This window comes from Elephas maximus, chromosome 9 (assembly GCF_024166365.1).
Source record: "Elephas maximus indicus isolate mEleMax1 chromosome 9, mEleMax1 primary haplotype, whole genome shotgun sequence".
Lineage (NCBI taxonomy): Eukaryota > Metazoa > Chordata > Mammalia > Proboscidea > Elephantidae > Elephas > Elephas maximus.
In genome coordinates, this window is record NC_064827.1 from 52,951,712 (window position 1) to 53,095,890 (window position 144,179).

Sequence of the window (144,179 nt, forward strand, 5' to 3'; positions counted from 1 at the left end):
GCCAAAGTTTTAACTGCACCGTCAGGGCTCCACTGTGTATAAAGGTTTTTATAAATCCCACACATTCTCTTTAATAATTCGTATATCATTTTGATTCTATTTCCCAAAACTCTAAGTTTTCTTGTATTAACAATCCTTAGTCTAGGCTCTCATCATCTCTTACATGAATACTTATAAGGGACCTTCTAACTATCTCCTTTATCTCCCACCCCTTCTCCATACTTTCTTCATAATGATGTTTCTAATATGTAAATAAGATGTATCATTTCATATCACCCATGCTTTTGATATATTGGTGGCTCAACAAATATATTTTGAATTAATTTAGACTACTTGCCTTCTCTTTTAAAACTCTACAATCTATAACACAGTAACTTGGATAGCAGAGATGATAATGATAATGAAATTGCTGCTCTGTGTGGCCAGGAACTTTTGTCTTTTAGGAAGGACAGAAATCACCTTGAAGCAGATTGTATGGGGTTTTCAAATAGCTACTTGAATGACCTCCCTTAATTATATAAATGTTGAGTGAGTCAGCATCCATTGACCTACAGAAAAAGACGTGGAAGAACCTTTGGTGACTTCATCAAGGATATTATCTGAGATGCAAAAATATTCCCTGATACTCAAAACTCACTCTGGGGACTGGAAGATGACATGTAACAGCTGTGGCATCTTTCACAGAGACAGACCTTTTGAGAGGAAGTGAACAGAAGCCCCAGAACCTGCTCACCAGTTTTGAAATTAGGAAGACTTTTCACAGGGGACCAAAATATCCCTGACAAGACCCCATGGGCAGAGAAAAGCAACCAAACCAAAAAAACCAAACCCGTTGTCATCGAGTTGATTCTGACTTATAGCGACCCTATAGGACAGAGTAGAACTGCCCCATAGAGTTTCCAAGGAGCACCTGGTAGATTTGAACAGCCTACCTTCTGGTTAGTAGCCATAGCATTTAACCACTACACCACCAGGGTTTCTGAAAATAAGATTATCCTAAACACTGAGCATGAGCTAAGATCAACTGAGTCTGAGGCTCGATATTGAGGCCTCAAAATGTCTGTTGGAGGCTAAAGCACCTTATGCCTTTATTGTGGTTAATTTTTTTTTTTTTTTTTTTGTGGTTAGATTCCATTAATTTGGCTCTGACTCATGGTGACCTTATGCATAGCAGAATGAAATGTTGCCTGATTCTGTGTCATCTTCATGATCATTGGTATGTTTGAGCTCACTGCTGTGACTCTTGTGTCAATTTATCTCACTGAGGGTTTCCCTTGTTTTTGTTGATCCTCCACTTTACCAGGAAGAAAGGCCTGCAATCCACTTCAGAAAATCAGCCAATGAAAACCTTATGGATAACAACAGGCTTTAAGGTATGTCTTAGCTCCTATGAAAGCCAAATAAATATCATATCAACAATAGAATACCCCAAGATTCTGAAAGCCAGAGTTTTCATTAAGGTATTCTCGGATCCCCAAAAGAAATTGGGAATTTAGAACAGGGTCTCAGGCAGGGAACAACTTGGCAATTTTTACAGAATTGGATACAATCTTAAGTAATGACAGTCAGGAGATAGCCTAGTGGGACCATATTGCCCCCAAAGGTGAACTTTGAAGAAGGCTGGTCTCTGTTTCATTCTGGGGGAGTGAGGATTAAATCTGAATTTATAAACTTAAGGCTCATAAAAATTTACTAAGACTGCAAATCATGTAAGAGCCAGGTCCTTTAACACAATCTGTTGTGGAAAGATAAGATCCAAATTTTTAAATAAATGATTTGTTTGAAAGCCCTATTCTCTGTGCTTTTAACAACTAAAAGTGATTAAAGGTAGTCCCAGATTTACAATGTATTTGAGTTAGGACAAATCGCACTTACAAGTGTCCTTTTTTTTTTCTGCATCTTATCATTAGTAATATGTACTACCTACAATGTTGCAGTGTGTAGTTTGCTGATTTTATCATTCTCATGCCAACCCTAAAGGCAAATGAAGATTGGATTTATAAAGATACTGATAATGAAAATCAGTAATAATGAAAGCTAAAGAAAAATGAGCTATTCCTCTTAAGTCAGAACTAATGATGGGAGTCATTAGAACAGAACACCATCATAAATCTAGGACTACCTGTGCTTCCTTCCCATTTAACCTAATCCCTAGCTCTTTTCTGACTTTAAAAGTCTGCCCAGAAATTATCCAAGTTTTAAGCATAATCTTAATGCTAGCTCTATAAAAATCCCTTTGTAACTTCTTTCAAGAAATCCTGAAATATTGTTCTAAACCATTTTCTCCCTACTGGCAGGCAACAGAAACTGTCATTGAGACCCGCCAGTTGTTGGATTTAAAAGACAATGACTTCAATGTAGCCATTATAAATATGTTTTTCAAATAATCAAAGAAAACCATGCTTAAAGAATTAAAAGAAGGCAACATAAAAATGTATCATGAAATGGAGAATATCAATAAAAAGATAGAAATTATCAAATAGAGCCAAATGGAAATTCTGAAGTTGAAAGGTACAATAATTGAAACGAAGAATTCACTAGAGGAACAAAGCAGTAGATTTGAACTGGAAGAATAAATAATTAGTGAATTTAAAGATAAATAGAGATTATTCAATCTGAAGAACAGAGAGAAAAAAATAATGACTTAAAATGACCACAGACTCTGAGAAATATGGAACACCATTAAACACAGTAACATACGCAGAAAGGGAGAACCAGAAAGAAAAGAGAAACAGGAGCAGAAAAATATAAAAAGAAATTTTCAAAACTGGATGAAAAATATAAATCTATACATACATCCAAGAAGCTAAATGAATTCCAAGTGGATAAATGCAAAGAGAGCTATCCACCAAAAAAAAAAAAAAAATTGCCATCGAGTCAATTCCAACTGATAACAACCCTGTGTGACAGAGTATAAGTGCCCCATAGAGTATCCAAGGAACACCTGATGGATTCAAACTACTGACCTTTTGGTTAGCAGCCTTAGTACTTAACCACTACGCCACGAGGGTTTCCTACTCACACACAAATACATTCTAATAAAAATACTAAAAGACAAAGAGAAAATCTTGAAAGTAGCAAGAGAAAAAAAAAAATTGTGTTCAAGAGAATTTCAATGAAATTAACATCTTGATTCTCATTAGAATCACTGGAGGCCAGAAAGCAGTGGAATGACATATTCAAAATGCTAGAGAAAAAAAAATCCTATATCCACCCAAACTACCTTTTAATAATGAAGGTGAAATAAATTCCCAGATTTTGTTTATTTCTTAAACAAAAACTGAGAGAATTCATTATTAGCAATTCTGCTCTTACAAGAAATACTAAAAAAAAAAAAAGGAAGTTCTTTATTCTGAAAAACAAGTGATCAGATGAACAAATTTAAATAAACAGTAAACAAACAAAACCAATAAATTTAAACTTACATAATTATAAAAGTGTAAGTGCATATTCTTTTTCCTTTCTTCTTTTAAATAATTGAAAAAGCAATTATGCAAAAATGTATATAATTGTATCATTGGATATACATCACGTAGAAAGGAAATTGTTTGCCAACAGCAATACAAGGGAGAAGAGAGATTTCTTTGTTTCTCCACCCAACACTCTACCTTCCTTAAAAGCGCCATGTTAAGGCCCGTGAAGAAGAGCCTGCATGTGGGCCCAAACTACACATGTGTCTTTGACTCTTGCGGCTTTTATATCTGTGTACTAACTTAGACTCAGCCATTTTAGTATCTTCATCAAAAACTTTTGCTGAATTTTTCTTTCCCGATTGTATGAGCTTCGCATCCCTTCCTCCCACATGCTACAACAGGTGAACCGGTGTTACCTTCTCATCTATTTCTGGATTTCAATCTACTTGTTTTCCTTGTTATTTCAGCTGCCTTACAGGTTCAAGAGAAGTTATCATTTTGTAGATTATCTAGCTTTTTCTTGTTAGTTTCGAAGTGATGCTGTTTCCAGGTTTTTAAATTCTAGGCAGAACCAGACGATCTTACATTTTGGTGGTGTGTTTTTTTTTTTTTTGAAGACCAAATCACTTCTTTCTGCCCAACACATTTCATCAATCTTGTTCTTCAATTCCACCTCCAAAAATATTTTCACACTCTTACAGTCATTGCCTACGTAATGTTGGTTTTCATTTCCTTCCATTGATGTACTTATAAACCCTTTTGTTATACCATACATCTGTGGCAGAGAGATTAAAGTAATGTTCAACACACCATACAAAAACCCAGTGCCATCGAGTTTATTCCAACTCATAGAGACCCTATACAATGGGAAAAACAAAACAACCAAACATAATATAATCATTCTTTCCTTTTCAATAGATATTACCTTTTCTAATATACCACATGCTCCCATTTGACTGGTGTGTTGATAAGAGACCAAATTTTGGTAATTTCAGGACTTCATCTGCTTTGTGTACATAAACATATTGCAGATACCCAGTGTAGGTTTTAAAGGTACTGGTTTCCAAGTGCCATTTTGTAATACTGCCCGTCAGTGCTCCCCACAGTAAAAACACAGTGCTATTCTTTGACCTATCCAATCCCAACTAGCTGCATCATAAAGAAAAAAAAAAAAAAGTTCCATTTTATTCTATATACAAAAGCCATTAGAGAACAATGATATTGGCTGCACTGCCCAGGGATATCCTGCCATAATTTAGGCTTACAAAAAATCCCACAAATATAACCACTAACCTGACCCTTTAATACCATCAGCCACAGACTCTTAAAAATAACAGTTTCCATAAATATTAGAATATCAACTTGTCCTTTCTATATGAGCGATCAAGGCTTCTCCCAGTATTGTAAATGGTAAAGCATGGTTTTCCATGAGAGTAATTATTTGATTAGCTCATTTGCTTATATCTTTATTAAATCTTCAAGCCACTGCCACTGTCCTGAAATAGAGGTCCTATTTGAGTTAGCTAGTATTTTACTTCATGATGACACAATTCCAGGGATGTTATTTTTGCCAGATTCAGTAACTGAAGGCCAACCTCTTAAATTTTCATAGAACATTTTATACTGCATGGCCAGTTCTGAATAAGCCACTATATAAATTGCTGCCATTGAACATTTATTATTTTCATACAATTTTTGAAACTATGTCCACCCAAAACATTATGAAGCTGTAAATTAAGCATTAATTGATTCCTCAACATACTCCGTCTTGTGGGCTGTAAGGCACCACATACATGTCCTTTGTGTAACTCTAGAGAGGAATGATTGGTAATATCAAGACCAAATCACATCCAAACTGACTTCCCTGGAGGTTCTTTGGGTTCTGATTCCATCTTACTTAAATGCATTCCAATGACACTCACATTTGACATATTCAAAGTAGCAAATAGAGTTCTGATATGCTGGGCAGGCAGCAGCAAACTGCTGCCTGTGGTACAAAGGAAGCTGTCTTAACAATTAATCATCTTGATTAATAGCCAAATAGATTAATAGCTCCATACAAACAGAATACTCTGCTGTTTAGTAGTCTACATCCTATATCATTTATTGGTAGTATTTTTCTCAGATTATTTGAAAATAACCAGAATGGTCAATATAGACTATAAACTGTGAACCTAAAGATACTAGTTGGCTGCTAATAAGTTCAGTCATCAGGGGCACTGTGTCGCTTCTTTTCATTCAATTATTTAGGCGGAATTTTGGGGCAGAGCTCATAAATCAGCAGGAGTTCAATTCCTCTTTTCTGGAGGAAACAGAACCAAAGGTTTCTCCCAGCATCTACCACTAGTGAATGACAGATCTAAGAAAAAAAAGAGACAGCTAATTCTTGTTCTTTTGCTCTGAGGCCACCTTGTGGAAATAGTGATTTAATTCTTCACTGGGATCATGACATACACATGAATATCCCTTTGTGTGCATTATTTCCCCCATTGTCATGTATTGCTTATTTTGACCCTCATTTGACTCCATGGTGGACTTTTCTGGCATAGATGTATTGTTGTTACTTTCCATCGAGTTGGTTCCTATTCGTAGTGACCCTATGTACAACAGAACGAAACGCTGCCTAGTCCTGCGCGATCCTCACAATCATTGTTACGTTTGAGCTCACTGTTGGAGTCACTTTGTCAGTTCATCTCGTTGAGGGTCTTCCTCGTTTTCACTGACCCTCTACTTTCCCAAACATAATGTCCTTCTCCAGGGAACAGTCCCTCTTGATAACATAGTCAAAGTATGTGAGATGAAGTCTCGTCATCCTCTCTTCCAAGGAGAATTCTGGAGTACTTCTTCCAAGGCTTATTTGTTTTTCTGACAGTCCATGGTATAGTCAATATTCTTCACCAACACCATAATTTAAAAGCATCAATTCTTTTTCAGTCTTCCTTATTCATTGTTCAGCTCTCACATATATATTAAAAAAAAAAAAAAAATTTTTTTTTTTTTGGTGATTGAAAATACTGTGGTTTGGGTCAGGCACACTTTAGTCCTCAAGGTGGCATATTTGCTTTTTAACACTTTAAAGAGGTCTTTTGCAGCAGGTTTGCCCAATATAATATGTTGTTTGATTTTTTGAATGGGCACTGATTGTGGATCCAAGTAAAATGAAATCCTTGACAACTTCAATCTTTTTTCCATTTATTATGATGCTGTTTATTGGTCCAGTTGTGAGGATTTTTGTTTTCTTTATGTTGAGATGTAAACCGTACTGAAGGCTGTAGTCTTTGACCTTCAGTAAGCGCTTCAAATATTCTTCACTTTCAGCAAGCAAGGTGTGTCATCTGCATAACACAGGTTGTTAATGACTCTTTCTCCAATCCTGATGCCCTATTCTGCATATAGTCCAGCTTCTTGGATTATTTGCTCAGCATACAGACCGGAGAAGTATGGTGAAAACATACAACCCTGATACGCACCTTTCCTAATTTTAAATCACACAGTATCCCCTTGTTCTGTTTGAACAACTGCCTCTAGATCTATGTACAGGTTCCTCAAGAGCACAATTATGTATCCTGGAATTCCATTCTTCACAATGTTATTCATAACTTGTTATGATCCACACAGTCTAATGTGTTTCCATAGTCACTAAAACACAGGTAAACATCTTTCTGGTAACCTCCGTTTTCAGCCAATATCCATTTGACATCAACAATGATACTCCTCATTTCATGCCCTCTGAATCTGGCACGAATTTCTGGCAGTTCCCTGTCATTGTACTGCTGCAAACATGTTTTAATTACCTTCAGCAAAACTTTCCTCGCATGCAATATTAATGACATTGTTTGATAATTTTTGTTTTCTGTTTGTTGTACAGGTCATCTATAAGGGCAAGAAATAACAGCAGACTTGCTAATGTTTCTTAACCATATTCTAAGAGGATTTCAAAGTTTTGACAGATAAAAAGTAAAATGACTATCCCTGCTACTTGGTAATAAACTCTCATTCAGAGTCACCCGTAAAATTGGAATAAAGTTCTGAATGTCCCTAAAGTACCTATAGAAATATACACTATCAAATTCAACGTTGTAGATGTTGGATCTTGTGCACTGATATAACCTTCTTTATGTACATGTAAATTTAAGCAAAACCTAAGACCACTAAAAAAACCAGGCAAAATGATAGAAAATTGAAACGAGGTGGAAAAGATTTGAAGGTGTTTAATTGGATCTTCTCCCACTCCCTAATTCAACCTCCCAATCCTAGAAATTTTGCTGGTGGAGTCCCTGCCTTACTTCCCCTCATATGCAAGCAGGAAACAATCATTTAACTGACTAAGTTAATTCAATTTTGTTCATCACCTGTTTTAAGTTATACACATTTCAATTACCCACTCCAATTTTCAATGAGACCACTGTTAATGATTGTGATAAACACCAGAGGGCTACAGTGTAACTGGGATTGTCACTGTGGTAGGTAGAATAATAGGCCCCTAAAGATATCCATGGAAACCCTGGTGGTGTCCATGGAAACCCTGGTGGTGAAGTGGGTAAGTGCTACATCTGCTAACCAAAAGTTTGGCAGTTCAAATCCACCAGACACTCCTTGGAAACTCTATGGGGTAGTTCTACTCTGACCTATAGGGTCGCTATGAGTCAGAATCAACTTGATGGCAATGGGTTTGGTTTTTTTGGTTTTAAAGATTCCGTGAGCCCTGGTGGTACAGTGGTTAAGAACTCAGGCTGCTAATCAAATGTCAGTAGTTCGAATCCACTAGCCACTCCTTGGGAATCCTATGGGGAAATTTTAATCTTTTTTTTTTATAAGGTCTCTGGAAACCCTGGTGGTATAGTCGTTAAGTGCTATGGGTGCTAACCAAAGGGTTGGCAGTTTGAATCCACCAGGCACTCCTTGGAAACTCTATGGGGCAGTTCTACCCTGTAATCTAGGGTCTCTATGAGTCGGAATTGACTCCATGGCACTGGGTTTGGTTTTTGGATAAGGTCTCTATGAGTTGGATTCAACTCAATGGCAATGGGTTTGGTTTTTTTTTTTTTTTTTCTTAAAGAAGTCCACATTCAAATTCCTAAAACCTGGCAAAAGGACCTGTGTAGATATGATTAAGCTTACAAACATTAAAACAGGAAATAGGATGAGTTATCAAATTACCCAGGTGGACCCAATTAATCACATGAGCCCTTAAAATCAGAGAACTTTCTTTGGCTGGAAGCAGGAGATAAGGCGGAAGGGGAGGTTAGAGAGATTCAAAGAAGTAGGACTGACCTGATGTTTTTGGCTTTGAAGATGAAGGAATGGAGTCATGAGCCAAGGAATGTGGGAGATCGCCGAAAGCTGAGATCGACCCCTGGCTTACAACCAACAAGAAAACAGAGACTTTAATCCTATAGCTATATGGAGTTGAATTCTGCCAACAAATTGAATGAGTTTGGAAGTGGATTTATCCCCAGAGTTTCCAAAAAAGAACACAGCTGTGCAACACCTTAATTTTAGCCTTGTGAGACTCTAAGCAGAGTGCCCAGTTGAGCCATGCTATAACCAGATTTCTGGTCTACAAAGTGGTAAGATTTAAAAAATGGGTGTTGCTGTATGCCTTTAATGTTTTCATAATTATGTATGGCTGCAACAGAAAACTAAAACAGACACTAACTCTGTAGGGACAGATACTTTTTCTACCCTATCCATTTGGCCTACCTGGGTAGTTCTTCCGACCAAAGTAAACACTGTCTTAGGTATCTAGTGCTCCTATAACAGAAATACCAGAAGTGGGTGGCTTTAACAAACATAAATTTATTTTCTCAGAATTTGGGAGGCTAGAAGTCTGAATTCAGGGCACTACCTCTAGGGGAAGGCTTTCTCTCTGTGTTTGCTCTGGGGGAAGTACCTTGTCTCTTCAGCTTCTGTTTGCTGGTTCCTTGGAAATCTCCATGTGACATCAATCTTCCCCATTTCTGCTGCTCTTGCTTGCTTTTTAAATCTCTTTTATATCTCAAAGGAGATTGATTTAAGGCATATCCTACACTAATCCTGTCTCAAGATAACAAAGAAAAGCCATTCCCAAATGGGATTATAACCACAAGCATAGTGGTTAGGATTTACAACACGTATTTTGGGGGGACACAATTCAATCCATAACATTCCACTCTTTGGCCCCTGTCTTAGTTGTCTAGTGCTACTATCACAGAAATACCACAAGCAGATGGCTTTAACAAAAAGAAATTTATTATCTCACAGTCTAGGAGGCTAGAAGTCAAATTCAGGGCACCAGTTCCAGGGGAAGGCTTTCTCTCTCTGTCAGCTCTGCAGGAAGGCACCTGTCATCAATCTTCCTCTGGTCTAGGAGCTTCTCAGACAGGGATCCCAGGTCCAAAGGGTGTACTCTGCTCCCAGTGATTCTTTCTTGGTGGCATAAGGTCCCTCTCCTCTCCACTGGTTTCTCTCTTTTATATCTCAAAAGAGATTGACTCAAATATAACCTAATCTTATAGATTATGCCCTGCCTAATTAACACAACTAACTCTAATTCTGCCTCATTAACATCATAGAGGTTAGGATTTATAACACATAGATTAATTAGATCAGATCACAAAATGGAGAACTGTACAATACCAAGAAAACTGGCCTAGCCAAGTTGACACATATTTTAGGGGAACACAATTCCCAACACATGACATTCTACCCTTCGATCTCTCAAAATTCATGTCCTTGCCACATGTAAAACACTTTCACTCCATCATATCATCCCAAAAGTCTTAAATCAACTTCAAGTCCAAATTCCATCCTGGCGTAAAATTCCCCTTCATCTGTGAAATCTAGAATAAAGTCATCTGCTTCCAAAGTACAATGGTGGAACAAGCATAAGGTAGACGTTTCCAAATGAGAGAAACTGGAGGCATAAAAGGAATGATAGGCACTAAGCAAATCAAAAACCCAGTAGAAAAATGTATATTAGCTCTCAAGGCTTGAAAATAATCCCCTGTTCTCTGAGACCTTTTAGGCAATGGCTCTGCTCTACAGATTCTGTGTGTGGGGCCACACTCTCTGGATTCTGGGTGGAGGCCCTTCAGTCCTGTCTTCCAGGCCTGCTGCAACTGGAACTTTGCTCCCTCAGCTTTGGGCCATCCCATTCTCCTGGTCCATTTAAGTGGCGACTCTACTCCCTCAATCCGGCAGGCCCTGTTCTTCTGCCCCTTAGGCATGGCAGCCCTGCGCACTCAGCTTTGGGCAGCATATCTGGCCCCACCCCACTGGCACATGCGAAAGGTAACCCCACACTCCAGAACTGAGTTGGTGAGGCCCACCCATTGAGACCCAGCAGGCTGTAGTTACATCCTTTGAAACTCAAGAAGTCATGGCCCTACCTTTTGAGGCTGAGGTAGCTCTGCTTCCTGTGCTCCTTGTCTCTTCAACTTCTGCTTCCTTGGTCTCTTGGCCTCTCAGACCCTTGGGACTCTGGGTCAGCCTGGTCTCTTCCCTGTTCAGGCAAGTGTTACAAAGCTCTTTAGCTCTACCCATAAGTACCTGGAAGCACCCCACCCTGCCAGTAAACCCCGAAAGGAAGGCACTCAGCTCTCTCACTCCATGGGTCAGCTCCTGCTCCATTTCGCGACAGTCTCCTCGTTCTGCTGCTACCATTTTTCTGCTGTTGTTCTCACCGTCTGCACCATCTCTGGTGTTACAGCTCTCCTCACTTCCTCCTGAGCCTTCCCAGAATTGTCTTTGATGTACATAATTCCACCAACAGTCTCTTCAAGGCAATATAGGCTTTTACTATTAGTCACTTTAAAACTCTTCCAGCCTCTACCCATCACTCAATTCTAAAACTGCTTCCACACTGTAGGTATCTGTTAGAGTAGCACCCATTCCCAGTACCAAATTCTGTCCTAGTTATCTAGTGATGCTATAACAGAAATACCACAAGTGAATGGTTTGAACAAACAGAAGTTTATTCTCTCACAGTCTAAGAGGCCAGAAGTCAAATTCAGGGTGCCAGCTCCAGGGGAAGGCTTTCTCTCTCTCTCGGCTCTGCAGGAAGGTCCTTGTCATCAATCTTCCCCTGGTCTAGAAGCTTCTTAGCACAGGTACCCCAGGTCCAAAGGGTACAATCCACTCCCAGAACTTCTTTCTTAATGACATGAGGTCCCTCTCCTCTCTGCTGGCTTCTCTCTTTCACATCTCAGGAGAGGCTGACTCAAGATATAACCTAATCTTATAGATTATGTCCTGCCTCATTAACACAATTTCCTCTAATCCTGCATCATTAACATCAGACAGTTTAGGATTTACAACACAGGATAATTAGATCAGATCACAAAATGGAGGATAATCCCACGATACTGGGAATCACGGCCTAGCCAAGTTGATAGTATAGTGGTTAAGAGCTTGTCTGCTAACCAAAAGGTCAGCAGTTCAAATCCACCAGTTAATCCTTGGAAACCCTATAGGGCAGTTCTACATTGTCCTATAGGGTTGCTATGAGTAGGAATCAACTTGACAGTAATGAGTTTAGTTTGGTTTTTTAATTCAATCCATTGAATTCTACCCTTTGACCCCCCCCCATTCATGTCCGTACCACACGCAAAATACATTCACCCTATCACATCATCCCAAGCCTAAAACCTTATCTTCTGAATCATCTAAATCAAACATGGGTGAAAGTTTAGGTGTATTCCATCCTGGGGAAAAATTTCTCTTCATCTGTGAAATCTAGACTATAAGTTACGTGCTGCCTAAGTACAATGGTAGAACAGGCACAAGGTAGACATTTCCATTATAAATGGGAGAAATTAGAGGGAAAGATGGGATAACAGGCACCACACAAGTCCAAAACCCAGCAGAACAAATTACATTAGTTCTCAAGGTTTGAAAATAGTCTTCTGTTCTCTGAATCATCTAGGCAACGGCCTTGCCCTCCAGACTCTGAGTGTTGATCAAGCTCTCTGGATACCGGGCGAAGACCCCTCAGCCCTGGGCTTCAGCACCACTTTTCAGGCCCACTGGGATGGTAACTCTGCTCCTTCCGCCTTTGGTGGCCCCATTCTCCTAAACCATGTGAGGCGACCCCACCACCTCAGCCCTGGCAGGCTCCATTCTTCTGTCCCTTGGGCACAGCAACCCTGCCACCTCAGCTTTGGATGGTGGCCCCACAGCCCCGGCATACCTTAACAGTAGCTCCATTCTCTGGAACCAAGTTGGCAATTGAATCCATAACAACCTGCAACCATGTAAAAATTAGGGAAAGGCATATAATGTTATAAGTATAGACCATTTTTTTAAATCACCCTCAAATGGGTAGGTATACTACTCTGAAAGTCCAAAAGGTGATTGGACAGATTATTTACATATAATATCCACTCAAATCCTGAACTTGGCGATATGTCCACAGAATAATTCATCCAGTAACACCTTGCAGTTCATAATTTAATCCTTACCTTGTCCCATCTAGCAGGGTATCCCTATGCCCTTCCAATTTTACCTTCTGGCCTTTCATAGCAACATACCTATCAAACTTAGAGATCACTGTACATTAAGTACCAGTACCTAACAATCTTGAAAAAAAAAAAGCATACCACCCTGGCCCTTCAACCAAATCACTGCATATGGTCTAAAACCCCCAACTAGGGGTTAAGTAAGCAGATATTAGCCTCTCACCAAACTTTTAAAAATTTCTATAACTTCAGCCATCTGTTCAAGTATTTCTCTTTTAAATCATAACTCTCAGTGTTAAATTTTAATTTTTCAAGACTAGATTATTGAAAGAAAATTGGTTTAAAATTTTAAGAGGTGGGGTGAATCTGGAGAGGCTTCCTCATCCCTTAAATATCAATACAGGCAGTCTCCAGGTTACCAACGAGCTCTATTCCTAACTGCATTTTTAAGTCAAATTTGTAGGTAAGTGGAACAGGTACATTCTGTTCTTATTTAGCCTTACTTTAGTGCAAGAAAAGGCTTGAAGCTTTTTCAATAATTTAAAAGCTGCATCTGCAGCAAGCGAAGGTACTTGTGATGAATTTGTTGCTAGTAAGGGCTGATTCAATTGTTTCAAAGTGAGGACAAATTTACATAACATTGAAGGGCAAGTATGAGTGTCCGTGTCCCTAAATCAGATGTTAGTAACCCAGAGACTGCCTCTAATTAGCTACCAACTCCTCAGGAAAAATATGTCAGTTTCCTCCTTTTTAATCCCATTTTTCAAAGGCCTTTATCAAACAACTCTACCCAGTTGAGCTCGTTATCTTTTCTTCCTCACACAACATCTTTCATTCTCTTGTCATTATAAGCATTTTTGATTTGTTGGCATAAATCAAATCCTATACATGGTAACTGGACCCCCATTTCCGGCATCCTGAATATTTAAGAGTAAGGTTACATAAAGTGTCCAAGATTGGGAACCAATTTTTTCACAGCATCTATAATAGACTACATTTTTCTAGGTAGTGAAAGAAACACAAGGCAGCTTCCCATTATCAAAGATAATCCTGATATCCCACACTCTTCTTTGTAATTCTAGTCTTTACGAGAACTAGAAAAACAGATATGATATACAATGTTTTGCAGACTTCCCTTTTTTCTACTTCTTCCTCAATATCTACTGCACCCCCCGCCTTGTTCGAAATCAAATTCCTCTAGATTCCAATGGTAAAATTTGTTTTTCTGTGATCTTCCTAAATGTGTTTGTTACACAGTACCAAGGATGGGTGGACAATGATCTTAGCATTAAACTGTCATATTTTTTCATCCCTTTCTTTTCTTTCTAAAATGGGACTCAATTATTATGATTCATGAGTCTTAAGGACTATCCCATTCACAATTCCAATTTGAAATAAGAAAAAAGTTCAGATGGTTAAACTTGACTTACAAAATTCATCATAACTTGTACCAAACTTAACCGTTTATTTCAATGATATAGGGAATCACAAGACACAGGCATAGCATGAAGAAGTCTGCAGCCACAGATGCCACCCATTAGGTCCTCCCTTGACTCATTGGGATAAGCCCTCGCCCACATTTAACATAAGAGCTGTCTAACTGATGCCCGTGAAGCATCATTCACATAAAAGGGAGCTATTTCATTCATAAAACATTTCAATTTTTACTCTGATATTTACACAGCTAATGTATTTTTCAGAAAGTCTTGTTCCATACATTTGTGCATACATTCTAGCTTACTTATGAAAGCATCCCAAACAGACAGGTGTATACTGCTAAGAGCATTTCGTTAAAAAAAGGGTCTCTCCTGCCAGTAAACCTACCTGCAATCGGCATGTTTACGTTAGATTTTACAGCTCATCTCTCTCTCTTTCTTGGGTGATCCAAAGACAGGCAAAGTTGATTGCAGGCCTACTACTACCGCTTTCCTTCCCAGTAATGAATGGTATCAAGTATAGGCAAATAATGCACTGTGAATAAAGAAATATTTGAAAGGAATTTGTACTATTCATATTATTGGCTTATATCTATGTATACACGTAATTAATGGATAAAGAGAAATCTGAGACATAAAATACACATGCACTTCTACAAATTAGTATAATATTCCAACAGCCCATATGAAGAAGCTAGCATTGCTTTTGAATGCAGCTGAGTGGAAGCATTTATTCAAGAATTATAAAGAAAATAACTATGCAGTAAGTAAATGTTACTTGTCCTGTTGAGTAACTTATGAAAACATTTTATGCACTATGCATACATAATTTACATATGATTGCTAACCAAAAGGTCAGCAGTTTGAATCCATCAGCTGCTCTTTGGAAACCCTATGGGGCTGTTCTACTCTGTCCTATAGGGTCACTGGGAGTCAGAATCGACTGGAAAGCAACAGGTATATAGCGGGTATGGATGTATGTATAACAATTGCTAACACTAAAGTTCTCTGTATTTTGTATGGCTGAAATTGGCTGGAAAATTGATGTGATGCACATTGATATCTCTAGAATATCTACTTGTTTGTAGTGATGGCCAACTCTTTAAATAAATAGATCAATTAGAAAGATAAGGCACTAAAAATAATAGAGGTATGGCAGCGAAGTATTTAGTTTCGCTCATTGTTAAGGTAAAGATAAATTGATTAAATGTGTTATGGATTGAATTGTATCCCCCAAAAAGATATGTTGAAGTCCCAACCCCTGTACCTGTGAATATGAACTTGTATGGGGAATCAGAGTCTTTCTTTTAAGATATTATCAGCTAAGTCAAACCAGAGCAGGGTGGGTCCTAGTCCTGACCCATTCTGAGTGTTGTTTTACAAAACAGAGACCAGACACAGAGACAGAGAGTCATACACACAAGGTGGAGGTACCATGTGAAAATCTACGGACAAGCACAGGGATGCCAAGGACAGTTGGCAGCCTCAGAAGCTAGGACAGAGTCATGAATGAGTCTTCTCCCAAAGCCTCCATAAGGAATAGACAGGACCGAGATCCTGATTTAGACTTACAGACTCCAGAGCTGTGAGAAAATAAATATCTGTTCTTTAAAGCCCTCTACTTTGTGGTATTTTGTTATGGCAGCCCTAGGAAGCTAAGACAGTTTGCAAACCCATGTGTTGATAAAAAACAAGGACGTAAATTTTTTTTTTACCTTTTTTTAACCTTTGTGCACATATAGCCAAAGAAATAATGTGTAATGGAGGCAATGCTTCAGAACGCAAATATTTATTGAATTATTTTATATGAAAACTATGATATCTTGAATTATCTTAAATTATCATATATATAAAATATATATATAAATTCATATATATATCTTTTTTTACCAACCAGCTTTACCCTGGCCGTAAAATCCCACTTGGTCATGAGTTAAAGAAATAACCACTCAGGCCTTTCTCAAGGGAAACTGCAGGGGTCTTTTCTTCTTCTTCATTCCAACCAATATTATGCTCTTGATATCTTTGAAAGTTTTCTTAAAGATTTACTGTCCTCTGTGCTACAATGTCAACATCAAAGTTCAGATTATGGCAAAGTAGACAGATTGCTTTTTCATAGAAACTATCAAACTTTGGGAGAGAAAGATTAAGCACTAAATATAAATTTAGACAAGCTAGTCACCCCAGGACACTGCCAGAACCCTGCTACCTAACCTAGTGCCATCTCTCTTTTAGCCATAAAGGCACCATGAAAAGTAAGGAGGGTTTTGCATGCTATAATTAAAGATTTACCAAAACCGTGAATAATATCACTAAAACAGTTAATCTGCTGGCTAGAGAAATAATCCAAACTGGAAAGACCATAGATAAAAGCTAGGAGTGCTAGATATATCTCAGACTCAGAAAGAAGCACACGTGCAGTTCTCTAAGTAAATTATTGTACCTTTGTCACTAGAGTGCTCTCTGTGATAATTAGAAAAAATAAAAATAAATGAACTGCTAAACAACCAATACCGGAAACCAAATTTTTTTCTGGAAAGTCAGGTTTAGGAACTCGATTCTTTATTTTAAATTGAAGGATTCATACTGAGTTTTGCTCAACTTTACTATAAATATTGTCCTTATCCTAACTTTACTTCCTTGGGTTCTCCTATACTGCTTCTCAAGCTGGAAATTTTTTCCCTTAACAACCGCAGATGGTGGGGCAAAGACCCTTTTCCTAGAACTATATGATGTTGGGAGCCCTGGTTGTGTAGTGGTTAAGTGCTCAGTGGCTTACTGAAAGGTCAAAAATTCAAACCCACCAGTGGCTCTGTGGGAGAAAGATGTGGCAGTCTGCTTCCTTAAAGATTTACAGGCTTGGAAACCTTACAAGGCAGATTTATTCTGTCCTACAAGGTCACCGAGTTGGAAACAACTTGACAACAAGAGGTTAGGTTTTTGTTTTTTATATGATATTGCAAATGTTTACTCCTAATCCAAATATTGCCACAGAATTTAATATATTTGGAATTTTGATCGCCATTGCAATGAATCCACAACGGTAAACTCTGAAGGCCCGTTTGCAGCTACAGCTGAAAAGAAAGAGGTACAACTATAATTATGGCTGTGTTGTAACTGTGAGCACTGCAGTCCCCCTTATTCACATTCAAGTTCAACTAACTGTGCTGACCTTTTAACTATTTAATAGTCTTGAGAGCAACTTATATAGGTTGCTGTTCTCTCTCAATATCATAATGAGAATGAGGCTAAGTATTTGAGAACCTGCTGCCATTTCCTTGTTTATTCCCCTATGAATATTTGCTTGAGTTTGTGTGCAAATTGCAGAAAGCAAAGATTGAATATACACACAAAACCTGTAGTATCTAACTGGTGGCGGCCCTCACATATTTTAGAAATCTAGACATCGTTCCATTTTTAAGACATCAATAAATATGTAATCTAGGTTTCCTAATATTGATTTACTGACAAAAAGCTGAGGCTTAGATTTAATCCTTAGTTGTAACTTTTTTTTCTTGTTCCTTTTTACAGGAACCAATTTTGTTTACTTCCTACATGACTTAATTCACTGTCTATCCTTTATCTTAAAAGACCATTTAAATATGGTGCCAACTTTTATTTCTGATCTAAATATTGACACCACACTTAACAAAAAAAGGATTGATGATGATGATAGTAATAATAGCTATCATTTATATAGCACTTACTGCATCCAGGCCCTATGCTAAGTGCTTTACATAGATTGACTCATATAATCTGCACAACAGCCATCTGAAGTTGGCACAATTATTATTTTCAGTTTATGGATGAGGCGATTGAGACACTGCGCTGTTAACTAACATGCTCAAGGTCATATAGCTAGTAAGTGGTGGAATAGAAAAGGTGTAACTTTTATAAATAATTTCACATGTGTAAGTGACCATCAGATATAATGTGAAAGGATTTGCAGGATATGTACAAATTCTACCATAGATATATTGCTTGAGCGCAGTGCTGAAAAATTTTTCTTCTAAAAAAACAGAAGTATGTTTTACTAGGAAGAAAGTCATGCATGTTACTTGATGTCACAAAGTCTGTGTTTTAGTCATGGCTCTCCAACATTGTAGATCTATGACAGTAGGCCAACAAACTGTACTTTGCTCATAAGGGAGCCCTGGCAGCACAGTGGTTACGACGAGCTTGGCTGCTAACCAAAAGGTCGGCAGTTTGAATCTACCTTGGAAACCCTATGAGGCAGTTCTTCTCTGTCCTATAGGATCGCTATGAGTTGGAATTGCCTTGATGTCAACTTCACTCATATGAAAAGTAAAAACAATATTACTCATCTGCATGGCTCATAGAGTTTTTATGAGTTTGAAAGATAGAACACATACAAAACATGGTCCAATCCTTAAACTACTATTTAACAGAGTATTATAAATAAAATAGGCTACATGGCAATCAAAATAATAAAACAGTAATTAAACCTTTATCTTTAGAAATCCATTGCTCCTATTTCAGAATAGTTTTGAGGGATTAACACTGTATTCCTGTAAATAGAATCTACTTTCTATTTTAAGGTAATGTTAAACTAAAACTATTTTTCCTGAATACTGGTCATCCTGAAGCAACCCACTTATTAAAGTGTGTAGATAAAATATTAGCTGAATATATATATGGGGCCAGTAAGTCGAACAATTCACTATCTAAAATTGATAAGTGAGCTCTATTTCACGATGGTATCTGACTATCAGTAAACTATGTATTGATTCCCAATTACTCATTTAAATTCCTGGGGTTCATTTAATGAGCAGGACTGATAGCCAAAGGTCTGATATATTTCATTTTAATCAGCCAGACCACAATCAACCTTCACATAGATTAACATGAGAAAAATAATGCTTGTTATTATTAGCTACTGAGTTTGTTTTTTTGTTTGCTGTTTGTTGAACAGCAGAACAACCAATCAGGTAGTCAGTGGCAGTTGCTACAATTTTAGCTTGTGTTTTTAATGATCCTATCACTTGACTTGACAATGAACTCTATTCTATGATACAAAGCTCTTAGGATATTTTTAAGATTTATAACTTCTGAGATTTGTGTCTTGTTTTTCTCTTTCATGGGATTTTCTATATAGTCTAAATTCTAAATGCAAGTTAATTAATTTAGAAATAAGGAATAGAAAAAGAGCCTTTTAGTCAGAAAATAAATATGACTTTTGGTAAAGTTGCTGATACATAGAGAGAGAGGGAGAGAATTTATTAATACATATTTTCCTTCCACAATAATTTGGATAATTTCTTTGTAAAATATTTCAAAGGTTTTGTAAGTATTCATCTCATACCACTTTCCACTTACTCTGTTCTCTGGCCCTACTGGTCTTTTTTCCCCAATTTCTTCAAAAGGTTCATACTCATTCCCACATCAGGACTTCTCATAAGGTGTTCCTCTACCTCAAATGTATTCTTCTCACTCAACATCTGCTTTTCCTTGAAATCTCAGTTCAACAATGTCCTTGGGTTAGCTTCCCTTATACATCCAGACTAGATCAACAGCCTCCTTTTATATGCATGCTTTCATAGCTCCCTTATATAAGTTTTTAATTGTTTCATCTGATTATTATCTATCTCCTCCACTCAACTCATCTCTAAACACCAAAAGGGCAGGAAACATGACTCTTTTGAGCACCACTGTATATCTAGCATTAAGTACCAAACCAAAAAACCAAACCCATTGCCATCAAGTCAATTCTGGTTCATAGCCTCCCTACAGGACAGAGAAGAACTGCTCCATAGGTTTTCCAAGGAGCAGCTGATAGACTCGAACTGCCAACCTTTTGGTTAACAACTGAGCTCTTAATCACTTCACCACCAGGACTCTGCATTAAGTACAAACCTGGAAAATGATACGGTCACACACACATACACACATATATGTATATTTACACACACATATACATTGAAGGAAGCAAGGGAGGATGGCATTAAAGAAACAGAATTGTAGAATGAAATTAGGAACCTAATACAAAGAGGGCAAAACGTAAATGGCCAACTTTATTTAAAATTATGAATAACATTGAATTGAAAGAAACAAAATCATTGTAGCATTGAGCTTTCTTTTTTGAATCTATTTCTATCTGGTTATTGACAATAGAATATCTTACCTACACATAAATATAAAGTGAATAATAGGTGGTTGAGGTTGGTGTACTGGTTAAGAGTGTGGTTGCTAACCAAAAGGTTGGCAGTTTTTGTGTTTGATTCTGTTATTATCGTCAGTAAGATGACACTTTTGCCTGCATATGGCCAAAAGCATCTTGTTAGGGAACCAGAGTAGGATGACTAGACAGGAAATGTTAAAAAATAAATTAATTAAAAAAAAAAAACCTTCATTCTTTACCTCTCCTTATTATATATGTATTAGTTTTCAAGTGAGAAACATTAAAATGTACATTCTTTATAGTCTTATTGAAAATATAGTTCAGTTTTTTTGTTTTAAAAAGACACTTGCATCATTTTTTTCTTATTCTTTACCAAAAAAAACACTAAATCACTTAGATTTTAGGGATTAATCTAATTCATTCATTGGAGCTTACAAATAACAACTATTTCTAATCGTTCTGTGGTAGGTAAATGAACTATATGGATCTCCCATGAAGAATCTTTTTGCTGTGGGAATATTAAAATTGAAATATTTATTTAAGACTTGCAAACGACTATTCCACTCAAATAAAAAATGTTCCATCCTCTGTGATTTCATGACTCTTTACCTGTACCTCTGTTAAAAACTTACTGCTAAACCTCTGCTCACCTTCTGCTTCCCCACCATCTCTGAACCTCTGAAGACTGGGATGATGTCTTTCAATATGACAGTTTCTGTTGTACTCAAAAATACTTCTAGATTTTAGATCAGATGAATGAATTTATGTATGCACACATGCATATATGCACAGAAAGATGAATTAATGAAGCACAATGCTCTAGAGGTATTTTAAATGATTTGATATAATTCCTGATTATCAAAGACTTTCTACCTGGGCAAAGTGTGAAGGAATCCATGTGCTAACTGCAAATGCTTGGATTTCTTAGAGAAGTTTCTTGTACTTCATCAAGTGGACATATTATGCGGTGTCCACTAGTGTGCTCAGATTGTGACAACCCTTACGGAGAAATGAGTCTGGCCTGGCCTTAGCATGCAGACATTTCACTTTCAAATAACATAAGATTATTGAATAAAGATGTACACATAGCAAAGGAAAGAGGGATATCAGTTCTGCTCAACAAGAAATTTATAAACTCAAGTTTTTGTGGACATTTTATTTAGAAGGACTTTTTCTTCCCCCAATGGCAGATATTTTTCTTAAAAAAAAAAGAAAATGTCTACTTGCACTTGAGTGCCAGCTGAAATTTGCCCTGAAAATGTATGAAGACTCAATGGAAGTAGTAGAATTGTATGACGGCCAAAAGCAAGAAAGCAAATAAAAAACAAAAGGCTAGGAAAATAATCAATGACACTAAAGGTGATGTCATAACATCAAGTTACATAGAGAAAAAGATCAGCTATCAAACTGACTTCAGACTTTGCCTCTGCAACACAAAATTCAAAAATAGAATAATGCGTAAGAAATTTTGAAATGAAAATATTGTGAATAATTTAAATCTAGCTATTTTTTTCCTGGGAAACCCTGGTGGTGTAGTGGTTAAGTGCTACAGCTCCTAACCAAAGGGTCAGCAGTTCGAATCCACCAGGTGCTCTTTGGAAACTCTATGGGGCAGTTCTACTCTGTCCTATAGGGTTGCTATGAGTTGGAATCGACTCGATGGCACTGGGTTTGGTGTGGTTTTTTTTGGTTATTTTTTTCCTATATGAAGAACACAGAGGATTTCTCAAATATGCAAATAATTGGAAATAATTACACCTACTCATTGCATTAAAAAAATTGTCATTTAAATATAATGGCCAACTGACAAGATGTAAGTAAAGATTTAGAATTCAAGTGTGGTACTGATTTGCTTTAACATCCTAATCGAGGACCACCTAGGTTAACACTGCAATTGTATTATAAAAGAGTGAAAAGAAGACAAAGTTTATAAGCTCTCAATATGAATTCTAGACAACGGGATGACCTAGAACAAAGCAATTTATCTTAGTTGCATATATACACACATGCATATAGACAGTATGAAAAATTAATTATTCCTCACTGTTGAATTTTCAGCTTATCTAGTAGCACTAACAGGAGTTTCTTCTTCCAGCAGGATCCCTATTAAAATATAGGTATGTTTCTTCCGTTTACATAAATAAGGAATTTGTATTTAAAACTGTATATTTCATAGTTGGAAAATTCTTAGCTCTCTATATCAAAAATTAATCTCGAGTTTACCCAGAAAATAAAAATAAAATCTGAATTCTCTAAATAAGATAACTCTTTTACCTGAATGCAATGTCCAGAATCTAAGCATATTCTCTCTTGCTGTACTCCCGCACTCTCTCTCTCTCTCTTCATGAACACATTAGTCTTTCCCCCTTACTGTATTATCATCCCCTCCTTGGGCTCACTCTTCAGAAAATATTCAGTTTTGTCTATGCTTTCTGCTCTTGTCAGAGAGTTCGACCTTCTCTGTATCCACTTAACCTCAATTTGTCTACCCTGTAAAGTTTCCCCGATGACTTTAGCCATTACTGGTGTTCCATAACTCAGCATTTTGCTTATGCAGTGAAAGACAAATCATATTTTATTATATTCATATATTTATTCATTACTTATTTTATGAATATGCTATTTTATACTTCATGTATATTTTAACATATTTTTAAAATAAGCTGAATGTCATTGATTTAAGGAGCAGTGAGGGAATGGTAAATTTAAAAATACTCCTAAATATTTCCCCAAGTAGTTGGACAAGTTCACTAACATAAAATTTATTTTGAAAGTTCTAGCTTGATGCTCAATGCCTAGAAATAATGTCCTTAAAGAGCCTAATCTGAAAAATATGATCTAAACCAAAAGATGTATACAATACACAAGTACCATATTTTTATACAAATAACATGCACCCTCTACTTTCATTTGCCAACCATGCCCTCCTCTCTTGAGGTATTTTCATAAGTGCTGCTATGCCAATTTTTTTTTAACACACTGAGGTAAAAAAATTAGCATAGCAGAATTACGAAAATACCTCACAGTGGAAGGGCGCTGTTGGCAAACAAACATAGAAGGTGCATGTTATTTGTGTAAAAATATGGTACACAACAGAAACTCAACTTATTAATCTACACTGAGCTACTCAACTGTCATATAAAAAGAAATACTCAAGAATATCACTATTAGTATTTAAGAGATAATACACATGAAGCCTGGAACATAGCACTTAAAAATATATCATTTATTATTATTTTTAAAAATTTTCCTTATTCTCCAGTTACATGAGAATCCAAATGATAACAATATGGTTTCCTTGTGTTTCTGATTGCACATTGACCATGTTCTAAGCATGCTTCCCCTTTTCCTTTGGACTATTTTATCTTCACTGGGTGCCTCTAATAACCTCTCTGTGGATGTTAATATTATTTTCTGTGTACTATTAAGCACTCAGCTGCTAACTGAAAGATTGGTGGTTCAAACCCACCAACTGCTCAACAGGAGAAAGGTGTGGCAGTCTGCTTCTGTACAGAAGATCACAGCCATTGAAACCCTATGGGGCAGTTCTACTCTGTCCTATAGAGTCTCTGTGAGTTGGAATCAACTCCACGGCAATGGTTTTTTTTAATCTCTGTCTTGCTTCTGCAGACCAACTTGACCTTAAATGATTCCCTGACAACTTGATTAGGTGAAATCCTCAAGTATCTATTATAATTGACTATAAAAGCCAATGCTTTTAGAATTTAACAAATTCCCCTAATTTTGTTCCCTAATTTAATTGTCAAGGGTCAGAAAATCTTATTTTCCTTGTTGTCAGTGCTTAGGAAGTTGCCTCACTGCAGCACCCAAGAACTTAAAACAAGTATGTAGATGGAACTAGATGCCATAAGCATGTTGGGATGTGAACCAGTATTTTTTTAATGATAGCTCTATTTTTTTCCCCATGATACACACATGACGGTTAATTAATTTTTTTGAACTACATTTGGTTCACATGTCTTTGAAATGCACCATCCATGAATGATGCATTTCAAATAGTTAATTAAGACAGATATGTGCTTTAATTTGTGCTATTCAATCAATCGCCACGGTAACTGATACACAGATTGCACTTTGCCTCACAAAGAAGTTTAAGGGTTCTACTTTATCTGAAATTATCTAGCACATGCCATTTCAAAGAATAAGATGACAATATAAATTTTACATGTAGATTTTAAAGTCCTCTTGAATACTGATGAAAACAATTTTGAATTTTCTGTTGCTAATTCTACAGTAGATATAAATTAAACCAGGTTATTTTTCCTGAACATATCCAGAATATATTCTAACCAAATACATTTGCAGAGCTTAAGTGAAATTAGAAAATTATATAATACAGTAACAAAATTAATTCTAATAAAGTTAACCATTTATTAACCTATTATTAATAGTATATAATAAAAATAAAATATGAGAAAAAGTACATGACTGATTCAAAGCTATTTCTTGAGCATTTATTTAAACATGTTCAAGTTACAACTCTTTCATGAATTCCAGTACAAACAGGAGGTAGTGTTTGGGTACAAACTACCTATAAAAGGACATTGAGATATTATACAATTTAGAACTCCTCTTCCAAATATGTAGAAAAAAAACTATGCAAATTATAAAGTGTTATATGCAAATGTATTTTAGTGTTGGGGGAATTTTCTGCCTCTGCTCCTAAATAAAGACCTTGAACCCAGAACTTTCTCTGATAAGGAGACTGGGAATTGGGTAGCCTTCTCTCTCCTAGTTCCTTCTTATCAGAGAAGCCTTCTCCCATTCTGGGCACACAATAACTTTCACTGTCTCTTGCATATACACAGGCACCATACGGCACCTGGCCAATCCCATTTCTATATCTCTTCTCTGTGGGGAGGGAACAGGGTCTCCTATACTGCAGCACAAGAGGAGTAACATGCCAGATTGTAGAAGCCAGCAGCCTCAATGGGAGGACTGAAGGGAAACCAGGCTTTGTGAGTCCAATCATGAGTACCTGCATGCAGTCCACATGTTCACTACAGTTTGCATTCTTATGTAAGTCCCTGGCGTGTAGCCACTATTGTCCTTCCACTACTATAAAACCTCTGCCCTCCCACTGTGGGGTTTGGAAATATGCTTGGTCCTGTGGCTGCCTAGTACTTGTCTCGTATGTAACTCTCCCTAACAACCTCCTTTGCTGTCACCCTGGAGTTGCCTGCCTCTTTCTTGGGTCTCTCATCATCCTCCATTTTTTAAGACAATTTTCATGTTTCTGGTCAATGCCTGAACATTTAATATCACCTAAAATTGATGACACATGTATATTGGGGGCAGGAGAACTGAACCAGACCCAGGACCACTGCTGCTGCCTCTTCTTTTCCTGCCTCCCTGTATGGGGTTATGAAAGAAGAAAGGGAGGGGATGAAGATGAGGACTGCCATACCAGTATGTGCAAGTAGCTCCTACTGAACCCAAACTTCCTGCATACAACAACTATCAACTCCAAACTACAAAGAAGCAATAACTTGAAGGCACTGTAGAGTGGTCAAAAGCAGACAGATTCTACAGATGAGGTGATACTTACTAAAATAGAATGCTACTGTGTAAGTTAATTTCCCCCCGCCCCCAACCCTGGCTTTTAGTCGGTAGGTGAACCGTACTTCTCAGTGTGTAAAGCCACTATATCTTTGATAGAAAACCTACAGACTTTCTGGCCTCAAGAACCAGAGGAGGCTCCCAGAAAAGAGACAGCCTCAGAAGAGGAGCCCCACATTCTGAGTACAAATTTTACACAAATCACTGATTGACTGATTAACTAAAGTCCATGGTTTACATTAAGGTTTGTTCTTTGTGTCGTACAGCTCAAAGGGTTTTGGAAAATGCATAAGGTCATATATCCAGCATTACAACATCATACAAAATAGTTTTACCCCCTAAAAATTACCAGTAGTCCATCTGCTCATCTCTCCCTCCTTCCCCTGAAACCTGGGGGAACTATTGATCCTTTTACTGTCTCTATAGTTTTCTATTTTCCAGAATGTCATATAGTTGGAATCATATAATATTCAGCCTTTTCAGATTGGCTTCTTTCATTTAGCAATATAAACTTAATGTTTCTCCATGTCTTTTCATGGCTTGCTTGCTCACTTCTTTTTATCAATGAATAATATTTCATTGTATGCATGTCCCACATTTTGATCATCCAGCCACCTACTGAAGGATATATTGTTTGTTTCCAGTTTTTGGCAATTATGAATAAGCCTGATAAAAACATTAATGTACAGGTTTTTATGTGGATATAGGCTTTCAACTCATTTTGAGTAAATGCCTAGAAGCACAGTTGCTGGATTGTACAGTTGGCCTATGTTTAACTTTGTGAGACACAGCCCAACTGCCTTCCAAAGAGGTTGTACCATTTTGCATTGCCACCAGCAATGAATGAGCATTCCTGCTGCTGGACGTCCTTGCCCATATTTGGTGTTGTCACTGTTTTGGATTTTTTACATTGTAATTAATGTATAGTAAAAAAAAAAAAAAAAAAAAAAAAATTGATGTATAGTAGTTCCCCATTATTGTCTTAATTTGCAATTCCCTAATATCATATGATGTTGAAAATGCTCTCATATGCTTATTTGCCATTACTGATTTATCACATATATATATATTCTTTGGTGAGATGTCCATTGGGATCTGTTGCCCATTTTATAGTTTTTTTTTTTTCCTTACTATTGAATTTTAAAAGCTCTTTATATATTTTGAATACAAGTCTTTTTGTCTTGGTAAACGTGGCTATAGGTTTTATAGGTCTTTTTAAAGAACCAGATTTTGGTTTTGCTGGTTTTCTCTAGTGATTTCCTGTTTTCAATCTCATGATTTCTGATCTAACTTTTATTATTTTTCTTTTCTGCTTGCTTTAGGTTTATATTGCTCTTTTTTCTAGTTTCCTCATGTTGAAGCTTAGATTAATGATTTTATACCTTTCTTCCTTTTTAATATAGGCATTAAATGCTGTAAATTTCCCTCTAAAAAGCACTGCTTTTTCTGTATCTCACACATTTTGACAAGTTGCAAATTCATTTTTATTTAGCTCAACATATTTTTAAAAAATTTTCTCTTGAGTCTTCTTTTTTGACCTCCATGTTATTTAGAAGTGTGTTAACTGAAGTTTATCATAATTAAAAACATTTGATCTTTGCAGGACACCATTAAGAAAATTTATAAGCAAGCCACAGACTGGGATAAAATATTCCAAATAAATCTGACTAAGGACTTGTATTCTATATATATATATACACTCTTCCAACTTAATAATGGTAATGAACCCAATAAAAAAATTGAGAAATGATTTGAACAGATTATTCACAAAAGAATGTATACAACACCTAATAAGCACGCACTCCAACATGATTAATCATGAGGGAACTACAGATTAAAACCATAATACTAATGTACAATCATTAGAATGCTAAACTGAAAAAAGACTGAAATTAGTAATTGTAGTGAAAATACAGAGCAACTTGAACTCTCAAACCCCACTGGTGGGAATATGAAAAGGTAGAGCCACTTTGGAAAGCTATCTGGCAGTTTCTTTAAAAGTTAAATATTCACCTATCATGAAACCCAACCATTTCACTCTTAGGTATTTACCCCAAAGAAATAAAAACCAATGTCCACATTAAAAAGTGTACCAGAATATTTCATAGTAGTTTTATTCATACTAGTGAAAAACTGGAAATAGCCCAATTGTTCAACTCATAAATGAATAAAAAAATATGCAAAAGAATGTCACTCAGCAATAAAAACAAATATACCACTGATACAAAAACAACAACAAAAAAGAATGAATATTAAAATCATTATACGGAATGAAAAAAGTCAGACATAAAAGATTTGATTCCAGAAGAAGAAAACCAGTCAGTAACGACAGTAAAGATTATGAGATGCACTGTAAAGGAGTACAAAGAAACATTGAGGGAGTGAAGGAAATGTTCTATACCACAATTACAGCAGTGATTTCTTGGACTGTCAATGAGATGGATTGACACAGTGGCTGTAACAATGGGCTCAAACATACCTACTGTTGTGAGGATGGCACAGAACTGAGCAGCATTTCCTTCTGTTATACATAGGGTCACTGTGAGTTGGAACTGACTCAAAGGCACCACAGCAACATACATATGTCAAAATGCATCAGATTTCACACTTTAGACAAGAATTTCTTTACTCCCTCCTCATGGGACCCAGAGGAATAGAGGGAACCTATCATAAATCAAGTATGTCAAGATATTACTAATTTATCCCTGTACCTTGCAAGATACTAGATTTCTTGTCATTCTTTCCCCTAAAGCTGTGTATACGTGCATGTATGTATAAGACAATCGACCTGCTAAAAAGTGTATGTTATATATAGACAGAATAATGACATGGGGATTGGGAATGGGGGTAGAAGTAGCAGTAAAAAATGATTTACTTTTAACACTATGCAATCTATGTTGTTTACATTGTTTTCATAGAACAAATATGTTCAAATTATAATTTAAAACAACAATGAAAATAAAAAACAATAAAAATAGCATCACTATATATTTTGCTGTCAAAGTTATTCACTGTCAATATTTTACTATACGTTTTCTCATAATTCTCCATTTTTCACAAGAAAACATCTCGTTTTGATTATAAAATAATATATATTTCTGTTAACAGCTGCAACAGTATATACTATCATAAGGAAGAAAATTAAAAAAAAAACACCTGAAATCTCATTAAACTAAGATAACCTCAGTTAACATTTTGTTGACCATTCATATAAACATCTCTTTTATACATGTGAATGTACATATCAAAAAAAAAAAAAAAATCACTGCCTTCAAGTCGATTCTGACTCACAGTGACCCTATATAACAGAGCAGAACTGCCCCATAGGGTTTCCAAGGAGTGGCTTGTGGATTTGAACTGCTGATCTTTTGGTTAGCAGCCAAGCTCTTTAACCACTTTGCCACCAGGAATGTATACATACATCCATACATGTAATTTTTCAAAGTGGAATTATGTAATGCATAATAGTTTTACCATATACCTCTTTTTAAAATGCATTCTTTCTTTTTAAATTCCCTTTTACATGGTAAAGATCACAGTAAAACACATATAATAAAGCATACATTAAAACTTTAGATGAATATCAACTTTACCCAGATAAGGAATCTGAGTGTATTTGCCGATATACGACCACTCACTAAAACAGAGATGTATTAAATTTTACAGTAGAGAAAAGTAGGTAATATGACTAACATTACATAGCATTATATAAGTCAAATGATAAGCTAAAATAAGATTATAGAAGACCAATGGTTTGAAATCATCAGGAAAGGCATGAGAGTGGAAAATATTGTAGATATCAAGCAGTAAGTGTAAAATGGACCTTTTTTGATAAAGACATTAGACAACCCATGCCATAAATCCGAGGATTTATAAAAGGGTTTTAAGCAAAAGTGATCATATTAAATATAGGGTGTGTTAGTTTTTTATTGTTATGTAACCAATTAGCATATATTTAGAAGCTTAAAAGAATACTGATTTATTATCTTACCATTTCATTTGGTTAGGAGTTTAGGCATGGTCTGGGTCCTCTGTTCAAAGTCTAAGGAGGCTGAAAACAAAGTGTTGACATTCTAGCTGGAAGCTTGACTAGAGAAAAATTCATTCCCAAACTCACTCAGGTTCTTTGCAGAATCCAGTTTTTGTGGTTGTAGATCTGAGGTCAACATTTTCTTGCTGACTGTTAGCTGGAACTTGCACCCATATCCTAGAGACTGTCTTCAGATTCTAACGACAAGGCCTTTTCAAATCATGGTAAATTACTTATTCAAAGCCAGCAGGGGAATCTTTCTCATCTCAAATCTCACTGCCTCTTTTCATGCCTAACCTCTAGATTATCTAGGTCACTATGAGTCGGAATTAACTCAGTAGCAACAGGGTTTTGTTGTTGTAGGTGAAAGTTTACAGTGCAACTTATTTTCTTGTTCAAAAATTTATACACAAATTGTTTTTGTGACATTTGTTGCAATCCTTTCAATGTTACAGCACTCTTTGCCTTTCCACCCTGGGCTCCCAGTTTCCATTCATCCACTTTTCTTGTACTTTCCTGCCTTCTCATCTTGCTTTTGGGCAGGACTTGCCCATTTGGTCTCTTACCTTTTTAAGGGCTCACTTGATTAGGTCAGGCCAATAAAACTTTGGGTTAATTTAAAATTGATTTATTAGGAATCTTACTTATACCACAAATCTTTTCGCCTTGGCATATGTATCATTACTTAACCACAGAAGTAATACCCTACAATATACACACTTACTGATGAAGATCAAAAATCACAGCCTTCCATATAGATAACATCTCAACATAAAGAAAATGAAAATCCTCACAACTGGATCAATAAGCAACATCATGACAAATGGAGAAAAGATTGAAGTTGTCAAGGATTTCATTTTACTTTGATCATTAATCCATGCCCATTGCAGCAACAGTCAAGAAATCAAATGACATACCGCATTGGGAAAATCTTGTGCAAAAGTCCTCTTTAAAGTGTTAAAAAGCAAAGACATCACTTTGAGGACTAAGATGTGCCTGATCAAAGCTGTGATATTTTCAATCACCTGATATGCACGCAAAAGCTAGACAATGAATAAGGAAGACTGAAAACGAATTGACGCGTTTGAATTATGGTGTTGGTGAAGAATATTGAATATACAATGCACTGCCAGAAGAATGAACAAGTCTGTCTTGGAAGAAGTACAGCCAGAATGCTCCTAGGAAGTAAGAATGGCAAGGCTTCGTCTCACGTACTTGGACATGTTATCAGCAGGGACCAGTTCCTGGACAAGAACATCATGCTTGGTAAGTAGAGGGTCAGCAAAAAAGAGGAAGACCCTCAATGAGATGGAATGACACAGTGGCTACAATAATGGGCTCAAACATAACAAAAATTGTGAGAATGATGCAGGACCGGGCTGTGTTTCATTCTGTTGTACATAGGGCCTCTATGGTTTGAACAGACTCAATGGCCCCAAAGAACAATAACATAATGAATCACAACATAATATATGTGCAGTAAGAAATGAAAGCAACATTTATTAAACAAAAATATTAACATATCAAACAGCAAATAACATAGAGAGTTATTTTAATTCTACCCTCATTGAGAATTAATGAAACTATTTTACATATGGCTAAAAAACAAATGAACAAGAAAAAATGTTTGGTCCAGCTCAGAACCAATTATCATTCTGCATGCGTCATATCCACATCATTGGTAGTTCTTACTGTGAGCACCATCTAATTTAAAACTCATGGATATGGACAGGAATGCCTATTTCCTTGTGTCTGGGGTTTGACAGGAAACCCTGGTGGTGTAGTGGTTAAGTGCTATGGTTCCTAACCTAAAGATCGGCAGTTCAAATCTGCCAGGCACTCCTTGGAGACTCTATGGGGCAGTTCTACCCTGTCCTATAGGGTTGCCATGAGTCAGGATAGACTCGACGGCAATGGGTTTTTTGTTTTTTTTTTGGTTTAGGGTTTGAAAGTGGCCCTGTGGATGCAATGCTCAAATTTAAGACTTTAAATATAGCTATCGCATTAACTGTATTTCTCTTTCTGGGTTATACATTCCTTTCCATTGCTGGCCTTTAATTTTGGCTCTGTCCTTCACATGCTTTATGCTGACATACTCCAAAATCACACAATGAAGTAAAAACAGTAATTCCTGATCTAGGCAATTGCTTTGGAGCCCTTTAAATTTAATGAACTTTTCTTTTACTGATATTTATTATAAACTATCAATAGTTTATGGGTCTATGGCCTTGGTGATAGAAAATACCCAGGAGATCACATGACAGAATTTTGCAAGACCAACAACTTATTCATTGGAAACACCTTTTTTCAACAACATAAATGGTGACCCTCACCAGATGGAATACACAAGAGTCAAATCAACTACATCTGTGGAAAGAGACAATGGAGAAACTCAATATTATCAGTCAGAGTGAGGCCAGGGGCTGATGGAGGAATAGACCATTTATTGCTCATGTGCAAGTTCAAGTTGAAGTTGAAGAAAATTAAAACAATTCCACAAAAGCCAAAGTATGACCTTGACTATATTCCACCAGAATTTAGAGACAATTTCAAGAGCAGATTTGACACATCGAACACTAGTAACTGAAGACCAGATGAGTTGTGGGGTGACATCAAGGACATCATACGTGAAGAAAGCAAAAGGTCATTAAAGAGACAGGAAAGAAAGAAAAGACCAAAATTGATGTCAGAAGAGACTCTGCAACTTGCTCTTCAATATAGAGTAGCTAAAGTGAATGGAAGAACTGATGAAGTAAAAGGGCTGAAAAGTCAAAGAGCTTCTCTAGGAGACAATGTAAAGTATTATAATGAAATGTGCAAAGAGCTGGAGTTAGAAAACCAAAAGAAAAGAATGTGTTAAGATATTTCTCAAGCTGAAAGAACTAAAGAAAAAATTCAAGCCTCAAGTTGCAACATTAAAGGATTCTTTGGACAAAATACAAACAAAATAAAAAACTTAGTGAAAACAAAAATCCTCATAACTATACCCATAAGCAATATCATGATAAACAGAGAAAATATTAAAGTTGTCAAGGATTTCAGTTTTCTTAGATACACAATCAACACCCATGGAAGCAACAATCAAGAAATCAAATGATGCACTGTATTTGGCAAATCTGCTGCAAAGACCTCTTTAAAAGGTAAAAAAGCAAAGATGTCACTAATGTATGTACATGGGGTCACTATGAGTCAGAATGGACTCAACAGCGCCTAACCATAAAAGCAACAACAAACTATCAATGATAATTCAATAGATAGTTTTTTTTTTTTTTTTAAATGGGGCCATCAATGAATGATAACTGTCATCCTTGTGGGTACTCAGTAAATATTTTTTGACTAAAAAACATAAAGTTTTACTGTTGAGGATTTAGCTCATTTGAACTCAGATAATAAAAGGCAGAAATATATATCTTCCAAGCTTTTACTTTGAACTCATGTCTCATTAAAACCATCAGTTACAAAGAATTGCTTAATTGTGGTAAGGCTACACTCAAAATTCCCATTTACATTTTCTTCAATTAACTTTTACTAACTGATGTTTACAAGTAATTTAGTGAAATTAGGTGAAAGTTAAATTACTGTAGCAATCAGAGATATATTTAAGTGGCAAACTATAGAGCAAGAAATACTTGTTCTTATAAATATGCATATTAACACCACTGCCCTTAGGATATAACACCAACCCTCCCCACTTAATGCTAGTAATAAATCTCCATGTGCCCTTGCTTTAGGATGAAGAACTCCATGATATATACTCAGCCATTTAAACAAATTAGCTTTCCATAAACATATATTTAAACTCTGCCCTTTAAAGCTACATTATACTTATCTGCTGATACTCCCAAATCTATATTTCGAGCTCTATCATTTTTAACTATATATTTAAACTTCCAATGAATTATTACTAATTGTAAGAGTCACAGTCAAAAGTGTCCCTCAACGTTTTCTAACTTGAGCTTGTTATCTGTCTTCTCTATAACTAACATTTCTCATAAAGTATTGATTTACATATACAATGTTGCCATTTACCCAATCTTCTAAAACATATACTTTAGGTTCATTCCCATTCTTCCCTCGACTTCCTTAGTTCGGACCTTAAAACTAATTTTTTTTAACAAAAAATGTTTTTCTCCTCCATTTCATCTTCTAATGCCTTAGTCAAAATTTTTATTATTTCTGTTTCTAAATTAGTATTTATTATAACCTATGTAAAATTCAGCACATATTTCTTTAAGACAACATATTTTTGTTGTCGTTAGGTGCCACTGAATCAGTTCCAACTCATAGCGACTCCATGTACAACCGAACAAAACACTGATCAGTCCTATGCCATCCTCACAATCATTGCTGTGTTTTTTTCCCACTGTTGCAGCCACTGTGTCAATCTATCTCATCAGGGTGTTCCTCTTTTTTTGCTAACCTTTACTTTATCAGGAGCCCTGGTGGAGCAATGATTAAGTGCTCGGCCATTAACAAAAAGGTCGGCAGTTTGAACCCAACAGCCACTCCTTGGAGAAAGATATCGCAGTCTGCTTCTGTAAAGATTACAGACTTGGAAACCCTATGGGGCAGTTCTACCCTGTCCTATAAGGTCACTATGAGTCAGAATCAACTGAACAGGACCCAACTACAACAACGACTACTTAATTAAGGATGATGTCCTTCTCCAGGGATTGGTCCCTCCTAAACCATGTCCAAAACATGTGAGACAAAGCATTGGCATTCTTGCTTCTAAGGAGTGTTCTGGTTATCCTTCTTCCAAGGCAGATGTGTTCATTCTTCTGGCCAGACCAAGGCCAAAACCCATTCCGACTCATAGCGACCTTGGTGGCATAGTGGTTAAGAGCTATGGCTGCTAATCAGAAGGTCAGCAGTTTGAATCTACAAGGTGCTCCTTGGAAACCCTATGGGGCAGTTCTACTGTGTCCTAAAAGGTTGTTATGAGATGATTCTTCTGGCAGTCCATGGTATATTCAATATTCTTCACCAACCCATAATTCAAATGCATCAACTCTTGATAAGTCCACTCAAAATAAAATGGTCTCTGATCTCAAAACTTATCATCTTTAAAATGTTCACATACAACCTCTGGTTCCTTGCATACAGACATAGACACATTTAACAACATATCATTTAATACATTTAGTTTGTTCCAGTATTAGGTATTTTATACTAGTTGTTTTCTCTCCCTGAAGAATTTTTTTTAAATCTACCTATACGATGATATTTGAAATGAATTTTTGTAGATAGCATAGAGACGATCATATATTTTTTTCCCATTCTTATAATCTGTCTCTTCATTAGTATGTTTATTTATATTTAATGTAATTATTGACATGTTTAGATTTATATCTAACATAATAGTTTTTTGTTTTCTGTTTGTCCTCTCTGTTTCTTTATTCATTTCTCCTTTTTTTTTGGGGGGGGGGGTTATTTCAACATATTTAATATTAACATGAATTGTGATTTTGGCTGTATGCTTTTCAATCTTTTTTTAAGTAGCTGCTCTCAAGAAAAGCCAAAAACCCACTGCTGTCAAGTCAATTCCAACTCATAGTGACCCTATATGAGAGAGTAGAACTACCCCACTGGGTTTCCAAGGCTGTGAACCTTTACAGAAGCAGACTGCCACAGCTTTCACCTGTGCAGCCACTGGTGGTTTTGAACTCATGGCCTTTTGGTTAGCAGCCAAATGCTTTAACCACTTTGCCATCAGAGCTCCATTAAGTAGTTACTCTAACCCCACCCACTGCCGTCAAGTCGATTCTGACTCATAGCGACCCTATAGGACAGAGTAGAACTGCCCCATAGAGTTTCCAAGGAGCACCTGGTGGATTCGAACTACCGACCTTTTGGTTAGCAGCCATAGCACTTAAGCACTACGCCACCAGGGTTTCCAAGTAGTTACGCTAAGGATTACTAAATACATATTTAACCTGCTGAAAATCAATATTTTAATATTTCAAAAGGAATGTAGAAATTTTACCACCATATAGGTTCCTTGATGTTTTAGCTATAATACATATTACACCTACACACTGTTTTGGTTACTGTAACTTTGTAGTAAGTTCTGAAATCAGGAAGTGTGAGTCTTCCAACTTCGTTCTTCCGTTTCAAGAAGGGGAAGAGGTGGGACAAGGGCAGATAAATATACTACAGTTTTCCTACCACTTTTAAGTTGTCTTTTTCTTGATTCAGCATTTTTTTGATCAATGTAAATCTTTGTTTTCTAGAGTGCAGACAAATTTGCTTTTGACGGTTTTTGTTTGAATTTTTGATGTTTCCGTGGAGGGGTAGGAACTTGGAGTTGTTCACCACTTCATTTTCACTGGATATTTGAAATATTACCTTATGAGCCTCTGGGTTTTGATGAAATGTTATAGAAAGTGCTGTTATTTTTATTTTAGCAGACAAAACAATGTTAGATTCAGGCTACACGTTCCAATCCACCTTCTGTGGGCTGTTGTTTTAATATCAGTTCTGTTTTCAGAGCCTTTGTAGAGCTCTTCAAATATGTCTCTGGTGTGTGCCACCCAGTGGTCAATCTGGAACTTGGAGATAGTGTATCTTTTAATTTCATTCTGAAAGGCTTTGGTATGCTAATTAGGATCACCAACATATATGCATGGCTTGGTAGTGAGCCTTAGAGTTCATAAACTTCATGATCTCAATTTCCTAATTTCCTCCCTCTCTGGGATCTCCCTGGTACTTTCTCGTTCCCTGGGGCTCCTTCTTTTTGGTAATTTGGACAGAGACTTGTGATTCTAACTGGCAAGAGGACAGAAATAGGAGGGAAAAAGCTGGGTGGGGGGGGGTTGGCATGTTGAACAGCCAATCGTCTTAGACAGTGGCTCCACACAATGACAAGAAAAGTTCTCATTCTTCAGAGTTTAGATTTTCTGGAATCTCCTTACTGTGTGTTGCCCTCATACCATAGATTGCTTAGGGGTGAAGTGGAAGAGAACAGAGAAAAGAGAGAGAGAAAATGAGGCAGGTTGGAAGGAAGAAAGGAGGGAAGGGAGAAAAAGAGAGAGAGAAACTGAGGATCTCTGCAACCGCTCCTTCCTTAGGAATCCTGGTGGTGCAATGGTTAAAGTGCTTAGCTGCTAATCGAAAGGTCATCAGTTTGAATCCACCAGCTGCTCTGTGGGAGAAAGATGAGGCAGTCTGCAACCATAAAGATTTACAGCTTTGGAAACTTTATGGGGCAGTTCTACTCTGTCCTGTAGAGTCAACAGGAGTCCGAATTGACTCAATACTTTTTTTTTCTCCTTCCTTAGGAGGTTTTTTTTTTTATTTTTTTAGGAGTTCTTTTTCCTGCAGTTGAGCCAGAACTAGAAGAGCTCTGTCTGTCTGCCTCATTGTATAGGAAAATGTAATCAGTGGACAGAAATATAGATGTTGGAATTATCTGGTAATTTAAAGCAGCTGGTTTATTTATTTTTTTTATTATTTGTTATTCTTGGAAGAGAGAAGGTGAAATGTGCTTACTTCGTATTATTGAGAGTCAGTCTTCCATGGAGACACCTCTCCTCAAAATGGTGCATGATTAACTCGTCTTCCAACACCCTGCTCAAAAATTCAGCTCTTCAGAAATGGCTACATGAACACTTGTACTAGGAAGCTCTCACCAACCAACCAGTTATCTTTTCATAATATTTTATCTTACATTCATTTTGTTTTATTCCACGCATAGCCTTTAATCTCCGTATTATAACTTATTTATTTATTGTGTACATAGTATTACCAACATATAAGTTCCATACCATCTCTGTACAAGATAACACTACCATACTCATTCACACAGTCTTTTTCACTTAACACTTAACCTCAGCCCCTGGCATGTAATACCTGCTTAAAATAATTTTGTTAAATCAAAGATTGAATGTCATTATATATTTTCCTAACATGTTATTTCATTTCAGGCATGAGATTTTGCTGCATGGACAAAAAACAACTGAAAGAATGCTTATTATGGGAGAGACAAACAAACAATCTGTTGTTTACATTCTCATCTAGAAAGCCTGCATACTGGCAATAGAATGAGCTCGATAAATAATCAGAAAATGATTTTAAATCGTTTACAATGTTAATTTTAAATACAGTTTAATTATCAGTTAATTACGAGCATTTGTTTTGTCACAGGATGCACTGCCCAATGTTGCCTGCCTCCTTTAATCAATGGCGTTGTGACTCTCTACTTGCCCATTCTGCTCTCTTTGTTAAAAATCAGCATTTTCTCTGCCAGCTGTATTCTCTAAAACATTGTGATAAAGGAGAACATTTTATTCTGCTGTCTTTGACAGAAATAGTCACTTGGGTGAGTCTTAACGGAAAATAAATTCTAAAGTATCTCTTTTTTCACACACTATATATTGCAGTTATAGAAGTATTACACTATATTCTCTTCTCTGACACCTGAAATCTTTTTTTGTTGTTGTTTTCCATGAAAATATACACAACAAAACCCTGCTCCCATTCCACAGCGTCTAGATATACAAATCAGTAACATTGGTTAAATTCTTCACATTGTGTCAATGTTCTCCTTATTTCTGTTCCAGCTGTTTCACTCCCACTTACTTAATCTTCCTGCCCCACCCACCACCCCAACCTTCTCATCTATGCATTAAAATAGTTGTGAGCTCTTTGGTTTTACTTTAAAAAAAAAAAAAAAAAACACAATGCTCAAGGGTGACAATCCTTAATCTTTGGGCTAATCTGTTTAGTTTAAAGATGACTTCAAGGAATAGTTTCAATTCAAGGTTTAAAGAGCAACTCAGGGCCATAGTCTCAATAACTCCTCTAGCCTCAAGAGATCCAGTAAGTCTGCTCTACATTCTTCTGTCTTTTTTTCAGGGTTCATCTCTTGTGTTCCAGATCAGGACAGTCAGAAGTGATAGCTGGGCACCATCTAGTTCTGGCCTCAAAGTAGAGGAGGCTCTTCAGAAACAATTAGTCTCTGATTCTGGGTTTCCTGCTTTCTCTTTTGTTCCAGATGAAAAAAGATCAATAGTGGTATATTAGATGGCCCTTCATAAGCTTTTAAGATCCCAGACTACTCACTGTACTGGGAGGTGGAACATAAATTTTAATAAGTATATTATGCCAATTTACTGGGTTGTCCCATGAGGCCACAACCCTAAACCCCCAAATCAAGAGAACTAATCCCACAAGGTGATTACAAAAAGCCAAAAACCCAAACCCATTGCCTTCGAGTTGATTCCGACTCATAGAGACTTTGTGAGGTGATTGGTTATGTCTAATTAGCATCAGCATCTGTTCCCCCCCCCATTTTTTTTTTGGTTGTTGCACAACTGTAGCCTTTTTATTGGCTCATGCAACATGTTTTTCAACTTCTTTTTATACAGTAATGACTTATTTTCTAGGAGGCTTCCTTAGCCATCATACAAATAAACCTTTAAAGGCCTATCTCACAGGCTTCCATACCTGCCAGCAAGTCTGAATCCCCAAAGTAAACCCAGGTTCATTTAAAACCATATCTTATGTTCCCTTCTGCCTTCATGTCTTCTCCCCTACACATAGCAGAAGGATAATAATAATCAAGATTTGATCAATTCAATAAAATTATCTATAAACTCAAGATGAAATCCAGATACTAGAAAAGACAAATGTGTTTTTATTATATTCTGATTAATATGAACTTTTTGTTTGTCTTAATTTCAAAGTGTGGAATTAACTAGAGGAACACATTCACAATTAAGTGCTCTATGTTTTTAATTCTATTTTTTATAATAAGTTCTCAATAGAAGTTACCCTGGGAAAAATAAGCTTTATATAATTTGTTTATACTTATCTTATGTGAAAATACTTTCAAAATCTTAAGAACTGCACTGATACAATAAATTCTTATTTTTAAGAATTTTCACATATTGATGTATGTTTTCCTGGCATTGAATTAAGACTGAAAACTGTAGAAAGAACACTAGAAGGAGAAAGTAAAAGTCTTTAGTAGGATAAAAAATTATAGACATTATAGTGAGTTAAATTGTGTTCCCCAAAAAATATGTTCAAGTAACTCTGGTACTTGTGATTGTGACCTTATTTGGAACCTGGATCTTTGCATATGCAATCAAATTAACATGAGGTCATAATGGATTAGGGTGGACCTTAAATCCAATGACTGATGTCCTTACAAGAGAAAAGAGAGGGAATTTGGATACAGAGACACAGGGAAGAAGTCATGCCAAAATGGAGCCTGAGATTGGAGTGATGGCAGCTTCAAGCAAAGGAATGCCAATGATTACTTGCAACCAATCAATGTAAGGAAGAGGCAAGGAAAGATTCTTCCCTAGAGACTTCAGAAGGAGCACAACCCTGCCGACACCTTGATTTTAGACTTCTAGCTTACCAAACTGTAAGAGAATAAATTCCTGTTGTCTTAAACTACTCAGTTTGTTATACTTAGTTATGAAGCCCTAGGAAACTAATATAGGCATAAAAGCCAGAACTTGAAAATTAGATCACGAACTAACACTGGTGCTTTCTAAAGAGTGAAGAATGGGAAAAGTGTGAAAAAAAAACAAAAGAATCTAGTAGATTTTATTTTTGAAAACAAGAAAGAAAAGAAGGAAGAAAGATTTTTACAATTTCTATATCAGCAAACATGGAGTTGATTTGTGACATAATCATAAAGAAGATATAAAAAGAGATAGATTGAGAAAATCTAGAAGTAAAACTAAACATGTTATAGGAATGTCTGACCAAATTAATTTTTTTTAATTAATGAGATTATACATTGCTTGGAAAAATACAAAATAAATCTTTCATTCAGACTGCAGCAAAGAATTTGACAAGGTCGCTCATGTCCATGTTTAACAGGTAGAATTTTATGAACTATATTCCAGGAAATTTTGGTATCTTGATGGGCACTGAATCACGATGTGTCTCTGTAAAAGAAGCAGCTGCAGATCTTCAAAATCAATATACCACCATCTTTTCTTTACTCTGTTTATAGGCCTCCTCTCTTTAAGTAGGTGTTTATTTACAAAGCAACACAAGAATGTGGCTGTTCCACTCTTTCTTCAGACGGTTACTTTTTAGCTCTCTATATTCCCATTTGGCCTCAGGATTCATCACATATCTTAAGGAGAAATCTGTCCATGTGTCTAAAGCCCCTCATATCTTGAACTTGTCACTTTATCATTTCAGGGCCACAAAAGTCTTTTCTGGTTTATCCTTTCTCCAAGGGTGCTAAGCCAAATCCATAGCTAATAAGAAGAATCATTAAATACCTCCCAGGAAAAAGGGGCTGGAAATCATAAACTCACTTCTAAAGGCTGCTTTCCACTATGAAATTTTAGTCCTTTCATAGCTTTCACAGCTCTCTTAGATTCTTAAAAATGTAATTTTGTAATTTATTCTGCATTTTCCAGTTCTTGCTCCTTGGAAATTCTATGGGGCAGTTGTACTCTGTCCTGCAGGGTCGCTATGAGCCGGATTGACTCGACGGCAGTGGTTTGGTTTTTTTGGTTTATTAACTGCATTAACCTTCCATATTATATAATATCATAGGTGAAATTAAAATTGGAGTTCATATTTAATAATGAAAAAAATTAGTGCTAATTAGTGAAACTGAAATGAAGGTTCCTTTTATTTGACAATGAAGATAACAATAAAACGACAAATGAAATATACAATATGCAAATACATGTTTCTATGATTAAATCCTAAATTTACTATTTTTAGCAAAATAGCATCACTCAAATTAGCAGTTCTATCTTGAGTCAAGTATGGTTTTATGAAGCATAATTGCATTTTGTTCAAAAGACAATATAGAAAAAGGTTGGGTATGATCAAGAAGATAAACAGTGACAATGAAAAAATATTATACACACACACACACTTAAACACATACACACAAACATATATACGTATATATTTTCCTGAAGACAGAACTAGTTTCCTTCCCTTACTTTTAGATTGTTATTCCATCTATTCAATACGTCTAGTATTCCATTTTTACATTTATTGTATTTTATTTAATAGATAGCATACTGTTGTTTTTGTTAGGTGCTGTTGAGTTCATTGCAACTCATAGTGACCACATGTGGCAGAGTAAAATTGTCCCATAGGGTTTTCTTGGCTGTAACCTTTATGGAAGCAGATCGCCAGGTCTTTCTCTTGCAGAGGTGCTGTGTGGGTTAGCAGCTGAGTACTTAAACATTGCACCACCAGGGCTCCTTAGATAATACATACAAAAAAAAAAAAAAAAAAAACTCATTCCCGTCCAGTTGATTCCAACTCATAGAGACCCTATAGACCCTACAAGACAGAGCAGAACTGCCCCATAGGGTTTCCAAGGAGCAGCTGGTGGATTTGAACTGCCAATCTTTTGGTTTGCAGCTGTAGCTCTTAACCACTGTACCACCAGGGCTCCAGATAATACATACACATATTCAAATATTATTATATGTATTTTCCCATACAACAACATAAACTCCAAGGGATAAAGACTATGCCTGGCTTATTTATTTATTTTCTCTATCAAGCCTATCACAGTGTCTAATAATAATGGAAAGAAGAAAAAACAAACATTTATCGAATGCCTACTATTTTTTACCTGCTGGACATTTTAGATATATAATGCTACTTATCTGTGGAAAGAGATGATGGAAAAGCTCAATATCATCAGTCAGGACAAGGCCAGGGACGAACTATAGGACAGACCATCAATTACTCATGCGAAAGTTAAAGTTGAAGCTGAAGAAAATTAGAGCAGGTCTACGAGAGCCAAAGTATGACCTTCAGTGTATTCCAACTGAATTTAGAGACTATCTCAATAATAGATTTGACTCAAATGCAACCAACAGAAGACCAGATGAGTCGTGAAATGACATCAAGGATATCGTATGTGAAGAAAGCAAGACATTAAAAAGACAGGAAAGAAAGAAAAGACCAAAATGGATGTCAGAAGAGACTTTGAAACTGGCTCTTGAATGTAGAGTAGCTAAAGGGAAACAAAGAAATCATGAAGTAAAAGAGCTGAATAGAAGATTTCAAAGGGTGGCTCAAGAAGACAAAGTAAAGTATTATAATGAAATGTGCAAAGACCTGGAGTTAGAAAAACAAAAGGGAAGAACACACTTGGCGTTTCTCAAGCTGAAAGAACTGAAGAGAAAATACAAGCCTCAAGTTGCAATATTGAAGGATTCTACAAGGAAAATATTAAATGACACAGGATACATGAAAAGAAGATGGAAGGAATACACAGAATCACTGTACTGAAAAGAACTGGTCGATGTTCAGACATTTAAGGACATAGCAGATGATCAAGAACTGATGGTACTGAAGTAAATAGTCCAAGCTGCACTGAAGGCAGTAGCCAAAATAAGGCTTCAGGAATTGATGTAATACCAACTGAGATGTTTCAACGAATAGTCGTAGTGCTGGAAGCGCTTACTCTTCTATCCCAAGAAATTTGGAAGACAGCTGCCTGGTCAATCAACTAAAAGAGATCAATATTTTTCCCCATTCCAAAGAAAGGTGATCCAAGAGAATGTGGAAATTCTCAAACAATATCATCAATATTTTAAGTAAAATTTTGATGAAGATCATTCAAATGCAGTTGTAGCAGTACCTCACCGGGGAACTGCCAGAAATTCAAGCCAGATTCAGATGAGGACATGAAGCCAGGGAAATCATTGCTGATGTCAGATAGATCTTGGCTGAAAGCAGAAAATACCAGAAACTTGTTTACCTGTGTTTTATAGACTATGCAAAGGTATTCAACTGTGTGAATCATAACCATTTACGGATAACATTGTGAAGAATGGGAATTCCAGAACACTTAATTGTGCTCCTGAGGAACCTGTAGTACCCAAGAGATGGTCATTCAAATAGAATAAAAGGATACTGCATGGTTTAAAATCTGCAAAGGTGTACATCAGGGTGGTATACTTTCACCATGCTTATTCAACCTGTATGCTGCAGAAATAATCAGAGAAGCTGAACTATATAGAGAAGAATGCAGCATCAGGATTGGAGGAAGACATTATCAATATGCAGATGACACAACCTTGCTTGCTGAAAGTGAAGAGGACTCAAAGCACTTACCAATGAAGATCAAAGACTACAGTCTTCAGTATGCATTACATCTTAACATAAAGAAAACAAAATCATCACAATTAGTCTGATAAGCAAAATCATGATAAATGGAATAAAGATTGAAGTTGCAAAGGATTTCATTTTACTCAGATCCACAGTAGTCGCCCATGAAAGCAGCAGTCAATAAATCCACCGAAGCATTGTATTTGGCAAATCTGCTGCAAAAGACCTCTTTAAAGTGTTAAAAAAGCAAAGATGTCACTTTAAAGGACTAAGGTACGCCAGACCCAGGCCATGATGTTTTTGATCACCTTGTAAGCATGCGAAAGAGGGAGAACGAATAAAAAATATTGAAGAAGAATTGATGGCTTTGAATTATGGTATTGGTGAAGAATGTTGACTATACCATGGACTGCCTGAAAAAAGAACAAATTTGTCTTAGAATAAGTACAGCCAGAATGCTCCTTTGAAGCAAGGATGGAAAGGCTTCGCCTCACATATTTTGGACATGTTATCAGGAGGGACCAGTCTCTGGAGAAGGGTATCATGTTTTGTAAAGTAGAGGTTCATTGAAAAGGAAGACCTTCAATGAGATGGATTGACACAGTGGCTGTAACAATGGGCTCAAGCATAACGATTGCGAGGATGGCACAGAACCAGGGAGTGTTTTGTTCTGTTGTACATAGGGTCGCTATTAGTTGGGACCAACTCAAGGGCACCTAACAACAGCAATGCTACTTGATCTTACAACATTTCTGACAAGTACTTATTATTTCTATTTCAAAAATTAGGAAACTGATGATTAGATAACTTCAGTAATTATGCACAATAACACAGCTACCAAGAGGTACAAAAACCTGTTGACAGTGAGTTAATTTTGATTCATAGTGACCCTATAGGACAGAGTAGACCTGCTGCACAGGTTTTCCAAGGAGCAGCTAGTGGGTTCGAGCTACTGACCTTTTGGTTAACAGCTGAGCTCTTAACCACTTCACCACCAGGGCTCACCAAGTGGTACAGTCACTATTAAAAACACCAAGTATGTTTGGGTTTGAAGTTGCCAAAGGTTTCATTTTACTTGTATTCACCATCAACACCCATGGAAGCAGCAGTCAAGAAATCAAACGACACATTGCATTGGGCAAAGTTGGCACAAAAGACTTCTTTAAACTGTTAAAAAGCAAAGACGTCACCTTGAGGACTAAGATACATCTAACCCAAGCCATGGTATTTTCAATTGCCTTATATGCATGCAAAAGCTGGACAATAAATAAGTAAAACCAAAGGAGAATTGATGCATCTGAATTATGATGTTGGCAAGGAATATTGAATATACCATGAACTGCCAGAAGAAGGAACAAATCTGTCTTGGAATAAGTACAGCCAGAAGAGGATGGTGAGATTTCGTCTCCTGTACTTTGGACATGTTATTTGAGGCAACTGGAGAAGGACATTATGCTCGGTAAAGTAGAGGCTCAGCAAATGAGAGGAAGACCCTCAACACAATGGACTGACACAATGGTTGCAAAAATGGACTCGAACGCAGCAAAGGTTGTGAGGATGGCACAGGACTGGCCAGCATTTTATTTTGTTGTACGTAGGGTCACTGTGAGTGGGAACTTACTGGATGGCATCTAACAACAATAACAACATGTTTTGGTTTAAAGTTTTCTCTACCCTGTACTCTATGTGGAAATCCTGGTGGTGTAGTGGTTAAGTGCTACGGCTGCTAACCAAAGGGTCGGCAGTTCGAATCCGCCAGGCGCTCATTGGAAACTCTATAGGGCAGTTCCCCTCTGTCCTATAGGGTCACTATGAGTTGGAATCGACTCGACAGCACTGGGTTTGGTTTTTTGGTTTATACTCTATGCTGTTGAGGTAGTAGACACTTTATATATATTCAGTGGAAGAATAAAGGAATAAATGATTGGATAAAGAAAGTACAAAAAGGGTTTGATTATGTACTACATAGTTTAGAAAGTATGGGGTGTTTAATACTTTTTAATTCTTTAATTCTCACGTGTCCTGTGACACTATTTTTTTCCTAGCGTATAGATGAAGGGATAGATAGGCTCAGATACATTAAATTATTTATCCAACATAGGACAACTGGTATGTATTTCAAAAGAATCTTGGCTGAGCTACTTATAAAAAAAATACCAAACCCATTGCAGTTGAGTCATTCTGACTCATAGCAACCCTATAGGAAGAGTAGAACTGCCCCAAAGGGTTTCCAAGGGGCAGCTGGTGGACTCAGATTGCCAACCTTTTGGCTAGCAGCTGACCTCTTAACCAACGAGAGTGCAAATAATCCTCTTAAATGTCATGTAGCATCTCACTAATGTGGAGCAAATTTTAAGAAAGCAAGTCTTAATTACTGAAATGCCAGTTTTTTCATTTTAGTATTGAAGTGTTCTGTTTACTAGATACCTCTTTTAAATAGTGTAAAAGTTCATTACAAATTATTTTTCTCTTTATTAATTTACTTAACAAAACCTCTCTTAAAAGAGCACAAATACAGTTGGATTACTTTAAGTATCACACATTCCAAATTAGTGGTGCTGTCTTTTTAAAATATATTTTTTCCTTTTTCAAAATACGTAAATAATTGAAAGAACAGAGATGTCATTTGTTATAAAAAAAAATAGCAAAGTTAGAAATGCTGCTTCATCTTTTCTTCTAGTTTACCTAACTCCTCCTCATTCTTAAATATAATATCCTCAGGAAAGCCTTCCCTGGGATCTCTCTCCACATTAGGATAGATCCCACATTGCACATATAGCTGTGTTACTAAAAATGTTTCTAGTTAATTGGTTAATACCTTTCATCCTTAGTGGGCCATAAGATCCACAAATCTGCTTTGCTTACTGCCCTACCTCAAGGGCCCCATTTAATACCTGGTGTATAGAAATGTTTTTTGGAAAAAGTTGTCTTACTAAATAAAAATTACAGAACTCTTTCAGCATTCAAGGCATTTGACCCAAATATCTGCTTCTATTATGCCCTTGAGTTTTTTCATGTAAGACCATACTATAACTGCATTTTATAGTCAGCAACTAGTAGAAAATGGAACAAATACAAATTAAACTTCACCTGATTTTGTCAGCTGTATACGTTTATTTTCAAAAGTACCCTCTGTAGCTTCAAGCCTTTTTTTCTTCCTAATTTCTGCAGATCTGAAATAAATATACACATGATAAATTGGACATCATAAGCATGGTAAATTGCCAAATGGCTTAGGCACTACAGTACATACAGTAATTCAATTCTTGATTTATTTAATCACTACTGTCCATTTACAAATATAGATATGTATTTCTTTGCTGAATTCATTTTTCTCTCTAGTACTTGGAATGCTGCTGGTTGGTGTAATTCCAAAACCCATTATTGATAAAAACAAATGAAAATCACTTCTTTAATCACACTACCAAATCAAAGAGAAGACACTAATAGCTTTTTTTTCCTAAAATATAGCAGACAACAAAATTGTTTTCTAAAAATATTTCAACCCTATATTTTGGAAAGAGGCAGGGCATGAAGTCTAATTTTATTACTTTGGGGAAAACGTTGTTTCAGTTTTACGCCACTTTTACATACTATTTATTATGTACCATGAGGAACAAGTCAAAGGTTCTTTGCAAATATCCCTTCATCACAGAGCTTACTATTCAAGCACAACTTCCCAAAGAAGGTGAATTATATTTGTTCTTGCTGTTAGCTGCCTCATTTATTTATTTATTTAAGAAGTATAAATATCAGGATCCCATTATGTGATAGGTACAATGCCAAATGCTGAAGTTTCAAAAGTGAATAGGATAATCCTGAACTTAAGGAGCTCACAGTCTCAGGCAAGCAGGGATGGCTACATAATTTGCAGGACAGAGTGCAAAATAAAAATGCTGAGACTTTTCTTCAAAAAGTAGGATAAAGTGCCATGAAAGGTAATCAAATATAAAACTTTTTCATTTCCATTTTTTGCAGGTTCTTTCTCCACCTTTGAGAAATGTATATATATACACACACACATACATATATACATTTGTGTATACGTATACATGTATATGTATATACAGGGGTCCTGGTGGTACAGTGGTTAAGCTTTTGGCTGCTAACCAAAATGTCAGCAGTTGGAATTCACCAGCCCCTGCTTGTGTGTGTGTGTATTTATTTATTTAGAATTATTTTCTATTTTCATCTCTCTTGGGCATGGGCACAGTTATATTCCCCTTCCCACTGATTCATTGCCCCAACCCACAAAAGATGAGCAACCCTCAGGAGGTTGGAATCACTGTATAGGACACATTTGATTCACGGATCTAGGATGGGTGAGAGGTTCACTAGTTGCTGAATACTCCATGATGTATCATCTCAGAGAAACTACTACCATGTTACCCCATGAAAATGCTGAAGAGCATGTAACTGACCTTGACTCTACCTGTACCTGTGCTCCAGCCCTTGCCAAAAGCAGAGAGTTACAGCAGTTAGTGGCTGGGGATAAAGAAGGGGAGGCCAAGTAGGCCCCAAGACATCCGTGGCAGAAGAATGCTCAGTTAAGTGTTAGGGAAGGCGAGACGTGTGAGCCAAGGCTCCAAGTTCCCTTCCAAACACACACACATACACACATATTCCTATCGACCTTTGCTTAAACCCAAGAAAACCAAACCCAGTGCCATCGAATCAATTCCTACTCACAGCTACCCCAAAGGACAGATTAAAACTGTCCTATAGGGTTTCCAAGACTGTAATCTTTATAAGAACAGACTGCCAAATCTTTCTCTTGAGGGGCAGCTGGTGGGTTTGAACCTGAAACCTTTTGGTTAGGAGCTAAGCGTTTTAACCACTGTGCCACCAGGGCTCCCTTGACCTTTGCTTACAAAGTACAAATTATAAGATCAAATTATTAAAAAAAACTCAAGTCATTCTCTGCAGATTGAACCCCAAATGTAGGGCCCTCCTGAGAGTGGTCCATTTTATGACTGCACTATGATCCTAGCCTACAAAGGCAGATCGCCAATGAGGAGCCAGTAAGTAGACAACTACAAAGCATTGCAAAGGCCCAGTGACAAGGTGTTATGGAGACCTAGAAGAGGGACATCCATCTCAATATGGATATGCTTCTATGAGTGTGTGTTCAGGAGGATAGACAGGAGAGATTCTTTAGAGGTGTGACTTCTAAACTGTATCTTTAAGCTGTATAGGGATGGGCCAACTAAAGAGGTGAGAGAAATAAATTCCATGTACAAAGAGCAAAATCAGCCAAGACAGATTCAATAAAAGTATGGGGCTGTCAGTCTAGAACAGTTCAGTATTTCTGGAGTGTAGGATTTGGGGCAGGGAGCTATGGAGATACAGAAGATGAGGAGGTAGAAGAAAAGCGGTTGATTCTAGGTCTTGTATGCCTTACTAAGGAGTTGAGGCATAATCTTGTAGAAAATTAGAAGTTACTTAAGGTTACTGGATATGTTGTCATGGCCCAAAAGGATGAGATGCATTTAATCAGATATCAGCCTGGTTAAGACTATAAACTAGGTCTAGATAATTTTTTCTTAGTGAAACTTTATTACTTATATATGAAATCAATCTGAACAGAAGTGGTGTGGAGAATGGGCGAGGAATTTAGACTCATATCTTAAATGACTAAAACCCTTTGCCATCAAGTCAATTCTGATTAATAAGGACTCTAACACAACCTTAATATAACCAAGGTAAATGAGATTAGCCTGAATTAAGTGTGTCTATGTGTGTGTGTTGTTAGTTTGCTCAGGTTCAGAATTAGGACTTAAGAGAGGGGCTTTTTTTTTTTTTTTCAATCTGTAGGCTTGATAATAGTATGTTTGCTACCTACATTTTTGACAAGCATTCTGGGTGATTTTAAGCCAGGCCCACGGACTACATATGAGGAACTATACTCCTCTATGTAATTACAAAAATTTCTCCTACTTGCTCTGGTTCTTCAACTCCACTAAACAGTGCCGGTGTGGTGGAACTCCTTTTTGGGGTGTTTCCTGCTTGATGGGAGACCTTGTCCTAGATAGAAATGGCTAGAGGCTGTTATGTTATTTCATCTATTCTCAAGTCTTAAGAAGACTTTGGCGTCTTTTTTGGGCTTGTCTTACCATACCTCTTTCCACCATTCAAATACTAACACCTCAAAAGCTCATAAAAATGAAAATAATAATAATAATTGTTATCAATTGTTTATTCTTATACCATGCACTATGGTAGGCATTTCCCAAATTTTATTTCCTTTAACATCAAAACATTGAATTACATACAGAAAACTCAGATTTAGAGATGTTAGTAACAGGTCCAAGGCCATAGAGCCAGGAAATGTCTGCAATAGGATTTGACAACAGGCCACCAGACTTTAGAACATTTGTCCTTAAACTCCATAGTATGGGCTTAGAGGAGATAGACACATTGTTTAGCCTGCTTTTGTCAAGAGATGTCATAAATCTTAAATCATTGTGTGTGTATGTGGTTCAGGCCAGTTCATCAAGGTTATGAGTTCTAGAAACTCAATGTAAATAAAATGACCCCTTTCCTTTAGCCTCTCTTCTGCATATTTCTTGCAGGAACTTGGGGAAGCTGGATAAACTGGTTAGGATTTGATGATTCAGAGACAGGGAAATCTCTATCTTTCCATGGGAAAGCAAAAACAAAAGACTCTACGAACATGAAAATTTCACTTATAAACTCAGAACACTATTTCTTTATGCATCCTGCATATATCATAATAAGGATTCAGTTAGATAGTGCTCATCAGTGCACTTTCAAAACACTAAGCATTGTAATATTTTAGCTTTTATATTATTACTTTAGAGAATAAAAATGTAAAAGTAGGATTAGCCAGAATTACAAATAATTTGCAATCTTAATACAGGCAGGTAGTACAAAGATGAAGGTGGAGGTAGTAGGGAAGAAGGACTTACAGTAGATAGTTAAGTCACCTGGTCTCTTGTGTCTGAGCACTTAGTTTCTAGTAAACACATTCAAAATACTCATCATATCTACATCCCTGAGTTTACTATATTGGATTTGACATATAGACATAGTCACACTCATTACTTTTATCTTAATTATTTGATCTTTCAGTGTATTAAAAATGCTCAAATGGATTGTAAAATCATTTCAGAAACTGATGGCATATTTTTCTCTTTAGAGTATTATTTCTTAATATTCTGTACAGTTTGTGAAGATAGGAAACAAATAAGAACACTACTACAGACTCCACAACTGAACAATTTCCTAATATAAACTGGGTTGTAATCAATTAGGAGAGAACGAAGGTCTGTAGCAGTAATGCATGGTGGTAATTATATTTTGTACACATTTTTTTTTCTGTGGAACTCATACCTAGGAAGGATTTTGCACGTCAAGGATGTTCCAGCTAGTTAATTTGAAATCCATTATTTACAGAAACCTCGTCCTTTTTTACTCATGGAAAATGCTGTAACTGCTATTCTTAATAATGCTTTCTCCAATGCTTGAAAAAGAACAGAAGCAGACAATATGAGTAATTCTGAAAGAATCAGAGTCCTGTCTATATTTCACATTACCAATAATAGAACTTACACTATAATTCTCTTTTTTCAGCTACTTATTATAACCTTCTTGACTAAGGAGAACATTATGTTAAGATGTACCATATTTGGAAGCAAAAGATTAGAAAAGTTATTTTGTTTTTACATATCTTATTTAACAATACAGGTCAAAATATCCACTCGCATTAAGAGACTTGGGAAAGAACATTTCTATCCAAGTTAATATGATAATTAAGTGTATATAATAAAAACCAGGATAGATGAGTACAGAAAACACTAAATTCGGAGCTATTATTTTTGAAATGTGACCTGTTACATTCAAATCCATTTATACATTGAAATGCATTCAGGTAAGAAATTCTAAGGCTGTTCCTTAACTAATAAAAATTCAGAGTGTGTAGTTTTATAAAACCAGAAGGATTTGAAGCATGGAATATAACAAAGGCTCTGGTCTTATCAAACGCTGCAAAGCACTGATCCTAGCCATTGTATTTAATCAGACCACTACACCTCTTTTTGCTTTTCGTTCTTATGTGTAAAACAAGGGAATGGTCTGTTTTTTATTGATCTCTTCGGTGCTGTAAACATCTATTCATTCATTCATGTAGCTCACATGCTAATTACTAAAACCTGTCCACTTGAGATCCAGATATAATTGGCTTAAATGAAAAAGTTTTCTCTCTAGAACTCCAGAATTGTCCCCAAGTATTTGGAAGTGTCTTAGAGTGTGGGGAAAAGCGTTAATAGTCTCATATTTCAAACATTTACTTCCTCAGTTGATGGGCTTTCTTGTCATCCTATATATGCCATACCTGCCCTACATTATATCAATCTGGAATTGAAAAGGAGCCAGTTCCTTGCATTGGAGAAAAAATAAAGCAAAATATAACAAAACAATATAGCACAACACAACACATACACCTTTCACCTCAAGAAATGGGTTTGTTTTATGAAGAGCTTCCAATGGAATATTAGTAACCCTGAACCTTTGGCCACTGAAGCCTTTTATAAATATGTGTATGTGTGTGTGTGTGTGTATATATCAGGAGCTCTGGTGGTACAGTGGCTAAAGTGCTCATCTATTTGAACCCACCACCTGATCCATGGGAGAAAGATGTGACAATCTGCTTCTGTAAAGATTTACAGCCTTGGAAACCCTATGGGGCAGTTCTACTCGGTCCTATAAGGTCACTATGAGTCAGAAGCAACTTGACCACCATAGGTTTGCTTGTTTGATGTTTGGTGCTGTCAAGTCAGTTCTGACTCATAACGACCCTACAAGACAAAATAGAGCTGCCCCATAGAGTTTCCAGGGAGGGGCTAGTGGATTCGAAATACTGACCTTTTGGTTAACAACCAAATGCTTAACCATTGGGCCACCAGGGCCCCATTTATATATATAGTAATTACATATATAATTTTATTGTGGTAAAATACATATAAAAATTTTGCCATTTTAATCATTTTTACGTATACAAGTCAGTGACAGTAATTACATTCACCCTGGTGTACAACCGTCACCATTATCCATTTTTAAATGTTTTTCATCATCCCAAACAGAAACACAGTACCCCTTAAGCAATAACTTCCCATTGCTTCCCTCCTCCAACCCCTAGTTACCACCAGTAAACTTTGGCCTCTATGCACTTGCCTATATTAGACATTTCATATATATGGGATCGCACAAAATTAGACCTTTTGTATCTGACTTATTTCACTTAGCATAATGTTTTCAAGGCTCAGTAATATTGTAGCATGAATCAGAACTTCGTTTCTCACTATGGCTGAGTAATATTCCATTGTACGTAGATACCATGTTTCATTTATTCATTTATATGTTGATGGACACCAGGCTGTTTCCACCTTTCTGCTATCGTGAATAATGTTGCAGTGAACATTGACGTACATGTATCTGTTTGAGTTCATGCTTTCAAGTCATCTGGGTATATACCTAGGAGCAGAATTGCTGCATCATATGGTAATTCTATGTTTAACTTTTTGGAAAACTGTCAAACTGTTTTTCACAGTGGCTGGACTATTTTCCATTCCAATAAGGAATGGATGACGGTTCCCATTTTTCCACATCTCATCAACACTTGCTATTTTGTTTTTTATTTTTTTATAATAGCCACCCTAATGGGTATGAAATGGCACCTCATTGTTTTAATTTGCATTTCTCTAATGACTAATGATGTTTACCATTTTTCATGTGCTGATCAGATGAGCGATGCCTTAGATATTTAATACCTACGTTGACTTCTGCAGCCTAAAACTGGCTGCATTCTCTCCTCCAGTCTCTTATCTGTCCTTTTCAATTCTTCATCTGTCATGAAGTTTTCATGAGAAAACCCCACCTTTTATTTTATCTTGCTGAGACTTGTGACTATGTATCTTTGGCTCCAGTCCTAACCTACCTCATGCTCGACGTTTGCCTTCTTTAAAGGAGCTTGCTGTCATATTTTAAAATGCTCACATTTTCACCTCTACTGCATAAGTGTCAAGCGCTCTGCTGGAATTTGGGGCATAGCATCATTTTCAAGGTAGAAATAATGTTTGCATATGTCAAGAATTAGGAAGAAGTAGATATGTGATTAACCATATTTTTCTCGGTGGGCTGGGTGGAGGGAATGCAGTGGGGTCAAAGTTTTTCTGTGATGGCAGCCAATGCCTAGGATGTCTTGAGAATATGTGTAATTTTACAATAATCAGTAAAACTAATAGCTGCTCTTTATAGAAAGCATTGCTGGCCCTTGAAAAAAATTCAAGATGCATCCAAGACTACAGGTGTGTCCCTAAAAATATATTTGTTCAAAAGACACATGTTGGTGTGCATGAACCACCTAGGGTTCATTTTGCCCCCTTTGGTACTGATCCTTTCATTTACTTCCTACGCAGGTATTCCCTTAGGATATCAGTCAATAAATTGCTGTAGAAAGAGAATTAGTTGTTATGGTGAAGGGACAAGGCTCTGGCCACCACATGAATCGATAGTTGTGAAATTGATGGCTGACTACCCAGCTATCTCTTTGATACAGAATCGGAGTGCCTGAACCAGATATCTGGTACAGCCTTCCTTCAGCCTAGCAGGCTTGTTCTTTTAAGGTGGCAAACCTGTATTCATCACAAAGAGTAGGTCTGACTTTAGTACCACTGTCTTGTATTTATTGAAAATACAACAAAGATTGAGGCATTATGCTGGTTTTCAGGGTTTCATTTTAGAATTGTCTCTATTAATGTGTTTCTTATTTTCATACAGTATAAATGAAATTTGAGACACAACAGGGATTGCTAGTCATATGAGGTTTTAGAATAGAAATTATTTTAAACAATTAAAACAATTATTTATTATATAAATGGTAGAATCAACAATGAAGTAACTGCAGAGACAGGAATGGATTATGAAATATAATAATATTAATAATAATATAAAATAATTTAAAAGTATAAAAACATAAAAAGACCTTTAAGAGGCGGAGCCAAGATGGCGGACTAGGCAGACGCTACCTCGGATCCCTCTTACAACAAAGACACGGAAAAACAAGTGAATCGATCACATACATAACAATCTACAAACCCTGAACAACAAACACAGATTTAGAGACGGAGAACGAACTAATACGGGGAAGCAGCGATTGTTTCCAGAGCCTGGAGCCAGCATACCAGTCAGGTACGCCACAAGCACAGAGACCTGCTCCACCCCCCTGAACTAACCCCGGGAGGGGGACTAGCCGGTTCCACGGGCGGCCTTGGACGCAGCCGGTAGGAGAAGTCCCCGGGAGGCAGTGACTGATCTTGGAGCAGAAAGAGCAGCATCCGAGCCGGGGAACCGTCCCACAGGGATTTGGACTGCACGCAGGTACGCCATAAACACGGAGAGTTGCTCCACCCCCTGAACTAACCCCGGGAAGGTGACCATCCGGGTCGCGCGGGCGGCGTGGGACGCAGCCGGTAGGAGAAGTCCCCGGGAGGCAGCGACTGGTATTGGAGCGGGGAGAACAGCGTTCCAGCCGGGACACTCGGTCGCGGCACAAGCACGGGGAGCTACTCCACCAATCTGAACTAACCCCGGGAGGGGGCCCACCTGGTTCACGGGGGCGGCACGGCCACGCGGCTGGAGGGACGAGAAGTCCCCGGGAGGCAGCGACTGATTTTGGAGTCGAGAGTGCACCGTCCCAGTAGGGGAGCCTTGACGCTGGGCGTGGGGCTGGAAGCGGAGGATCTGACCGTGACTCCAGCGGGCCAGACCCCCCGGGGGCAATCTCCACACAGACAGCACACATAGGCGACGCGCCCGCGGGAATCTCAGATATAATAGTCATTCCAAGCAAGACAAGCAACTCTGGCTATATTCTGAGGTGCTACTCTCCTATCTCTCTGTTCCCTCCCCCACCCTCCCCAGGAGGCTTCATTAACATCTGAATAGCCTGAGCCAGAGGGAGAACTCTGATAGGGATCTGACTGCAGTTTTTTTTTAGCGGATTTTCTGGAAAAACTAGTTTCCCAGTGATGGCTCGGAGACAACAATCCATATCAAACCACTTAAAGAAGCAGACCGTGACAGCTTCTCCAACTCCCCAAACAAAAGAATCAAAATCTTTCCCAAATGAAGATACAATTTTGGAATTATCAGATACAGAATATAAAAAACTAATTTACAGAATGCTTAATGATATCACAAATGAAATTAGGATATCTGCAGAAAAAGCCAAGGAACACACTGATAAAACTGTTGAAGAACTCAAAAAGATTATTCAAGAACATACTGGAAAAATTAATAAGTTGCAAGAATCCATAGAGAGACAACATGTAGAAATCCAAAAGATTAACAATAAAATAACAGAATTAGACAACACACTAGGAAGTCAGAGGAGCAGACTCGAGCAATTAGAATGCAGACTGGGACATCTGGAGGACCAGGGAATCAACACCAACATAGCTGAAAAAAAATCAGATAACAGAATTAAAAAAAATGAAGAAACCCTAAGAATTATGTGGGACTCTATCAAGAAGGATAACCTGCGGGTGATTGGAGTCCCAGAACAGGGAGGGGGGACAGAAAACACAGAGAAAATAGTTGAAGAACTTCTGACAGAAAACTTCCCTGACATCATGAAAGACGAAAGGATATCTATCCAAGATGCTCATCGAACCCCATTTAAGATTGATCCAAAAAGAAAAACACCAAGACATATTATCATCAAACTCACCAAAACCAAAGATAAACAGAAAATTTTAAAAGCAGCCAGGGAGAAAAGAAAGGTTTCCTTCAAGGGAGAATCAATAAGAATATGTTCTGACTACTCAGCAGAAACCATGCAGGCAAGAAGGGAATGGGACGACATATACAGAACACTGAAGGAGAAAAACTGCCAACCAAGGATCATATATCCAGCAAAACTCTCTCTGAAATATGAAGGCGAAATTAAGATATTTACAGACAAACACAAGTTTAGAGAATTTGCAAAAACCAAACCAAAGCTACAAGAAATACTAAAGGATATTGTTTGGTCAGGGAACCAATAATATCAGATATCAGCACAACACAAGGTCACAAAACAGAACGTCCTGATATCAACTCAAATAGGGAAATCACAAAAACAAACAAATTAAGATTAATTAAAAAAAAAATACACATAACAGGGAATCATGGAAGTCAATAGGTAAAAGATCACAATAATCAAAAAGAGGGACTAAATACAGGAGGCATTGAACTGCCATATGGAGAGTGATACAAGGCGATATAGAACAATACAAGTTAGGTTTTTACTTAGAAAAATAGGGGTATATAATGAGGTAACCACAAAAAGGTATAACAACTCTATAACTCAAGACAAAAACCAAGAAAAACGTAACGACTCAACTAACATAAAGTCAAACACTATGAAAGTGACGATCTCACAATTTACTAAGAAAAACGCCTCAGCACAAAAAAGTATGTGGAAAAATGAAATTGTCAACAACACACATAAAAAGGCATCAAAATGACAGCACTAAAAACTTATTTATCTATAATTACCCTGAATGTAAATGGACTAAATGCACCAATAAAGAGACAGAGAGTCACAGACTGGATAAAGAAACACGATCCATCTATATGCTGCCTACAAGAGACACACCTTAGACTTAGAGACACAAACAAACTAAAACTCAAAGGATGGAAAAAAGTATATCAAGCAAACAATAAGCAAAAAAGAAGAGGAGTAGCAATATTAATTTCTGACAAAATAGACTTTAGACTTAAATCCACCACAAAGGATAAAGAAGGACACTATATAATGATAAAAGGGACAATTGATCAGGAAGACATAACCATATTAAATATTTACGCACCCAATGACAGGGCTGCAAGATATATAAATCAAATTTTAACAGAACTGAAAAGCGAGATAGATACCTCCACAATTATAGTAGGAGACTTCAACACACCCCTTTCGGAGAAGGACAGGACATCCAGTAAGAAGCTCAACAGAGACACGGAAGATCTAATTACAACAATCAACCAACTTGACCTCATTGACTTATACAGAACTCTCCACCCAACTGCTGCAAAATATACTTTCTTTTCTAGCGCACATGGAACATTCTCTAGAATAGACCACATATTAGGTCATAAAACAAACCTTTGCAGAGTCCAAAACATCGAAATATTACAAAGCATCTTCTCAGACCACAAGGCAATAAAACTAGAGATCAATAACAGAAGAACGAGGGAAAAGAAATCAAATACTTGGAAAATGAACAATACCCTCCTGAAAAAAGACTGGGTTATAGAAGACATCAAGGAGGGAATAAGGAAATTCATAGAAAGCAACGAGAATGAAAATACTTCCTATCAAAACCTCTGGGACACAGCAAAAGCAGTGCTCAGAGGTCAATTTATATCAATAAATGCACACATACAAAAAGAAGAAAGAGCCAAAATCAGAGAACTGTCCCTACAACTTGAACAAATAGAAAGTGAGCAACAAAAGAATCCATCAGGCACCAGAAGAAAACAAATAATAAAAATTAGAGCTGAACTAAATGAATTAGAGAACAGAAAAACAATTGAAAGAATTAACAAAGCCAAAAGCTGGTTCTTTGAAAAAATTAACAAAATTGATAAACCATTGGCTAGACTGACTAAAGAAATACAGGAAAGGAAACAAATAACCCGAATAAGAAATGAGAAGGACCACATCACAACAGAACCAAATGAAATTAAAAGAATCATTTCAGATTATTATGAAAAATTGTACTCTAACAAATTTGAAAACCTAGAAGAAATGGATGAATTCCTTGAAAAACACTACCTACCTAAACTAACACATTCAGAAGCAGAACAACTAAATAGACCCATAACAAAAAAAGAGATTGAAACGGTAATCAAAAAACTCCCAACAAAAAAAAGTCCTGGCCCGGACGGCTTCACTGCAGAGTTCTACCAAATTTTCAGAGAAGAGTTAACACCACTACTACTAAAGGTATTCCAAAGCATAGAAAATGACGGAATACTACCCAACTCATTCTATGAAGCCACCATCTCCCTGATACCAAAACCAGGTAAAGACATTACAAAAAAAGAAAATTATAGACCTATATCCCTCATGAACATTGATGCAAAAATCCTCAACAAAATTCTAGCCAATAGAATCCAACAACACATCAAAAAAATAATTCACCCTGATCAAGTGGGATTTATACCAGGTATGCAAGGCTGGTTTAATATCAGAAAAACCATTAATGTAATCCATCACATAAATAAAACAAAAGACAAAAACCACATGATCTTATCAATTGATGCAGAAAAGGCATTTGACAAAGTCCAACACCCATTTATGATAAAAACTCTTACCAAAATAGGAATTGAAGGAAAATTCCTCAACATAATAAAGGGCATCTATGCAAAGCCAACAGCCAATATCACTCTAAATGGAGAGAACCTGAAAGCATTTCCCTTGAGAACGGGAACCAGACAAGGATGCCCTTTATCACCGCTCTTATTCAACATCGTGTTGGAAGTCTTAGCCAGGGCAATCAGGCTAGACAAAGAAATAAAAGGTATCCGGATTGGCAAGGAAGAAGTAAAGTTATCACTATTTGCAGATGACATGATTATATACACAGAAAACCCTAAGGAATCCTCCAGAAAACTACTGAAACTAATAGAAGAGTTTGGCAGAGTCTCAGGTTATAAAATAAACATACAAAAATCACTTGGATTCCTCTACATCAACAAAAAGAACACCGAAGAGGAAATAACCAAATCAATACCATTCACGGTAGCCCCCAAGAAGATAAGATACTTAGGAATAAATCTTACCAAGGATGTAAAAGACCTATACAAAGAAAACTACAAAGCTCTACTACAAGAAATTCAAAAGGACATACTTAAGTGGAAAAACATACCTTGCTCATGGATAGGAAGACTTAACATAGTAAAAATGTCTATTCTACCAAAAGCCATCTATACATTTAACGCACTTCCGATCCAAATTCCAATGTCATATTTTAAGGGGATAGAGAAACAAATCACCAATTTCATATGGAAGGGAAAGAAGCCCCGGATAAGCAAAGCACTACTGAAAAAGAAGAAGAAAGTGGGAGGCCTCACCTTACCTGACTTCAGAACCTATTATACAGCCACAGTAGTCAAAACAGCCTGGTATTGGTACAACAACAGACACATAGACCAATGGAACAGAATTGAGAACCCAGACATAGATCCATCCACGTATGAGCAGCTGATATTTGACAAAGGACCAGTGTCAATTAACTGGGGAAAAGACAGCCTTTTTAACAAATGGTGCTGGCATAACTGGATATCCATTTGCAAAAAAATGAAACAGGACCCATACCTCACACCATGCACAAAAACTAACTCCAAGTGGATCAAAGACCTAAACATAAAGACTAAAACGATAAAGATCATGGAAGAAAAAATTGGGACAACCCTAGGAGCCCTAATACAAGGTATAAACAGAATACAAAACATTACCAAAAATGATGAAGAGAAACCCGATAACTGGGAGCTCCTAAAAATCAAACACCTATGCTCATCTAAAGACTTCACCAAAAGAGTAAAAAGACCACCTACAGATTGGGAAAGAATTTTCAGCTATGACATCTCCGACCAGCGCCTGATCTCTAAAATCTACATGATTCTGTCAAAACTCAACCACAAAAAGACAAACAACCCAATCAAGAAGTGGGCAAAGGATATGAACACACATTTCTCTAAAGAAGATATTCAGGCAGCCAACAGATACATGAGAAAATGCTCTCGATCATTAGCCATTAGAGAAATGCAAATTAAAACTACGATGAGATTCCATCTCACACCAGCAAGGCTGGCATTAATCCAAAAAACACAAAATAATAAATGTTGGAGAGGCTGCGGAGAGATTGGAACTCTCATACACTGCTGGTGGGAATGTAAAATGGTACAACCACTTTGGAAATCTATCTGGCGTTATCTTAAACAGTTAGAAATAGAACTACCATACAACCCAGAAATCCCACTCCTCGGAATATACCCTAGAGATACAAGAGCCTTCATACAAACAGATATATGCACACCCATGTTTATTGCAGCTCTGTTTACAATAGCAAAAAGTTGGAAGCAACCAAGGTGTCCATCAACGGATGAATGGGTAAATAAATTGTGGTATATTCACACAATGGAATACTACGCATCGATAAAGAACAGTGACGAATCTCTGAAACATTTCATAACATGGAGGAACCTGGAAGGCATTATGCTGAGCGAAATGAGTCAGAGGCAAAAGGACAAATACTGTATAAGACCACTATTATAAGATCTTGAGAAATAGTAAACCTGAGAAGAACACATACTTTTGTGGTTACGAGGGGGGGAGGGAGGGAGGGTGGGAGAGGGTTTTTTTATTGATTAATCAGTAGATAAGAACTGCTTTAGGTGAAGGGAAAGACAACACTCAATACATGGAAGGTCAGCTCAATTGGACTGGACCAAAAGCAAAGAAGTTTCCGGGATAAAATGAATGCTTCAAAGCTCAGCGGAGCAAGCGCGGGGGTCTGGGGAACATGGTTTGCGGGGACTTCTAAGTCAATTGGCAAAATAATTCTATTATGAAATCATTCTGCATCCCACTTTGAAATGTGGCGTCTGGGGTCTTAAATGCTAACAAGCAGCCATCTAAGATGCAGCAATTGGTCTCAACCCACCTGGAGCAAAGGAAAATGAAGAACACCAAGCCCACATGACAACTAAGAGCCCAAGAGACAGAAAGGGCCACATGAACCAGAGACCTACATCATCCTGAGACCAGAAGAACTAGTTGGTGCCCGGCCACAATCGATGACTGCCCTGACAGGGAGCTCAGCAGAGGACCCCTGAGGGAGCAGGAGAGCAGTGGGATGCAGACCCCAAATTCTCATAAGAAGACCAAACTTAATGGTCTGACTGAGACTGGAGGAATCCCGGCGGTCATGCTCTCCAGACCTTCTGTTGACACAGGACAGGAACCATCCCTGAAGACAACTCATCAGACATGAAAGGGACTGGTCAGCGGGTGGGAGAGAGACGCTGATGAAGAGTGAGCTAATTATATCAGGTGTACACTTGAGATTGTGTTGGCAACTCTTGTCTGGAGGGGGGATGGGAGGATAGAGAGAGAGGGAAGCCGGCAAAATTGTCAAGAAAGGAGAGACTGAAAGGGCTGACTCAAGACGGGGAGAGTAAGTGGGAGTAGGGAGTGAGATGTATGTAAACTTATATGTGACAGACTGATTGGATTTGTAAACGTTCACTTGAAGCTTAATAAAAGTTATTATAAAAAAAAAAAAAAAAAAAAAGACCTTTAAACACCTTGGAGTACAACAGGTAAGATACTTTTGAGACATATTTCTAAGCCTCCATTTCTTTCACCGAAAAAAAGCATAATGATTCTTCTCTAATTGGCTTATGTTATAGATATAATAGGCATGATGTTACAGGGCAAGAGAAAAGTGTTTTGTAATAAAAATTAAAGTGTTATTCAATTATTAATTAATGAATTACTTAATCATTCATCAATTCACTCCAACTTGGGTCCACAATTCGCTTCTAAGTGGACATTCTGCAAAATCAAGTCAAACTCAAATGTGTGCCATAATTTCCATCTAAGAATTAGTTGAGACATGCCTCATTCCTTGGCCTTTGTGATGATATAGTGGGATTTTAAAAGTAATAAATGTTACAATATAGTGATAGTTACAGATATAAAATGAATCACAGTGTTTTTTGCACCAATTTGTAGAATATTCCTCTTCTCCTACATGGTACTTTATGGATTTTAGGTTCAGAGTTAGTAAGTGTAGATGATTTCATAGATCAGAGACCTCTACTGTTATCATATATCTATTAAGCAGAGTATTTAATTGGGAGAAAATCTTTCAATGGAATGAACACACATTTAATACCTGTTTTGCTTAATTCCTTGTCTGGTTGACAGTTCGAATGTTTTGCTATCAATCTGTAGAATGATGGTTTACCTTTTCACATAATCTTTCTGATCCCAAAGCTCATTACATATCTTATTTGAGTCTATGAGTAAAACCAACTACTGGGGAAGTTCACTCTTTACGTAAAAGTATTATAATAATCTCACAGTGCTCTTAAAAAGTACCACAAAGTGACTCACAATTTGCATATATTGATGCAGAGAAACATGACAACATGATATACAATTCTCAAGGAGTTTGAAAGCTTCAAAGGTATATATCTACATCAGGTCTTAGCAGGTTGCTAGGGCATGCATAAGTCAAATAGTATATTGCAATATTCCCAATGTATAATTTCCTGTTGATGTAATCATTCATAGTTTTCTCTTGTGCAAATGAACCAAATAGTTGGTTCCTCAGAGGTGAGGTAAACAAATTTTTCTTGGATACAGCATCTACTTTCCATAGGAACTAATGGTGGCCTCTGTAATTAGTGCATGTTGTTATAAGGTGCCGATAAGTCAGTTTTGACTGACTGCAACGCTGTGTACAACAGAACAAAACACTGCTTAGTCCTGTGCCATCCTCAGAATTGTTGCTATGTTTGAGCCCATTGTTGCAGCCACCTCTTTTTCACTGACCCTCTACATCTCCAAGCATTATACTCATCCCCAGGGGGTGGTCCCTCCTGATAACATATTCAAAGTACCTGAGACGAATTCTTGCCATTCTCACTTCAAGAGGCATTCTGGCTGTACTTCTTCCAAGATAGAATTGTATGTTATTCAGGCAATCCATGGTATATTCAGTACTTTCCATCAACAATCATAATTGAAATGCATCGATTCTTGTTCAGTCTTCCTTATTCATTGGCCAGCTTTCTTATACATACTAGGTGATTGAAAATTCTTTGGCTTGGGTCACACACACCTTAGTCTTCAAGGTGACATCTTTGCTTTTTTTTTTTTTTTCCTTTCCTGTATTTCTTTAGTCAGTCTGGCCAATGGTTTATCAATTTTGTTAATTTTTTCAAAGAACCAGCTTTTGGCTTTGTTAATTCTTTTTTTTTTTTTTTTTTATAATAACTTTTATTAAGCTTCAAGTGAACGTTTACAAATCCAATCAGTCTGTCACATATAAGTTTACATACATCTCACTCCCTACTCCCACTTACTCTCCCCGTCTTGAGTCAGCCCTTTCAGTCTCTCCTTTCTTGACAATTTTGCCGGCTTCCCTCTCTCTCTATCCTCCCATCCCCCCTCCAGACAAGAGTTGCCAACACAATCTCAAGTGTACACCTGATATAATTAGCTCACTCTTCATCAGCGTCTCTCTCCCACCCGCTGACCAGTCCCTTTCATGTCTGATGAGTTGTCTTCAGGGATGGTTCCTGTCCTGTGTCAACAGGAGGTCTGGAGAGCATGACCGCCGGGATTCCTCCAGTCTCAGTCAGACCATTAAGTTTGGTCTTCTTATGAGAATTTGGGGTCTGCATCCCACTGCTCTCCTGCTCCCTCAGGGGTCCTCTGCTGAGCTCCCTGTCAGGGCAGTCATCGATTGTGGCCGGGCACCAACTAGTTCTTCTGGTCTCAGGATGATGTAGGTCTCTGGTTCATGTGGCCCTTTCTGTCTCTTGGGCTCTTAGTTGTCATGTGGACTTGGTGTTCTTCATTTTCCTTTGCTCCAGGTGGGTTGAGACCAATTGCTGCATCTTAGATGGCTGCTTGTTAGCATTTAAGACCCCAGACGCCACATTTCAAAGTGGGATGCAGAATGATTTCATAATAGAATTATTTTGCCAATTGACTTAGAAGTCCCCGCAAACCATGTTCCCCAGACCCCCGCGCTTGCTCCGCTGAGCTTTGAAGCATTCATTTTATCCCGGAAACTTCTTTGCTTTTGGTCCAGTCCAATTGAGCTGACCTTCCATGTATTGAGTGTTGTCTTTCCCTTCACCTAAAGCAGTTCTTATCTACTGATTAATCAATAAAAAACCCTCTCCCACCCTCCCTCCCTCCCCCCCTCGTAACCACAAAAGTATGTGTTCTTCTCAGGTTTACTATTTCTCAAGATCTTATAATAGTGGTCTTATACAGTATTTGTCCTTTTGCCTCTGACTCATTTCGCTCAGCATAATGCCTTCCAGGTTCCTCCATGTTATGAAATGTTTCAGAGATTCGTCACTGTTCTTTATCGATGCGTAGTATTCCATTGTGTGAATATACCACAATTTATTTACCCATTCATCCGTTGATGGACACCTTGGTTGCTTCCAACTTTTTGCTATTGTAAACAGAGCTGCAATAAACATGGGTGTGCATATATCTGTTTGTATGAAGGCTCTTGTATCTCTAGGGTATATTCCGAGGAGTGGGATTTCTGGGTTGTATGGTAGTTCTATTTCTAACTGTTTAAGATAACGCCAGATAGATTTCCAAAGTGGTTGTACCATTTTACATTCCCACCAGCAGTGTATGAGAGTTCCAATCTCTCCGCAGCCTCTCCAACATTTATTATTTTGTGTTTTTTGGATTAATGCCAGCCTTGCTGGTGTGAGATGGAATCTCATCGTAGTTTTAATTTGCATTTCTCTAATGGCTAATGATCGAGAGCATTTTCTCATGTATCTGTTGGCTGCCTGAATATCTTCTTTAGAGAAATGTGTGTTCATATCCTTTGCCCACTTCTTGATTGGGTTGTTTGTCTTTTTGTGGTTGAGTTTTGACAGAATCATGTAGATTTTAGAGATCAGGCGCTGGTCGGAGATGTCATAGCTGAAAATTCTTTCCCAATCTGTAGGTGGTCTTTTTACTCTTTTGGTGAAGTCTTTAGATGAGCATAGGTGTTTGATTTTTAGGAGCTCCCAGTTATCGGGTTTCTCTTCATCATTTTTGGTAATGTTTTGTATTCTGTTTATACCTTGTATTAGGGCTCCTAGGGTTGTCCCAATTTTTTCTTCCATGATCTTTATCGTTTTAGTCTTTATGTTTAGGTCTTTGATCCACTTGGAGTTAGTTTTTGTGCATGGTGTGAGGTATGGGTCCTGTTTCATTTTTTTGCAAATGGATATCCAGTTATGCCAGCACCATTTGTTAAAAAGGCTGTCTTTTCCCCAGTTAATTGACACTGGTCCTTTGTCAAATATCAGCTGCTCATACGTGGATGGATCTATGTCTGGGTTCTCAATTCTGTTCCATTGGTCTATGTGTCTGTTGTTGTACCAATACCAGGCTGTTTTGACTACTGTGGCTGTATAATAGGTTCTGAAGTCAGGTAAGGTGAGGCCTCCCACTTTCTTCTTCTTTTTCAGTAGTGCTTTGCTTATCCGGGGCTTCTTTCCCTTCCATATGAAACTGGTGATTTGTTTCTCTATCCCCTTAAAATATGACATTGGAATTTGGATCGGAAGTGCGTTAAATGTATAGATGGCTTTTGGTAGAATAGACATTTTTACTATGTTAAGTCTTCCTATCCATGAGCAAGGTATGTTTTTCCACTTAAGTATGTCCTTTTGAATTTCTTGTAGTAGAGCTTTGTAGTTTTCTTTGTATAGGTCTTTTACATCCTTGGTAAGATTTATTCCTAAGTATCTTATCTTCTTGGGGGCTACCGTGAATGGTATTGATTTGGTTATTTCCTCTTCGGTGTTCTTTTTGTTGATGTAGAGGAATCCAAGTGATTTTTGTATGTTTATTTTATAACCTGAGACTCTGCCAAACTCTTCTATTAGTTTCAGTAGTTTTCTGGAGGATTCCTTAGGGTTTTCTGTGTATATAATCATGTCATCTGCAAATAGTGATAACTTTACTTCTTCCTTGCCAATCCGGATACCTTTTATTTCTTTGTCTAGCCTGATTGCCCTGGCTAAGACTTCCAACACGATGTTGAATAAGAGCGGTGATAAAGGGCATCCTTGTCTGGTTCCCGTTCTCAAGGGAAATGCTTTCAGGTTCTCTCCATTTAGAGTGATATTGGCTGTTGGCTTTGCATAGATGCCCTTTATTATGTTGAGGAATTTTCCTTCAATTCCTATTTTGGTAAGAGTTTTTATCATAAATGGGTGTTGGACTTTGTCAAATGCCTTTTCTGCATCAATTGATAAGATCATGTGGTTTTTGTCTTTTGTTTTATTTATGTGATGGATTACATTAATGGTTTTTCTGATATTAAACCAGCCTTGCATACCTGGTATAAATCCCACTTGATCAGGGTGAATTATTTTTTTGATGTGTTGTTGGATTCTATTGGCTAGAATTTTGTTGAGGATTTTTGCATCAATGTTCATGAGGGATATAGGTCTATAATTTTCTTTTTTTGTAATGTCTTTACCTGGTTTTGGTATCAGGGAGATGGTGGCTTCATAGAATGAGTTGGGTAGTATTCCGTCATTTTCTATGCTTTGGAATACCTTTAGTAGTAGTGGTGTTAACTCTTCTCTGAAAATTTGGTAGAACTCTGCAGTGAAGCCGTCCGGGCCAGGACTTTTTTTTGTTGGGAGTTTTTTGATTACCGTTTCAATCTCTTTTTTTGTTATGGGTCTATTTAGTTGTTCTGCTTCTGAATGTGTTAGTTTAGGTAGGTAGTGTTTTTCAAGGAATTCATCCATTTCTTCTAGGTTTTCAAATTTGTTAGAGTACAATTTTTCATAATAATCTGAAATGATTCTTTTAATTTCATTTGGTTCTGTTGTGATGTGGTCCTTCTCATTTCTTATTCGGGTTATTTGTTTCCTTTCCTGTATTTCTTTAGTCAGTCTAGCCAATGGTTTATCAATTTTGTTAATTTTTTCAAAGAACCAGCTTTTGGCTTTGTTAATTCTTTCAATTGTTTTTCTGTTCTCTAATTCATTTAGTTCAGCTCTAATTTTTATTATTTGTTTTCTTCTGGTGCCTGATGGATTCTTTTGTTGCTCACTTTCTATTTGTTCAAGTTGTAGGGACAGTTCTCTGATTTTGGCTCTTTCTTCTTTTTGTATGTGTGCATTTATTGATATAAATTGACCTCTGAGCACTGCTTTTGCTGTGTCCCAGAGGTTTTGATAGGAAGTATTTTCATTCTCGTTGCTGTCTATGAATTTCCTTATTCCCTCCTTGATGTCTTCTATAACCCAGTCTTTTTTCAGGAGGGTATTGTTCATTTTCCAAGTATTTGATTTCTTTTCCCTCGTTCTTCTGTTATTGATCTCTAGTTTTATTGCCTTGTGGTCTGAGAAGATGCTTTGTAATATTTCGATGTTTTGGACTCTGCAAAGGTTTGTTTTATGACCTAATATGTGGTCTATTCTAGAGAATGTTCCATGTGCGCTAGAAAAGAAAGTATATTTTGCAGCAGTTGGGTGGAGAGTTCTGTATAAGTCAATGAGGTCAAGTTGGTTGATTGTTGTAATTAGATCTTCCGTGTCTCTGTTGAGCTTCTTACTGGATGTCCTGTCCTTCTCCGAAAGGGGTGTGTTGAAGTCTCCTACTATAATTGTGGAGGTATCTATCTCGCTTTTCAGTTCTGTTAAAATTTGATTTATATATCTTGCAGCCCTGTCATTGGGTGCGTAAATATTTAATATGGTTATGTCTTCCTGATCAATTGTCCCTTTTATCATTATATAGTGTCCTTCTTTATCCTTTGTGGTGGATTTAAGTCTAAAGTCTATTTTGTCAGAAATTAATATTGCTACTCCTCTTCTTTTTTGCTTATTGTTTGCTTGATATACTTTTTTCCATCCTTTGAGTTTTAGTTTGTTTGTGTCTCTAAGTCTAAGGTGTGTCTCTTGTAGGCAGCATATAGATGGATCGTGTTTCTTTATCCAGTCTGTGACTCTCTGTCTCTTTATTGGTGCATTTAGTCCATTTACATTCAGGGTAATTATAGATAAATAAGTTTTTAGTGCTGTCATTTTGATGCCTTTTTATGTGTGTTGTTGACAATTTCATTTTTCCACATACTTTTTTGTGCTGAGGCGTTTTTCTTAGTAAATTGTGAGATCGTCACTTTCATAGTGTTTGACTTTATGTTAGTTGAGTCGTTACGTTTTTCTTGGTTTTTGTCTTGAGTTATAGAGTTGTTATACCTTTTTGTGGTTACCTCATTATATACCCCTATTTTTCTAAGTAAAAACCTAACTTGTATTGTTCTATATCGCCTTGTATCACTCTCCATATGGCAGTTCAATGCCTCCTGTATTTAGTCCCTCTTTTTGATTATTGTGATCTTTTACCTATTGACTTCCATGATTCCCTGTTATGTGTATTTTTTTTTTAATTAATCTTAATTTGTTTGTTTTTGTGATTTCCCTATTTGAGTTGATATCAGGACGTTCTGTTTTGTGACCTTGTGTTGTGCTGATATCTGATATTATTGGTTCCCTGACCAAACAATATCCTTTAGTATTTCTTGTAGCTTTGGTTTGGTTTTTGCAAATTCTCTAAACTTGTGTTTGTCTGTAAATATCTTAATTTCGCCTTCATATTTCAGAGAGAGTTTTGCTGGATATATGATCCTTGGTTGGCAGTTCTTCTCCTTCAGTGTTCTGTATATGTCGTCCCATTCCCTTCTTGCCTGCATGGTTTCTGCTGAGTAGTCAGAACATATTCTTATTGATTCTCCCTTGAAGGAAACCTTTCTTTTCTCCCTGGCTGCTTTTAAAATTTTCTGTTTATCTTTGGTTTTGGTGAGTTTGATGATAATATGTCTTGGTGTTTTTCTTTTTGGATCAATCTTAAATGGGGTTCGATGAGCATCTTGGATAGATATCCTTTCGTCTTTCATGATGTCAGGGAAGTTTTCTGTCAGAAGTTCTTCAACTATTTTCTCTGTGTTTTCTGTCCCCCCTCCCTGTTCTGGGACTCCAATCACCCGCAGGTTATCCTTCTTGATAGAGTCCCACATAATTCTTAGGGTTTCTTCATTTTTTTTAATTCTTTTATCTGATTTTTTTTCAGCTATGTTGGTGTTGATTCCCTGGTCCTCCAGATGTCCCAGTCTGCATTCTAATTGCTCGAGTCTGCTCCTCTGACTTCCTAGTGTGTTGTCTAATTCTGTTATTTTATTGTTAATCTTTTGGATTTCTACATGTTGTCTCTCTATGGATTCTTGCAACTTATTAATTTTTCCAGTATGTTCTTGAATAATCTTTTTGAGTTCTTCAACAGTTTTATCAGTGTGTTCCTTGGCTTTTTCTGCAGATATCCTAATTTCATTTGTGATATCATTAAGCATTCTGTAAATTAGTTTTTTATATTCTGTATCTGATAATTCCAAAATTGTATCTTCATTTGGGAAAGATTTTGATTCTTTTGTTTGGGGAGTTGGAGAAGCTGTCACGGTCTGCTTCTTTAAGTGGTTTGATATGGATTGTTGTCTCCGAGCCATCACTGGGAAACTAGTTTTTCCAGAAAATCCGCTAAAAAAAAAACTGCAGTCAGATCCCTATCAGAGTTCTCCCTCTGGCTCAGGCTATTCAGATGTTAATGAAGCCGCCTGGGGAGGGTGGGGGAGGGAACAGAGAGATAGGAGAGTAGCACTTCAGAATATAGCCAGAGTTGCTTGTCTTGCTTGGAAAGACTATTATATCTGAGATTCCCGCGGGCGCGTCGCCTATGTGTGCTGTCTGTGTGGAGATTGCCCCCGGGGGGTCTGGCCCGCTGGAGTCACGGTCAGATCCTCCGCTTCCAGCCCCACGCCCAGCGTCAAGGCTCCCCTACTGGGACGGTGCACTCTCGACTCCAAAATCAGTCGCTGCCTCCCGGGGACTTCTCGTCCCTCCAGCCGCGTGGCCGTGCCGTCCCCGTGAACCAGGTGGGCCCCCTCCCGGGGTTAGTTCAGATGGGTGGAGTAGCTCCCCGTGCTTGTGCCGCGACCGAGTGTCCCGGCTGGAACGCTGTTCTCCCCGCTCCAATACCAGTCGCTGCCTCCCGGGGACTTCTCCTACCGGCTGCGTCCCACGCCGCCCGCGCGACCCGGATGGTCACCTTCCCGGGGTTAGTTCAGGGGGTGGAGCAACTCTCCGTGTTTATGGCGTACCTGCGTGCAGTCCAAATCCCTGTGGGACGGTTCCCCGGCTCGGGTGCTGCTCTTTCTGCTCCAAGATCAGTCACTGCCTCCCGGGGACTTCTCCTAACGGCTGCGTCCCACGCCGCCCGTGGAACCGGCTAGTCCCCCTCCCGGGGTTAGTTCAGGGGGGTGGAGCAGGTCTCTGTGCTTGTGCCGTACCTGACTGGTATGCTGGCTCCAGGCTCTGGAAACAATCGCTGCTTCCCCGTATTAGTTCGTTCTCCGTCTCTAAATCTGTGTTTGTTGTTCAGGGTTCGTAGATTGTTATGTATGTGATCGATTCACTTGTTTTTCCGTGTCTTTGTTGTAAGAGGGATCCGAGGTAGCGTCTGCCTAGTCCGCCATCTTGGCTCCGCCTGCATCTTTGCTTTTTAACACTTTAAAGAGGTCTTTCACAGCAGATTTGCCCAATGTATTATGTTCTTTGATTTTTTGACTGCTGCTTCCATGGCTGTTGATTGTGAGTCCAAGTAAAATGAAATCCTTGACAACTTCAATCTTTTCTCTGTTTATGATGATTTTGCTCATTGGTCCAGTTGTGAGGATTTTTGTTTTCTTTAAATTAAGGTGTAATTGATACTGAAGGCCATAGTCTTTGATCTTCATCATTAAGAACTTCAAGTCCTCTTCACTTTCAGCAAGCAAGGTTGTGTCATCTGCATATTGCAGGTTGTTATTCAGTCTTCCTCCAATCCTGATACCAAATTCTTATTCATATAGCCTAGCTCCTCTGATTATTTGCTCAGCATACAGATTGAATAAGTATGGTGAAATGATACAACCCTGAGACATATCATTCCTGATTTTAAACCACATAGTATTCCCTTGTTGTATTTGAACAACTACCTCTTGGTGTATGTACAGGTTACATATGAGCACAATTAAGTGTTCTCAAATTTCCATTCTTCCCAATGTTATCCATAATTTGTTATGATCCACAAAGTCAAATGCCTGTGCATAGTCAATAAAACACAGGTAAATATCTCTCTGGTTCTCTGCTTTCAGCCAAAATCCATCTGATGTCAGCAATGATATCCCTAGTTCCCCATCCTCTTCTGAATCTGGCTTGAATTTCTGGCAGTTCTCTGTTGATATGCTGCTGCAACTGTTTTTGAATTATCTTCAGCATAATTTTACTTGCATGTGATATTAATGATATTGTTTGATAATTTCTGCATTCCATTGGGTCCCTTTTCTTTGGAATGACCACATATATGGATCTCTTCTAGTTGGTTGGCCAGGTAGGTGTCTTCCAAATTTCTTGGCATATATTAGTGCTTCCTTTGCTGCATCCATTTGTTAAAACGTCTCAGTTGGTATTCTGTCAATTCCTGGAGCCTTGCTTTTTGCCAATACCTTTACTGCATAGATACTACTTAAAAATGAATAGAATGCCTATGAAAGGTCTCCTGGAAAGGAAATGAATTCATGGCATACATACACACACATATATATACATATACAGCATTTATGGCTATTCTTTAATTTTTAAAATAAATATTAAATGTCCAAGTCAAAATTCTGGCCACGTTAAAACTGTTTTTACATGTATACAAATTTTCATCAAACTTAATATATTATTTGTCATTGTTACAAACATTATAACAAGACTTGTTTCATTTTTCTTTGCTAACTCATTTGAACGATATGTTTTCCAATTTGATAATTGATTCAATGCAGCCCTGTTATTTGACTTTGCTTTGTTTTCATTGCTAGTGATAATATTTTCATACATATTCTGACTTGTTGTTAGGTGCCACTGAGTCAGTTATGACTCACAGCGACCCCATGTACAATGGAATGAAACACTGCCCAGATGCTAACATTGGAGGAGCCATGGTGGCACAGTGGTTAAAGTGCTCAGCTGCTAACTGAAAGGTCAGCAGTTTGAACTGACCAGTAGCTCCTTGGAGAAAGATATGGCAGTCTGCTTCCCTAGAAATTTATAGTCTTGGAAACCCTATGAGGGCAGTTCTACTGTTCTATAGGGTCGCTATGAGTTGGAATCAACTCGACGGCAGTGGGTTTGGGTTTTTGTTGCTGTTATTTAATGTTGGTGTTATTGAGTGCATAGTTAGGCACCAAAGACATGTTTCACTCATTCATTCATTCACTCATTCTTTCAACAAAATTTATGAAATGTCTAGTATGAGCCAGGCAGTGCTCTCTCTTGCATTTATAACACTGAACCACTAGGTGAAAAAACCCTGCTTTCAGAAAGCTTTTATTCCTATGGAAGATATAAGCAATAAACAATAAATTATACATATATATAAGTGCTAAGAAAGTAAGATAAGAATGCAGGGTGTGGTGGCAGCGGTTATTATACTTTTTATGGAGTAGTTAGGAGAGGCTATACTGAGAAAGTGATTTATGAGCTAATGTAGGTGAGACAGCAGACCAATACATAGCGTCCAGTCTGAAGGAGCAACAAGTCCAAAGGCCTCGAGTCACACATTTGCTTAGTGAGTTTAAGGAAGAGATTAGGAGAGCAAAGTGGACAGAGTGGAGTAAAGAGGGAAATATTGGCAGAAGTCAGTGGCATATCAAGGGAGTGGTGGCAGAAAATGTCCAATATCAGATGAAGGCAGAAAGGGGCTATATTTTCAATAGTTAACCTGTTGCTGTCAAGTTGTTTCCAACTCATAGCCACCCTATAGGATAGAACAAAACTGCCCCATAGGGTATCCAAAGCTGTAATCTTTACTGAAACAGACTTCCCCATCTTTCTCCCATGGAGTGGCTGGTGGATTCAAACTGCTGGCCTTTCAGTTAGCAGCCAAGTGCTTTAACCACTGTGCTGCCAAGGCTCCTTAGTTATAAAGTTATATAAAAATAAATATATAGAACATAAGTTTATATTTATGTTCTATTATATACACTCTGGTAAACATTGAACCTGACTCTGAGTCAGCTTTTAATTATCAACATGCGCCTGGAAATTATACACAATGTCTTTGTAGTAGAAGGAATTGAACACATTTCTATTTTTATGTGGCTTATTCTGTCATCTTGTTTTATCCTTTGTTTCATATTTCCTTACTCTATACTTATCTTAATATACACTACATATTCTCTCATTTATATAATTACCTAGTATTGTTTTGAATGGAAAACTATAAATTTGCAATTAATTTTTTATAAATAGAGTCATAACTGCATAAATTTCTAACATATGGGATATGGATTCCACTGATCCAGATTTTAAGTAGCATATTTCCTTCTTGTCTCAAGATACTATTTCCTTCTTTTACAAACCTTGATTATTTTAAAGAGAATTTGACAGCAAAGAATTAGTTACCTTAAATTATATTTCCATCTGGCCAGCAAGATTCAATATGATTTATATTAATTTATAAATGGTACCTAATGCTATAACTTATGGATAACATTGCAAAGAATGGGAATTCCAGAATGCTCAATTGTTCTCATGAGAGACCTATACATAGTCCAAGAGGCAGTCATTTGATCAGAACAAGGGGATACCGCACGCTTTAAAGTCAGGAAAAGTGTGTGTTAGGATCGTATCCTTTCACCATACTTATTCAATCTGTATGCTGAGCAAATAATCTGAGAAGTTGGACTATATGAAGGAGAACGGGGCATCAGGATTGGAGGAAGACTCATTAACGACTTGCAATATGCAGATGACACAAATTTGATGGCTGAAAGTGAAGAGGGCTTGAAGTACTTGCTGGTGAAGATCAAAAACTACAGCCTTCAGTATAGATTGCACCTCAACATAAAGATAACAAAACTCCTCACAACTATACCAATAAGCAACATCATGATAAACAGAAAAGATTGAATTCGTCAAGGATTCTGTTTTACTTGGATCTACAATCAACGCCCATGGGAGCCACAATCAAGACTTATTGCATCAGGCAAATCTGCTGTAAAAGACCTCTTTAAAGTGTTAAAAAGCAAAGATGTCACCTTGAGGACTAAGGTATGCCTGACCTAAGACATGGTATTTTCAATTGCCTCATATGCATGTGAAAGCTGGACGATGAATAAAGAAGACTGAAGAATTGACTCTTTTGAATTACGGTATTGATGAAGAGTATTGAATATACCATGGACTGCCAAAAGAACAAATAAATGTGCCTAGGAAGAAGTACAGCCAGAATTCTCCTAAGAAACAAGGATGGCAAGACTTTGTCTTACATATTTTGGACATGTTACCAAGAGGGAATTTTCCCTGGAGAAGGCCATCATGCTTGGTAAAGCGGAGTGTGAGTGAAAAAGAGGAAGTCCCTCAAAGAGACAGACTGACACCATGTCTGCAACAATGGGCTGAAGCATAACAATGGTTGTGAGGATGGCGCAGGACCGGGCAATGTTTCGTTCTGTTGTACTTAGGGTCGCTTTGAATAGGAACCAACTTGACGGCCCCTAACAACAATGCCATAGGCAACTAGTATGACACACAGCATTTCACACAGCATTTTTTTTTTCCTGGAACGTATTTTTATCTAACACCATCTGGCTTTAAATTAACTTTCTACCAACTGTCCACCCCCAATTATCTGATGCTAACTTTCTTATTACTGATGTTTCTTCTTATAAAGAAGCTGAGTCTATTAAAATCTAGGTTTATCCAATAATAAACTGTAGAATTGCCTTTCTATTATAAAATGATCATTTGTTGAATATTTACAGTACAATCCATAAAACACTAACCTCTACCTGCATTTAGGAGCCTGGTGTTATAGTAGTTAAGAGCTATAGCTCCTTACTAAAAGATCAGCAGTTCAACTCTACCATCTGCTCTTTGGAAATGCTGTGGAGCAGTTCTAGTCTGTCCTATAGGGTTGCTATGAGTCAGAATTGGTGGCAATGGGTTTGGTTAGATCGACACCTGCATTTAAAATATGATTTAATTTTCTGAATCTGTAAGGAAATGATAAAGAACATATTAAATAACATATAGATAAACTACCATTTTCCTGAAAATTAAATACTTAATTTCCTCTATTTCATGCCCCTTATATATTTCCTCTAATGCACTGAATGATTTAACACATAAAATTAAGTTATGCTACCTTTTGTTCTTACATAAAGACTTATCCATAATATTTGCTAACAAATTTAGCTGGTAAATATCTGTATCTGTGGAATTGTGAATCAATTAAAAGGCACACATTTAAAGATTTATTGTGTTATGATTTAAATATATTAGGCATGAAAAGAGGCAAAATTTGGGAATATCTATGCTTTATCATATATATATGTATATAGTCAAAATGCTTTGTGTATTCTAATGGATGGTATATCTATTGTCCATTAGAATACACAAAGCATTTTGCCTAATCATCAATATTGGTTTTCTACAATTTTGAAAAGTAAATTTAAAATAGAAAAGTTCATGCTTTGCTTCTACTTTTTTTTTGGGGGGGGGGTGGACTGTGGACCAATTTTTAAAAGGAAATAATCAGCAAAATGCAACTAATCAAACAGTATGTTCTTAAACAGTAAAATAATACAATACAAGCAGTGATGTAGCAGCAGTATATTGACAGGAAACTGCCAGAAATTCAGGCCGGTTTCAGAAGAGGATGTGGAACCACGGATATCATTGCTAATGTCAGATGGATCCTGGCTGAAAGCAGAGAATACCAGAAGGATGTTTACCTGTGTTTTATTGACTATGCAAAGGCATTCGACTGTGTGGATCATAACAAATTATGGATAACATTGGGAAGAATGGGAATTCCAGAATACTTAATTGTTCTCACGAGGAACCTTTACATAGATCAAAAGGCATTTGCTCAGACAGAACAAGGGGATACTGATTGGTTTAAAGTCAGGAAAGGTGTGTGTCAGAGTTGTATTCTTTCACCATACCTATTCAATCTGTATGCTGAGCAAATAATACGAGAAGCTGGACTATATGAAGAATGGGGCATCAGGATTGGAGGAAGACTCATTAACAACCTGTGTTATGCAGATGACACAAACTTGCTTGCTGAAAGTGAAGAGGACTTGAAGCACTTACTAATGAAGATCAAAGACCACAGCCTTCAGTATGGATTGCACCTCAACAGAAAGAAAACAAAAATCCTCACAACTGGGCCAATGAGCAACATCATGATAAATGGAGAAAAGATTGAAGTTGTCAAAGATTTCATTTTACTTGGATCCACAATCAACAGCCGTGGAAGCAGCAGTCAAGAAATCAAAAGATGCATTGCATTGGGTAAATCTGCTGCAAAGGACCTCTTTAAAGTGTTGAAGAGCAAAGATGTCACCTTGAACACTAAGGTGTGCCTGACCCAAGCCATGGTATTTTCAATCTCATCCTATGCATGTTTGAAACCTGTACAATGAATAAGGAAGACCAAAGAATTGACGCCTTTGAATTGTGGTGTTGGAGAAGAATATTGAATATACCATGGACTGCCAAAAGAACGAACAAATCTGTCTTAGAAGAAGTACAACCAGAATGCTCCTTAGAAGCAAGGATGGCGAGACTGCGTCTTACATACTTTGGACATGTTGTCAGGAAGGATCAGTCCCTGGAGAAGGGCTTCATGCTTGACAGAGTACAGGGTCAGCGGAAAAGAGGAAGACACTCAACGAGGTGGATTGACACGGTGACTGCAACAATGAGCTCAAGCATAACAACGATTGTAAGGATGGCTCAGGACCAGGCATTGTTTCATTCTGTTGTGCATATGGTCACTATGAGGCGAAACCGACTTGACAGCACCTAACAACACAACAACAGCTCTGATGTGTCTTGATCATCTAATTCAACAATGAAAATGTTAAAGGAATTACGTGGTTGAGAGGTCAGGTTCTGGGTCAGACTTCTACAGTTCCTAATTTTGAAGGTGCCCCTCACTCCTGCAAATTTAAAATCTATGGCAATGCACTGAGCTCTTTCTGTGCTTCATTGACATTTCTAAAATGGTGGATAGTAATAGTTGTGAGGACTAAATAAGTTGATGCAAGATGCTTAGAGGGATGGCAAACATACAGTAAGTACTCAATTATCACTATTTTCATCTCCTAGATACTGTGTATTTTCTACTTTTGCAAATAAAATGCCAAGAAATTATTTGATGAAGGTTTCATATTTAATCTGTGTCATAAATAACATTTTCCACAAAGTCTATCTGAATCTCAGAATTTATGCTTGGTTTATGGTGATTCTCAGGCTGGTAGCATAGCTATTGACCAACCTGAAAGGCAAAAAAGATGAAAGAAGAGAAGTCAGACATCTGGAAAACCCACAAACAGTGATCTGTTTCTGAATAAGCAGGGTGGATAAAAGTTGTGTTTGAGAAAAGACTGCTGCTCAGTGGATTTCATGTTGCAGTAGCAAAAGAAATTTTTGTAAGAGGCTCGTGTTGGGCTTATTTGTGGAATTATACTTAAAAAGTGCCATTTGAATTGTGGCAGTATTTTGCTGTGAAAGCTTGGTACAAGAGAAATAAATATAGTTTTCTATGAATATCTTTGAATGCAACAAAATGACATGGACAATTTTAACATCTTTACTGTAAACCACAAATACCTTATAGCTATTCCATACAACAGAAATATATATATTATTTGGATAAATGGCCAGTTCTTTCCAACAGATTTAAATGCAATACCTGTCAGCATTTAAGGCAGCTGCAGATATATAAATTAAACACTCTGATCTGCTCTTCTGTTTATGTTGTCAATTTCCCAACAGATCCGCCTATTTAGCATTTTTCCACCTTCCCTATTTGTGATCAACACATAGCCTAAAAAGAGGCTTCTCTGAGATTTGAGGTTCTGCTCTGTCTTTTGAAGATACTTGTAAATCTTGTGGCATTCTTGTTCCATCTTGATTCAATTTATGACTTTCTTTTGTTTATTTAACAGCTAAGGGATAAAAAGAGTTGCTAAAGGGTTATTTTAATCAAAATTCTTCTTTAAAAACATTTTAAGCCTTTGTAACTCAAATTAATAAATTTCATTTTTCTGTGTAGTTGAAACAACTGTCCAAAACTCAGCATCAAAAAATTAAGTTTTACAAATAGCATATCCGGATTCTTTTGTTTAGTACAAAATATTTTTATTTTATTTTCTTCCAATCGTGATATCTATTTATACATGAGATACTGCATGTTGAAATTGCTATGCATAGATGTAAACATACATCAAATTACCTTACAGTATTTTATTTAATGTTTTATTCTCTTGGTTTTCTCAGTTTCATAAATTAAGCTTTTTCAAATTCTGATTATTATACATTTTTTAACTAAGTATGCCCTTTCATGAGCACTTTTTGGCATATTTTGCTGTTATAAAAATAATGCTTTAGTCAGTATTTTTGTCATCCTCATAGGAGAAATCTATAAATTACCAGTAATTTATATGCATATATTTTGTTACTGGTGAGACTGAACAAATTTTTATATGCTACCAACCATTTCTATTTTTTCATTTAAATTTGTATTCATATCTTCAACAGATTTCCCCCCTGAAAGTATTAGTTTTGTTTTTTGAAAAAGCTGTTTATATATTAAGGCTACCACACCCTATTTTGAAGAAAAAAAGTGGTATAAATTAAAACATCCCACCTGCTGCCGTCGAGTCAATTCTGACTCATAGAGACCCCACGGATTTCCGAGGCTGTAAATCTCTGTGGAAGCCGACTCCAACATCTTTCTCCCCTGGAGCCTCTGGTGGTTTTGAACCACCGACTTTTTGGTTAGCAGTCAATCGCTTTAACCACTGCACCACCAGAGCTCCTTCAAATTAAAACATAGTACAACTAAAATTAATATTACAAATTCCTAACCCTTTGTCCTCATGTGTGTTATAAGAATTTTATCTCAGCTCATTATTTGCCTTTCCATTCTCTTTGTTGTGTTACTTGGCATAAACCTTCTTTTCTTCCTTTTTTTTTTTTTTTTTAATGCAGTCATGACTAACATTATTTTATTTTATGGTTTCTTCTTCTGACTGTATATATGAAAGGAAATCTACTAAAGCAATACCAAAGAAATAGCGACTTATGTATTAGGTTTCAATGGCTTTATTTTCATACAGTTCTTATATTTTAATTAATTCATCTTAAATACTCATTGGCTTAGTGATAGCTATTTACTTTCAGGAGATCACAAAGTGAGATCAGTGGGTGGGTGATTAGTTGGAAAAGCCTTTCTGGAGAAGGTCATTAATTAAAAATTAATTAGATAAATAATAGATGTAAAAAGTATTTTATAAGCTTGAGGGCACCCTTTAAATGTTATTTATCATTATTATCAATGCTATTAAAATTCTTTTGTTTCTTCTCATATCATCAGCAATCTATGCCTGCAGCACTGAATAGTAAATCCTTCTGTGTATTAGCATCAAATGGAGAAGTTACAAATACTTATGAATAGAATAATGAAAATGAGTATAAGGCATTCGTAGCAGGGCTTATTTTACTTACTCCTTTGCAATGGACAGGTATACGTGTAACCTAGGTTAATGATTTTGCTTTATATAAATTGTTTCATCTATCTGTACTTTTGTTTTTCTACATGTAACACTTTTTTTAAAAGGTGAAAGACTAAGCAATTTATGTGCAGGACAGCATTCAGAACGTTCATCAGCTGGTATCACACCCTGTATTTGTTTATCACCTTTGTTAGTGACAGGCAAAATGAAAGTCACTCGTGGATATAGATTGAATTTAATTAAAAATTGTTGTTGTTGTTAGGTGCCATCAAGTCGGTTCTGGCTCATAGCGACTCTATGCACAACAGAATGAAACACTGCCCAGTCCTGCGCCATCCTTACAATTGTTGTTATGCTTGACTCTATTGTTGCAGCCACTGTGTCTTTTGAGTGCCTTCCAACCTGGGGGCTCATCTTCCAGCACTATATCAGACAATATTCCACTGCTATTCATAAGGTTTTCACTGGCTAATACTTTTCAGAAGTAGACTGCCGGGTCCTTCTTCCTAGTCTGTCTCAGTCTGGAAGCTCAGCTGAAACCTGTCCTCCATGGGTGACCCTGCTGGTATCTGAATACTGGTGGCATAGCTTCCAGCATCACAGCAACATGCAAACCCCCACAGTACGACAAACTGACAGGCACTTGGGTGTAATTAAAAACAAAAGTCATTAAATAACCCAAATATATTAACAATGAAATTTTACCAACGAAGGTGAAAATTGATATTTAAAAAGAAATGGTATTTATATTGAAGGAACCATGGTGGTGCAATGGTTAAAACACTCAGTTGCTAACCAAAAGGTCACAGGCAGGCAGTTGAAAACCACTTGCTGTTCTGTGGGGGAAAAGACCTAGGAATCTGCCCCTGAAAAGATTAACAAAAACCCAAAGCAAACACATCACTGCCATGGAGTTGATTCCGATTCATACTGACCCTCTAAGGACAGAGTAGAACTGCCCCATAGGGTTTGCAAGGCTGTAGTCTTTACAAAAGCAGAGTACCATATCTTTCTTCCGTGGAATGGCTGGCAGGATCGAACCACGGACCTTTTGGTTAGCAGTTGAGCATTTAACATTTGCACCACCAAGACGTTTAACCACTGTGACACCAGGGCTCCCCCGTAAAGATTATTGTTGTTGTTGTATGCTGTTGAGTCTATTCTGACTCATAGCGACCCTATAAAACAAAGTAAAACTGCTCCATAGGGTTTCCTAGGCTGTAAATCTTTACTGGAGCAGATTGCCAGGTCTTTTATCCTTGGAACAGCTGGTGGGTTCGAATTTATGACCTTTTGATTAGCAACCAAGCCCTAAATCATTGCACCACGAAGGCTCCTTTGTAAAGATTACAGCCTTGGAAACCCTATGCGGAAGTTCTATTCTGTCTTACAGGGTCACTATGAATCAGAATCAACTAGACAGCGGATAACAACCTTTGAAGAACTTTTATATACTTTCATATGCTTAATCTCAAAATGAATGACTCCGAGCTTTTGTAGTTATTAATATACAAAAGTTAAGACATTTTTACAACTCTCTTAACTGCTAACTATAAAAATGAATCAATATTTAGTCACACATTCACTTTGTACAGATACAGTTCTGAAATAGTAAAGATATAGTATATTTTTTAAATTTAATTTAAAATTTAATTCCCCAGTAAATAGAGCATATATTTGACTATATATCATATATTGCCCCTCTACAACTGGGATATGAAACCTCTTGATAAACATAAACCTCTTGATAAACCTCATCTTTGTATGTTTCTCTCCACTTTCCAAGGGCTTACCAGCCCCCAGGAATTTGAGAGTCTGTTTTTTTCTCTAAGGTCTTTATAGCTGGCAAAACTTCCATCCTTAGAAAATAACTAACGTTTAATGGAAAAAAAATAATTAAAATCTACAACCTCTCATCTTTAAGATTTAAGTGAGTATTATCTTTACAATTATCTTTGGTGAAGAAATTATTTCCCCAACTGCACTCTGTGAAATCAGGAACAATAGCAACCTGAATAATACTTTGCAAAATGCTTATACCTAGACTAGTTAGGCAGATACGATAAATGGTGTGCAAAAAAGCTTTTTTCCTCCTAATTCAGCAACTTGTGAAAATTTGAATTTTCTGAACTTGGTATACTCATCATCATATAGGGTCGATATGTGTTGGAATTGACTCTATGGCACTGGGTTTTTTTTTTTTTTTTTTGAACTTGGTATTATCCTATAGCAATATATTTTACATGGTAATTATTTAAAGCTATATCAACTCAACAGCACCGGGTTTTTAATACATATTATGATGTCTGCTGCATGCTTTTTCTAATATTTGTGTCCCTAGGACCTGAGTCCCTGCTCGATACATAAATTCTGAACAAAATACTTAAACTTTTAAAATTTATAGAAAAATGGTTTTAACTTCTTTTTTGAAGTACCATCTTTTATTCATTGTATCCATGATTTTCAGCTAGATTTTTTTGAGGCCTAGCATATATACTGGAGCACTGGTGGAGTACTGGTTAAGAGCTTGGCTGCTAACAAAAAGGTCAGTAATTCTAATCCACCAGTCATTTCTTGTGAACTCTGCAGGGCAGTTCTACTCTATTCTATAGAGCCACTATGATTCAGAATCGACTTGAAGGCAACGGGATTGGTTTTTTGGTTTAGAGCACATATTGATCATAATCTTCAGTCACACAAAAAGAGTTCCCCAAAAGCCTATACCACACACTAGGTGACCCACAATCAGGACACCTGAGCTGATTCTACTCAAGAATAGTGAATGGACTCATAGGCTCATATACTGGGTAACAGCTGAAACCAGCTGGTAACAGGACATAAGAGATTCAAAGGCTCCAACAATTAAGTTAGTACACTCTGGTAGCCCATCTGGGTGTATTGAAGCAAAACAAAACAAGAAGATAAGACTCAGTAAGCAAATATAAGATAAATTATTACAATAACTTATAGACGGCTCAGAGACAGCAGTAGATATCAACTCACATAAAGAAGCAGACAATGATTTCTTCTATAAAAGAAAAAAAAAAAATTTTTTTTTTTTTTTTTTTTTTCTTTTATACAAACCCCCAAATCAAAGAATCAAAATCTTTCCCAAATGAAGACACATTTCTGGAATTGCCAGATGTAGAATATAAAAAAACTAACATACAGAATGCTTCAAGACATCGGGGATGACCTCAGAAATGAAACAAGGCACTCTACAGAAAAAAACAAGGAACACACCAATAAAGCAGTTGAAGAAATCAAAAAGATTATTCAAAAACATAGTGAAAAAATGAATAAGCTGCAAAAATCCATAGAGAGACAGCATTCAGAAATCCAAAAGATTAACAATAAAATTACAGAATTAGAAAACTCAGTAGGAAGTCAGAAGAGCACAATCAAGGAATTAGAATACAGACTGAGGGAGTTGGAGGATAAGGCAATTGATACCAATACCAAAAAAAAAAACAATACAGTTGAAGAAAAATCAGATAAAAGAATTAAAAAAAATGAAGAAACCCTAAGAATCATGTGGGACTCTATCGAGAATAATAACTTGTGTGTGACTGGAGTTCCAGAATAAACAGGGATAACAGAAAATACAGAGAGAATAGCTGAAGATCTGTTGGCAGAAAACTTCCCTGGCATCGTGAAAGATGAAAGGATATCTATACAAGATGCTCATCGAACCCCATACAAGATAGATCCCAAAAGAAAATCACCAAGACTCATTATCATCAAACTTGCCAAAACCAAAGATAAAGAGAGTATTTTAAAAGCAGCCAGGGATAAATGAAAAGTCACCTACAAAGGAGAATCGATAAGAATAAGTTCAGACCACTCATGGAGGCATGAAGGCAATGGGATGACATATATAGAACTCTGAAGGAGAAAAACGGCTAGCCAAGAATCACATATCCACCAAAACTCTCTCTCAAATATGAATGTGAAATTAAGACATTTACAGATAAATACAAGCTTAGAGAATTTGCAAAAACCAAACCAAAGCTACAAGAATTAACCCAGAACTCAAAAACTAAAGGAAATTCTTTGGTCAGAAAATCAATAATATCACATACCAACACAACACAAGATCACAAAACAGAACTCCCTGATAGCAACTCAGATAGGGAAATCACAAAAACAAAATAAGATTAATTAAAAAAAAAAGGCTCAAAACAGGGAATCATTGATGTCATTATGTAAAAGATTACAATCATCAAAAAAGAGGGTCTAAATACAGGAGACATAGATCGTCCATATGGAGAGGAAACCCAGGCAATATAGGATGATACAAGTTAGGTTTTTACTTAGAAAAATAGGGGTAAATATTAAGGTAACCACAAGAGGTCTAACAATTCCATACTTCAAAATAAAAAACAAGATAAACATAACAACTCAGCAAAAATAAATTCAACTACTATGAAAAGGAGGAACACACATTCTACAAAGAAAAACTTCTCAGCACAAAAAAGTAAGTGGAAAAATGAAATTGTCAACAACACACACAAAAAGGCATCAAAATGACAGCACTAAACTCATATAAAAAAAAACTCATACTTATCTATAATTATGCTGAACGTAAATGGTCTAAATGCACCAATAAAGAGACAGAAAGTCGCAGACTGGATGAAAAAACATGATACGTGTATATGCTGCCTAAAAGAGACATACCTTAGACTTAGAGAAGGAAATAAATTAAAACTCAAAGGATGGAAAAAAATATATCAAGCAAACAACAATCAAAAAACAGCAGGAGGGACAATATTAATTTTTGACAAAATAGACTTTAAAGTTAAATCCACCACAAAGAATAAAGACAGACACTACATAATGATCAAAGGGACAATTTACCAGGAAGATGTAACCATATTAAATATTTATTCACCCAATGACAGGGCTGCAAGATAGATAAAACAAACTCTAACAGAATTGAAAGTTGAGATAGACACTTTCACAATTATGGTAGGAGACTTCAACACACCACTTTCAGTGAAGGACAGGACATCCAGTAAGAAGCTCAATATAAGACATGAAAGATCTAATTGCCACAATCAACCAACTTTATCTCATAGACTTATACAGAACACTCCATCCAACAGCTGCAAAGTATACTTTATTTTCCAGTGCACATGGAACATTCTCTAGAATAGACAACATATTAGGTCATAAAGCAAGCCTTCGCAGAGTCCAAAATATTGAAATATTACAAAGGATCTTCTCAGACCATAAGGCCATAAAAGTAGAAATCAATAACAGAAAAAGCAGGGAAAAGAAAGCAAACATAAATAAATAAATAAATAAATAAATAACTGGGTTATAGAAGACATTAAGGAGGGAATAAAGAAATTCATACAATGCAATGAGACTGAAAACACTTCCTTTCAGAACATTTGGAACACAGCAAAAGCAGTGCTCAGAGGTCAATTTATATCTATAAATGCACACATCCAAAAAGTATAAAGAGCCAAAATCAAAGAAGTGTCCCTACAACTTGAACAAATACAAAGAGATCAACGAAAGAAACCGTCAAGCACCAGAAGAAAGCAAATAATAAAAATTAGAGCAGAAATAAATAAATTAGAGAACAGAAAAACAATTAAAGAGTTAACAAGGTGAAAAGATGGTTCTTTGAAAAAATCAACAAAATTGATAAACCACGGCCAGACTGACTAAAGAAATACAGCAAAGGAGACAAATAACCTGAATAAGAAACGAGATGGGCCATATCACAACAGACTCAACTGAAATTAAAAGAATCATATCAGATTACTACAAGAAATTGTACTGTAATAAATTTGAAAACCTAGAAGAAATGCACGAATTCCTAGAAATGAATTACCTGCCTAAACTAACAGAAATAGAACAACTAAATAGACCCATAACAAAAAAAGAGATTGAAAAGGTAATCAAAAAACTCCCAACAACAACAAAAAAAGCCCTGGTCCTGATAGCTTCACTGCTGTTCTACCAAACTTTCAGAGAAGACTTAACACCACTACTACTAAAGGTATTTCAAAGCGTAGAAAAGAACAGAATACTCCTTAACTCATTCTATGAAGCCAGTATATCCTTGATACCAAAACCAGCTAAAGACACCAGAAAAATAGAAAATTACAGACCTATATCCCTCATGAACATAGATGCAAAAATCCTCAACAAAATCCTAGCCAATAGAATTCAACAACATATCAAAAAAATAATCCACCATGACCAAGTGGGATTTATACCAGGTATGCAAGGTTGGTTCAATATTAGAAAAACAATTAATGTAATCCACCATATAAACAAAACAAAAGACAAAAACCACATGATCTTATCAATTGATGCAGAAAAGGCATTTGACAAAGTCCAACACACATTCATGCTAAAAATTCTCAGCAAAACAGGAATAGAAGGAAAATTCCTCAACATAATAAAGGGCATTTATACAACGCCAACAGCCAACATCATCCTTAATGGAGAGATTCTAAAAACGTTCCCCTTAAGAAAGTGAACCAGACAAGGATGCCCCCATTATCACCACTCTTATTCAACATTGTGCTGGAGGTCCTAGCCAGAGCAATTAGGCTGGATAAAGAAATAAAGTGCATCCAGACTGGTAAGGAAGAAGTAAAAGTATCTCTGTTTGTAGATGACATGATCTTATACACAGAAAACCCTGAAGAATCCTCAAAAAAACTACTGAAACTAATAGAAGAGTTCAGCAGAGTATCAGGTTACAAGATAAACACACAAAAATTAGTTGGATTCCTCTACACTAACAAAAAGAACATCAAAGAGGAAATCACCAAATCAATACCATTCGCAGTAGCCCTGAAGAAGATAAAATACTTAGGAATAAATCTAACCAGAGACGTAAAAGACCTATACAAAGAAAACTACCAGGTACTACTGCAAGAAACCAAAAGGGACCTACATAAGTGGAAAAACATACCTTGCTCATAGATAGGAAGACTTAACATTGTAAAAATATCTATCCTATCAAAAGCCATCTATATATACAATGCAATTCCAATCCAAATTCCAAGGACATTTTTTAATGAGATGGAGAAAAAAATCACAAACTTCATATGGAAGGGAAAGAAGCCCCAGATAAGTAAAGCATTACTGAAAAAGAAGGACAAAGTGGGAGGCCTCACTCTTCCTGATTTTAGAACCTATTATTCCGCCACAGTAGTTAAAACAGCCTGGTACTGGTACAACAACAGACACATAGACCAATGGAACAGAATTAAGAACCCAGATATAAATCCATCCACATATGAGCAGCTGATATTTGACAAAGGCCCAGTGTCAGTTAATTGGGGAATAGATAGTCTTTTTAACAAATGGTGCTAGCGTAACTGGATATCCATTTGCAAAAAAATGAAACAGGACCCATACCCCACACCATGCACAAAAACTAACTCCAAATGGATGAAAGACCTAAAGTCTAAAGTGATAAAGATCATGGAAGAAAAAAATAGGGACAATGTCAGGAGCCGTAATACAAGGCATAAACAGAATACAAAACACTACTAAAAATGTTGAAGAGAAACCAGATAACTGGGAGCTCCTAAATATGAAAAACCTATGCTCATCTAAAGACTTCACCAAAAGAGTAAAAAGACCTACAGACTGGGGAAAAATTTTCAGCTATGGTATCTCTGACCAGCACCTGATCTCTAAAATCTACATGATTTTGCTAAAACTCATCCATAAAAAGACAAACAAACCAATTAAAAAATGGGCAAAGGATATGAACAGACACTTCACTAAAGAAGACATTCAGGTGGCTAACAGATACATGAGGAAATGTTCTTGATCATTAGCCATTAGAGAAATGCAAATCAAAACTACAATGAGATTCCATCTCACTCCAAAAATTAATCCAAAAAACATTAATCCAAAAAATACAAAATAATAAATGTTGGAGAGGCTGTGGAGAGATTGGAACTCTCATACACTGCTGATGGGAATGTAAAATGGTACAATCACTTTGAAAGTCAATTTGACACTTCCTTAAAAAGATAGAAATAGAACTACCATATGACACAGCAATCCCACTCCTCAAATATATCCTAGAGAAATAAGACCCGTTACACGAACAGGTATATGCACACCCATGTTTATTGCAGCACTGTTTACAATAGCAAAAGATGGAGGCAACCAAGGTGTCCATCAACTGATGAATGGATAAATAAGTTATGGCATATTCATACAATGGAATACTATGCATCGAAAAAGAACAGTGATGAATCTGTGAAACATTTCATAACATTGAGGAACCTGGAAGACATTATGCTAAGTGAAATTAGTCAGTTGCAAAAGGACAAATATTGTATGAGACCACTATTATAAGATCTTGAGAAATAGTTTAAACTAAGGAGAACATATTCCTTCGTGGTTATGAGAGGGGGAAGGGAGGGTGGGAGACGGATATTTATTAATTAGATAGTAGATAAGAACTGCTTTAGGTGAAGGGAAAGACAACACTCAATACATGCAAGGTCAGCACAACTGGACTAAACCAAAAGCAAAGCAGTTTCCTGAATAAGCTGAATGCTTCGAAGGTTAGCAAAACAGGGGCAGGGGTTTGGGGACCATGGTTTCAGGGGACATCTAAGTCAATTGGCATAATAAAATCTATTAAGAAAGCATTCTGCATCCCACTTTGAAGAGTGGCATCTGGGGTCTTAAATCTAGCAAGCGGCCAACTAAGAAGCATCAATGAGTCTCAACCCACCTGGATCAAAGGAGAATGAAAACACCAAGGACACAAGGTAATTATGAGCCCAAGAGACAGAAAGGGCTACATGAACCAGAGACTACATTATCCTGAGACCAGAAGATCCAGATGGTACCCGGCCACAACTGATGACTGCCCTGATAGGGAACACAGCGGAGGACTCCTGAGGGAGCAGGGGAACAGTGGGATGCAGACCACAAGTTCTAATAAAAAGATCAGACTTAATGGTCTGACTGAGACTAGAAGGACCCCAGTGGTCATGGCCCCCAGACCTTCTGCTGGCCCAGGACAGGAACCATTCCAGAAGCCAGCTCGTCGGACATGGATTGGACTGAACAATGGGTAGGAGAGGTATGCTGGTGAGGAGTGAGCTACTTGGATCAGGCAGACACTTGAGACTATGCTGGCACCTCCTGCCTGGAGGGTAGATGGGAGGGTAGAGGGGCTTAGAAGCTGGCAACATGGGCTCAAAAAGAGAGAGTGGAAGGAGGGAGTGAGCTGTCTCATTGGGGGGAAAGTAATTGGGAGTATGCAGCAAGGTGTATATAAGTTTCTATGTGAGAAACTGACTTGATTTGTAAACTTTCACTTAAAGAATAAAAAATTATTAAGAAAAAAGAGTTCCCCCAAAATATAGGTACTCAGTCAGTTAATAAACATTCCCTAACCCCCATGGAAGGAGCCCTGGTGATGCAAAGTTTAGAGTGCCTGGCTGCTAGCCAAAGGGTCTGCAGTTCAAACCCACCAGCCTCTCCACGAGAAAAAAGATGTGGCAGCCTGCTTCCATGGAAATTCTGTGGGGCAGTTCTACTGTCCCATAGGGTTGCTAGGAGTCAGAATTGACTCAACAGCAGTGGGTTCAGTTTTTTTGGTTTTTAACCCCCTTGGCTTACCTCTTTCAAAGTTGGGGGAAGAAAAAGAAGGATATTATGAATATGCCCAAATATACTCTGCATTGAGCTCATTCCTTCAGGCTCACACTCATCCACAACCAAGTTTTCTGCCTTAAGTCGGATATAGAACTTGCTGGCATCTCAGGGATGCCAGGGAAGTTCCAGGGAACTAGATATATAAAATCTACAGATTCTTCCTCCTCCAGAATTTGACTCTGCAGTATGCAAGCTATGACTACCATTTTTTTTTTTTTTTGCAAATAATGCACTCACATAAATAACTTGCCCACACATGTAACACGTGGAAATGATTAAACAGTTCTGACATAGCATGCCCATACATGTCACTACATATATCATGACATTTCTAGAAGTGAATTTCAGCCTCATTCGTCCGTCCTTCCACTTAACAGGTGAATCATGTCATTCCATTCATTTTCTTTAATCTCCTGCTTATGTGTATACAAATAGTCAGAAAATGTTATTTTTTATCATAATTGCATACTGAAGGTATACACCATGCTCAAGTGGTCATGGATCAAGTTTTGTCCTCCCCTCCACCCACAGTACTCGGAAAATTAAAAACCTAAATTGTGTGTTTCTTTCTATTAATTTAAGTTGATAATTAAAGTGCATTCACTCAACAGTTGAATGGGAAAACCTTATCAGATTGCATTCTCAGAAGTCACAGAAGAGGTCTGCAAGCAGCTCTGAGATACTTCAATAATGTTAGTGATGAGGAATTCATCTTTGAAGGCTCCCAGGAGTCAGATGATGATGATAACGAATAAATAATCGAAAATGGCCTATTTTAATATGAAAACACAGTTTCTTCTGGAGACTTCATTTTTTTAATTCAAAAACTGATTATTCAATATTATGCTTCAGTTTAAGATTTATGAAAGCAATAAAATATAAATAACATCTTGTTCTTTTAGTTTTAAGCCTAGGGTCATTTCTTACTAATTTGTAGTTCTTCATGAATTCAACATGGACTCCTATTACTCCATTCACAAGAATGACAATGATAATTTTTCAGGAAATTACAAAAGTTTAATTTGTTTATCATTTTTGATCTACTGGGAAATACTTTTGGCTTATATATCAAGTAATATAAAATCAATGTCTACCTTAAGTGAAGGAAGTTTCCATATGATCAGAAATAGAAATCAAAGTTAGCAACATGTAAATCAAACTGGCATAGCGCACTTATGAACGTAACGCGCAGGGGGTGGGAGTAGTTTGCGAGGTTGGCAAAAATGTATAACGTGTGTTATATGTGTAAAGATATGGTAACTAACAATTTTATTTTTATTCTGTAGGTGAAGGGAAACTTTTAAAGGAAATTTAAGCAGGAGAATTAAAAGGTCCAATTTATGTTTTTTGAAAAGTCAGTTACTATGGCTACACTATGGAAAATTAATTTGGGTGGGTAAGACACCAAGTAAAGAGGCCGATCAAAAGAAAAAATGAGGGCCACACTGAGACAGTAGCAATGTGAATAGCTAAAAAAGAAAAACAAAAAAAGGATGAATGTGAGAATGCCTAGGTGGTCACAGAAGTAAGAGTCCATGTTCTATCCCAGGTCTTTGATTCTATTTATAATTTACAAGTGAGCAAAGGCACACAAATGGGGAAGAGAGTTGATGAGATAGGTGATCACTTCAGTTTTAAATGTTTATAGAGGTTTGTGCATTGCAGACAATATAGACCTTACTGAAAGTAAACATAAAAATCACACGTAAACTCACTATCCAGAGAAAATCCCTATTTTTTATGTGGATGCATTTACTTACATTTACTTTTACATATTATATGCATATGTTTTAAACACAATTGTGATCATACTGCACAGACAGGCTTATAAACTGCTTTTGTCACAAAAATTATATCATAAACATTTTAGCTGATAAAGAATATGCCAAGTTGGATTATTGACTTGAAAGCCTATAAAGTAGCCCGTTATCAATGTCCAAAAAAGGAGCATGGATCTCAGGGAGAAGAAATATATTTGAAATTGATCATCATAAAGATAATAATGGAAATCTGAGAAAATTTTATACAATGTGCATAGAAGATCATAGGTTGAACTCTAATTCCTATCAATATATAAGGGCGATGAGAAAGAAGAGTTAGCGAGAGGTGGGTGAGAAGGAAGAGTTTGAGCAGTATAAGAGCCAGGTAAAAATGTCATAGGTGGAAAAGGGCTCATAAAAACATTCTTTTGCTGGAACATGACAAATAATATAATTTGTCCCTGAGCCTGAAGGTGGATAAAACCTAGGAATCATGTCCTAATGGCTTAGAAACAGAGATGGATTCCTTTCATTCCTTAATAGAGCATGAGTTTATATTGAATGTTTGTTATGTAAAACACAAGATACTTTTTTTTTTCACTCATTTGGTTCCCCTAAAATATTATCACTTTAATTAAGAATATCATCCCATTTCCATCTCTGTGCTCCAGGTTAAATAATCCTAATAACCTTCTAGGCTAAATACCTCTCTAAAAAGGATGCATTTGGATTACGGTGTTGGTAAAGAATATTGAATATACCATCACCTGCCAGAAGAATGAACAAACCTGTCTTGGAAGAAGACTAGCCAGAACACTTCTTACAGGTAAGGATGGTGAGACTTCGTTTCACTGACTTTGGATATGTTATCAGGAGGGATCAATCCCTGGAGAAGAACATCATGCTTGGTAAAATACAGGAAGACCCTCAACAAGATGAATTGACACAGCGGCTACAACAATGGGCTCAAACATAGCAACAATTTTTAGGATGGCTGAAGACCGGGCAATTTCATTCTGTTGTACACAGGGTTCCTATGAGTCGAAATTGACTGGATGGCATCTAACAACAACAACAAATATATTGACTTCTCCTGCTATCTGAATCTAATCATTCCTAAAAATATGTTGCATAGAGGATTTTCACATGACAAAACTTTAACATACTTATTATTACGCTTCTACTCTGCAATGATTTTGTGTTGAAATACAAAGTAACAATGAAACCAAACTTAAAATATTACACATAAACCATCTAAATTGAACTCAGGTTGTCAGTGCTCCCAGGTATCTGGCAGAAGCCAATACACATGCGAGACACATGCGAGACACATCTTCAGGAAAAGAGGGGGATAGGATAGTGATAGTGAACCACATACTTAATGTAGGCATTTAACTTGATTCTATTAGAACAGCAAAATAGGAGGATAACTTTATCAATACACTCTCACCTCTACACATATGCAACTTAAATTTTTTGCTGGTGCACATGCGGGTTCATTAAGTGAGGTTTTAGATGACATAGTAAATTTTGGGTAAATATATTTGAAAATTAACTCTACAGCAAACATTCAGATGGCAGGCGATAAATGTATACTGTTATACCCCAGAACTTGCCATGTTCAGAATTGAAAGAGAAGAGTATATTTTACATTCAGATAGGTATACTAAAAGTAAGACAGTTGTTTTTCTTTTTTGGTGAAATCTTGGAGTAAGTTATTTCTTAAAGTCTATTGGCTAAAGATAACCAGGAACCCACCCATTGTCAAAGTGAGTTTTATTATCATGCTTCAGCAAAGGAAATACTATCAGTGGAACACTGTGGTGTAAAAAAGGGGATCCAGGGACAGCGCTTGCAAGATGTGTGTGTGTGAAGAGGGGGGAAGGATGGAGTTAATCATAGGTAAAAACCAACCCAGTGCCATCGAGTCGATTCCGACTCATGGCGACCCTATAGGACAGAGCAGAACTGCCCCATAGAGTTTCCAAGGAGCACCTGGCGGATTCGAACTGACGACCCTTTGGTTAGCAGCCATAACACTTAACCACTATGCCACCAGGGTTTGCAATCATAGGTAGTCAGAATATTAAGTAGATAAGTTGGAAGGGATGAGTCAGAATTTGTAATCTACATCAATTGAAGCTGTCAATCTCCTTATCTCAGAACACCTCAGTCTACATGCAGTTACTCCCAGATCAACTTCTCTGTGGTCTTATCTTAGCACATACGTGTCTGAAGGAGCCCTTAAAATAATTTGAACTTAGATGGCCTCTGATCATGGTTTGGTTTGCTGCAATATATCTGTTCTATGTGTCACAGTGTAATCTGCTTTGAAAGTTGTAGTTTGTTTTGATTTCCAATTACCCTGCCAGAAGGGCTGGTATCACTGTCTCATGTCCAGTTACTCTGTAGCACATGAATACATTTCATAGGATAAAGATGCTGCCATGAAAGCTGGTTTAGAAACCTATATGCCATATTATTCTTTGAGTTTGTTATTACTGTAAATCTATTATTTCCTTTATTATCCTCTATTATATTTTTTTATTATATATTCAGAATATCTACTAAATTGTGATCTCTGAACCAAAATTTAAAAGTAAATGCCTCCAAATGCTTGTACATTTGCCACATTTAATTACTTATTGCAGTTTATTTGCATACATAAATGCCACTTTGAGAATATGACTTCATACCTGTAATGTGCACAACTATTTACATAACAAATCTATTGTGCATTTCAAATGCTCAGATAAGCCTAACACCTTTATGCAATAAAAACTCAAATAAATACATCCAGTACTCATGAATGATGTGCTCCAAAAGGGAATAAGGAGAGCAATGACAAAACAGCTTCTTAGATTTATTTAGAACTTATGCAATTTTGTGGCCATATTATTGAAACTTCTTGTACAAGGGGAAACTTCCAATCCCTTTAATGAAAGAATCTTGTCAGGCATAAATGGAGAAACAGGTTGTTAAAAGGGGCCAACAGGAGAAGTCACTTCATTCCATAGATGTGTGATTTGATTTATGAGAAATGTTATTACCATACAAGGAATGTAATAACTGGGTATTAAATTACCTTCCTCAATTTCAAGGGAAATGGAACCAACAAGGACTGAAAAGTATGCAAATTAGGGGGAAAAAAAAACAAGAAGTAGTAAGTTATTTTATTCATTTTATTCAATTTCTGTTTCTTAGAATTTGTTCATAGAATGCAATATTTCTGTCTCAGACACATGCTATCAAATGTTGTTAGATGCCCTCGAGTTGGTTTAAACTCATAGTTATCCTATGTACAATAAAACAAAATACTGCCCTGTCCTGCACCATCCTCACAAGCATTGGTGTTTCAGTCCATTGTTGGAGCCACCGTGTCAATCCATCTCGTTGGGGGTTTCCAAGGAACGCCTGGTGGATTTGAACTGCCAACCTTTTGGTTAGCAGCCAAACTAGTAACCACTATGCCATCAGGGTTCCATCCTAGGCATTAGCAAGCTGAAATGGTCTGGTATTGGCCATTATGAATCAGACAATCATATGGTCTACTATGCCAGGAATGACAACTTGAAGAAGAATGGCGTTGCATTCATCATCAAAAAGAACATTTCCATATCTATCCTGACGTACATTGTCAGTGATAATATCCATATGCCAACAAGGAAGACCAGTTAAAACAATTATTCAAATTTACACACCAACCACTAAGGCCAAAGATGAAGGAATTGAAGATTTTTACCAGCTTCTGCAGCCTGAAATTGACTGAACATGCAATCAAGATGTATTGACAATTACTGGTGATGGGAATGCAAAAGTTGGAAACAAAGAAGGAGGAATGGTAATTGGAAAACTGGGCCTTGGTGATAGAAACGATGCTGGAGATCACATGATAGAATTTTGCAAGACCAACAACTTCTTCATTGAAAATACCTTTTTTCAACAATATAAATGGTGACTGTACAAGTGGACCTCACAGGATGGAATACACAGGAATCAAATTGACTACATCTGCGGAAAGAGACGATGGAAAAGCTCAATATCATCAGTCAGAACAAGGCCAGTGGCCAACTGGGGAATACCATCAATCACTTAAATGCAAGTTCAAGTTGAAGCTGAAAGAACTTAGAACAAGCCCACCAGAGCCAAAGTATGGCCTTGAATATATCCCACCTGAATTTAGAGACCATCTCAAGAACAGATTCGACACATTGAACACTAATGACTGAAGAAGAGGTGACTGTGGAATGACATCAAGGACATCATACATGAAGAAAGCAAGTGGTCAATAAAAAGACAGGAAAAAAAAAAGACCAAAATTAATGTCAGAAGAGACTCTGAAACTCACTAAACCAACCCAATTTAAAGGTTAGATGATATACTATAATGAAATCATATTTCCATCAGGTGCTGGCAAGTAGAACTGATATAAAATAGCAATATCTTATCTCATAAAAGTAGAGTTTGTAATACATGTACATATTTTAAGAAAAAGGATGGATAGTTTATTAAAAAACTCAAGTATTTTTTGGTTTACAGAATTTTCTAAAATCTCTGATGTCATAATGAGAATATACATATATGCGTATGCATGTGTGTGTATGCATATATTTATATACATATATATGTATATGTATTTATATAGATACGTGTGTATACATATGTATGTATGTATGTATGTATGAAATATTGTTTTAGGAAATTTGGGAATGATGTAAAATAAGATTATGTTCTTTATTTTTGGAGTCATTATTTTTTCAGAATTATAATGAAAGCAACAGGCAGAATGAATTGTGTATCTGGAGGTGGATAGAGAAGACATGTGATCTTATAATTATTGAGCACAGTGAACAGCTTACAATGACAAATGTTTTTATACAATCACCTGAGAGCATTAAAATATGAATTAAAATGCCTGATGTTTGATCCAATGTCACATTTCAGAGCTGAATGCATGTCTTTAGTTGGGCTGTTCTTGGTTATGGAAACTACAATCTACATCACTCAGCATAGGCAAAGTTAATATAACACGTCATTTTATCATTTAAAATCAACTACAAAATGCGTGTGAGAAAATGTTGGTCTAAAATCTACAAACGTTAATCTCCAAAATTGTTGTATGTATGGAAGCAAACGATTATTTGAAATAGCAGCATGAGAGATACAACTGGGATTTGTTTTCTTCAGTGGTACTAAGGGTTTCCATAGGGCTTTTAAGGAATACCTCATGTTACAGAAATTGTAACATTTGAGTGTCAAGTCATCTGATATAATCTTTTATGAAGCTAAATCAATTCAGAATGTAATTTAAATGACACATTTTGCAGCAAGTTCAATGGTCTCTAGAGGGAATGATACACAAGTGTCACTGTCTTGAAGACTTAGCCATCTCTCAACTTTGTGTCATTTTCTCCAGGGATTCCTTGTTGGCAAAAGGCCATTCCTCTTTTGGACAAGTCTAATCTGCAAAATGTACTTAGATACAGACCAAAACCATCATTTTTAACTACTCTAGACAACAGTCACAATTCATCTTGTTCATTAATTGCGAAGCGCTCATGAAAAACAAATTTCAGTATTTAATAGAACGGTCCTTAATTGAGAGAACAGCTCCCTCTAGAATTGTTTTGGAAATCTTTCCAAATGGTTTATTTCTCACGATGAGGTGCGGGGGGCACTAATGGCATTTTTATGGTCAGGTGCCAAAGATGTCAGACAGGCACAAAGGGCAGGATATTCCTTCCTACAAAAGGAAGAACTGTCCCATGTCCCATACAGTTTTTGATTGTCCCACTTGACATTCATATAGGTGAACACAAACTGTTAATAATTATCTTGTTCCTTATCCTAACATATATAATCACAAAATACTTTTCCACGGCTTAATATACACTTTATTCTCCAGCAACATAATGGAGTATTATGCATTTGTAAAAATAATAAGAACAAAACTATATATTCAGATATGGACAGATCACCTGTATTTATTTTTATATGAAAAAAAGCTAGGTATAGAACAGCATGTATTCTAGGCTGTACTTTGTTGTAAAGGCAGGCTTAAATACAAATATATTTGTATTTATACATATTGTATCATACACAAATACAAAATATATTTGTATAATACACATTTATATATTTGTATATACACATAAATATATAAGCAAAGGCTGAAAAGATACACAAAGCAGAGATTTACCTGTGGATTATCTGTGGATAGACAAGTGGGAGAACTGGACACATGAATGGCATTAGGTGTGAGAGAAAATTATAAATAAATAAATAAATAAGTATATGCGTATATATATGCACCTATGTTTTATGAATAATGTGCTGCTTTACATATTAGAAATTAAATAAAAATAATATGCATTAGACCTATCTTTAAAAATTTTTGCTTTATGTTTTGTCTTACTTGGTGATCAAAAAAAATAATAAATATCAGACTTCTCAGTAATTCTGAATTCTAGAAGAACAATATAGTGTTTTAATGAAAAATATATAACCCAAATGTGCTTCCTGATTCAAGTGTTTTCTTACATGTGAGCAACAGAATCAATTCAACAGCACCTAACAACAAAACAATTCAAAATCCAAAAATATACTTTTAAAAAATTCTTTAAGCGTATCCTGGTTTTCTAAGAGATAAAGCAAAATAAGAATTCAAAAAGGGAAAAGGCATGACTTAGATGGACTGATTTTTTTTTTTTATTGCATCACAAATTTATACCAAATTAACACTGGAGAACCAGAAAAATGTAAAGAAAAGAGAACAAAATTAGAAATTCAAAACATCTGGATTTGACTCTTCATATACTGTTTACATGCAGGAGAAAGATGTGGCAGTCTGCTTCCATAAAGGTTTACAGCCTTGGAAATCCTATGGGGCAGGCAGTTCTACTCTGTCCTAAAGGACCTCTAAGAGTCAGAATTGATCCCACGGCAGTGGGATTTTGATAATAACAGTAGACATCATTGATGATTCATAACTGCCTTTTATAGTAACTGAATCATGCCATCATATAATTTATTGTACTAGTTTATTATGAATATATATATAATCAGTTTATTACCTCCCTCTAATTACCTTATAAGAAAATAATGCCTACGAAGAATTTCATGGATATGGGGAAAAGCTTGTGACATAACATCTTGAGAAAATAAAGTTTTCAAAATTGTTTAAAGAGAATGTTTCAGTTATGTTAAAACATATCCCTGTGATACTGTTCATAATAATAGTCTCAATCTAATTATCTGAAAACATTCATAAGTACTTGACCAATACTCTTCGAAAGAGAATATTATGGAATACAAGGAAAGACTAAGAACCATTACAGATTGCTAAAGATTAAGGCCCCCACGTGTCTGTCAGTTTGTCATACTGTGGGGGCTTGTATGATGCTGGAAGCTATGACACTGGTATTCAGATACCAGTAGGGTCACCCATAGAGGACAGGTTTCAGCTGAGCTTCCAGACTAAGACAGGCTAGGAAGAAGGACCCGGAGGTCTATTTCTGAAAAGCATTAGCCAGTGAAAATCTTATGAATAGCAGCGGAACATTGTCTGATATAGTGCTGGAAGATGAGCCCCCCAGGTTGGAAGGCACTCAGAAGATGACTGGGGAAGAGCTGCCTCCTCAATGTGGAGTCGACCTTAATGACGTGGATGGAATCAAACTTTTGGGACCTTCACTTGCTGATGTGGCACGATTCAAAATGAGAAGAAACAGCTACAAATATCCATTAATAATCGGAACCTGGAATGTACGAAGTATGAATCTAAGAAAATTGGAAATTGTCAAAAATGAAATGGAACGCATAAGCATTGATATCCTAGGTATTAGTGAGCTGAAATGGACTGGTATTGGCCATTTTGAATAGAACAATCATACAGTCTACTATGCTGGGAACAACAGCTCGAAGAGGAATAGTGTTCCATTCATCTTCAGAAAGAACGTTTCAAGGTGTATCCTGAAGTACAACGCATTCAGTGATAGGATAATACCCATACACCTACAAGGAAGACCAGTTGATACAATTATTATTCAAATTTATGCACCAACCACTAGGAGCAAAGATGAAGAAACTGAAGATTTTCATCAGCTGCTACAGTCTGAAATTTATTGAACATGCAATCAAGATGCATTGATAATTACTGGTGATTGGAATGTGAAAGTTGGAAACAAAGAAGCATCAGTAGTTGGAAAATAGGGCCTTGGTGACAGAAACAATGCCGGAGATCGAATAATATAATTTTGCAGGACCAACGACTTCTTCATTGCCAATACCTTCTTTCACCAACATAAACGGCGACTAGATGGAACTCACAGAAATTAAATTGACTATATCTGTGGAAAGAGACGATGGAAAATCAATATCATCAGTCAGAACAAGGCCAGGGGCCAACTATGGAACAGGCCATCAATTGTTCCTATGCAAATTCAAGCTAAAATTCAAGAAAATCAGAGCAAGTCCACGAGAGCCAAAATATGACCTTGAGTATATCCCACCTGAATTTAGAGACCACCTGAAGAATAGATTTGATGCATCAAACACTAGTGACTGAAGACAAGACGAGTTGTAGAATGACATCAAGGATATCATCCATGAAGCAAGAGGTCATTGAAAAGACAGGAAAGAAAGAAAAGACCAAGATGGATGTCAGAGGAGACTCTGAAACTTGCTTTCAAATGTCGAGCAGCTAAAGCAAAAGGAAGAATTGATGAAGTAAAAGAAATTAACAGAAGATTTCAAAGGGCGTCTCAAGAAGACCAAGTATTATAATGACATGTGCAAAGAACTGGAGATGGAAAAACAAAATGGAAGAACAGGCTTGGTGTTTCTCAAGCTGAAAGAACTAAAAAAAAAATTCAAGACTCGAGTTGCAATAGTGAAGGATTCCATGGGGAAAATATTAAACGACCCAGGAAGCATCAATAGAAGATGGAAGGAATATACAGAGTCATTATACCAAAAAGAATTAGTCGATGTTCAACCATTTAAGAGCTGGCATATGATCAGGAACTGACGATATATAAGGAAGAAATCCGAGATGCTCTGAAGGCATTGGCGAAAAACAAGACTCCAGGAATTGACGGAATATCAATTGAGATGTTTCAACAAACAGATGCAGCACTGGAGGTGCTCACTCGTCTATGCCAAGAAATATGGAAGACAGCTCCCTGGCCAACTGATTGGAAAAGATCCATATTTATGCCTATTTCCAAGAAAAGTGATCCAACCAAATGTGGAAATTATAAAACAATATCATTACTATCACACACAAGCAATATTTTGCTGAAGATTATTCAAAAATGGCTGCAGCAGTATATCGACAGGGAACTGCCAGAAATTCAGGCCAGTTTCAGAAGAGGACGTGGAACCAGAGATATCACTGCTGATGTCAGATGGATCCTAGCTGAAAGCAGAGAATTCCAGAAGGATGTTTACCTGTGTTTTATTGACTATGCAAAGGCATTCGACTGTGTGGATCATAACAAACTATGGATAACACTGCGAAGAATGCAAATTCTAGAACACTTAATTCTGCTCATGAGGAACCTTTACATAGATCAAGAGGCGGTTGTTCAGACAGAACAAGGGGATACTGATTGGTTTAATATCAGGAAAGTTATGCTTCACGGTTTTATTCTTTCACCATACCTATTCAATCTGTATGCTGAGCAAATAATATGAGAAGCTGGACTATATGAAGAAGAACGGGGCATCAGGATTGGAGGAAGACTCATTAACAACCTGTGTTATGCAGATGACACAACCTTGCTTGCTGGAAGTGAAGAGGATTTGAAGCATTTACTAATGAAGATCAAAGACCACAGCCTTCAGTGTGGATTACACCTCAACATAAAACAAAAATCCTCATACCTGGACCAATGAGCAACATCATGATAAATGGAGAAAAGATTGAAGTTGTCAAGGATTTCATTTTACTTGGATCCACAATCAACAGCCATGGAAGCAGCAGTCAAGTAATCAAAAGACACGTTCCACTGGGTAAATCTGCTGCAAAGGACCTCTTCAAAGTGTTGAAGAGCAAAGATGTCACCTGGAAGACCAAGGTGTGCCTGACCCAAGCCATGGTATTTTCAATCGCATCATATGCATGTGAAAGCTGGACAATGAATAAGGAAGACCAAAGAAGAATTGACACCTTTGAATTGTGGTGTTGGAGAAGAATATTGAATATACCATGGACTGCCAAAACAATGAACAAATCTGTCTCAGAAGAAGTACAACCAGAATGCTCCTTAGAAGCAAGGATGGCGAGACTGCATCTTATATATTTTGGACATGTTGTCAGGAGGGATCAGTCCCTGGAGAAGGACACCACGCTTGGCAGAGTACAGGGTCAGTGGAAAAGAGGAAGACCCTCAACAAGGTGGATTGACACAGTGGCTGGAATAATGAGCTCAAGAATAACAACGATTGTAAGGATGGCTCAGGACTGGTCAGTGTTTCGTCCTGTTGTGCATAGGGTCGCTATGAGTCGGAACCGACTCGACGGCACCTAACAACAACAACAACAAAAAGATTAAGAAGAAATAATAATTAAAAAGAATTTATTGTTTTAAAATGCAGGAACAGAAAAAAACACATTAGTGGAAAAACTGGTGACACCTGAATAGAGTCTGAAGTTTAGTTAATAGCATTGTACCAGTGCTTATTAAATAATTTGACCATTGTACTATGGTGATACAAGATGTTAACATTAGGGGAAGCTGGGTGAGGAGTGACCCCAATTTTTCTGGAATTGCAGGATTTCAGGTAATATCAGAGACAGTTTTAATTCCTGAATTTCTAGTCCATTTGAAGAAGTACCGTGCAGGCCCTAGATCTTAATTTCAGAAGATTCTAAATTAGGTTTTACCTTTTATTATGCAGATTCAAGTTGTGGCTCTTAGACAGAAAGGGTTTGAAACACTTGGAATGTTTCTCAGTAAGGGGGAATGGCTATTGGTGCCCTGAAATTAAATCTTACAACTGCCTCTTCACTCTAACATCTAGGGAATAGTTCCATGCACTGCCTTCTACTGCGCCCTCTTAAAACATTTTCTCCATGTGAGTGTTCTCTATTGTATTCTACTGACCTTCATGGAAGAGAATGTGCTGTGTTACTATAATGATAACTCTCTCAAAAATAAGCCTGGTTTTGTTTTGCTGAGACTCATTTTACTTCCTCTACCTCTACTTACTTTATTTTATTTATTTATTTATTTTCTAATTGTGTTCACTGGTGTCTCTACTCGCATGCTCAGTTCTACTCTAGCTCTCAATCCAATTACGGCTAAAATAAGAAATATATTAGCAGATTTAGTCCCAATCTCAATTTGGTATCTCATTTAGATTGTCCATTTAAACTGTGATTCTGTTGGATCCCCACCAACATTGCTATATTCATTTACGAAGCCATTCTGATTTTTCCACATGATATCTCAGAATGAATACTGTCAAGCCTCACGTTTGGTGTCAACCTTTGCATTCGAGTCAGTTTGTTTAATCCTGGTTCACTATAGTTTGCAAAATTCATACCAGATTCACGCTCCTTCCTCTGTAACATCTTCTCCATCATAGCAAAAGTGACCCGTCATATTTGGACTGAGCGTTAACCCAAGATAAGGCTCATTCGGCATGAAAAGTTCCAACAGACATATTCAATCGAACATTTTCTTCCCCTGAAGTAAAGCCAAAATTTGTTCACCTTTGCTTATGCGTCTGAAATACTGCTGCCAAACAAGTGTAATTAAAGTTACTGTACAACAATTTCAGTCAATGCTACTTCTCGATCTAGTACAGAAAATTAAGCCAACCAGGGAAAAAAAGGCATGTCACACACTATCTTTAAAAATAAGGCCAAGATTCCACTGGTGGAAAAAATTTTTTTTTCTTTTTAGCACAAGTCCTTCAAAGTGAAAACCCAACAGGTTTCTATGTTGGCAGCAAAGTGGGTACTGTTAGCTATGTTCAGCCAAAAGTCTTTAGCTTTAACCTTTATTTTTAGTCTTAAATTGTCCAAACTTCAACTGTTAGCATGAGTATCACTTTATGCTGAAGCAATTGCATTTCAAAAGCTGTTTGGTTACGTGAAAGTTATTAATCAGTCTTCAAATACATTTTCTCAAAAAAGCACACGTTTTCAGATCCTTTTATTGGCTATCAGAAACCCTGGTTGCGTAGTGGTTAAGTACTATAACTGCTAACCAAACTGTTGGCAATTCAAATCCGCCAGACGCTCCTTGGAACTCTATGGGGCAGTTCTACTCTGTCCTATAGGGTGGCTATGACTTGGAATCTACTGGATGGCAACGGGTTTTTTTTTTTTTATTGGCTATGATTAACACCCATATGCATAAAAGTGAACCACCATTGAGTTATGAAGAGAGAATAACTTGTTGCTTTGATTTCAAGATCATACTCTATTGATAGGAGAGTTAGGATAATGTTAAATGTTAAATAGTGCTGTTATCTGTAATTTATTTTTATTACTCCAAACTGGATATCGATTGTTGCTTACCACATACCTTACTCCAAAATGACCTTTAAATTCTCTCTTTCTTTTCGGTACTTTAAAAAAAGTTGTTATGACAGAAGCAATATATATGAATTACGGATAAATAGAATATATTGATAAACAAAAATAAGAAAACTAAAGACCTCACATTTCCATCATGGAAATATCATTAGAGAAAAATCTATATAAAGTTCCTAAATGTGAGCATGTACACATAGATACATTTAATTTCAGAAAATAAGATCATATTGAACATATATTTTTATGCTACAATCTCCATCTTTACATTTAAAAAATTATCATAACAAATATTCAGTTGCTATTCAAGTTCCTTATATTACAGTAACAATGTCTAGTATCTAATTTAGTATCTAATCCAAGATAAATTATATCTAGTTGTTATGGCCCTTGAATTGCATAGTCCTTTGTGTGACACAGAGCTGTTGAAGAGACTGAACCAGTTATTCTAAATGTCTCTCTTTTGAGAGCAGAATAAATATTGAAGAAATTTTAAAATACTGTATTATCATGATATCTATAACTGCATTAGAGTGGGGATATTATAGATACTTTTCCATTTCCTTTTATAAACTTTCAATAATATTGTTTCCAAGTTATTACAATAAAACTAACCTGACCCTGTTGTGTTTCTCTTAGTTTAATTATTCATTTTAATAATCTTCCAATACTCCATATGGTGGGAGTAGAATGGCAGTAGAGTGGAGAAGTGAGACTGGCTGCAAAATCTTTGTACAGGAATCGCTGAAACAAGATTAAACTTAAAAATTCCCAATTTATCAATAGTTATTATGAACAAAATGAAGTCAACAAAATCTCCTAAAATTCTGCCTCTTATCACGTGTTTTTTTATGTGACCGTAGGTCCCCAAGGACCATGATACATGCAAGTCTGTTCTTGGTAACTGAACTATTATTGAACATCCATGAAGTTGTTCAGAAGGAACAGAACTGAGCATACTAAAATAGTGAGTTTCAAAAATGAGAAAAGTTAGCTTTGAAAAAGCAAGCATATGCAGCTTAACCAAACAACGAACCAAACTATTACCTCCTGCACTGCAAATTTAACAGAGCAGGATGACTTTCTGATCGGAATGCAAAAAAATTTTTCATTTTTGAAGAACTATGTTCAGGCATATTGTACTCTCACCTCAGATAATCTTGCTGTGAGAATCCTACTGCAATGGCAGTTTTCATATGTTGTTAAATATTTAATAGCTATCTCTAAAAGAATGGCTCCATGCAGTTATCATATTCCTTTCAGAACTTAGCTCCAACTGACTTTTGACAAGTAAATGAATGAAACCTATTATAAAAAGAATTCAATACTTCAAAACTCTCAGACATGAAATATTTTTCCTCTGAGGTTTTACCACCTTTGATGTGCTGTCATTGTCAAAAATATTCTTTGTTATTAATCAAGCAAGGAATAATACTTTTAAAAACATTTTATTTAAAAAATAAAACATGGATATTATAAAAATATTACAAACACACCAAAATAAGTAAACAAAATAATCACTGCCTTATACCTTCACTTACTATTGTGTTGTGTTTCCAAATTTTTCAGAACACTTTTTAATTTACTCCTATTTTTCAAATTTCCATCTGCCTGATGTATCTTTACACATATCATTTGGTTTCCATTGTGTCAGTCATATTCTGCATTTTGTTTTCTATAAAATGAGGATTTTTGCCATTTCGAGGTTCTTCACATCTACAATTTAATGATATTAATTGCACTTACTAGTGGAGCTAAAGAGATTTGTAACACTTGCCCAAGCAAGACAGAGGCCTGGCCAGCCCAAATGCCCAAAGGGCAGAGGGGATGACGAGACTAGAGGCCAAGGAACCAGGATGCAGAAGCTGAAGAGACAAGGAGCACGAGAAGGGAAGCAGCGCCGCCTCGGTCTTAAAGGATAGAGCTACAAACTCTGGGGTCTCCAAGAGTGGAACCACAGCCTGCTGGGTCTCAAAAGGTGAGACCATGGCTTCCTAGGCTTCAAAGAGTCAGATCTTCACCAACTGGGTTCCAGAGTGTGGGGGTGCCTTTCACATGTGCCAGCAGGATGGGGCCAGATCTGCTGTCCAAAGCAGAGAGGCTGCCATGCACAACTGGCAGAAGTATGGGCCTGCCAGACCCAAGGGGGTGGAGTCGACACTCAGATGGACTAGGACAGTGTATCTGCCTAAAGCTGAGGGAACATAGTTGCCCTTGAAGGGGGGCTGGAAGATGGAGCTGAAGCTCAGGGCCAAGGGGCCTCCACCCAGAATTCAGAGAGTGTGGCCAGCACCCAGAGTCCAGAGGGCAGGACCATTCCTAAGCTGTCTCAGAAAACAGAGAATTATTTTCAAGCATTGAGAGCTAATACAATGTGTTCTGCTGACCTGCTTAGTGCCTGTTATTCCTTCTTTCCCTCCAATTTCACCCCTTTGTAATGGAAATGTCTAGCTTTTGCTTGTTCCACCATTGTATTTGGAAGCAGGTAACTTTCATTCTAGGTTTCACAGATGAAGAGGAATTTTTTAGAATTTGCACTTGAAGTTGATTTAAGACTCTTGGGCTGATATGATGGAGTGAATATGTTTTACATGTGGCAAGGACATGAAATTTTAGGGGCCAAATGGTAGAATGTTATGGATTGAATTGTGTCTCCCAAAAATGGATATCAACTTGGCTAGGCCATGATTCTCAGTATTGTGTGATTGCCTACCATTTTGTGATCTGATGTGATTATCCTATGTGTTGTAAATCCTCACTTCTATGATGTTAATGAGGCAGGATTAGAGGCATTTATGTTAATGAAGCAGGACACAATCTAAAGGAGTAGGTTGTATCTTGAATCAATCTCTTTTGAGATATAAAAGAGAGAAGCAAGCAGAGATGATAGGGACTTCAGTACCACTAAGCAAGACGAGCCAGCAGTAGAATGTGTCCTTTGGGCCGAGGGTCCCTGTGCTAAGAAGCTCCTGGACCAGGGGAAGATTGGTGACAAGGACATTTCCCCAAAACTGATAGAGAGAAAAAACTTTTTCCTGGAGCTGGCGCACTGAATTCAGACTTCTAGCCTCCTAAACTGTGAGAGAATAAGTTTTTGTTTGTTAAAGCCATCATCTTGTGGTATTTCTGTTACAGCAGCACTAGATAACTAAGACATATCTCAACATAAAGAAAATAAAAATCCTCACAACTGGATCAATAAGCAGCATCATGATAAATGGACAAAATATAAAGTCATCAAGGGTTTCATTTTACTTGGATCCATAAATAACGCCCATGGAAGCAGCAGTCAAGAAATCAAAGGACACAGTGCATTGGGCAAATCTGTTGCAAAAGGCCTCTTTATAGTGTCAAAAAGCAAAGAAGTCACTTTGAGGACTAAGGTGTGCCTGACCCAAGCGATGGTATTTTCAATTTCCTCATATGCGTGCAAAAAGTGGACAATGAATAAGGAAGACCAAAGGGTAAAGAATATTGAATATATCATGGACCGCCAGAAGATCTAACAAATGTGTCTTGGAAGAAGAACAGCTAGAAAACATCCAAGAAGTGAGGAGAGACTTCGTCTCACATACTTTGGGCATGTTATCAGGAGGGACCAGTCCCTGGGAAAGGACATCATGCTTGGCAAATCAGAGGATCAGTGAAAGAGAGGAAGCTCTTCAATGAGATGGATTGACACAGTGGGCTGCAACGATGGGCTCAAGTACAGCAATGATTGTGAGGAGTGTGCAGGACCAGGCGGTGTTTCATTCTGTTGTATATAGGGTTGCTATGAGTTAGAACCAACTTGATGGAACCTAAAAGCCAACAACAAGTGCAGGAGATTGAATTACCAGTGATGATAAAGCACAAGCGTTTGCTCATTTAAATGTCTCAAACTCACATGGCCGTAATGAACTCATGATCCTCTCTACCATTTCCATTACCCCCTGTCTTTTTCTCTGTCTCATTAACTGTCATCTTCCTGTGATCAATTTCTCACCACAAATGTTTGAATAACCTTTGACAATTACCTTATCATTCCCTTTCACAACCAATTTATCAACCAGTTGTGTGATTTTGCCTTCTAAATATATTTCAACTATTTATACTCCTCTTTCCATATATTCCATATGATCTTAGTTTAAACCATTTTCTGAGACAATCACAAATGATTCCGAACTGGTCTCTATTTTTCACAGAAAAACATATTGATGTTTTAAATATGAATCTGATCATAATATTCTCTGTTCTAAAACCTTTCAATCATTTCCTATTGGACTTGGAAAAAATCCCAAACGTGTAAGCCATGTATATGTCTGCTTTCCAAACTCCTTTCATGCCACATTCCCTCTCATCAACTAAGCACCATCCAGGTATATTAGCCCTCCTTCATTTTATAAAGTGTGTCAAACTCCTTTCCATCATTGGGACTTTAGAGTTGTAGTTCCCTCTACTTAGCACTGTTCTCTAAAAGATTTTATACCATTCACCTTTTCATTCTTCAGGTCTCAGCTTAGATATCACCTCTGAAGCCTTCTCTGACTCTCAAAATCAGAAGATATCCCCCACCCCGTAATATTCTATCACACCTGCAACATTCCTATTTTTCTTTATGGGACTTACTGATATGTGTAAATTTTTGTACTTTTATATTAATGTCTGTTTTGCTAATACAGTATATGCTTCACTACGATAGGGACCATTTCTTTTCTGTCAAGCCAGTTATACTCAGTAACTTCCTCACATATAGAGGGGACTCGATAAGTTTGCACTGACTGAAAAAGTGGTAACAAAGAGCAAAAAGGCAGCACTGGTATTTATGTTTAAGAATGAAAGTTTTTGCTGCTGTTTTATTACTACATTAGCCCCAAATCATCTCCTAGGCTCTGTTGGAGGAGTCTTGAGAAACAGCAGAAGACAAAGTCTGAGACATACATTTTGTTAAGCTCTTACTGTGTTATCTCATTTATCCTCAAACTAAATTGAGATCAATTATTGTTGATATTGCAATCCTATTATTGTTGTTATTCCCATTTTATTGATGGGGAAGGTAAAACTCAGAATGTGTATATGTGTGTTATTTTATCTTTTTATTTTTTATTGAAGTGAAATTCACATATCATAAAATTAACCATTTTAGCACAGATAATTAAGTGGCATCAAGCACATTCATAATGATGTTGTGTAACCACCACCTTTATCTAGTTCAAAAACATTTCCATCACCCCCCCAAAAAAAAAAATTTTTTTTTTTTTTAAAAGGAAACCCCATAGGCATTAAGCAGTTGCTTACAATTGTACCCTACCCCCAGGCCCTGACAACCAGCAATCTGTGTCCTGTCTGCATGTATTTATCTACTTTGTATCCTGGATATTTTATATAAGTGGAGCCAGACAATACATGACATTTTTTGTCTATGTTCACACACACCGTAGTATACTTCAGTATTTCACTCCTTTATATAGATGAATAATTTCTGTTGTATGTATAAATTGCAATTTGTTTATCCATTCATCTGTTGATGGACATTTGTGCTCTTTTCACCTTTTGGCTATTATAAATAGTGTTGCTATGAACACTTGGGAAACCCTGGTGGTGTAGTGGTTAAGAGCTCAGCTGCTAACCGATAGGTCAGCATTTTGAATCCCTCAGGCTCTCCTTGGAAACCCTATGGGGCAGTTCTACTCTGTCCTATAGGGTCGCTATGAGTCAGCGTCGACTCAACAGCAATGGGTTTTATGGGTTTGTGAACATGTTCGTGCATGTATTTGTTTGAGGTCCTATTTTTAATTCTTTTGGGTATATGCTTAGGAGTGGAATTGCTAGATATATGATAATTCTTAAAAATTCTGAAGAACCATCACCATATTCTAGGCAACACTTGTTTTCTGTTTTTCTTTCTTTTTGTTATTATAGTTATCCCTATGAAGCTGCATCTCACTGTGGTCCTGGTTTACATTCCCCTAATGACTAATGAATTTGTTCCTGGGTGACACAAAGGTTAAGTGCACAGCTACTTACCAAAAGGTTGGCAGTTTCAATCCACTCAGAGGTGCCTCAGAAAAAAGGCTTGACAATCTACTTCTGGAAGATCACAGCCACTGAAAACCCTATGGAGTACAGTTCTACTCTGAAATGAGGTTGCCATGAGTAGAAATCTACTCAACAGTAACTGGTTTAGATTTTTTATTTCATGACTAATGATATTGAGCATTTTCATATGCTGTTGGCCATCTGTATATCTTTTTTGGAGATATTCTATTTAAGCACTTTGTTAAATTTTTTAATTGGGTTTTCTTTTGTTGTTGAATTTGTAAGAGTTCTTTACATATCTTGAATTTTAGACCCTTATCAACTATAAGATTCACAGATATTTTCTCCTCTTGTGTAGGTTTTCATTTCACTTTCTTGGTAATTTCCTTTGATGCACAAATGTTTTTAATTTTGATGAAGTACAATTTATCTAATTTTTCTTTTGTTGCTCATGGTTTGGTGTCATGTCTAAGAAGTCATTACTAAAATTACATACAGATTTACTCCTATGTTTTCTTCGAAATGTTTATGGTTTTGGCTCACATATTTAGGCCTTTGATCTATTTTGAGTTAATTTTTGAGTGTGAAATGAGGTAGGAATCTAACTTCATTCTTTTGCATGTAGATATCAAGTTGTCCCAGTCTTATTTGTTGAAGAGATTATTACTTCTTCATTTCATGGTCTTGGTCCCTTGTCTAAAATTAGTTGGCCATAGGCTCAGAACTTTTAATGATCTGATCAGTGAATATTCTCTTTTACTTACTAAACCTGTTATATCAGTGCAAAGAAAGGAAGAGATTGGAAGAGTACTATGCTACTGGAGAGGGGAGGCAATGGGGAACAAATATTCTCTGTTATTCACTGTGACAGTTAATGCTATGTGTCAAATTGGGTAGGCCATGGTTCTCAGCAGTTTGGCAAACACTATATAATCATCTTCCATTTTGTGATCAGATGTGAGCAACAAATCAGTTGAAAGGGGAGTTTCCTTGGGTTTGGGATCTGCCTCCAGTATATAAATGGGATGTTCTGGCAAAGCTCCCTCTCTTAACCCTGTGTTCTTTTTGTCAGCTGACCTCTAGTTCTCAGAATGTGAGACAATTTTAGCCTGCTATCTGACCTGCAAATTTTGGATTTACCAGCTCCCATGACCTCATGAGCTAGCAGCTTGTTGCTTACCTGGAGATTTTGGGTTTGTCAGCCCCTGCAACCACGTGAGCCAGAAGAAGGCTTCAACTTGCCACCTGACCCATTTGGGACTTGCCAAACCCCACAACTATGTGAGCCATTGCCTTAAAGTAAGTGTCTGTATATGTTTATATATATGCTTTACTGGTTTTGCTCCTTGAGAGAACCCAGCCAAAGACACTCACACAGCATCTCAACTCATGTGGTTCAAGATTTCATCATACAGCTTTTTTACATAAAGCTAAATGGGGCAGTCTTTTTCAACCAAGCTTCATTTTATTGTGTGTTTTGGCATGTATGACAGTTTTTGTTTGTTTGTTTGTTGGAAGGACACACAGTTTCTGAGTTGATATGCTTAAATGAGAGAGAGTATATTTAATGGAACAGTCATGTAGTTGGGACCAGATTTATTTCATGTTGGTGGGTCTAGAAAAAAAATTTTTAGAAGACACAAATTTTTTAGGTCCTTTACAAACGGAAAACTAATCGAATTTGAACTTAGAGAAGATCAGAGAACTTAAATCCTAGCACTTCCCTTGGTCAAGAGGGAAAGAACAGAGAAAAAGCCATTCAGATTAATTCCAAAATGGGATCACTATTGGGGATGGGGTTATCCTGCTGATGGAACTTTTTTTTTTAACCAAAAAAAAAAAAAAAAAAACACCAATTTAATTGAAATTAACTGCAAAACAATGGAGCAAACCAACTCCTGGAAAAGAGTTCTGCATTTTCATGACTACATTTATTGAAAAGGTTGGAGAAAAATGAAAATGCCATTTAGCTTAAGAATTTGCAAATTAAGCCTAATATATGCCATAAACAGAATACAAACCATAACTAACAATGCACAAACACCAGAAGAGAAATTAGATACCTGAGAACTTCTAAAAATCAAACACTTATGCTCATCGAGAGAGTAAAAAGACTACCTACAAACTGGGAAAAAATTTTTGGCTATGACATATTCAATAAGGGTCTAATCTCTAAAATCCACAAGATACTGCAACACCTCTATAACAAAAAGACAACGCAATTTTAAAAATGGGCAAAGGATATGAACAGGTACTCCACCAAAGACATTCAGGAGGCTAACAGATACACGAGGAAATGCTCGTGATCATTAGCTGTTAGAGAAATTCAAATCAAAACTACAATGAGATACCATCTCACCCCAACAAGGATGGCACTAATCCAAAAAACACAAAACAATAAATGTTGAAGAGGTTGTGCAGAGACTGGAACACTTATGCACTGCTGGTGGAAATGTAAAATGGCACAACCACTTTGGAAATCGATTTGGCACTTCCTTAAAAAGCTAGAAATAGAAGTACCATATAATCCAGCAATCCCACTCCTTGGAATATATTCTAGAGAAATAAGAACTATCATACAAATAGATATATGAACAGCCATGTTCACCACAGCACTGTTCACAATAGCAAAAAGATGGAAACAACCTAGGTGCCCATCAACAGATGAATGGAAAAACAAATTATGGTACACATATACACATTGAAATACTACACGATGTTAAAGAACAATGACAAACCTGTGAAACATCTCACAACATGGATGAATCTAGAGGGCATTATGCTGAGTGAAATTAGCCAGTCACAAAAGGACAAGTACTGTATGAGACCACTATTATAAGAACTCAAGAAGATAACATTTTTTGATGGTTATGAGGGTGGGAGGAAGGGAAAGGGGAATTCAGTAACTAGATAGTAGACATGAATCATCTTGGTTGAAGGGGAGGACAACACACAATACAGGGGAAGTCAGCACAACTGGACTAAACCGGAAGCTAAGAAGTTTTCTGAACACAACCAAACACTTCAAGGGACAGAGTAGCTGGGGGTGGGGTCTGGGGACCGTGGTTTCAGGGGACATCTAGGTCGACTGGCATAACGAAGTTTATTAAGAAAAATGTTCTGCATCCCACTTTGGTGAGTGGTGTCTGGGGTCTTAAAAGCTTGCGAAAAACCATCTAAGATACATCAGTTGGTCCCAACCCACAAGGAGCAAAGGAGGATGAGAACACCAAAAATGCAAGGAAAACATTAGCCCAAGAGACAAAAGGGCCACATAAACCAGAGACTCCATCAGCCTGAGACCAGAACTAGATGGTGCCTAGGTACCACCAATGATCACCCAGACAAGGAACGCAACAGAGAGTCCCTGACTGAGCAGGAGAAAAGTGTGGAACAGAACTCAGTTTCACGTAAAATGACCAGATTTAATGGTCTGACTGAGACTAGGGGAACCCCTGAGGTCATGGCCCCCAGATGCTATGTTAACCCAGAACTAAAAGCATTCCTGAAGACTGCTCTTCAGACAAAGACTAGGCTGAACTATAAAACATAAAATAATACTCGTGAAGAGTGTACTTCTTTGTTCAAGCTGATACATGAAGACCAAATAGGCAGCTCCTGTCTGGAGGCAGAATGAGAAGGCAGGAAGGGATAAGAGCTGGTTGGATGGACAAGGGAAACCTGTGGTAGAAAGGGAGAATGTGCTGTCACATTGTAGTGGTTGTAGCTATGTCACGTGACAATATGTGTACAAAAATTTTGTATGAGAGATTAACTTGAGCTGTAAACTTTCACTTAAAAAAAGGAACTTACAAATTATCTCCAAATCAGTTCATTTCAGGAGTGGAAGAATCCTTAGTCATTTCTGCATATCAAAATTATGCAGGTTTCTCTTTTAAATATATTGTACATTGAGGAAGAAATTGTATAAAATCTCCTCTTTTCTACACAGGATAAATTCTTTGTTTCAGCCAACTCTCAATAGAGAGGCAACTAGTACAACATCATCTTCCCAGGCAAAGAACATTGGGATATTCTGTCTTAATGATTTATATATCTCTTCATAAGTTTCTTCTTCAATTTCTATAGTAGTCATACTTTCTTCCATATCTCCCAATATCATATTTCAGTGTTGATCATAAGCATATATACTTCCTCAAAGCTCTTGGTCATTTCACATTTTCACATAAATGTGCTCAGCCAGGAGCCTGCTGAGATCCAGGGGCTCCTTTACAGTGTTGGTAGTTTGCTGCTGGTCCATATCATCCTCCATGTTTCTGCTGATGGAACTTTTTAATGGCACCATAATTAGTAGAAAGTTTACAGGGGTGATAGAAAATTTCCAGTAATCAACACATTTCTCTCATCCAAACAACAGATTTCTCAGGTCACAGCATTGGCTATGGGGCTGGTCCACAACTTGATATTTCAGTATTATCTTAATTAGGAGACACCACCTTGATGCCCCCAACACACTCCAGGGTTGTGTTCTACCATCTTGCTGTTTCTCTATACTTAAAGGCTTTTTCTCCACTCGATGGCTATTTCTCATCCATTTTGCTGCCACAAGGTTGTAACACATTTTCATTCATGATTCACTACAGCATTGACTTAGTTAGGCTAATCTGGAAAGCGGCATATCAGGATATTTTGGGGTTCAGGGTGGTGAGAAAGGACACAAGTTTCAGGTTTTCCAAGTAACATGCTTTCTACATACGTAGCCACACACTTGTGCTCACGTACCTACATACACACGGGAATCATTGGCTTAGAGATATACTTTCAAGTATTTCAATCCAAAATATTCATATGCAGAAGGTATTCTCGGAAGTACTTGTTTGGTAACTACTTGTGATTATTAAATTATTATCAAGTTGTTTCCTTAGTATTAAAACCAAATAATAGTGATCATTTAGTGACAGGTAAATGAATAAAAAGAAAACAATCACATCTTCCAGAACTACTGGGAAAACTTGCCATTTCCTGTTTTCTCTTTCTACAATGAAAATAATACTTCTTGAGGGCCTTTAAAAATTATCAGAATTATTTTTTATCTTTCTTAATCATTTTGACCGCCAACACTCTAGAGATATAAAAATCATAAAAACAATAAGGAAATCTGCTTAAGTACACCATACTTTATCATCCTGAGATAACCTATAAAATGTGATTAATCTTGAAAATTTTATTCTGAGCTAGGTTCTGGCTTCCCAACAGAAGCTTCCTACAAGAAAAAAGTTCCATCAGTCAAATGTACGTGGAAAGAAATTCAAACATAATTCAGAGTTAATTAATCACAAGGAGATATATGCTTGAGAAAAACCCAGTCAATGTAATGAAAGCAGGAATACCCAGACCAGGAGAACAAAACTTGGAAAGAAACCTAATCAATACAAAGAATAGAAATAAGATAAATTTTGGTGGCATATGGGTAAACAGGAAGAAACTCGGTAGGTTAAATATTTTTTAAAATCAGGACACATTCTCAGGTGCAAGCCGGGTTTCTCATTTTTAAAATGTATATCCTTTCAGAGGAAATCTGAAATTAAGAGTTTGGGGAAAATACAACTTCTCAGATCAGGAATTAATTTTATGCCTTTTATGAAGATTTCAAGACAAAAATTAAAGAAACTTCAGAGGACAGTAGATGTGATAAACCCAATTAAGAGCCAGACCAAAGGGGAAAATAAAGGCCTAGAATTCTCTATGTGCAATTAAAGACTTAGTTGCCACCATGATTTTGTTTTGAGCAACCTCAAACGTAGTCTACGTTATCAGATTATTGCTATGTGTGCTTCTCTTCCCAACAGGATTTTTGCCTTATGAAAATTCTGTTGATAGACACTGAAACGAAAAGGGACACATCTAGAAGAGCATTTCAGTTTTGAATCAGTTGTGAGCTGCTGATGAGATGAGATAGAAAGAACCGGAATAAATTACCATAGGTGAAGAAAAATATTACATTAAAAGTTTGAAATTACCTGAAGAACTTTTAAACTCACAGCTTTAAAAATTTGACATTAATACCTTAGGGAGAGTGATGGTGTGGTTTCTCCTTATTGGCTGATCTTCCTTTTCGATACCGAGACTTGATGAATTTTCTAAAATAAGAAAAAACACTTCTATTTTCTTATCTCTCTGGGATCATCTGCTAATTTAGTTTATGAGGAAAGGGCTTACACCCTCTTTGCAACAGGGCATTTTAGTAGAGGAAACCAAAAACCAAATATATATATATAAAAATATATATATTTGGTTTTATTATATATATATAATAAAAACAAAAGTGTATATATATATCACTTAGTGAGACCTACCCTACTCTGTATGAGATGTCCAAACTTATACTACAGCCGATTTCCAGAAGTTTCAGGGAAGGTAAGGCCCAGGAAGCATGGTTTAAGGTAGCATGAATTATAAAGAAAAACTGGGATCTTTCATTGAGTTTAAAAGGCATTTTCAAACAAATGGAACAAAAACTAAACAAACAAATATATATATATCCCAGAGGCAAATTTCTAATATGAAATCTATGGTTGTCCAGAACAAAGCTAAGCATAAAAAAGCATCCACTAACAATTTTCGATGGAACAAACAGGTAGCCTACAAAGGAGAGAGGATACACATGGCATTTGGCTTCTTAAAAGCTATCCTGAGACAAGACTACAATCAATCAATGCCTTCAGTATCCTGAGGGAAAAATTATTTTCAGTGCAGAATTCTATACCAAGCTAACTTTACAACCAAGTGTCAGGGTAAAACAAAGACATTTTAAAATAAGCAGTGACTCAGAAAGTTTAACTATGACATGCCCAATATTTCTTGGGAAATTTTCCAGAGGATAAACCTCTCAAAATCAAGAAAAAGAATGAAGTGGAATCATGGGATAAAGGAAGTAGCAAAAACAATTCTGGAAATTAGAGAATGGAGGCGCCAAGCTGACAGCTGTTCAGCACATCTAAAGAACAACCTGTCCCGGTTGAAGGTAGAGAACAGCAGGCCATTGCAGATAGGTCTCTGAAACAAAAAAGCACTATAGAATGTTTGATTGAATGGAGAAATTAGAAAATAAAATAAAAGCCTTAATAATTTTAAATAGTGCCAGAAAATATTAATTTAAAAATGCCAGAAAAATAAAGCAAAAAACACAAAAGCAGTGTGAGAGATAAATACAATAACCACTGGGACTTAGAGTACATAACATTTACCAGTCGCAATATATATAAGGAGCGTTTACAGATTTTTGATTTGTGCAAACTATATTCAAAATTATGAAGTTGAATTATGATTACAGAAGGCATTTTAATTGTTAAACACATGAGGATATATTGAGATAAAAGTACAAAAAACTATAGAAAAGGAAAGAGAGTTAATACCATTCAACAGGTTCTATGCATCATTGTTGAAAGAAGTACATAAAGGATTGGTGAATTATTTCAAAGTTACTAAGATAACTGAGAGAAAAATTCAATTTTAAAAGGTGATAATGGATGAATGGGGGGAAGATGTCTATAAGGTATATCCCATAGCAATAAAAATAATATCTAAAATAAGTAAACCAGAAAAATAGTTGAAGCAGATTAAGTACAGCTGTGTTGTCTAAGACAGTAACCACTACTAAGTGGTCATTTAATTGATTTAAAATTTAATTAAAATTTTAAGTTCTCAGTGTTACTACCCACATTTCAGGGGCTCAACAGCCGCATATGTTAATCACAGTAGAAGAGCAAATACATTACCTACCTATTATTGCAGAAATTTCTGTTGGACAGCACTGAATAGAGATCAAGTGGTAACTACCAAAAGAAAAGGGTGGAAGGGTTGGTAGTTGTTGTTTCTGGCATATATAACTACAGAGTTTGGAAGGAGTGTGAGGTAGAAGAATGTAGCTTTTTAACCATACCCATATATCACTTTGATAATACTTTAATAGTAAATCACTTACAATGAAAACACACAAACACAAAGCAATACAAAGCAGTACTATGTCCTCTTGAATGTCCTGACAGGTGTGTCATAAAAAGCAAGTAAACAATAATAATAGAGAACCACATAAGAGCATAGACAACGTCAGATTTTGTTAAAGTGAATTCACTGGCTTTTCCCTTGAGATTGAAAGTAATCAAAATGCTACAACTGATGTTACTAAAACTGTTTTTGATTTTTCTTTTGGAACTTAATTTAAAGTGTATGAAACACTAAAACAATATAATTGAAGCAATATAATATTAAAACACATAACAAAAGCTAATGATTGGTAGCTTTCCATTGTAGATCTCAACTAATCACATTCTAAAAAGGAAACTTAGTCCTTGAGAGGTGCATTTCAGACAATTCCTCAAGTAGGAAAACTTCCAATTATTGCCCTCTTCATACAGTTGAGATCAAACTAAAGCCTAGAATGCATGCTCAGCAATTATGTTCAATGATTTGCCTTCAGTCTGGAAGGACAAACTCACACAAATCAATAAAGAGCTTTAAGGTGATTAGGATCTTAAGTTTTTCTGCAACATGTTACTGAAGGAGGATCAAGCAGAGTTCTGAGAACTCTCAAGAAATGCAAGTGCAGTTGTAGATTTGGTACTGGAAGACAAATGGGGATTATCTGACGGTCCCTGCCTTCCGTATGAGGGACCAAAAGAATCGTATCTTCTTGAAACTATATGAGACATAATTATTCACATTGGCCACTGAGAGAATAAATCAAGAAAATATTTTTTTTTGTAAGATCTTTGAAAAAATAATGCATATTGTCACTCTAGATTATTCCAATTTTGACCTGAATCATTGACATTTAATTGATATTTCTTCATGTATCTTATTCAGGATTAAAAGGAATTCTGTGTACTTTGAAAGTGTACAATAGCCATATAATTGGCATTTTATAAAAACGTATGCTGTATAACAACAACAACAAAAAAAAGGTTCAGGAATATCAATTGGATTTTTTTAACAAACATCAAAGTACTAACTCCTCAACCTAAAGGCGGATTGTATTTTAAGCTACTCAAATTATATGTATGACAGGGCATTTACAATGTCCCCAAAGAGAGACAATCATCCTGATTGTCCTAAATGGAATAAAATGCCCCTTTCCTTTCAGAGAAATATATAATGCATGACAACTTGAATTGCTATTGCAGTGATATTAAGTCAAATTAATTTCTCATCTAACATTAAATATTATAAAAAAAATAAATATTATAGATACCATAAAATGAAGCTTGAAATGTAGGGTCAGAGGCCATGCTCTCCTCTCTCTGCATCTCATTAATTCCAGTATGGTTTTGTGATAAATAATAAATGACAGGGTTATAGTATTGAAGACTTTAGAGATTTAAAGAATAGATCTGCAAGAACAGAAACAATGAAATAAGGCAATATCCATCAGAATCCAGCCTATTTCCTTGAGACAAAATTGATGAACAACCCATACCCCTTTCCCTCAGTGAGCTAAGGGTATAGTGAGAAATATCAATAGTAGACAACATTTAAATCATAAGATGATAAGGTTAACATTTTATTTTAGAAATAAGTTCAGTGTTTTAAAACAACTCAGTTATGAGCCATTTTAGGCCAAAGAGAATCAAAGATTAGGTGACATTGGGTCTGAATTACAGTCGTCCAGCAAGTAATAACTAGGTAGAAAAAAAAAAAAAAAATAGGAAGGACATTACAAAAGGAAAGAAAAGGCAACAAATGATTAGGAACTACAAAGAACACGGTGCATTCATAAAATTAAAAGTAGATCCATATGACTAGAGTGCAGCAGGACTTAATAAAACAACAATAGTAGTAGTAGTAATATTATATTAATTCATACAACAAACCTTTGCAGAATGTCTATTATGTGTCATGCCTTGATTACATTGAGTGCTTATTATGTATCTAGTATTATTTAAAGAAACATATATATTTTTTTATATATGTATATATACATATCTGTATATAATTTCATATACCCAGTAAATAATAACGTACTACTTATTCTCATTTTAAATATGATAAAACTGATTTCCCAAGAAGTTATGCTAGTCATAGCCTTAGATGACCCACCCAGTAAATTGTTGAACCCATAGTCAAATCTGATACGTCTGACTCATAAGCTGAGCACAAAACCTCTGATACATGTAGTTAGAGAGATAGGTAATTATCAGAGTAAGACTTCAAGGCTCCCATGGATCAATTGCAAGCAAAAAAAGGAAATATTTATATCATTAATTTCCTTGAAAGTTATTCTTTGAAAAATATCATCAAAAACTTTTTGTATAAAATTATGTTCATATGTTAGAGTTTCTCTTCAAATAAATGGTGGGTAATCTGGCATAACTCAAGCAGCAATTTGTCATTTTACTCTCAGGTAATAAATTATCATTATCGGTGTCATGTAATAAATTCTCTAAGAGTTTCTCTTTAAAGGAAGCAAAGGGACTATGCCTTGCCATTAAGACTATGGATGTCTATTTACTTTTACAACTCAGTACCTTGTCAATAAAAGCAAAACACTAACAAACTAAAGAATCGCTTTGTGTCCATTTTTAAAATCTTTTAAAAAATAATACTAGATACATAATAAGCACTCAATGAATTATACCTAGCTGCAGAGAGTGTCAAAGAAAAAATAGAAATACTTTATATAAACTTTGGTTTTATTTTTATTACCAACGTTAATAAGTCACAAAAGTCACAGTGCTCCTCGAGTTCAAATACCTTGTCAATAAAAGCAAAACACTAACAAAGAATCGCTTTAACTGTGCCCATTTTTAAAATCTTTTCTTCCTTCTGAGTGTTTTAGTGAGAAGGAGGCCCAAACGGAAAAGGCTATTATGTTACGAAACTTGAATATAAACAAACAAAAATCATTGCCTCCAAAGCTGCTTTAAAAGTTTATAATTGTGTTGCTAAACAAAATAAATCAGGCACAACTGAGGGCATTTTGATGAAATCAAGTTTTCTGGTAATAGCTGGGGTTTTTTTCTTTCTTTTTCTGATTTGAAGCAGAAGATAGTTAAAAAAAATTTCTCTCAAAAATGATGCTACCAACCTACAATATCTGTCATATATGCCAATATTTTGAAGTAGCCTATGGTGGAGAGAAAAAAGAAAAATGTTCAGTTCTGATCTTTACTCCCACTATGTCATTGCATAATTTTACTGATGGCTTTCAGTTCAGTCAGCAACTGATTTTCAACTGTTGTATATACTGATACCAGCAAAGTAGAATTTTTAATTGGTGCCTTCCTTTTAGAAATGTTAAAGGCCAGCACATCTTTAAAGAGGTGAATATAGTACTTTCTTAGAAAAACTGACTGAAATGAATTCTTGATTCTCTAACCAGAGATGGGGCCCCAGGGATGGTTTTCACCATGAGCAATTTTGTTAATTTTATGCAGGAAAAAAAGCTCAGATATCTCTGTACATTTCAGCCTTCAATATCAGCCAGCTTTGGGATTAGAGGTCTTCAAATCATCTTATTAATTGGCATGAAAATTGTCATCATCACAGCCTGGGCATTTCTAAGAAGTTTTTTCATAAAATGAAAAAAGAACATGTAGCTCTCTACTAAACAAACATTGTATGGCTTTTTCAAAAACTATATCTTTAAATACTTAATTGAATTTAGAATGGAAGTTTTTTTTTTTTTTTTTTGAGAGACAATGAAAACTCACTTTCAGAAAAAGATGAATTTTTGCATGGCTTGACCTATTTTATTCAAGATAATAAAATAATGCCTCAAAGTCAATTCCTTTTCTTACCACTATGGATACTTACCACTATGGGTGCCGTTTGTATTTTTGTCAAGTTGTCATGCAACAAAAAGTGACTGAAGGTGGTGGACATTTGGGCAAACTTCCCAGTGCTGGATGAAACATTTGTACGGGCTACAGTTATGACTGACACAACCTTCTAAATTTTAAATTTATTGGATACACTACTTACATCTTTTGACTTTTACTTATAGATAATACAAACACTTAAGTATACATTCACGCTAGATTTCATCACTGGCTTCAATCCCTTACCTCGCCCTATACCCACTCAAATCATTTGTCATGTAAAACTTTGCAGTGTCCCACTGAGCTTGCTCATGTATTCTTTGATCAATGGGATATTAGCAGAAGTGATACAACATAAGTTTGAAGAAGACTAGCCTGTTTCTATTTGTCTTCTTATACCTTTGACATCTCTTTAATAAGAAAATACTCAGATTAGTCACTAGTCTGAGGAGACATATGACAGACTCATTTTACCAGGCCAACCTGCCTCAGCAGAGCCAAGCCTAGATCTCCAGCTGCATTAGCAGTAAATACTCCTAATGTTTAAGGATACTGCTAATGTTTAAGGGGCCCTGGTAGCACACATGGTTAAGCATTTAGCTGCTAAACTAAAGGTTGTGGGTTCAAACTCACCCATTAGCTCAAAAGGAGAAAGACTTGGTAGTCTGCTTCCACAGAGATCAGAGCTGAGAAAACCCTATGGAGCAGTTTTATTCCATCACATGGGGTTGCTATGAGTCAACCCAGCAACACCTGATGTGTAATGCTTATTTGTTACTCAGCATTTTTGTGTCAATTGATAACCAATATAGGTTTCACACTTGTTCTCAGGAGGGATCAATCCCTGGAGAAGGACATCATGCTTGGTAGAGTAGAGCGTCAGCGAAAAAGAGGAAGACCTTCAACAAGATGGATTGACACAGTGGCTGAAACAATTAACTCAAATATAGCAACGATTGTGAGGATGACATAGGACCAGGCAGTGTCTTGTTCTGGTGTGCATAGGGTCACTGAGTTGGAACCAACTCAACAGCACCTAACAACAACATATGTTTCATAATCCTTTCTCTGATGATATACACAGAATCAAATATTGGCTCTTTTCAAATATGGCTGCTTTTATTTTTAAGACAAAAAAAATTCTGCAACATAAATTCAACATAGCATTTTAGGCAATCTTAATGTGCTGTGAGATAGGCCCAAGTTTTTACTGGTAAAGCATGTAGTGAGGGCAATTCTCAGAGTTCAAATTTGGCAGGGGGACACTATTTTTGAGGGAAGAAAAAGGTGTCCTTTTTGTAGGGAGAGTCTGGTACCAGTTTGCTCAAGTAAGGAAGGAGAGCACAGGCTGAGTTAGAGACTCCACTTGCCCCACTGGCCCAGTACTGCAAAGCAGTACCTGTTGAGAAAAAAAAATCCATTGCAGTCGAGTTGATTCTGACTCATAGTGACCCTGTAGGACAGAGTAAAACTGCCCCATAAAGCTTCCAGGGAAGGTCGGGTGGATTCAAACTGCCAACCTTTTGGTTAAAAAAAAAAAGGTTAGCAGCCATGAAAACCCCAATCAACACCCTTTCCCGCCTTTCTTTGTCTTGCTAACCACAAGCTTGTTTTGAGCAACATTTTTCAGGAAGTCTCAACAGGTAATGGCTCCGTCCACCAAACTAGCCCAAGCTACACCTTGAAACATGCCCAGATTGAAGAAATCACATCCTTCAACTGACCCCCAGACCTGATCGTCACCGGTAGGAATGATAATTTCCCAGCCCGTGATTTCACCTGATTCCATTTTAGAAGTGAGGGGTCCCACTACACACACATCCGAGGGAAGATGATTCAATACCCGGGCCCCCAAATATGGTAATGAGAGGGCTAAGAGCAGAAAGTTCCAGGTACCAAACCCAACCTCTAACACCATTGGACACAAAAAGCTCCCCAGCCACCTTTGACAGCCAGCATGTGGCCTTATGGTTGCTAGACCCCAGGCACTCCTTGTACGCGCAGAAAATAAACTTGCCACTTTCTGTTTCCCTTGCAATTAGTGTCCCATCTTATTTCAATCAGCTTTTTTAATAAGACAGGACAAGAACCCTAGTGGTGTTCGGTTACCACCGTAGCACTTAACCCCTGTGCCACCAGGGTTTCCAGTACCTGTTAGGCCTGTGATAAAGATTGCCAAACAAGACATTTAGCTGCCATTCAATTTAGAAGTCAAAATGTAATGAATGTCAAGGATAAATTTACATTACAACACCAGAGATGGTGTGATAATTCACTCTACTTTTTCAAGAAAAACAAGGATGAATTTCTTATTGAAGTTGATTTGAGTAAAAATAAAATTTGACTTTTAATTAGCACAATTTATGTTTATTTCTTTTTTTAATTAAGTGGCTATTAATTTTTACTAAAATGAGATATAACTATGCAAAACTCTTTTAAAATATTGTTTACGAAGTCCATATAAATGAAATCATTTTCAATGTATTGTATATACATTCTTTTCTGAGTATATATTTATTTATTTTAGGGGAAAAAGGCCATATTTTCATCATCTTCTCAGAGGGCTGAGGGCTCAAAACACTAAAGTCTATGGACTAGAATCACCTAGAAAACGCTGAGGGAGAAAAGTGATGAAATTTTATTTCAGATAATCAGTCTAATAACATTATGAGGGTGGATTCAGAATTGAATGAGGAAGGAAAAAGAGGATGGTTCTAAGGGCTTCAGGCAGGAAGGCAAGCAAGAGGCCCTTGCATTAATTCAGGAAAAATGAGGTCTGCATTATAATTGCAGCTGGTGGTTGGAAAGATAATTACTTTTATCTGCAATTTATTTTCTGTATCCACTTTTAAGGGTGGATGACAAATATGGGAAAAGAAGCGTGATCAGGGAGATCAGGCAGCAGCCAGGCACCAAAATCATGGTATATGTACAGTCAGTTGAGCACCACCATCTTGCTGCTACTGAGTACTACATGTCATAACCTCCACCACTACCATAGTCCAGAATCTCCCATTAGGAATCCTGCCCCTGGTTCTCCAAGAAGACAGATGCTATTATGTGCATTTTCAACTAGCAGGCCTGCATTTATAGTTCAAACTAGAGGGTAAAAAAAAAAAAAAAAAAAAGAGGGTATATGTGTTTAATTTAGCTGGTCATATGACCAGTTGCAAGGTTGGGCACGAAAGTCAGTGTCTGTTATTTTTTTAAGTGAAAATCAGGCTCTGTGTTGAACGAAGACTTGTAAAGTGAGATATTCACAAAATAAAGGGAGGCTTTCCAATGACAGGAAGAAAAAAATCAGGGAGAATAGGGACCCATAAACACATCTCATCACTTAATCCTCTTATGAATTCCACAAATATTTTCAGAGCTCCTACTATGTTTTAGGAACTGTGCCAGGAACTGGGACGTCAATAATAAACAAGAAGAAAAGGAAACTGCTCTCTTGGAGCTTTCATTTTCCTAGAAGAAAAATAAATAGTAAATGAGTAAAGGTTAAAGACTGTCATATGGTGATATGCTCTAAAGAGAAAAATAAATCTGAGGAAGGGGATAGGAAGTGTTGGGAGAAAATGCAACTATAATCATGGTATCAGTGAGAAGAGAAGAAATTAACACCGAAACAAAGACGAGAAGGTGATAAGGAAGCAAGTCATTTGGATATGTGAAGGAAGAATAGCAGGCAAAGAGAGCAGCAACTGCAAAAATCTCAGTGGTGTGACTGTACCCAGCATGTCAAGAAAGAGCAAATGGCCATATTGGCTGGTGTGGATGGAGGACAAAAACAGTAGACTATGTTAGAGAGATTAAAGAGGTGGGGAGTGGAAATCTTGTGATACTTTGTAGGACTTTCCGAGTGAAATAGAAGCCATCTGTGTAACTTTGTGCCAGGCATCTTACTAGCCACTTAGAATACAAATATGATGGTTCCATGACTTCAAGGCGTGCTGTGCTAAATTTTGTGTGTGAGATATATGCATTGCTTATAAACACAATGATCCCTGACTTCAGGGTCTCCAAAATGTATTTGAGTCAAAAAATAACACATGTGAAAAAACGGGCAGACAAGGTACTATTGCAATAAAAGCTGAGAGAAATGAAATAGTATGGGTTGGAAAAGACATGGAATATTTTATAGAGAAAGAATGATAGGTACTAGCTTTAGATAATGGATAAAAGTAAGATAAGAGTTCCTGAATTTTTACCAATATCTTTCATTATTTTCTCTCCTCTCTTTTATCTCTCTCTCTTTTTTTTTAATAAGAAGGATACTGATGGTCAGGAAGTTTGTCTAGAATAAGTAGAAAAATGTTAGCCCGGTAACCAAGAGAAGAGTATTTCAAAAAGAGGAGCATAGTCAACTGTGCTCTATGATGACGAGAGGATGATTAAAAAGGACAAAGAAAAGTCAAATAGGCAAAGGAGCTGTCATCAAAGAGCTCACTGGTGACTTTGACAGGGCATTTTCATTATAATTGTGAAGAAAGAAGCCAATTTCAGGGGGTTGAAGAATGAATAAGGTATTTATCTTCCCACATTTAGTAGTAGATATTTAGAAAAGCTTTTATGTGGCAAAATATATGGACATTGAATAAATTAGCAAAAATAATAAGATTTAAAACGTATTGCTAAAGTAATAGAAAAAATGAGTGAAATCACTGAAGGACTCACCAAGTAAACAACGGCCAGAAACAAGAATATAAAGCCAAAAAGAGATCCGAAGTGCCATGGGGAAAATTACCAGCCTTTGGAATGTAGATCCTTAGGGACCTATCACATAAACCAACAGCTGAACCTGATAAAGCTTTCTTGCATTGGCTACAACCTCAGTGAAGGCAAAGGTTAAATCTGCTAGCTGTCAAAGAGAATTCATAAGGACCTTGTCTGATTTTGCCACAACTCCAGATGGAAACAAAAGTCCCTTCTGAGATTAAGTAATGATAGTTTGCTTTCACGTGGTTCTGAAGATAGAATGCTTAATACCCTTGAGGTCAAAACCCCAAGCTAAAATATTAAATGAAAATGATAGTAGATCGCTAAGCCTAATGAAACCCAGCAGAATCAAATTCAGACTCCTTCCAGAGGAAATCAACTCTAAATAGATTATCTCTGCACTTAATCTCTCAAAATTAAATACAAAAAACAACACATTAAGACACCAAGTAATCCAAATAGTCAGATACAAAATATAAAAGAACTGAGTATAAAAGATGTAAAGAAATAAAAGACCAAACAAATAAATGAGGTATAGAAGGCATCAAAATGAAACAGACGAATTAAAAATCAAAGCAAAATTTCCAGCTTATACTCCAAAATAAAAGGAGTTTGGAAGATGTAATTCCCATTCTTACAATCATAAACGCTGGGCAAACCAAAAATCCATGACCTTCCTTGAACTCATCAGAGAATTTAGGGTGCAAGGTATTAAAAATAATCACAACTGTCCACAATTTGAACATAAGGTTTACTCTGGGCAGTTATTCTAAATGCATATAAACCCATTGCCATCAAGTAGATTTCAACTCATAGCAACCGTATAGGACAGAGCAGAACTGCTCCATAGGGTTTCCAAGGAGCAGCTGCTGGATTCGAACTGCAGACCTTTTGGTTAGCAGCCTGAGCTCTTCACCACTGTGCCACCAGAACTTCTATATGCATATGGGAAGACCATTTTGATTCCAGAAAAAGCAAATGACTCAAAGAAGCTAGGTACAATGGGGCTTATAAAGAGAATACCCACCATTGGTTAACACTAACATGATCGATTGAACCCTACCCTCCCCTTTAACTGAGATAAATGGATAACAGTTCTCAAGATAGTCTCTCCCTCTCCTCCACCCACCTGTATCTTTTGAGATTCAAATTTAGAAAGCCTGACTTCCAAAAGGAAAGAAAAGATTTGCAATTTAGGGTAAAAGAAAAGCTGCTGGCCGATTGATTTTGATCAGGGATTTCTTTAAAGTGAACTTTTAGTTTCCTGGGCAAGAAAACCCTAAAATCAAAGGAAGATATCTGTTATCAATTTCTCTATGACAAACGCAAACTACCACCTCAAATCAGCAGCCACAGGTATATCCAGAGAGATACAACCACCAAGATCTGACCTGCAGCAGAACCATCTGGAACCATAAACTGATAGAAACACTTAAACGGTAATTTTGTTAAATTATTGGAGCCTGCATTTGGGCTAACATGAAAGTAAGAAACTTCTAGTGGCTGGTATCTTAGAAACCTCAACCTCCACATTTTTGTGAACTTTATGTTGAAACACCACCTGGTTCTCATGGTGAATACTGGAGAAATCACCCCTCCTGTCTCTGGCAGCGAGAAGGGATGGCTATTATGCCATATTCCCAGAGAATTCTCTACACCAAAGACCTATTTTCCAAAGAAAGGTATTTTGCCAGAGCCTTATTCCAGCGGGGGAAGAATATGCCCCTGACTCCACCCTCTTCTATACTTCCTGTCTGACTAACGGGGGAAACAAGTTGAAAAAACAATTGCGAAGGGTACAACCCACTAAAAGTCTTCAATTTAATCAATTATTGTTGAACTCTCCCATCCCACATAATTTACTACCACGTCAACAGAGCTTCAGTAAAATAAAAGTGAATTACACTTGAGAAAGCTTCAAGACATAAACTCTTTCTGATGAGGAGCTCTTATAGAAGTCAGTCAATAAAAAGAAAAAACCAAACCCAGTGCCGTCAAGTCGACTCCGACTCATAGCAACCCTATAGGACAGAGTAGAGAGGGGACAAAATTAAGGATAGCAGACTCTGGCACCATTATCTACAAAAGATATTTAACACAGCCCAACTCTAACCAGATTAACATAAATGCTACCACTGGACTATGTGAAGAAGAATATGGCTTCAGGATTGGAGGAAGACTCATTAACAACCTGTGTTATGCAGATGACACAATGATTGCTTCCTAAAAGTGAAGAGGACTTGAAGCACTTACTGATGAAGATCAAAGATCACAGCCTTCAGTATGTGAATCAGTATAAAGAAAACCAAAATCCTTACCACAGGACCAATAAGCATGATAAAGGGAGAAAATACTAAAGTTATCAAAGATTTCGTTTTACTTGGATCCACAATCAATACCTGTCATGGGTTGAATTGTGTCCCCCCAAAATATGCATAACAATTTGATGAAGCCATGATTCACAATATTGTGTGATTGTCCACCGTTTTGTCATCCGATATGATTTTCTTATGTGTTGTAAATCCTATCTCTGTGTTGTTATTGAGCTGAGATTAGTGGCAGTTATGTTAATGAGGCAGGACTCAATCTACAAGTTTAGATTGTGTCTTAAACCAATCTCTTTCGAGATATAAAAGAGAGATGCGAGCAGAGAGACAGAGAGACACTGGGACCTCATACCACCAAGAAATAAGATCCAGGAGAATAACGCATCATTTAGACCCAGGGACCCTGCATTGAGAAGCTCCTCGACTGGGGAGATTGATGACAAGGACCTTCCCCTAGAGCCAACAGAGAAAGTCTTCCCCTGGAGCTGGCACCCTCAATTCAGACTTCTAGCATCCTAGACTGTGAAAGAATAAACTTCTGTTTGTTAAAGCCATCCACTTACGGTATTTCTGTTATAGCAGCACCAGATAACCAAGACAAAGCCCATGGCAGCAGCAGTCGAGAAATCAAAAGATGGATTGCAAAAGGCAAATCTGCTGCAAAAGTCCTCTATAAAGTGTTAAAAAGCAAAGATGTCACTTTGAGGACTAAAGGGCTCCTGATTTAAGCCAGGGTATTTTCAGTTTTCTCATATGCATGCAAAAGCTGGACAATGAATAAGAAGACCAAAGAAGAGCTGATACATTCGAATCTTGGTTTTGACAAAATATTGAGTATGCACTGCCAGAAGAATAAACAAACCTGTCTTAGAAGTACAGCCAGAATGCTCCTAAGAAAGGAGAATGGCAAGACTTCATTGTACATATTTTGTACATGTTCATGAGGAAGCAGTTCCTGGAGAAGGACATCATGCTTGGTAAAGTAGAGGGCCAGCAAAAAAGACGAAGGCTCTCAAAAAGATGGATTGACACAGTGGCTAAAATAGGCTCAAACATAGTAATGATTATGAGAATGGTGCAGGAAAGGGCCATGTATCATTCTGTTGTACATAGGATCTCTATGAGTCAGAACTGACTTGAAGGCACTTAACAACGACAAGAAGGCCTATTTACAATATCAAATGGCTAAAAAAGAAACATCATATGGCTATATCAGTTGATGCAGAAAAAAGGTTGAAAGTAATCCAAAAGCCATTCATGACAAGAACTCTCACAAACTAAACAACAAAAAGACAAACAACTGAATCAAAACATGGGTAAAGGACTTGAATAGACATTTCACCAAAGAGGATATTCAAATGGCCAACGAGCACAAGAAGAGAAGCTTAATATTATTAGTTGTTAGAGAGATGCAAATCAAAACTACAATGAGATACCACTCTACCACTATTGGAATGACAGTGATTAAAAAAAAATGGAAATAGTGTTGGCAAGGTTCTGGAGAAAATGGAAACCTCAACCATTGCTGATGGGAGTGTAAAATGATACAACCACTGTGAAAAACATTTTGGCAGTTCCTCAAAAAGCTGAACATAGAACTACAATATGACCCAGCAATCTCAATCATAGGTATATATCAGAAGTGGAGCCGGGAACGCAAACAGAAACCCGTACACCAATGTTCACTGCAGCACTTTTCACAAGAGCTAAATGGTGGAAAAAACTGAAATGTAGCTCCAAAAGGAGAAAAATAATCTCATAAGGATGTTCTGGGATTTAAGTAGAAATAATGAGAAAATAAAATAATAACCATGAATTTGAATGTATGTAAACTTTTACTATATAAAGTGATAATGTCAATCTCTGATTTAAGGGGTTAAAAAAGGAAGACAGAGCTTAAATATTGAACAACTAAACTATGGTGTGTAAATTGGAAGACACTGATAGGTGATAAAGCATTCGAAAACTCATAAGAGTCCCAGATCCACAGAACGTTTTTATTTCTTGGATAATTCAAACCCTTCTGATTTACTTTTTTTTTTTGTCTTTTTACATTCAGGTATAATTTTCACCTATTGAAATGCCCAGATATTAAGGGTATATTTGATTTATTTTTACTGATGTATATTGTTGTTATTGCGTGCCATCAAGTTAATTCCAACTTATAGAAACGCTATAGGACAGAGTAGAACTGTTCCATAGGATTTCCTAGGCTCTAATGGCACCCACTCATAAAAATGGGTGCCACCACTAGTTTGTCACTTTGTTGTACTGTAGTGGCTTGCACGTTGCTGTATGTCTGGAAACTATGCCACTGGTATCTCAAATACCAGCTGGGTCACCCATGGTGGACAGATTTCAAGGGAGCTTACAGACTAAGACAGATTAGGAGACAGACCTGGCAATCTACTTCTGAAAAACATAGCCAGTGAAAAGATTATGGATAGCAGCAGAATATTTTCTGATATAGTGCTGGAAGATAAGCTGGTGGAAGGCGTGCAAAATGTGACTGGGGAAGAGCTAACTCCTGAAAGTAAAGTTGTCCTAAATGATGAGGATGGAGTAAGCATTCAGAACCTTCATTTGCTGATGTGGCAAGACTTTAAATAAAAAGAAACAGCTGCAAACATACATTAGTAATCAAAATGTGGAATGTATGAAGTATGAATCAAGGAAAATTGGAAGTTGTCAAAAATGAAATGGAGAAAGATGGCGGACTAGGTGGACGCTACCGCGGATCCCTCTTGCAACAAAGACTCGGAAAAACAAGTGAATCGATCACATATATAACAATCTACAAACTCTGAACAACAAACACAGACTTAGAGACGGAGAATGAACAAATACAGGCAGACAGCGATCGTTTTCAGAACTAAGAGCCAGCGTACCAGGCAAGTGACCTTTGGAGCCCGGGCTGGGGCAGAGCCCAGGGGGGCAGACGGCACAGACAAGGGGCCCAGCCCTACCCCCCCTGAACCCATCCCGGGAGGAAATCTAGCTGGTTGGCGTGAGCGGCGTAGCGGCGCAGCCGGTGGGAGAAACACCCGGGAGGCAGTGACTGATCTTGGAGCAGGGAGAGCAGCGTCCCAGCTGGGGAGCTGTCGCGCCGGGAGTTTGGCGGGAGCCGGGCGAGGCGTGAGCATGGGGATCACCTATATTTCCCTAAAGCGACCCCGGGGGGGGGCGCCCAGACGTTCCTGAGGGCCACGTCCACCCAGTTCGCGCGAGCCGTGTGGCGCACTGGAGGGACAAATCCCCGGGAGGAAGTGACTGGTCTTGGAGCGGGGAGAGCAGCGTCCCAGCTAGGGAGCCGTCCCGCTGGGATCTTGGCGAGAGCGGGGGGGGGGTGTGAGCGCATCCCCCTGAATAGACCCCCAGGGCAGGCCGAGCTGTTCGTGAGGGCCACGCCCACCCAGTTCGCGTGAGCCGTGCAGCGCACCGGAGGGAGAAACCCCAGGGGAGGAAGTGACTGGTCTTGGAGCGGGGAGAGCAGCGTCCCAGCCGGGGAGCCGTCCTGCCGGGATTCTCATGGACGGGGGCTGAGAGTGAACGCGGGGATCAGCTCTATATTCTGTGGTGCTACACGCCTAGCTCTCTGATCCCTCTCCCACCCTCCCCAGGTGGCTCCATTAACATCCGAATACCCGGAGCCAGAAGGAGAATTCAGATAGGGATCTGACTGCATTTTTTTTTTTAGCTGATTACCTGGAAAATCTAGTTTCCCAGTGATGGCTCGGAGACAGCAGTCCATATCAAACCACATAAAGAAACAGACCATGACAGCTTCTCCAACCCCCCAAACAAAAGAATCAAAATCTTTCCCAAATGAAGATACAATCCTGGAATTATCAGATACAGAATATAAAAAACTAATTTACAGAATGCTTAAAGATATCACAAATGAAATTAGGATAAATGCAGAAAAAGCCAAGGAACACACTGATAAAACTGTTGAAGAGCTCAAAAAGGTTATTCAAGAACATAGTGGAAAAATCAATAAGTTGCAAGAATCCATAGAGAGACAGCATGTAGAAATCCAAAAGATTAACAATAAAATTACAGAATTAGACAACGTAATAGAAAGTCAGAGGAGCAGACTCGAGCAATTAGAATGTAGACTGGGACTTCTGGAGGACCAGGGAATCAACTCCAACATAGCTGAAAAAAAATCAGATAAAAGAATTAAAAAAAATGAAGAAACCCTAAGAATCATGTGGGACTCTATCAAGAAGGATAACTTGCGAGTGATTGGAGTCCCAGAACAGTGAGGGGGGAAAGTAAACACAGAGAAAATAGTTGAAGAACTCCTGACACAAAACTTCCCTGACATCATGAAAGACAAAAGGATATCTATCCAAGATGCTCATCGAACCCCACTTAAGACTGATCCAAAAAGAAAAACACCAAGACATATTATCATCAAACTCACCAAAACCAAAGATAAACAGAAAATTTTAAAAGCAGCCAGGGAGAAAAGAAAGGTTTCCTTCAAGGGAGAATCAATGAGAATAAGTTCAGACTACTCAGCAGAAACCATGCAAGCAAGAAGGGAATGGGACGATGTATACAGAGTACTGAAGGACAAAAACTGCCAACCAAGGATCATATATCCAGCAAAACTCTCTCTGAAATATGAAGGCGAAATTAAGATATTTACAGATAAACACAAGTTTAGAGAATTTGCAAAAACTAAACCAAGACTACAAGAAATGCTTAAGGAGATTGGCCTGATGACCAATAATATCAGGTACCAGCACAATACAAGGTCACAAAACAGAACGTCCTGACACCAACGCAACTCAAATAGGGAAAGCACAAAAACAAACAAAGTAAGATTAATTCTAAAAAATAAACAAAATAATACACATAACAGGAAATCATGGAAATCAATAGATAAACGATCACAATAATCAAAAAGAGGGACTAAATATAGGAGACATTGATACAAGGCGATATAGAACGATACAAGTTAGGTTTTTACTTAGAAAAATAGGGGTAAATAATAAGGTAACCACAAAAAGGAATATCAATTCCATAACTCAAGAAAAACGTAAAGACTCAACAAACATAAAGTTAAACATTATGAAAATGAGGATCTCACAATCTACTAAGAAAAACGTCTCAGCACAAAAAAGTATGTGGAAAAATGAAAAGGCCAACAGCACACATGAAAAGGCATCAAAATGGCAGCACTAAAAACTTATTTATCTATAATTACCCTGAATGTAAATGGACTAAATGCACCAATAAAGAGACAGAGTCATGGACTGGATAAAGAAACACGATCCATCTATATGCTGCCTACAAGAGACACACCTTAGACTTAGAGACACAAACAAACTAAAACTCAAAGGATGGAAAAAAAATATATCAAGCAAATAATAAGCAAAAAACAAGAGGAGTAGCAATATTAATTTCTGACAAAATAGACTTTAGACTTAAATCCACCACAAAGGATAAAGAAGGACACTATATAATGATAAAAGGGACAATTGATCAGGAAGACATAACCATATTAAATATTTACGCACCCAATGACAGGGCTGCAAGATACATAAAACAAATTTTAACAGAACTGAAAAGCGAGATAGACACCTCCACATTTATAGTAGGGGACTTCAACACACCACTTTCGGAGAAGGACAGGACATCCAGTAAAAAGCTCAATAGAGACACGGAAGACCTACTTACAACAATCAACCAACTGACCTCATAGACTTATACAGAACTCTCCACCCAACTGCTGCAAAATATACTTTTTTTTCTAGCGCACATGGAACATTCTCTAGAATAGACCACATATTAGGTCATAAAACAAATCTTTGCAGAATCCAAAACATCGAAATATTACAAAGCATCTTCTCAGACCACAAGGCAATGAAGCTAGAAATCAATAACAGAAAAACTAGGGAAAAGAAATCAAATACTTGGAAAATGAACAATACCCTCCGGAAAAAAGACTGGGTTATAGAAGACATCAAGGAGGGAATAAGGAAATTCATAGAATGCAACGAGAATGAAAATACTTCCTATCAAAACCTCTGGGACACAGCAAAAGCAGTGCTCAGAGGCCAATTTATATCGATAAATGCACACATACAAAAAGAAGAGCCAAAATCAGAGAACTGTCCCGACAACTTGAACAAATAGAAAGTGAGCAACAAAAGAACCCATCAGGCACCAGAAGAAAACAAATAATAAAAATTAGAGCTGAACTAAATGAATTAGAGAACAGAAGAACAATTGAAAGAATTAACAAAGCCAAAAGCTGGTTCTTTGAAAAAATTAACAAAATTGATAAACCATTGGCTAGACTGACTAAAGAAATACAGGAAAGGAAACAAATAACCCAAATAAGAAACGAGAAAGACCACATCACAACAGAACCAAATGAAATCAAAAGAATCATATCAGATTACTACATAAAATTGTACTCCAACAAATTTGAAAACCTAGAAGAAATGGATAAATTCTTGGAACAATACTACCTACCTAAACTAACACATTCAGAAGTAGAACAACTAAATAGACCCATAACAAAAAAAGAGATTGAAACGGTAATCAAAAAACTTCCAACAAAAAAAAGTCCTGGCCCAGACGGCTTCACTGCAGAGTTCTACCAAACCTTCAGAGAAGACTTAACACCATTACTATTGAAGGTATTTCAAAGCATAGAAAAAGATGGAATACTACCCAACTCATTCTACGAAGCTACCATCTCCCTGATACCAAAACCAGGTAAAGACATTACAAAAAAAGAAAATTTTAGACCTATATCCCTCATGAACATAGATGCAAAAATCCTCAACAAAATTCTAGCCAATAGAATCCAACAACACATCAAAAAAATAATTCACCCTGATCAAGTGGGATTTATACCAGGTATGCAAGGCTGGTTTAATATCAGAAAAACCATTAATGTAATCCATCACATAAATAAAACAAAAGGTAAAAACCACATGATCTTATCAATTGATGCAGAAAAGGCATTTGACAAAGTTCAACACCCATTTATGATAAAAACTCTTACCAAAATAGGAATTGAAGGAAAATTCCTCAACATAATAAAGGGCGTCTATGGTTTTTTTTTTTTTATGCAAAGCCAATAGCCAATATCACTCTAAATGGAGAGAACCTGAAAGCATTTCCCTTGAGAACGGGAACCAGACAAGGATGCCCTTTATCACCGCTCTTATTCAACATCGTACTTGAAGTCCTAGCCAGGGCAATTAGGCTAGACAAAGAAATAAAGGGTATCCAGATTGGCAAGAAGGAAGTAAAGCTATCACTATTTGCAGATGACATGATCGTACACATGGAAAACCCTAAGGAATCCTCCAGAAAACTACTGAAACTAATAGAAGAATATGGAAGAGTCTCAGGTTATAAAATAAACATACAAAAATCACTTGGATTCCTCTACATCAACAAAAAGAACACCAAAGAGGAAATAACCAAATCAATACCATTCACAGTAGCCCCCAAGAAGATAAAATACTTAGGAATAAATCTTACCAAGGATGTAAAAGACCTATACAAAGAAAACTATAAAACTCTGCTACAAGAAATTCAAAAGGACATACTTAAGTGGAAGAACATACCCTGCTCATGGATAGGAAGACTTAACGTAGTAAAAATGTCTATTCTACCAAAAGCCATCTATACATATAACGCACTTCCAATCCAAATACCAATGTCATATTTTAAGGGGATAGAGAAACAAATCACTAATTTCATATGGAAGGGAAAGAAGCCCCGGATAAGCAAAGCATTACTGAAAAAGAAGAAGAAAGTGGGAGGCCTCACTCTACCTGATTTCAGAACCTATTATACAGCTACAGTAGTCAAAACAGCCTGGTACTGATACAACAACAGGCACATAGACCAATGCAACAGAATTGAGAACCCAGATATAAATCCATCCATGTATGAGCAGCTGATATTTGACAAGGGACCAGTGTCAGTCGATTGGGGAAATGATAGTCTTTTTAACAAATGGTACTGGCATAACTGGATATCCATTTGCAAAAGAATGAAACAGGACCCATACCTCACACCATGCACAAAAACTAACTCCAAGTGGATCAAAGACCTAAACATAAAGACTAAAACGATAAAGATCCTGGAAGAAAAAATAGGGACAACCCTAGGAGCCCTAATACAAGGTATAAACAGAATACAAAACATTACCAAAAATGATGAAGAGAAACCCGATAACTGGGAGCTCCTAAAAATCAAACACCTATGCTCATCTAAAGACTTCACCAAAAGAGTAAAAAGACCACCTACAGACTGGGAAAGAATATTCAGCTATGACATCTCAGATCAGCGCCTGATCTCTAAAATCTACATGATTCTGTCAAAACTCAACCACAAAAAGACAAACAACCCAATCAAGAAGTGGGCAAAGGAGATGAACACACATTTCACTAAAGAAGATATTCAGGCAGCCAACAGATACATGAGAAAATGCTCCCGATCATTAGCCATTAGGGAAATGCAAATTAAAACTACGATGAGATTCCATCTCACACCAACTAGACTGGCATTAATTAAAAAAAACACAAAATAATAAATGTTGGAGAGGCTGCGGAGAGACTGGAACTCTCATACACTGCTGGTGGGATTGTAAAATGGTACAACCACTTTGGAAATCCATCTGGCGTTATCTTAAACAGTTAGAAATAGAACTACCATAAAAAAAATAGAACTACCATACAACCCAGAAATCCCACTCCTCGGAATATACCCTAGAGATACAAGAGCCTTCACACAAACAGACATATGCATACCCATGTTTATTGCAGCTCTGTTTACAATAGCAAAAAGCTGGAAGCAACCAAGATGTCCGTCAACGGATGAATGGGTAAATAAATTGTGGTATATTCACACAATGGAATATTACGCATTGATAAAGAGCAGTGACGAATCTGTGAAACATTTCATAACATGGAGGAACCTGGAAGGCATTATGCTGAGCGAAATTAGTCAGAGGCAAAAGGACAAATACTGTATAAGACCACTATTATAAAATCTTGAGAAATAGAAAAAACGGAGAAGAACACATACTTTTGTGGTTACAAAGTGGGGAGGGAGGGAGAGGGTTTTTTATTGATCAATCAGTAGATAAGAACTGCTTTGGGTGAAGGGAAAGACAACACACAATACAAGGAAGGTCAGCCTAATTGGACTGGACTAAAAGCAAAGAGGTTTCCGGGATAAAATGAAAGCTTCAAAGGTCAGCGGAGCAGGGGCTGGGGTCTGGGGAACATGGTTTGAGGAGACTTCTAAGTCAACGGGCAAAATAATTCTATTATGAAAACATTCTGCATCCCACTTTGAAATGTGGCGCCTGGGGTCCTAAATGCCAACAAGCGGCCATCTAAGATACATCAATTGGTCTCAACCCACCTGGAGCAAAGGCAAAGGAAGAACACCAAGGCCACACGACAACTAAGAACCCAAGAGACAGAAAGGGTCACATGAACCAGAGACCTACATTATCCTGAGACCAGAAGAACTAGTTGGTGCCCGGCCACAATCAATGTCTGCCCTGCTAGGGAGCACAACAGACAACTCCTGAGGGAGCAGGAGGCCATTGGGATAAACAGACCCCAAATTCTCATAAAAAGACCATACCTAATGATATGAATGTAACTAGAGGAATCCCAGAGACAATGCTCCCCAGAACTTCTGATGGCACAGGACAGGAACCATCCCCAAAGACAACTCATCAGGCATGAAAAGGACTGGTCAGTGCGGGGGAGAGAGATGCTGATGAAGAGTGAGCCAATTAAATTAGGTGGACACGGGAGAGTGTGTTGGCAACTCTGGACTGGAGGGGGGATGGGAAGATAGAGAGAGAGGGAAGATGGCAAAATTGGCACAAAATGAGAGACTGTAAGGGCTGACTCAATAGGGGGAGAGCAAGTGGGAGAAGGGAGTATGATGTATGTAAACCTACATGTGACAGACTGATTGGAATGGTAAATGTTCACTTGAAGCTTAATAAAAATTAATTAAAAAAAAATAAAAAAATAAAAATAAAAAAATGAAATGGAATGGAATGCTTGAAGATTGATATCCTAGGCATTAGTGAGCTGAAGTGGACTGGTAATGGTGATGTTGAATTGGACAATCATATGGTCACTATGCCGGGAATGACAAATTGAAGAGCAACAGCATCTCATTTGTTGTCAAAGAGAATATTTCAAGAACTCTCCTAAAGTACAATGCTGTCAATTACAAAATACTATCCATATGCCTACGGGGAAGACCAGTTAATTATTCAAATTTACACATCAACGATTTTATTAAGGCCAAAGATGAAAAAATTGAAGATTTTTACCAACTTCTGCAGTATGAAAACAATCAAACATGCGATCAAGATGCATTGATAATTACTGGTTTTTGGAATGTGAAAGTTAGAAACAAAGGATTAGAAGTTGGAAAATACAGCCTTTATGATAGAAACAATGCCAGGGATCGCATGATAGAATTTTGCAAGAACAATTATTCAGTGCATATACCTTTTCCCACAACATAAACGCTGAATATATACATAGAACTTGCTGGATTGAATACACAGGAATTAAATAAACTACATTTGTGGAAAGAGATGATGGAAGACACTCAATATCATTAGTCAGAACAAGGCCAGGGTCTGACTGAGGGACAGAACATCAATTGCTCACATGCAAGTTTAAGTTGAAGCTCCAGAAAATTAAAACAAGTCCTCCAGAACCAAAGTATAACCTTGAGTATATCCCACCTGAATTTAGAGACCATATCAAGAATAGATTTGACGCATTGACACTAATGACCAAAGACCAGATGAGTTGTGGGATGATATCAAGGACATCATACATAAAGAATGCAAAAGGTACTTAAAAAGACAAGAAAGAAAGAAAAAAAAACACAACTAAAATGGATGTCACAAAAGTCTCTGACACTTGCTTTTGAACGTAGAGTCGCTAAAGCAAATTAAAAAAATGATGAAAAGAGCTGAAAAGATTTCAAAGGGCAGCTGAAGAAGACAAAGTACTATAATGAAATGCACAACGATCTGGAGCAGAAAACCAAAAGGAAAGAACATGCTTGGCATTTCTCTTGCTGAAAAACTGAAGAAAATACTCAAGCATTGAGACAGAACACTGAAGGATCGTATGGGCAAAATGTAGAACGATGCAGGAAGCCTCAAAAGAAAAGGGAAGGAATACACTGAGTCACCGAACCAAGGAGAAATGGTTGATGTTTTGCCATTTCAGGGGTAGCATCAGATTAAGAACTGATGGTACTGAAGAAAGATGTCCAAGCTGCAGCGAAGGTTCCAGGAATTGATGGAATACCAACTGAGATGGTTCAACAAATGGATGCACAGCTAGAAACACTTATTCATCTATACCAAGAAGTTTGGAAGACAGCTACCTGGCCAACAGACTGGAAGAATTCCACATTTATGCCCATTCTAAGGAAAGGTAATCCAACAGAAGGTAAAAATTGTCCAATATCATTGATATCAAACTTAAATACAACTTTAAAAACACATACACACATAAGTAAAATTTTGCTGAACACAATTCAAAAATGGTTGCAGCAAGACATCAACAGGGAAATGCCAGAAATTCAAGCTGGATTCAGAAGAGAACATGGAATGAGGCATATCATTCCTGATGTTACAAAGACATTGGCTGAAAGCAGAGAATATTAGAAAGATGTTTACCTGTGTTTTATCGACTATGCAAAGGCATTTGACTGTGTGTATCATAATAAACTATGGATAACGTTGCAAAGAGTGGGAATTCCAGAACACAACTGTGCTCATGAGGAACCTATACATAGACCACTAGGCAGCTGTTACAACAGAACAAGGGGATTCTGAGTGGTTTAAAATCAGGAAAGGTGTGCTTCGGCGTTGTATCTTTTCACCATACTTATTCAATCTGTATGCCTGGCAAATAATCTGATAAACTGGATTGTATGAAGAATGTAGCATCAGGATTGGAGGAAGACTACTTAACAACCTGCATTATGCAGATGACACAACCTTGCTTGCTGAAAGTGAAGAGGACTTGAAGCACTTATTGATGAAAATCAAAGACTGCACCTTCAGTATGGATTATACCTCAACACACACACACACACACACACACACAAAAGAATCCTCACAACTGGACCAATAAGCAACGTCATGATAAATGGAGAAACACTTGAAGTTATCAAGGATTTCATTTTGCTTGGATCCACAATCAATGCCCGTGGAAGCAACAGTCAACATATCACATTGGGCAAATCAGCTGTAAAGGACCTCTTTAAATTGTTTTTTTTTAAAAAAAAAGGTAAGATGTCACCTTGAGGACTAAGGTCAGCCTTATCTAAGCCATGGTATTTTCAATTGCCTCACATGCATGCAAAAGCTGGACAATGAACAAGGAAGACTGAAAAAGAATTGATGCATTTAAACTATGGTGTGGCTATAAATATTGAATGTACCATGGACTGCTGGAAGAATGAACAAATCTGTCCTAGAACAAGTACAGTCAAGAAGGAGGACCAGTATGGTGGAGTAGTCAGACTCTTCCTGTGGTCCTTCTTACAACAAAGACCTGAAAAAAACAAGTGAATCGATTATATATGACAATCTAGGAGCCCTAAACATCAAAGATAAAGTTGAGGAGCCAGACTGGGTGGCAAGAGGGCAACGGGAGGGAGGGATAGTTCAGAAGTACAAAGATTTGCCAGACCTGACCTGGCCAGCACTCTGTGGGTTGGATTGGCTGGTGTGTGCCAACTGACACAGCAATAGCACTTGGGCCACATTTTCCACATGGGGAGAAACCAAGCAGCTGAGAGCCTATTCAAGCCTCTGGAACCAGGGAGAAGTGGCACTCAATCTGGGAAAAATAGCTGATTAATATACTGTGCAGATCAAAAAAATCCTTCCTCCTTTTGGGAAGTACCTCTCTCCCATTTTTCTACCCCCTTCCAGCTCTGCGCCAGGTTCCAGTTCGGCTTCAGTGATTGCTGCGCCCCCTCAGCAAGTGACCAAAACAAAGAAACCTCCTGGAGGAAGAAAAATTTGGGGAATTACCAGAGGTAGATTTCAAAAGATTAATATACAGAGCTTTTCAAGAGATCAAGAAGGAAATCAGGGCTATGGGGACCATGGTCTTGGGGAACATCTGATCTGGCTCAACTGGTATAGCATAGTTTATAAAGAAAATGTTCTACATTCTACTTTGGTGAGTAGCACCTAGGGTCTTAAAAGCCTGTGAGCAGCCATCTAGGATATTCCACTGGTCTCACCCCTTCGAGCAAGGAAGAATGAAGAAAACTAAAGACACAAAGGAAAGATTAGTCAAAGGACTAATGGACCACATCTACCACGGCCTCCACCGGATTGAGTCCAGTACAACCAAATGGTGCCAGGCTACCACCACTGACTGCTCTGACAGGGATCACAATAGAGGGTCCTGGACAGAGCTGGAGATAAATGTAGAACAAAATTCTAACTCAAAAAGAAAGACCAGACTTTCTGGTTTGACAGAGACTGGAGATACCCTGAGAGTATAGCCCCCGGACATGGTTTCAGCTCAGTAATGAAGTCACTTCTAAGATTTTACCCTTCAGCCAAAGACTGGACAGACACATAAAACAAAATGAGACTAAACGGGCACACCAGCCCTGGGGCAACGATTAGAAAGCAGGTGGGGACAGGAAAGCTGGTAATAAGGAACTCAAAGTTGAGAAAGGAGGGTGTTGACATGTTGTGGGGTTGTTAACCAATGTCATAAAACACTATGTGTACTAACTGCTTAATGAGAAACTAGTTTGTTCTGTAAAGCTTCATCTATAGTACAATAAAAAGAAAAAAAAATGGGTAAAGGATATGAACAGGCACTTCATCAAAGAAGACATTCAGGTGACTAACAGATACATGAGGAAATGCTCATGATCATTAGCCATTAGAGAAATGCAAATCAAAACTACAATGAGATACCATCTCACCCCAACGCGGATGGTACTAATCCAAAAAACACAAAATAATAAGTGTTGGAGAGGTTGTGGAGAGACAGGAACACTTACACACTTCTGGAGGGAATGCAAAATGGTACAACCACTTTGAAAGACCATTTGGTGCTTCCTTAAAAAGCTAGAAATAGAAGTACCATACGATCCAGCAATTTCACTCCTTGGAATATATACTAGAGAAATAAGAGCCATCACACTAATAGATATATGCATACCCATGTACTGCAGCACTGTATACAATGGCAAAAAGATAGAAACAACCTAGGTGCCCATTAACAGATAAATGGATAAACAAATTATGGGATATTCACACAATGGAATACTACACAAAGATGAAGAACAATAATGAATCCGAGAAACATCTCATGTCATGAATGAATCTGGAACACATTATGCTGAGTGAAATTAGTTGTGAAACAACAAATATTGTGTGACACCACTATTATAAGAACTCAAGAAAAGGTTTAAACACAGAAGAAAACATTTTATGATGCTTATGAGGGTGGGGAGGGAGGGTGAAGGGAATTTACTAGCTAGACGTTGTTGTTGTTAGGCGCCATGGAGTCAGTTCCAACTCATAGTGACCCTATATACAATGGAATGAAACACTGCCAGGTCCTGCACCATGCTCATAATTGTTATTATGCTTGAGCCCTTTGTTGCAGCCACTGTGTCAATCCATCTCATTGAGGGTCTTCCCCTTTTTTGTTGACCATGTACTTTACCAAGCATGATGTCCTTCTCCAGGAACTGATCTCTCCTGACAACGTGTCCAAAATA

At 37.1% G+C, this 144,179-nt stretch overlaps 1 long non-coding RNA gene and 1 pseudogene across 3 annotated transcripts; both read right to left on the bottom strand.

Annotated features, from left to right (window-relative positions):
- Positions 1-10,996: 10,996 nt before the first annotated feature.
- LOC126082606 (uncharacterized) lies at positions 10,997-116,610 on the bottom strand. 3 transcript variants are annotated; one of them, XR_007518583.1, is made up of 6 exons: positions 116,576-116,610; positions 47,193-47,275; positions 29,997-30,056; positions 14,675-14,821; positions 12,583-12,636; positions 10,997-11,169 (listed from the first exon to the last, which is right to left on the bottom strand). It is a non-coding gene; the product is annotated as an uncharacterized LOC126082606 (long non-coding RNA). The 3 variants fall into 3 exon arrangements; XR_007518582.1 differs by lacking the exon at positions 116,576-116,610 and adding an exon at positions 79,693-79,954; XR_007518584.1 differs by lacking the exons at positions 29,997-30,056; positions 116,576-116,610 and adding an exon at positions 79,693-79,954.
- LOC126082604 (U6 snRNA-associated Sm-like protein LSm3) lies at positions 114,516-114,821 on the bottom strand (annotated as a pseudogene).
- Positions 116,611-144,179: the final 27,569 nt, after the last annotated feature.